The following is a 118707-nucleotide window of genomic DNA, read 5'->3' on the forward strand; positions in this document are numbered from 1 at the left end:
CTTACTAATGTGTAAGTATGATAAAAGCCCTCCAAACGGCAATCATTACAGCTGACATAAAAGAAGGAAGCTCACCACTGAGGGATGAAACCTCCTACTTGAAATACAAAACAAATCCCTTATTTTCTTCCTGTCGGACAGTAACTAATTTCGGTCCAATTATTTCTTTCAAAAGAATAAAGAAACTTCCATGTCTCAAAACCACACAGAAATGTGGTTCAACACAAAACATCCCGGCCCTGGCAATGGTGCCGGCTCCAAAGAAGCTGCACGGTTGGGGTTAGGGCGGCTTTGAAGATTCAAATGGCCGGTTAAAGGCCTGCACAGAAGGACCAGGGAAAGACAAACAAGCCTCAAAGGCACAACACCCCCCCCAGACCCGATAGCATCCTTTAGCCACTTCAAAAGAGCGCAGGTCTGTTTGATATTCACTTTTCCTCCTTGAATTTGGAAACATGTAAACAGAGAGCTGGGCCAGCAGCCTTGAGCTGAAAGCAGGATCCGCAGAGGGAAGTGGGAGGGGTCCGTGGCACAGCTGGCCTGGCCTGGCTGTTGTCAAACGGGAAGGCCTATCTGGTGCTGGCCCCTGTAGATCAAACAAAAGATACAGCCCCTTTGAGAATATATGACTATATACATTTGGGAACTTCCTGGCCTGGCGCAAGGTTACTGTATAGGATCTTGTGCCAGACCTCCTTTGCTAGCTGTCGGGATTTTGTTGCAATCCTTGAGAGGTGCCCGGCTTCTCTGAATGACCCTACTCCTGGGATCTGCTGTGCATGTATCCAGTCCTCAGCCTTCGTAATAAGGAGCAGACTTTAAACCGCTGAAGAAGAAAAACCAAAAACTGTAACCCTAAAGGGTGCAAATCCAGGAAGAAAGCTAAAATAACCCAGCGTTTATTATTTTTAGGTTAGTGAGAATTTTATGAACCATCTCATAGTTGGGTGCCTGACTCATGATACTTAAAAGCTTGAGGATGTCAAACCTATAATTATTTACTACTGGAAAATCAAAGAGAAACAGCAATTTTCATAAACCTCAAGCTTCAGAACAGAAGCCAATCTCTGCTTGCACCAAGAGCCTCTTTTTGAAGTAGGTTATTTTGGAAAGGCTCTTTATGGAAATTCCTCTGAAACACCCTGTCCTGACGTCTGCTGGAGATGACAAACAAGAGTAAATGAGCCACCGGTCAGATGGGTTAGCAGTTCCTCGAGCGGTAAGGTGCCTGCCGACCAAAATATGTGGTCAGCAAAACATGTGAATAATTCCTCAACAGGCTCACGGCAGCCACCCCTGTCAATCCTGTGGTGTCACCACTTTTGTTGCTACTCTGTTAGAAAATAAAGGGGGGAAAACCACTTTGCCTGAGCTTCTGTGAGTTGATATTTCTCCCCAGAGCCCTTCACCAAGAGAAATCTCTTCATCATGCCACCGACTCTCTCCGCAGCCCTCACTCAGCCTGCCAGCCTGCCTTTAAAGTACCTTTTTACAGGTCCCACAGAACTTTTGCAACAGTTCTTGCTCTGCAAAACAAATTCCTGTTGCCCTCCTGCCCTTGTTCTGCTCTCCAATCCAATCCCACCTCCTTCCTTCTCGCTCAAAATTGGGGTCACTTTGCCCATTTCCTGATATTGACATTGCAGAGCAGGGTTTGTAAATCCCATCACTGCTAGCAAAAAAGACTCCAGGGACCAAAAAGCTAAGGAAAAACCATCTTTGGTTAGTGAAGTTTTTCCCTTCCCTGAATTTTCAAAATTCAGGTGGAGATGAGCTTCCAGGCTCATCTCTGAATGCAGTCACTTGTGCAAACAGGGCTCTACTGCAAAGCAAAGGAAGGAAACAAGAGATCTAAAGGCTCCTGTCTGTATGCTCTCTGGCTTCTTCCCTTTGCTTTATCAGGGTGCCTTACATTAAAAGGAATCTCGCAGTTTAAAGGTCGCGTCAGTCTGCAGCTGGCTATGAAAGGCTCACCATGAAAATACTTCAACAGTGAGTGAGTGACTGGGTGGAGATGGCCTATGCACAGCCCCGCTGCAGCTATTGTTTGGCGTTTTGTCTGAATGGGTTTGGAAGCCTCTTCCATGAAGAGCTGATCTTTTCTCCTCCTCTGCTACTTACTTCTCCCACTTTCATGTTTTGTACTTCAGAGCTGTGCTGCTTTGCTAGCCAGGGTCAGCACAAGGTCATGACTTGTGACATGAGGTTAACGTAGTTGTTAAGTAACAACATGAGTCTTTTCAATGGCATGAATATTCCACCCCACCCTCTCCCAGACACACACACGCTTTCTGTCTCCTGGCCGAAGCCCCGGTTGAATACTTGTTTCATGTAAGGGCGATCGTGCGAGTCTCTTGGACAATATGCAATGCAGTTATACCTATTTCAATTACCACATATGCAGCAAAATAAGCCGTTTAATATGTAGCGTTGAAAGATTTCCAATCACTTTAAAAAGTTGGGCAAATATTGTGACCCCCTTTTGACAGCTGAAAATGAATGATAAATATCGACCGTACCGTTGACACGACGTTGTGAACAAGAACAGAAAAGTGCAGGTTGATCCAAATATCTAAATTTGCTGAACATGTGCAGTATTCATTTACTTTAAGGGGGGCTGCATATGCTGAGGAAACAGCTTAGGTGACCTGGATGAGGCTTTTGGAGATGCAGATGTGAAAATCATGGAATTGTATTTCAAGTTAGCAAATTTTTGCAGTCAAAGCACTTTGATGTGAGGGTCGTCTTTGGGAGGATGAGAAGGAAGAGGGAGATGAAAGAAGGTTTCAGAAAGTGTCAAGCCAAGATGCACCAAATTTTTTTTCTACCCTCTTCCGACAAACTGCTAACAAATGCATTATTGGACATTAACAGATATTTCCCATTTCTGTTTTCTGTACTTCAGATGAACATACTCCACATATAGTCTGTAATTGTCCAACATAAATGACAGCAGGATACTGGATCAGGCATTAGCATCACAATATGGTACAAGGCCCCTGTTTGATAACCACATGCAAGTGTGAAAGGGGCAGTAGTTAGGGCTGGAGAAGAGAAATCCCACCGACTGTCTGCTTTGCTAATGACACAGCTTTGTCTGTGTCTCTGAATCTCGAAAGGGGTCTCAGAATAGCTATTTACCTACCTCCCTTAATCTGATGGGAACCTTTTGATCTCAGCTGGATCTGACCACTCAGTTTACAAAGCACAATTAAAGACAGATAAAGCCTCTTGAAAACAAATCATTCAAATCAGAAGACCCTAGAAAAGAAGCCCAATGATCTTAAGTCAGAAACCTGCAACTTTAATGGCTAAGATTTTGAATCCAGGATCACTCCTGAAAGAAGAAAGGGGCTGAGGCAAGCTATACTTGATGTCTGGCTCTAAATATGAATTAGAGCAGCAAGGCAAAGTAAACCGAACAGTACAACTTCCCCCCAAGAAAGAGAAAGGAAAATCCAAATCTATTAGTTTAACAGCCTTCTCTATCTGCAATAATCACACAGCTGCAGACTTGCAAACTCTTACTACTGTGTCGGATTTGTAAACCACCCGGTATTTCACAGCTACATTTCACACTTTGACAGAGCTATCGGGAAAAGAAAGCACATCTCATTTCTCCAGAAAAGTAGATGTCAAAGCATTTTGAAATGGTTATTATTGTCAAAATTGGGAATACAATGCAATTTTGGGCTGCAGTATAAGTTGCAAAGCTATGGCTTAGCGTTCATAGCCAATACTAACCAGTAGAAACAGAGACATTCGGAACTGAATTCCTCTTTGATGCAAGTCCCTCTGGAGGGTGCTGTATTCAAGAACTGCTGTCTCGTAAGGTGACACATCCAAGCAGGGCCACGCTAGTCGCCAGAGATCCCCCAGGTGTCAAGGACAGGAAAGGAAATCAAACTGTGTTGTTCTTCTCTTCAGTTCAGTTGTTACCCAATTGACAGGTGCGGTGGTGAAGCTACAGAATGAGTCCCAAAGGACCAGCACCTATCAAGCACCATCTGCTTTGGCTTCAGACCTCCAAAGGACTATTTGAGACGAACACAGAAAATAAATACATTCATTTACTATTTGGTGTACAGCCTAAAGTGTTATTTCAGAACCTCTTCTGTGTTGCTTGCTCAGTGATAGCTTTATTGTTCTAGATGGGTCTGATGTTTTACAGAAACCAGAGGTACCAGGTTTTGCTTTAGACAACTGTCACTCAAGTAGCTTTAAAAGCAACTGTCATGGTTTTACGTGGGTTTCCATGAACTTACAGCAGCTGTCCAGTTATAAAGCAGCCTACAAAACATCTGTGAGAGGCCCCAGAGAAGGCAGTTGGTTCCTATATGCCACAGATGCGTAGACAGCAGGCGAGTTAAGCACAGCGGGACAATTAGGGGCCGGAGGGAACTTGGGCTTTTCTTTCCTAAAGATGTAGCGAATCGTTTATGAGAAGGAATGGTCAGAACCAGATATGGGGCAAACTACAGTCAGCACAATCTCTGTCTCCTTCTCCCTTGCTCTGCAGGGGATTTCTAATCTTGAGTTGCAGCTACTCCTTTCTTGCAGCTATGCTAACTTCCCATTGCATTCAAGACTCCCCAAAGGGCTCAGATCCCAGGATCTCCTCTCTCAATTCCAGCTAAGAGTGACTAAACAGCGCCTGGATCCACCAGCCAAATATTACCTCTAGCCCATGACAATTTTTTCTTCCCAGTCTTATCTCCAGAAGAGCAATTCTTCTTTGCTATTTACTTTCTTGGTAGAAAGTAAGACAATACTCATCCCCTCCCACCTTATATTTCTGGGGCCAGATTCTTCCTCAAAACTCTCACTGTTAATCTGTGATCCCTGCAAACTCTCAGCGTTGCATGTAGCTTGCATGGTATCAAGTGTATCAGTACTTAAAAACAAATGATTATATGTTTTGTCCAGGTATTGATTGTTGGGGAAAATATTTATGTCAAGGATCTAAACACCAAGCAGGGAAAGAAATTACTTACAATGACCTACATGCGTCCCACTATGATGAAAAAAAATAAAATTTAGGTAGAAGAGTAGAACTTAATAAAGTACAAAAATGCCTCTGAAGGGACATCTGTCCCTAACAGTGTGCTGTGTCTGAAGACTGATGTTATTGTGAACGGCATCTTTCAGAGTATAGCAAGGCATCACCAAACTTCTGAACTAATGCAATAAAATGCTTTTTTTTTTTTATAATGAGAAGGAAGAAAGAAAACAGCTTTTCATCATGAATACTTTAAGTAAAGACAAAATTTTGTTACTGAAATAAATTTCCAAAATTAATATATGGAGATAAGGATAACTGGGTAATGTACTACGCATTAATACAAGCAGACGGAAGAGCTATAGGACAGAGCCTAGTAAAAAAACATGCCAGCAGAGGGTACTCATACTTTGAACATCCCAGTGCTGGTGTGCACTGTGACGCTCCTGAGGGCTGGAGGAATAGCACGGGAGGACAGTAGGGGACCTTCAACAACAAGCAAAGTACTGAAGTGAATGAAAGCATGCCCACAGCTGCTTACCACTCTCCTGTCACTAAAGAGCTTCATTAGGAGCAGCTGTGAGTAATGTAGCAAGAAAAAGAAAGTAAATCAAACTTTGAAAATGTTGCCAAAGACAATGATTTATGGGTTGTTTCCAAAAAGCTGCTCTTTAACCCTCAGTCTTCCGGGACAAGCAGAAGGTCATAACTATTCCAAAACAGCTAGATTGATGAAACTATTGTAAGTGCATTTGTTACGCTTCTATAGCTAAAATGTTATGGCTAAGGGAATACAAGGCCAAGTGTAAGTAATATGATCAGTGTATACATGCTCATACCAGTACAGGATTGGAAAATAACCAACAGAATACAAGCACACTTTACCTGCGTATGCCTGTACGCATTAATTGATACAAAAAAATCCCACAAATCTCTTTGCTGAAGCAGGCAACCACTACAAAGCCTGGGTTTTGAGCAGGGGTCATTCTCCCCAAGACCCTGGCTTCCACCATGAGGGTAGATGCTGAGCTAGGAGTAGCCAGGATATTCAGCAAAAAGACAGCCCCAAAAGACAGCCATTCCTCAGGGGAAAGGGAAATTAAGCACTGAGATTTTTTTTATTACAAAGGCAGCTTGAGAGCAGAGAGCAATAAGAAAAGTTCATGCTTTAACTATCAGGAGATCTATACCTTTAGACCAACTTGGACTTTAGCTGCCATGCTTAGAGTAATCTCATCTTAATTTGTTGTAGTCTGACCACACATGGTAAGAGCTCGAGGACTCTTTTTCTAACTTAGCTTGGTGTCACGTAAGGACAGGTATCTAACCTGCTCCTTAACTTACTACCCAGACTTACTTGCAATGTTGTTTTAGTCAAGCAGAGAACATACCTGTTGCAGAGGTACCACTGTATCGAACAATTTAGCAAATTCTAATTTAAAAGTAGCAGAGCTTTGTTGAACATCCGGTACTGGAAAGAAGTTATTTTATTTATATATATATTATTTTATTATTATCTTACTTGAACTAAAATACTACTTGGATTCCTCCTCCCCACCTGTGTTTTTACTTTGGATTGCAAAAACATGATAGATACACACTGCTCTGTGCTAAGATACATGGAAGCAACACCCTGACACCAAGAATCCCCAGGAAAAGGAGTTTCCTTATGATGTATTTCCCTTTTAAGAAGGGAAATGTCATAACCAATATTAATAATACAAAATTACTGAGTACCCAGTTGCCTTTTACCTTGGTTTGAACCCTAAGCACCAAATTAACTGCTACTGTAACATCACTACTGTAACTCAGAGTCATATCAGAGATAAATATAGCATGCCTGTCTTTGACTTGGGGCCTTATCTGGCAAACTCTTCAAAAAATTCCACAAATAAGCCTTCCTCTCCCCAGCAGCAAATGGAGTGATTCAGGAAGCCTTCCTTTTTATAGAAAGCAGGACCAATTTCCACAATTATCAAAAGAATAAAGAAATATACAAGCTGATGTAAATAAGAATAAACTTGAGTTCTATTGAACACAGACTTTCTTTGTAGTGCTATAGTGACTAAACTTCTACGTGCCTCAGTTTCTAAACTGGGAATATGAATTGTAAACTGGGAGACTGCCAGGAGGCAAATCTGCAAATTAATATCTGCAAACTGCTTTTTGATGATTAGGTGAAAAGAAATTAAGAAGGACCAAGTGTTATGAGTAAAGAAGGCAAACTTGCTAGTGGACTCATCCACAGAGGGGAACTTCCATGGAAGATGAGGAATGTAGTTAGACCAGAAATCAAAAGATGTCATGCGAGCTGCAAAACCGAAAGAAAAGCATCTTCAACCACAGGAGAGAATTGCTGTGTCCATGAGATGGAGCAGCCAGTTGAAAATACTGTTTCTGGTAACTAATTTTTTGAGATATATTTCAGTCCTACAGTTGAAGAAATTCTTCTTAACTAGCTAAACCCTGGTATACAGATAAATAATTTGGATGTCCCTCACTCAAGCAGGGATGCAGCATTTATGGGTTTGGCTTTTTTTTTTTTTAAATATACAAGGATCGTTACTTTAACCATTGAATCTTCTGGAAAATGTAAAAGGGATAGTACCAGAAGTGAGCGCTGATTTCTGGTCTTGATAGTTGCATAGATTTACTATCAATTCCCTTCATGTCAGAAAACACACTAGGATATAAACCAGATGATATTCCCAGAGCAGCTGGTTCTTAAATACATCTCCTCTGAGGAGGACCAACAGTGTAGCTATTGCACTTCTTATGAACTCAGAGCAGGGCTCCAGATTTCAAACAAAAGCAAATGTTAAAGTGGGCTATGACCAAAAGAGCAGTTTTAATTTGAGTGCAAGGTATGTACTTCACTGAATATTATATGATAGATCTGTGTTCGGTTTCACCTGACATCTCTTGAGTTTTTATTAAAATGATTATTAAACGTATTTCTTGACTACAGGCAGCAAGAGCTGTTTTACTGTATGCACTAATGAATCTAATTCAGGACAGAAGGACTGATATCATCAATTGGCCCGGAGCAGCCTCCTTTCAGAGTTGGGTCCATCCTAGGAACATGTGGCCAAAACACTGGAAGTTCTTCCAGTGAAGGTCTATGTAAAATATCTGACTGCAGTCACAGACATATTCTATTTATTATTCAGTCTTGAAGTAACTGCTTCATGTCAAAGTCAGATTCCTTCATTTTTCTGGTAAAAATATTTTTACTTCTTTCAGTATTTTGAAGCTCATGCAAATAGGGATGACTGAGCTAGAGGGAGTCATGCCTTACCCAAAACTCTTTTATTATGTTCACACTGCAGAGTCTTAATAACTTGAGCCAAGCAAATTATTCTTAGTAAAAACCCCCTGGCTTAGTAGCTTTTTTGCTAACATTCTATGGAAGACGTGTGTTTTCTAATGTTAACTCACCACTGGAATGTATTTAACAAAGTCCTTCTTCCTAAGTCATGCATAGCTTAAATTCAAGGCAGGCTGCTAAAACTGGTCAGAACAGTCTCTCAGGGCTGCTTACGTTTTTTGACAAATGAGCCTATAAAATACCGGTCAATATTCTTGTGTACAGAAACACAAAAAAGTTGGTTTCTGCAAACCATGACTTGAGTGTTCAGGGAGAGAACTGGCCAGAAGAGAATTAGCATTGGAATATTCTCTGTCAAATGGAGGTACCTTATTTTTACTGAACTTACCATCATCTCCTGCATCAGAATTCAGCTTAATGGGGAACCTGAACAGAGGACTTCCATTACTGCAAAGATTCATAATTATGGTCAGGAAACTCGTGTACTACATCCATGAAAACTCTCAGAAAATCTGAGGCATCTGGTCCAGAATTTAAGGTGCCAGCTCTGCAGAATTACATTTCTCCAGAAAAGAGCCTAAAGTACATATTACAGAAGCATGTAGGACTTCACAACTGGGTCTGCCAAAAAACAGCCTGGTCACAGTTCCAAGTTGTGGCAGAATTATTTAAAAAAAATAAAAGTATTCCTAGGAAAGGTTTATTCTATTTTCATAGCTGTAGTATTGTTGTGACACTTTAGATTTCTATTCTAGAGTTCACCTGAAAAATGAGAAGTGATCTACAAGTACAAAGATTATGGAAAGATGTATAATCGGGGTTGTGGTGTCCTTTCCAACTTGGCATCGGGGACACAACCACCGAAACTGTGCGTGCAGACCATAAGCTCTCCTTCTCGCATTATCTCCAGTGGCACTGCAACAAGCAGAAGAAAACAGCTAGAGTCGCAGGTCCCCTGGGAGGGTCTGCAGAGTTCCCAACTGTCAGCTAAAAAAATGTAACCTCATGAGTTGGATATGGAGTAGCTTGGTCTAGGAATGTGAGAGAGAACTCATACCAGATGCCACAATGGCATTTTCAGAAAAGTCCGATTAATGGTATAATTGTACTTTAAGCAGCTCTATTGCTTATTTCTCTGATCTCTTTCTCAGTGCTGTGGCAGAATGAATTCTTGTGGATTAGCTCGTTAAAAGGTAATCCTATTTAGTGGGTATCTTTGCTGCAAGGCAGTCTTGGCTTCCCACCCATTCAGTTAGGAATGTTTATATTTAGCTATTTTCTAGAAACAGAGCTCCAGCTGCAGCACATAGCAATTACGTTGGATGGATCTTGTTTTTCCTCAGGATATGTATTTTTCTTGGTGTGGACTGAACAGTCTCACTAGAAATATGTCACTTTGCCTGAACAGAGGTTTGAAGAACAAGTATGTTTAACTAGTATGGGTCCAGATCTGTGTTAGATCTTGATGAGACTTGCAGCAATCCCACATTCTTCTTTTCAATCCTTTCGGGTGTATATTGCTGTTATTAAAAATTGATTGTTGTAAATACCAAAGGTATTCTATGGCAATTTTAGTAACTAAAAGCTCCAGGGAGAAAAGAAATTCCAATGCGTCTCAGTACATTTTGCCTCTCTAACATCCTGGTGTTGAGATGCTTCTTCACTCTCTTGTAGAATGGTGCCATATACTATTAAGTAAACGGACACTGAGTGTCATCTTCCATTCCAGAAGCAGGTGCAAATCAGGCAAAAATGCAATAATCCTTATGGAGATATTTTCTACATACATATTTCAATTGCTTTGGCATCTGCTGTGCTGAAGGACTCGCAGCAAGCTGTTGGTAGAGAACTGATGAATGTAACCCGCCAGTTTTTATGAGTTTTAGGATCTTAATTTTTATTCTTTAACATTCTTTGCATAGCTATCAAAATACATTGTTCCACTGATGACGGCTAGTTTGACACGTAGGACTTGATGCACTAATTTTTTGAATCGAGGTGCAGGTTGCATCTGTACGGCTGGATGAAACACAGCCAAAACCAGACACTTTGAAAGATACCGCTCTTGAAAAATATTTGAAAGGTGTTGCGGTGGCATGAACCAAGGGTATCTCTGGTTTAGTTTTCCAAATGTAGATGTCTTGCTAGCAAAGAACATTTTATGGCCAAGCAGAATACAAACAGCCTTTGTCCTAGAAGTAACCTTGCTGAAGCAGACAGCACACCTCGTAAGACTGGAAGGGGACTGGCCCTATGGTTATCCAAAGAGTGCCCGCTAGCAGACAACTCAAAAGGAAAGGTGATGAAAATCCCCAAACTCATATCTACAGAGTATTTTACACGTATGCTGGAGAAATAAAGGTGCTCTGTCTATTACCTTGAAATAATTAATGAACGTACTCCAGAAATACCACACCATGCTCTATATCCCACAAGCCAGACATACCCATTGCTGCGGCTACTAAAGCCTTGTGACAGGGAGTTTACGTACACTAGGAGTAGTGCTGCAGCCTTCCTGTGACTCCTGCTTCTCCGGGAAGACCACAGCAAGCTGCCGCAGTCTCGCTTGGGACTTTTAAGGGAAGAGTTTCCTGTTAGGGACAGGATAATACCCCTTGACATACACAGCCTTTTCCTCTGACCCAACTGTCCAGAAGCGGTGTTCATAAACATGGACGGCAGAAAGGCAGCATTTGTTTTTAAACAGTAAACAGAACAAAAGTGGCTAGAGGTCAAATTCTAAATGCTGCAGAAACACATTATTTAGTTAAAACTCTGTATCAGAGAGCAGCAGTACCTCCCAGGCACAAAATTACACAGATAACATTCCTGAATTGGATCAAGTCTACTGAGTACCTGATATCAGTTTTAACTAAGAGAACAGTGTTGAAATTATGGGCTATAAAGTAAATTGATCATATTGCTTTATAAAAATAATTGCTTGAAACTTGATGGTACCTTATCTCTTTTCTTCAAGAAGTTAATAAGGGAGGGGAGTCAAGGCAGTTGGGCTCAACATCACAAAAGATCAAATCCAGTCCTGTAAAATAATAACAGAAAATTCAGTGGGACCTGAAACTGGCCTAATGAAATGTTATTTTATCTATCGATACAATATCTTTCTTGATAGGTGGTATATATTTCTGAAGTCTCATTTAAAATGCTGCAACAGAAGCATTGTGATAAAAAGAAATCTGTGTCGGCTGCAAAGCAGCTGCAACATTTCAACAGTATCATTTAAAAATTATGAAATAGGCATCAATATTATTCACAACAGCAAATCAGGAAAGCGATTTGCCTCATGTACCTTTTTTTTTTTCTTATATTATCATAGCTGCTCCACTGTAAAAAGCCAGATGGGTTATTCCCCTCCTAAGAAAAGCCAGATGTCCTCTTTATATCTGCCAACACACACTTTTCTATAAGCAGAGAATCAATCTGTTTACTTCTACTGAAAACATTCTACAGATCCATCAAATAAAGTACTCCAACAGTGTTAATAACTGACCACTGTTAATAAAACACCAGACAGAAAGATAATGTAAAATAGTCCTAAGTCATTACTAACACATACAAGATTCTTATGCTATATTTCTTAATATTCTGTTTGCTCCCATTTATAAATTTCAAACAATGGGATTCCGACTACTTCCTATAAATATACAGTACGAAATGCATATGTAGCAATAATTTGCAGCAAACGTGACAAAATACTGTAAAAGGAACAAATGCACTATAGAATCTGGCAGAATGAATCCAAACAATGTGCTTAGGGCCTTGGATTTACCAGAATCCACTGTGTCTTCATGCTCATATACTTCCAATGCTCTGCTTTCCACAAAAGGGAGATTCCAGGCCATTTAATCATAAATTCCTGGGATGACTCTCCCTCCTTGTTTGTGGAGTTTTTTTTTTTAATTGTGTTTACATTCTTGTGTGTGGGTTGGGAATTTAGGTTTGTTTGTGATGAAACATCAAAGTTGAGTCCCAAATTAATACTGTGCAGTCACATATTCTTTGCACCCTCCCACAAGAGGATGATAGAAACACACACGGTTACCAAGTTTTATGCAACATTAATGGGATTAAACTCACCTGTAAACCTTTGTGTGATGTGATTTTGCTTCCCCATTCAATTTTCCTCCTGTTATTTTTCCTGTTGTTTGCTTATTGGTTTTCTATTTTCTTTTTCAGATTTTACAAAAAAAGCTTTCTAAATCTTCATGTAAAATAAAAGTTATTCATATTCTGTAAACATGCAAGTATATTTAGTTGATATATCTAATTCTGTTTGTCAGAAAGTGGCATTTTAATCCTGACACATGCATTGCACAGGTATGCGGCCCACAATCTTTCTCCCCATAGCATCACAGCGGTTACTGTGCAAATTACACCATCACATGCAGGAAATTATCAGCAGTTAGAGCAGATAAAAGCTCAAACTGAGATTGCTGTATTTTTTTCATAGAGAGCCTTCTCGGTTATCAAAAGCTACCCAAGTCATTTAGCAGAACTGCTAGTAAATAAAAAGTCCTCGAGTTCTGCAGAACTTTGGTGTTTCAAAATCAATACAGCGTGAAGACCAACAGATTGTGGGGTTTGCAAGAGGTGCCAGTGAAGAGACAGCAGACTGAGATTCTCTTCAACATAAGGTTAACTGAAGTTATAATTTGAGTGTTACCCGAGAAACTATTTCTCTCCCAAATCTTGCCATGTTTTTCAGGCAAAATGTTTACATCCAAAACTGCATGAGCTGCTATTCAGATTCACCGAACACATTAACTGCTAGCACAACAATCCAGTGGAGCAATCCATTTATACTTTGCAGACTGAATATTCAACTGCGGTTTGGGATCCTGCTTCACCAGGATCAGTTTCATATTCGGCCACTTTGCTCCTCTAACTGCTTGCTTCTGTACTAGTAGGAAAGAGTATCATCCATCCATAACCTCTGAATTATAAACCAGATTGGGGAACTGATCTATCTGGCTTAAAAATATATATGCATCTATTTTAAATATGTTTCTATATTTTCAATAAAATATATTTATAGAGATTTTCACCTGGTTTATTTTTCAGATGGATCAGTGTCCTGATCTGGTTCACAGTTCAGCCACACGAAGAGCTGCAGACACAGCTAAGGGTTGGTGTGCTGTGTTGCAAGGGCAGGAACAAAGAGCAGGCAGGAACCAGTAATACAGCAAAGGCTTCATCTCATCAAGCCACAGCCTTATTTACGATGTGGCTGCTTTTGCCTGGACTAGGAAAGAAATTAATTTCAGTTCCTTGCATTTGTGTTAGCTCTGCAGAAGAGACCTGTATCCTCCATGGCACCATTTAGTAACCATGACTCAGTGCGATTCCTTTATTGCAAAGCCAAACCAAAATTCCAGCACACTTATACAATAAACTTTCACCGTATCTTAATTATATATGGGCACACTGTCCACTCAGAAAAACAGGTCATCGTACATGATAAAAATCTCCAGCAAGTGCTAACTAGACAGAATTCCTAATTTTAAAGATTTGCATCCATTTGAAATTTCCCTGGGGTTTGTCTTCCTAATACCCCAAGTTCACCCACACGTTTCCTGTCCTCACCAACTAAGCTGCAGGCTGCATGAAGGAGAGATTGGTTCTGTGCTAAGGTTTAAACCTCTCCCCTCAAGAGTGCTCCAGCTCCGCAGAGCTTAGCTTAAGCTTTTGCCGGTTTACACGCAAGCCAGCGTACAGTATAAATGAGTTCTGGCTTAATGAGTACAGGCTCTGGTGTGAGGCTGGCTGACAGTGCAGACACAGCCTGATGTCTCCGCACCAGGCTCCAGCGCTCGTGTCTGAGCTGGCAATGCACTTCCAGCTGTTACACAGCTCCGGACCGCCGCTGACTGCTGTTCCTTCCCCAAACTACAGCTTAATTGCAGACCAGTCAAACACTTCACTGCCAAAATATTTTTTTGTTCAGAATGGTCTGAGGATGTGAGGCTAGCCATCCTTCTCAGCCATCTCAGCCTTGGTGCTTCAGAGGAAATCCTATCAAACAATTAATTTAGTCTAACCCAAATCAATGGATTTGCAAATCTAGATCACAGTTCTCAGCCAAGCCATACGAAAATACCTTATGCTTCATGTCCCGTGGTAACATGGATCTCGTTGAACAAAGACGCGCTGCTGGTGTGCCTCCGTTCTACTGGATTTCCAACAATGATCTAAATGAAAAGAAGAAAGGGCCTTGTTGCATTTTCGGTACGTGGTGCATCTCCTCCAGTCTCACCTTTGCAACACAAAGATCCTCTCACACGCTAACAAGCTCACGGCCCCTCATTGAAAGACTTCAACAGACAAAAACAGGGAACAGAAGGATTTAGTGAGGTAGCAAAGAACCAAAAAGATTACATAGAAATTTAACACAGAATGGGTAAATTGAGCCAAATCAGCGGCTCAAAAAATCAGTGAAATAAAAGACAATCTCTTCTCTCTGTACCAACATTTCTTGAATAGTCTTACGTGAATATCACAGATCCCTAGCCCTATTAAAGTAGAGAAGATGTGTTCAGGGCATTGAAAGCGCTTATTCCTCTCTCCATTTAGGTCTGTTTCAGCAATTATGGGACATGCTGGTTCCACCTGCACTGCATATTACCTATATTAATGTACAAAGGTTTCCTTCCCAATACATCCTCCTCTAAAACTATGGTTTAATGTTCTATTTTTTTTCTCTTTATTGGCAGAAATGTCATCTTCTTTATTACTTCATGACCCTCTTGACTGCAGTAAGAGTATTTCCAAGGCTGAGTGATGAGCCAGAGAAAGAAATTATAACCCAGAAAATACTATGGGTTGTTTTTTTGCAGGTTGGTTTTTTTTTGGCCTGAAAACAGTTCTAGTTCACTGTGCGGACCCAAATGTGATCTGGTACAAAGAAAGGCACAATGCACATCCAGGAAGGTCTCTTCCTTTGGGAGGAATTCCTAGCTTGGACACAGTGCCAACACAGCTTGACAACTTTTAGACCCCACCTGGTTTGACATTTTGCTGGTTTGAAGCATGAGAGTTACAGGGAACTGCCTAAATACGAACGCTGGAAGCTGGACCTATTTACAGTTTATCGTAACAGCACAGAAATTAGCGCTCTGTTGTCTCCAGTGCCATCCTTCCCCTGGCTCTTACCAGCCACAAAGCAGCACCAAGTGCCCCGTAGCACCAGGGCCTCCTCCCACGGCCGGACAGCCGCTCGGCAGCGGGCTCACTCATTTCCTAGACTCTCACAATTTGCCTGGCCAACAAATTAAACGCAAACGCAAGCCGAATACTTCTGAACTGTCAGTATTTCTGTTTATCGCCCGAGAGAGCAGGCAGAATGTAAACGCGAAAAATAATTTCCCCTCAGGTTCTGTGTTTTTTCAGCCGGCTGAACTACAATTTGCTCCTTGCGCTCAGAACAGCATCAGGTTTTGCTCTTTCTTCTGTTTTACAGGGTTTTTTAGTAAGGCAGAGGCCTAAGGACGCTGGTAGGAGAGGACACATCCCCGGGGGTGACCAGAATCACCTCAGCAAGCAAGCAGCGATATCCCGAAGCGAGGGCAGGCCGTTCCCCACCGCGCCGAGGCACCGGGGATGAGCGGCCGGGGTCTTTCCCAGAGGTGAGCCCCCAGCGCCCGTCCCCCGTAGCTGCTTCACCTGCGCACCGCGACCCGGAGAGCGGGGCAGAGCCGCCCGAGCGCCTCGCTGAGGCGGCCCCGCGATGGCTCCGCCAGCCTCGGGGGCGGCGGGGCCCTGAGGGGAGCGGGAGATCGCGGCGGAGGCGGCGGAGGAGAGGAACGTACCCCGCGACGCCGCGGCGCCCTCTGACGGGGCGGGAACGGGGCTGCCGGGGGTGTGGGCGGCCCGGGCCGGCCCGGGAAGGAGGAGGGCAGCGCGGCGGCGACGGCGGCGGTGAGGGGAGGGCAGGGCTGAGCCGGGGCGGGCGGGCGGGCGGGAGACACCTGGGCGGCTGCGCTGCCTCCTCCTCTCACGTAGGTTTCGACTTTCTTCCCCGCCCGGAAACTTGGTGGAGGAGCCGCGTCTTTGCCGCTGTCGCAGGCCGAGTTGGCGCCGGGCTTCCCTCGCCTCCTCCCTCCCCTTCCCGGGGGCGAGCGAGCCCCCTTCCCGCCCCCGGCGCCTGCAGGTGAGCGGTGGGTGCGTGAGGGACGCGGGGTTCCCGCCGCGGGGTTCCCGCCGCGGCTGAGGCGTCCGCTGCCGGGCTGAGGGGCGGGAGGCCGCGGGGGTCGCGGATCAGCTATGGAAGCGGCTGGGGGAGGCAGCTCCTGCCCCGGCGTCCCGTTCTCTCCGCTGGGGCTTCCTCAGCCACCACCGAGCGAGGCTGCAGAGCAAGCGTAGGTCGTTTATCGTTACGGCGGGCAGTAAGTACGACTAAGGGCTGGGCAGCGCAGGTGAAGGCTGCCTGCCTGCCCCACGGCTTTAACTCTTCAAAGGTCGGTCTTGCAGACAAGCAGTGCTGGGGCCGGTGCAGGGCACCCCAAACTCGGCGTTTTGGCGGCTTGCGTGGGTCGGAGGGAGGCTGTAAGGGCAAAATTCCTTTGCTAGGAGATGGAGAGGTACTAAGTTGGCAATTTTCTGGTGCTGTGCTGGTAATTAATGCAGAAAAAGCCTATAAATAGAAGTTGAGATAACAGGCAAAGGAGAGCAACCGTGAGGATGTGGACGTTTTGGAAATGCCTTAAAGGTAAGAAATACAGGTGATGTGAAATATGAGGTAATGCACTGGAGAGGTTTGTAAGAGCCTTGGAAAGAAATGTTTAAGGGATCCTATATAACTGGAATGCTTTTATTTTATTTTAGAAGTTTTTCATGAGGGGTTTAAAGCGGGGTGAGGCTGTGTGCTGCTAAAGGGACGATCCCGCTCTGCCTCGCCGCTTGGTTGTGTGCACTTGACATCTCTCTACTTCTGACATTAGCATCGTTATCTGATTGAAAATGAAGAGAACAGGCAGCAGCCAGCTGATGCCAGCATCGGAGGTGGCAGGGAGAGCAGGGCTGCCCCTTTCCGTGGCAGTGCAGGCTTAGTTTGCTTTAAGCCATGCTTGAAACTGCACTTTCCATTGCTTGAGCGATTTTTTTGGTCCTGTTTCACCTTGGTAAAGTAAGGAATGCAAAATGAGTATTTCCCTGTTGCTTACCAAATGAAAAAGGGTCATGTTTTCACTTTCTGCTCCAGTTTTTTAGCCAACGCAAAAGGACCAGAACTGTATAAAGGCTCCATAGGAAACACTACTTCAGTTCAAGTGCAGATAATAAGTGTGAGAGGAGGTCTCTGCTGTGCAAAGGGTATTTTGGGGCAGCGTACAAGCCTATGGAGATAACAGGCAGGCCAGGGAAGTTTCTGTCACTGTCACACAGCCCCAGGGTTGTCCAGTCGGATCCTTTCACCTCCAGACTCCAGAGCAGCCCAAGGTTTGGGTGGTGTGGTGTAGTTTAAAGAACTGTAGTTGTTCTCCCGCAGCGATGCCAGTTGTGTGCTGTGCCTTTGAGGGACGGCGCTGACGTTTGTCCTTGATGCTTGAAGGCCAGAGCTCTTTTGGCAGTTCTCCAGCAAAGAGAAAGCAGATTGTGCACATGGCTCCTTCAAAACAAAACTTCTTTCTCTTAAGTTACACACTCAAACTCTTCATTTACAGTGTAACTAAGCAGATGTAGTTTGTCTGCTGCTGAAAGGGGCAAAGGCAGTAGTAATATTTATTCTCTCCTCCAAAGGGATTTGCTCTCTGAACCAGCTCATGAAGTCAGAACAGCACCAGTGCTTGTGCAGGGAAAAACAAAGGGGTCATATGGCCGAGGAGGGAGCAGAGAAATGATAAACAGGGGCCAACCTTTTATGGGGTTTGCTCCTGTTGGAAAACTCGGCTGTGCTGTAAATCCACACCTTCATTCACCTTATTTATGTGTTTGCTCTAGTATGCAAGCTTGATGCATATGTAACTCATTTAAATAACGGAGATGCGCTAGCATAAAACCCCAATGAAATGAAATGGAGAGAGGGACCTGTGGTGTGCAGCAAAAAAGGACTTCTTTTAAAGTTTCTAACCAAATGAATAGTGAGGGAAGTGAGCAAGCATTAAGAAACAAACCCAACCGTATGGCCTGGGGAATGAGAGCTGTAAAAGGTGGAAGAAACAGCTCCAGAAGGGACTTGGCAGCTAAATGACCTCCAAAAAACCCCATGAGGTTCAAAGATACCTGATGAAACAGGTTGAGGATTATTCTGGATAACATTAGTGCTACCTGAATGGCGATTCCAGTAACTTCAATTAGAAATTGTAATTAATGGTTTCGTAAACCATGGTAGTGCTGTACTTCCCTAAGTATGGTTAATAGATGAATTTACACGTGTTTATGAGATTGCAGAGTCTTAGACTTAATAGTATAATAAACTTAAAAGAATAAATATAACTGCAGAATAAAATATCTGTGGTTCACGAAGCATCCCCTGCTGTATTTGGTTACTTTTCCTTATGCGTTGTCATATATTTCTTGTTTTCTGCATTAAAAAAAAAATCCTGCTGCAACTGCTATATTGATTTCACTTTGAAAATTAAGCTGCATCATTTCATTCTGATCGTGTATATCTTGCCAGAGTAGTTGCAGCTGTTGTCTTACTCACAGGCCTGAGTGTGTTTTGCTGGTTTAATACAAAACCCTCTTGTTTGGCTTTTCCTTCTCAGCTTACTTTAGCGGTGCTGTTCATACAGTTGCTAGGAATTGTATTTGACAATGGTCAGTTTATGGTCCGTGATTTATAACTCGAAAAATGTTGCTCTTAGTTTAGAAATCTCTTGACATGAATTGAGTTTGAAAATACAAAAATATCTGGCAATTTTTTTGATAGTTTGGATAAGAAATTGCCCATGAGCCAGTATCTCATGAAGCACCTAAGGCGTTAGTGGGGATTTAGATGAATATGGGTAGTAGGAATTACTATGCTGGTCCAAGAAAAAGCACTCAAGGTTGGAAGGAGGGAAACAGAATAAAACTGGAGGAATTTGGAGAGACAATCAGCAGCTTACAGGCGAAGGCTGGTTTTCTGGATATATAGTGGTCCCCTGAGTTTAGAGGGTCTCTCTGCAGATTTTGTTTGAAGACTGTAGTGTTCCTTATTTGGAATATTGTGGAAGGGAAGTACTGGAAGGGATTATGTATTTAGAAAAACGTATTGTCTGGCTTTGTCTGTTCTTTGCCTGGCCCTTAACTCATGCAAGTTTTGTAAACAGCTGCAGCAGACTCTCTTTAAAAGCTGATTGTCTGTCAGTTAAAAAGGCATTGAGAGAAAACTTGACCTGCTCCTCTGAGAGTTTAAGGGGCTCACCTGCGACATCAGTTGTGTTACAGTTGTTGAAAGTCTGGTAAATCGTGATCAGCCCTATTTGTAAAGTTCTCAGACTTATTAACCTCCCACCCCTACACTAATAAATAACAAATAAATTCTTCTCACCTAGTAAGCACTATTGCAGGTCTCTAAATAGAGAATGAATATATAACTAAATAAAGCAGGCCCTACCCTGGCAACCTTAGATCTGAGGATATCCTCTTTTACATTATCTCAGCTGGTAGTGAACAAAAATTGCCTTATGATTATTTCAAGTAGGATAGATAAAAATAAACATAATGGGTCTTCTGGGCCTTTTTGTATTTACGATTAAAAAAAAAAAAAAAAGTTTCTGTGAGGTTAACACCTGGGGCTACTTGGCTACTTTGCTCCTAATCTCAACAGGCTGAAAACTGAACAGAGAAAGGAGATTGCCTCCCCATTCCTACCTATACCTGGACTTCAGGTCGTTCACAGGTAGCTAAGGAAGAATGTGGTTGCTGCACTGATTTGTGGATAGTGGAAGGACTTTGGTCTGTTGTTCCAGCTCTTTTAACTGGTGAGACAGACACTCCCATTTTTAAATTATTTTTAGAACAAGGGAAAATATAACATAGTTACCAATTTACGTATACTGTAAATATGTGCCCGGTAGGTAAGATAACAATGGTTCTTAAAGACCTGTTTCAGATACCAGATTGGACACAGCCTTAAACCAGGATAAGAAAAAAAAAAATGCCCCTTGCAGTTTTGTTTCCCCCTGCCTGCAAGGATTGTTTGTTTTAAGTCCAAAGTCAACAAGATACACCAGGAGAAACTGTATGATGAAAAAGCATCTTAAATTACATGTGCAACTGTACTTAAGCTCATGAACCAGTAATACAGATGTCTGAAGCAGCAGAATGTGTCTCAAGTCTTTTAAAAATGAGCTATGATACTGTTCTGTAAATCTCCAGGGGAATGTAATTCTTAATCCAGAGATTTTTTATTTTATTTTATTTTATTTATTTATTTTTTAAACTTCTACTATGGTGCTTATTTACTTACGAGCTGCCATTTGTGGTGAAGGGCATTTCAGCTACTGGTTGCGGCAGCAGCAGCTCTGCCTACCCACAGGCACTGGCGGGAGTTTAAGCTAACTTCAAACTTAGCTGCACGCCACTCTGAGGAGCAGCGGTCTGAGAAGATGTGGTCTAGGGAATTAGGTGTCGGTTTCTTTGTTTAAATGAAGATAACTTGTTTTCTTTCTTTCCCCTTTACCACGATCTGATGGTGAGATGGGATGTAAAGGGGAATTACAGGCTTAATTATCTTTTAATTCAGCTTTTTCAGTTAGTGGAAACAAGCTTGGGCTAGAAAGTACTTTGTACTGGTTTTGATAAAATGCCCTCTTACCCTTGAAAGAAATTCTGGGGTATTGTATACTGAGCAGGGTGGTACGCCCTGCCGTTGCTGATGGCATCAAGCACAGGCTGGGGCGGTCCTGAGCGGTTGAGAAAAAAGAGACGGGACTGGGGCAAATTTGATGGTCCCTCTAGAACAGTGCTCTCAGCCATGCTGCATGTTTGTCGCTGATCATGGCTTTTGTTTTGCGGAGTTTAGATTCCAAGTGCCTATTGATATAAAGGGATGCTGTCATAGATTTGCCAAACTCTTTAACTTAAAACAGAGTACCATAAAAAAACCCAACAGTGCTAATGTAACTGAGACCAAAATTTGACGTGGTGTGGGTAATGAAAAGTTCTGTGCTACTTTATTCTGCAGTAAAGCCCTAATCTGATGTTAACAACTGTAACTATCTGTCTGTTGATAGGAAATATTTCATCACCAGGTGCAAAACTCTGCTTTCATGCTGCTGGATTGCTTATGGTAAAGTTATGTAGAAAACAATATTTGCAAAAGTGTTGTTTGTTTAGTTTGTTTTTTTTTAAGTAACCTAGAAAACAATTTCATGCTTAAGGTTAGAATAGCCAAGATTAGTTTCTTTAAATTGATACTAATTTTATTTAATTTTGAAGTAACTCTTGATAGAGCGTGATAGAGATTAAAGCTTTGTCGGACTTCCTCACAGGACAGGCAAGGCTTAGAGCTGTAGAAATACCATATGTCTACCAAAAGCAACGGTTTCTCTCTTTCCCTCTCCCCCCTTCTCACACTGCTTTTAAATGTATATGATGATACCTGCCTTGGTAAGGATATTCAAACAGTGACTTTTAAAAACATACAGTTATATAATGCACGGTCTGCTGCTTCCCTGGTATGCTTCAGAAATTCTTTGATAAGAAAGCATCTGCTTTTTTCTGACCTATATTACAAATACGACACCCGGATCACAAATGGACAATGATGTATGGGTTTTCTTTCGTCAGGCTGCTGAAAGAGTAATAGCGATCAGGGCTGGCTGGTTATGAAGGCTTATACCCGAGACAAGCCTCTGCACATTACATGCTTATTTCAGATTCTGTAAACCATGGTGCTATTTTCTTTCTGTAAACAAGGAATTTACAGGTAGACAGACAGACAGACAATGATGTGGTAAGAGCATCTGGTATTCATATATAGCCAATAGACACGTGATCTTTACCTCCTGTCCTCAAAAGCAAACCCAGCTCTTTGGAAAGTAAGGGTGCTACCAGATATTTAGATGAACCTAAATCTTCACATCAAATCCCCTAATCCCTCTTTGGTTTGGTTTTGGGCTTTTTCCTTTAACTGCAAGAGAAGTTTTGGTTATTAATTACAGATTAGGTCCTTTATCCCTAAATTACAGCATTGGATTCCTTCTTTCTTTGTCTATAGAAAACCTCTCCCACAAACATCAAGCTGATTTTTAGGGATGGAATTGCAGATAGCTGCCAAATTCAAAATGTAGGTAAGGTGAGGGTGGAGGTAGGGGTATTTAATTTCCTAGAGAGAGATGATTAGACACAGTAGAAAAAAGTAAAGAACACACAAAGAAAATCTACACGTGCTGCCAGTGGTGAAACTTCCATAGTCTTTGGGTCAAGTTCTACAAAGCACCAAATTGATTTAAGTGAGTGGTCCAACAGAAGAATTCCTGCGAGCATAAAAAGCATAAAACAAGCAACTTGCACGTTTGTGTGGAAGACAGGGTGTAGAAAGGATGGTGGATGTAGCAGAAGCATCTGGCAAAGGTGAGAAAGCTGCTTTTTCTGCAGCACTTGTCTTCATTTCTATTTGATGGCAGTTAATTTATCCATTTTTCAGAGCAGTATGTTAAAATAGTCACTGTTTAATAATTTAAAAAAAAATTTACACCACTACTTAATTCCTTTAGAAGAGGGAGGAGAGAGGAAATTTATTGATTCTTGTTACCCAGATAATATTAATTGAATGATAACACCAGAATCTCCTGCTCTGTAGAAAAAAATTGGGATTAATTGTTGAAATGACATTTGTGCAGTCCCGCTATTTTAGCATGCTAGGTTCCTGGTGAGACAGTTACTGTTCTGTGGTATCATTAACTGAGCTGCGAAGCAAACATTAAAAGCATATGGTAGCGAGAGAAATGAATTATACACACCAACTTCTTAATTTTTCATGTCAGCTTTTCTTCCTCCAAAAATGAGGTGTATGTTTGCAATTTAAGCTGTTGATTGCTAGTAAGATTTTTAAAATAAATAATGCAAAGCTAAGAGATCTTTTCTTATGCTGAACTTTCAAATATACTAACAAAACAGTTAAAAAAAAATCTATCTTGAAGTGTATTATGTTAAAAATGGAAATCCATGTACCATGCTGGAGAGCTGATATTACAAAAATTGCTCAGCAGAAAACTCCTTGGGATAGTCTTGCTCTAGTCAACCAAGCCTTTTAGCACATCTCTCAGAATAAGGTTTCCTGGAATAATAAGTCTTTTCTAGTCTAACAGGATAATGATTCTGATTATAATTAATGAAAATACAATTGGTTTTCTGTTTTCTGGTTAGGAAAACAGATACTTGCCCAGAAGTTCAAGCAGATTAAATTCAAAATTGTCCAACGAGCACAGAAACACCAGGGAGTTAGAATACAACTTCTTTTCAAATTTATGGTTAAAGAATGGGCATAAATGATGAGGACAATGAAAACTTTAAAAATTGTCAATCTTCCTTTATATTCAGTACAGTAAAGCAGCTTTGATTTAGAGTTTTTCAATCAAAGTGTTCATGCTGAGCAGTTACTCTTGGAGGTGGCTTATTAGAAACCCTTTGGCTTGAAGGCAAGGTTAATTAGTGAAAGGGTTGCTTCTTATTTAGCTGTATAAATTTACCATTTACAGAACCTTTGACTTCCTACTTTTACATTCTGATCTTCAGCAATATCAGAAAATAATAAAGAAAGGTAATAGGACATTGTATCACCATCTGAAACTATTCCTGGGTTCGGTATTGTGTTTTTTTTTGTAAAAGTTGACCTACTTTAAGTATTGCTTATAAAAATCCTCTGCTATTTCACCACTGTTTTCTGTACCACTACTGTAAACTAAGGACAGTTTACTCGTGGTTGTGAAACACTGCAGCAGCACACTGGAAGTGTTCAGTCAGGACGGTAGCGCATTTCGTATAAAACCTGTCCCGTTCCACGTATGTGAAATCCTCGTTCAAAGTAGAAATGAAATTGGGCAAAAAAACCCTGTTACAGAACACTTTTGCAATGGCTTCACTCTGTCTCTAGAATGAAAAAAAAATGACATTCTGTGAAACACAAAACTTGTTAACTGAGTGAAAACTGTTTAAAGAAAGTTTAGCAAAAGTTCTGTCACTTTTCCTTACTGTTTATTGCTAGAGCACTGGGTTTGCTACATTAGAATCCATCTTGAACTTGCTTTTATAGAAGCAGATGGTTTTTGGGTTAGTGCCCCGCTGGTGTGTGCCCTCAGTCATCCTAATCCAGAATGTGCTGGCTTTGTTTTGTCCACCTCCAAAAAATTAATTAATTGTTTAGCCTTTAGTTGGAATGTTGCATTTCCAGTCTCCCAGGGAAATGTAGCTATAAATATAATAACTGGCATAATTATTGCAGTGAGCTATTACATAGCAGTATACATGGGGCACGCACCCTGCAATCTCAAAGCCAGCCCCAACTGGGGTTTTCAATACACAGTCTGTATCAGCATATAAGTGCTAACCTACAGGTGCATAAAAACATAAACCCGCTCTATTTCCAAAGTATTTGCTATGGTACAAGTAGGTTTTTTAATATTGAGAACTAGTTATTTGACAGATTTTTTTTTTTTTTTAATTATTTTTTCAACTAAAGCGGTATGAGACGTTCCTCTAGTCATCCTAATCTGTTAGGAAAAATTTTACACTGCTGTTTTGTGTCCTTGCTGCAGACTGGCTGCTTGTTTCTTTATTTTGCAATATTGAGGGTGCTCTGGCTCACTTACCATACTTGTGGTTTTATAAATCAGTTGGTTAATAGAAACTGTCTTGATTTTCTTTCTTTTTTTTTGTTTTTGTTGTTGTTGTTGTGTTTTCCCCCAGGAGCTTCCTATGTGATCTTAGGTAGGTCACTTGAGATCATATTCAGAGACATACTAAAGTGTTAAATTCCCATGAGTTGATGCCTCTGTGGGTCTCTATTTTAGCCTCTCCTAATGTCATTTCTCAGTCTTTAAATGGGAATAGCAAAAATGCTACACCTCAAAGAGATGTCACTAAGGTAAATATGCTCATGACGGAAAGTGACTTGTGTCAAATGCTGGAATTGTATGAGCAGACAGGCCTGGACTGACTGGTGCCCTAATTTGTGCTCCACGCTAGCAATGGCAGAGTGAAATGCCTTAAAAACAAGGAGCAAGAGTTGCGTTTGGAAATGCTGAGACTTCAAACGGTAAGACTGGAAGCGGGGATGTTGCTCTTGGGGTAGCCAGGTACCACAGCCACCGTTCCTTTTCAGTCACTGTAGCGCAAGTGGAGGCACGATGTTGGAAAGATTCCTTGGATAATTATGCTTTTTGAAAAGGATTTAAAAAAAAAAAAGCTGTAGAAGTAATTCATCAGTTCTGTTTGCAAGTCTGGGGTGCTTTGGAGACTAGTTCTGAACAGAGTTTGTCCCTCGGGAGTGGTGCTGAGTGGTTCGCTGTCGGTGTGGTTCTTGGCATACTCCCTTACTAGAGCTATTAACAGCGTTGTAGATGTGCAGAGGGGGTGTATATCTGAGGCTCTGTGCCCTAGCAGAGTTAAAACAAGAATAGGCGATGTGCTAATATTGTCAGGAATAGTCTTGCTTTGGCAGGGAAATAGATTAGACAACCTGATAAGTCTTCATTTAAAAAAAAAAAAGTCTATTCTTTGAGTCAGTGTTACAGTACAAGAAATCCTACTTCAAAAAAAAAGCCAGCAGTGATTTTTTAAAAAAAATACAGTGAAGATAAAGGTGATCCAAAGAAATCTTTTCTCTAGCCCACACAGGGTAAGAAACGAGGAACTATAAAGAGATTTCTGCTGGATTATTTCCTTCAGTTCTTTGTCATGTATAGGAACAGGGTGTATTACTTTCTAAATAATTCAGACTCCAGAGGCATTGCTTGCGTTATACTTTTAGAACAGCAGAGTCCATTAGAGCAGCAACATATGTATATGTCAGGCTTTAACATTTTCACATAGTCATTAAGTAGTAACTTGGGACCAAGCTAGATCCTTATTTTATGATTCCCTCATATTATGTGCATTGTGTGTAAGCTAAAACACGTGCGAGGCCTAGGGAGAGATCCCAGTGCTGCGGAGAAAGGCAGGAGCAGGGAACATGCCACTCAAGGTGGCATTGTTGGAAGGAAGCTGGAGAGGGGGAACGGTATAAGAAAAAGAGCAACACGAGAACGAAGGAGCTGGTCTGACCTTCAGAGGTTAGAATGAATAACTGAAATTTGATGGAAACTGCAAAAGGTTAAGTATATCTCAAACTTCACCTCCAAAGCTAGAGTCCTAGCGACTCTAGACAGACTCTCTTGAAACTGGTCTATTTAAGCTGAGGGGAACCGTGCCTGTTATGTTGAAACAGTGCATTTTCTAGACACTTAAAATCTGTCTTGTCGCACTGAAGTAGTCATCTCTGCTGAATAAGATGTTAGCAATTTTCCTCTTACAGAACATCTGCTTTCTGACTGAATCACTGAACAAGCGGCAGGCTTGTTTGAGCCTGCTGTCCTCCCTGTGCTGCTCACTAACTCCTGCCTTGCCGAAGGGTGTGGGCTGGGTTTCATCACGGAGGTGTCAGGCTTAGGTTCCCTGGTGTCTGCAGGAGTGTCCTCCTTATTGAAAGGACAGTGGCGTAAAAGTGAAATTTACTTTGGCACTTTTGAATGAAATCTTCACACTTTGTTTTCGAGGATCTAGAACTGAGAGAGCAGAATGGCTTAGAGTTACAGGGAAGAAAAAAGGAGCAAGATTGTGGTGATACTTTTATCTTCCACGAGTTTTGAAATGACTCATAAATGGGATTCATCTTGTATAACCTTTAAACACAGAGAGCAGAGAATGAATTTGGTAAATAATCTGAAAAACCCCTATATAAAAGTAGTTTATCAGCAAAATTACCACGGGGTTTGTTTTCACTGAGAAAGTAGATTTGTTTAATCACCTGCCAAAGTTTTATGCAAATAGTACAACCCGAAGCACAAGTATTTCTTATTGGTAGATGTTTGCCTTGGAAGCTTGGTGTTTTGTTGACTGCTGGTGCTGAGCTGATTGATTAGAATTGGGAGGTGATGTTAAGTGATGGTCTGATGTTGAAATGTTTCCTTTTCGCTTGTAAGATAATTTAAGATCAAATTAAAACTTTTTATAAGGCAAACAGTATAGGGATGCCTGTTTCAGATGGAGGTAAGTACCAAAGAACGGGGGTATTTCTAAGAGAGGAGGGCATGGATACATCTGCTTTGTTTTGCTTGTGCGCTGTCTGTGAACTCTGCTTTCTCTTTTGGGGAGCACCGAGTCAGTCATGCAAGAGCAAGGGAGTAAATGCAAACAGAAGAGCTGGGTCTGTACATCCAGCCTAAGTGCTTTCCTCGAGGGGAAGATGCTTTCTGGCACTGCAGCAGCAGGAGGAGAAGCAAACAACTCATGCCCTGTTCCCACCTGGAACCGTGACAGTAACGTTTTAATCTTTTGAAGTGAACAAGTTTCTATGGCTAGGTAAAAATTCGCCTGTAAAATGGCTTGATTCTGTTGGTGATACGTTATCCCTTTAATTAAATAGCTGACTTATGCTTGACAATTAATTGGAGTGATGTATGATTTTTATTAGAAACCCATGACTAATTTTTTCTTGCCGTTCTTGCTATCTTATTGTTCTTGCCTACCCTCCTCCAGAGTTGCTGCTGCGTGCCAGCCATGTCCTCCAGGCACTGGTGCAGACCAGTGTTCACTCTTGCTTAGGCTTTTACCTGTTCCAGATAAAGCAATTGTTTTCAGATATTTTCCATGTCCTCTTTCAGAAATTTTCCATTTCATCACAGTTCTGCAATTTTTTTTTGTTTTAAAAGACTCTGGGATTTTTTACATAAACTTAAAAAAATACAAAACCCAAAACTCCCCAGAAAACCTCACCACCACCACCACAACAAAACCCCCCACTGTGTAATGCAGAGTCTGAGCTTCATCTAGTACCACATTTCCTACTTCATTAAAATAACTGCCAGGTTAAAAAACCCCTTCCTGCAGTAGTCTCTGTGCCTGTAGAGTAATCTGCTAGCAAACTCAGGTGCATTTTATATTTGATTACAATAGCCAAGATTCAAAATGGATGTGTCTGGAGTCATCTCTATTAAAATCAGTAGAGCAGCAGCTACAAAGAACTCGGTTTGCCCCTTATCTTATTCTCCCTAACTGTAAGAAGCTGAAGCTCAAGCCTTTGTGTTACATTACAACAAACTGTGACGTGGACGATCCTTTACATTTTTTGCACTTAGAGAGCTTTAGTCTTTTTATAGGAAACTTGTTTCCATGGGTGAACTTAGGCATGGATGAGTGAGGAACAATGCGTTGTTTGTTAAAATGAACTTTTTTGAAGGGAGTGGGCTTAAAAGGAAGGAAATGTGATTTAGATTTAAGTTTCTTTTGAAATGTCTTCCTCTTTTTTTTCCTCATCCCCCCTCAAAATGCAAAACAAAAACCCAAACAGCTAGAAGTCCCCAAACTGATGTTTCACCATACATATTTTTAAAATATTTGATATAATCTGGAAAGCCAGAGAGAAAAATTATCAGTTTAAAAAATCACTATCTTGGTTATCCTTTCTTTCCCTTCCTTTCCCTCTCTGGGTTGTTCTCGCTCAAGAATATGCAGCTTTTGTCTCAGCTTTTCTAGTTCATAGGTTTGGCAAGGTTTTATCTAGTCTGTGTCACCGGTGTGTGTAAAGTAACTTAAGCTTCAATTTGTCCATGTGCTTCAGCATTTTGCTGAGTGAGGTCCTTGCGTTCTCTGATCCCTGGATTGATCATTTACAGGGTTGCTGTGGAAGGAAGAACGCTAAGGGGGGTAGGTGGGGGTGAAGATACTGGGGGCAACTTAGGGCAGGAATACAATTTAATTTTTAATTGGCTAGATCTGGAGCGGACAGTTGGCTGGAAATCTCTCTTTCTCTCCCTTTCATTAGAGGTCCTCCGTCAGACAGCTACTACGTGACAAGTTGCCTTGCTGCTGGGCCGAGAGTGCCTGATGCTGGCTATCATGGCTGATCCCGTAGCAGAAGAACACGTGTCCCAAGTTAGTGAACTCTGCTGCGAATGTGGCCAGTTCCACCTCTTGCTGGACAATCATCTCTACAACTTCCAGGATGAAGTGGACGATGAGCTCATCTGCCATATCTGCCTTCAGCCTCTGCTCCAACCTATGGACACCCCCTGTGGACATACGTACTGTTTCAAGTGCCTTGAAAACTTCATGCAGGAGTATAACTTTTGTCCTATGGATCGGAAAAAGCTCTCTTTCCAGCAGTGCCACAAGTCCAGCCTTCTAGTACGAAACCTGTTGGATAAGCTGATTGTCTTCTGTCCTTTCAAGGCGGAGTGTCAGCAGACAATGCAGCGGTGTGAACTAGAAGCTCATCTGCAGAACAGGTGCATTCCCATTTACGTTGTGTTATTGCTCCTTGTATAATACCATCCGTCTGTTGTGCTTCTGACCAGAAAGATCCATTCTCAGAACAGTTCTTAAACTGGGGCAAGACGGGACACCAAAGATGACAGAGGGTGAGGCCAGAAAGGTGGGTGGGTGAAGACAGTGTAATTGCACGTGTGTGTGTTAGGGAGGCCAGCTCACAGGTGTACAGAGGCGAAGGCTGAGGTGCTTGTCTGCTTGCCTGCCAGTTGTTCGCAGACACAAAGCCTATCAAATGTATATAAATTTGTTTGTCCTGATCTGGGGCACCTGACTCTGAAAATTATTATAAACATGCTTATTCTTGTTTCACTTGCGCAGAGAAGAAAGACAGGCATAAAGTCAACACTCTGGAAGCAAGGGATCGTGCAGTGTTGCCAGTTTAATTGGTCCAATTAAGATGTGCAATACATAAGTCTTTGATCCAAATAATGTAAGTCCCTCCAAGCTGCACATTATGCAGTTGCTGAATCACCTACTTATAATTCCATTATCTTCTCTCTTTCTTCTGCTGAGAAAACGAAGCAAATGAAAAATACTTTTTTTTCCTCTTCACCCCCTTGTGCAGAGGAAGGGAGACATTTTTTTTTTTTCTTGCGCTTGTCAGCAGAGAGATGTTTTGGTGCTTCCACTGCTGGTTGAGCTGGTGGCAGGCAGAATATTGTAGCTTTAAAAGAAGCGCAGGTGACAAAGAGCTCGTGCTGTGGTGCTTGAAGAACACTTGTTCCTACCTAGTTAATGATTGCAGGAAAGGGAGCTAAGTACAAGCCCTGCTGCAGGCGGAAGCAGGCCTTCGTTGGCAGCGTGTGTTTTGTCAGTGGGCAATGAGAAATGCAACAGGCTTGCTTCCCTTCAGCTATGTTGTACCTTTCTGTGGCAATGACCTATTTTAAAAATAGGTCAACCAGTATGCAGGGAACAGTTAGGGTTAGGATACCTTTGCAGTTTCAGCCTAGGACGTATCCTTCAGGTTCTTGCTCGTCTTTGGTATCCACGAGCGGAGAGCTTGCGTTAGAGGCAGAGGAAGTGATGGAAGATGCTCGTGTGCCCCTTTCTCTCCATCTGTGAAAGCTTATAACCTCCTTTTTCTTGAACTAACTCTTCGTACTGCTTTCTTGTTATCAGGCAGGGCTGAATGCTTAGACTACAGGGACAGAGCTGCCCTGCTGTGCAGCTGGGGCCATGGCCCATAGCAGGGCTGGGCCTTCCTCTCCACTCTGCAAATCTACCCTGGTATCAGTAAACTTCTGTCACTTGTTAATCCCTCTGGCACAGGAGTTAAACACAGAAGAGGGAGGCACCCTTAAATGTTTATGTTAGAGACCTGTCTGGAAACTGTATCATTCTCTTATCCATTTGATAGTTCTTTGTATCTTCCTTGGGGAGGGTGTGTTCTAAAAATCCAGGCTATTTCACCTGGGCTGTGAGCATAGTTAGACTGAAAAATTAAGGAGAAAAACAAAACAAAAAAAAAAAAAAAAGAGAAAAAAATTACACTGGGATTTGGGTGTTCCTGTTGTTTATTTTTAAGTGAGATTAACTGATAGGAGGAGACTTAAGGAAATAAGCATCTAGAAACTTGTTCTCTTGGGGGATTTCTCTGCCCTTTGCAAAATGGATTTGTTTCTTGACATCTTAAGAGGGACATGTGCACAAGTGGATCAATCAGCTTCTGTCTTTAAGTTTCAGGGTCATCTTACTGCCCGAAGAATAAATGACTAGGAATAAACCAGAGGAAGTAATACTGGGATGAGACTTGTTTAGCCAGAATGTAAATAGTCGAGTTTAATTTGAAAAGTGACTCTGGTAAACACCCAATACTACTCATGTCTCTGAAAGTGATGCTTTTGCATTCATCACCCTCCTCACCTGCCACCTTTTTTATAAGTACTCTTGATAAAAGAGCTTGTTTTTCCTCGCTCATGTTTGCTGAGAGAGGCTGGCTGTGGTGAAGCTGCATACAGAGCGCATTTTGTTGAATGTAGACTTGCTTTTGAATCTCTGTGTGGGGAGCAGTCAGTGGGATTATAAACTCCTCTAAATTGCTCCCATTCAAGTAGAGCCATCACCTGCCTGGACTGGAGGTGGAGGGCCGTCGGAGGGTCAGGTCTCATTCAGTAAAAAAAATAAGCAAGCCTCGCTTGCTGCTCTTGCATGTTACTGGCGTGTTAAAAACAAAGCCTAATTCAAGGCTGAGCTTGAAACTTGAGCCACTTCCTTTGCATAAAGATACAGTTCATAGTCATCACTAAAAGGGCAGAGCTAACTATTTGCTTATATTTTGAGAGGTATCATTTTCTTCACCAAGTGTTTGCCAGGTAAATATTTAGCAAGGGAGACTCCCGTTCCTATTACGTCCTCCTTCTTTAAATAATTTGCTTAATAATTTTGAAAGTAATAAAACAACAAGCCTGCTCTTAAGCTGATACTAGTACAAGTAGAAGCTGAAGGCCAAATGAGAACAAATTTTAGCATCTGTGACACAACCTTTACAGCTGATGGGATCTTGAATGTGTTTCTTCACATACCTTTGTCAGTCAGAGCTTGCATGTGCTAGGTTAACCACGCAGGCAGAGACTAGCCACTTACAGTGACTGACAATCTCTCTCTAGGTGTCCTGGTTTCAAGAAATACAAATCTGAACTGCAGCGGAAAAAGAATCCCATTTCCAAAGGGAAGGAAGATCCTCCTACCAAAGTGGAGACAAACATGCCCAAGGATCCAGAGGTACCAAGTGGAGGATCGTCACTCGTGGCAGAAAGCTCTGCAGCTGCTGTGGTATCGCTAGGGACTGCAGAGCCTGGACTAGTTAATCCAGCTTTTGAGGAGACTGAAGAAGGTGAGAGTTTGATACAGAAATGTAATTACTTTTTATAATGTGAAAATGAGGTAATTATCTCGGACAATTCAATTTTTAAAGCGTCCCCAACATCCTTAGATATCCTCAATGCTATTCAGCCATTAGTAGCCATCAGAGTAATCTCGTTCCTCAGCTTGTCCTTGAGCAGAAGGGAGATGCATTCATGTGCATCAGGTGTGGCAGGATCTGCTCACAAGCACAAAACTGTCTGTGCAAAACGATTTGGTGAATCTGTTAGACTGCAGTGAGTATTTGCAGTATTCTTTGCAGAAACAAAGGCAGTCCCTGTCAATGGGAACATGCAGCACTTAAAGCACTTGCAGAAGCCAAATAATTGGCAATTAGGAAATGTTCCAAGTTCTTCTTAATCTTGTTAAGAAAGTTAAATATACAGTCAGTTTCCTGGAGTGGTCACTGCTTCTCTAATGGTGTGCAGCAAGTATGTTTTCATAGCATAACTTAATTTTTGGATTAATAGTCAGTTATGAAACCCTTGCAGATAAAAGTAACCATCTCCCCTTCAGTATAGAACCGCTTGTCTCAACCCCTGTTAGAAGGCAGCAGCGTGGAAATCTCCGTGCCTTGTTTCAAACTTAGTTTCCAAGTGTGCAGGCGCTGGAGCTGGCAACTGCTGTGCCTGTGCCAGAGTTAACACGCAGGTCAGTTTACTTCTCTGTTGGCTTTTTTCCCCGAAGTGCACTTGGGGCAGGTTTTGCATCTCTTGTGTGACGACTGCAGTTCACCCTGACAGGCAGTGCGCTCGGCTTCATTAGAGTGTTGGGCCTGCCTCAGTGTTGCAGTGCTGGTAAATTTAATACGACCCGCTAACAACAACTTTCATCTTCAAAGTGTTTGAGAAGCATTGCTTAGTCTTCAGTGTGCTGTGAAATAAGTAAACATTACTCCTGTTTTACAGGGGGGATGGGAAAAGAGGAGGAAGGGAGACTAGGGGAGGGAGGTTGCCGTGAGCTGCCTGTGCTAAAGTCACTGCAACGGCAGACCAGTTAATTACAGCTCAGTAGTCCCCTTTTCTAATGGGCATCGTGGAAATTGGCATTTCTTGTGTGTGCGCTTCTAGTAGGCCAGCTGTCACAGTAGAAAAATAAATCTCTGAGTAGTAAGTGAAACATACTGAATGCCCTTTAATAAAACTCAAGAAATAATAATGAAAGAGTTTAAATTTGCCATAGGGTAGGAGAAGATGGGAAACATTCTGGAGAAACTGTAAAGAAGCAGGGGCTTTTTCAGCTTTTAATCTGACCTATTCTTTCCTCTCCTGACAGCTGCTTTCCCTCCACACGCTACTTTGAACACAACCTGCCGGTGTTACAAATCTTGTGGTGCGATGTGAAGGAAAATTCTATTAACGTGTTGGTTTTTTTCTCTTCAATTTCCACAATCAGACCTTCCTCAAAGAACTAGCCTTGTGGCTGAAACGACCACAATTGAAATTCACCGAGAAGACCCAGAGGAAGAGCTGGGGATGAGGATAGTTGGGGGTAAAGACACTCCACTAGGAAACATTGTTGTTCAGGAAGTCTTGCGGGATTCTGTCATTGCTGCAGATGGAAGAATAGCACCGGGGGACCATATTCTTGAGGTACGTAAAACCCCACTGGTAGTCCCATTGCTTTTCTTGACTTGAGATGAGGGCTGGGGGAGGAGAGTTGCCTAGAAAACTGGGAAATCTCTACAGCTGAGGGTTTAAAAGTACTGATCAGACTTGAGTGTCAGTAGCATTGTGTATCTGCTGGGGCTGAGAAGCAGACTTTTGAGGTTCCTTCCAGTCATACTCATGTTTACCTTCCATATTTGATGGCTTTTTGAAATTTAGACCCTTTTGGATAAAGTAAAAAGATTTTTATCAGATAAATTTCACCCAGTAGCACCATTTCTCTCCAAAGGACTGTGCTCTAGTTAGGAAGTCTTATAATTGCTTGCTCTGCTATGTTGCTTAAGCTGCATATTCTCAATGGGCAGGTCCAAATTTTAAGACCTTACGACTTGAAGTAAGCATCAGATATGTAACGTGAGTAATTAAGAGCACCAACCTCATACCGTGCTGACCCACGGCCAGATTTAGTTTCCAGATTAATCAAGCTGCATGGCAGTGGGCTGATCAAGACGACAGAAGCTTGTATGCAGCCGTTAAGCCTACATGCAGCGAGAACTGTTAGCACCTCCCGGCTATGGCTGCCGAATCATTTGACAAGCCATAAAGGCCTGATTATCCTGTTGGACTGTGGACTTCAGCACAGACTGGTAGCCCCACGTGCAAAAGCGGCCGATACGATCTCCGAGTTGGTTTCTCAGGTAGACCAACAGAGTAACTTCTATTTTATCCAGTTCAGTTGTACCTGTCTCAGTCTGGGCTGTAAATAGGGCAGGTCCCCACACTTAGTAGCCCTATTAACATCCTAAAAGAAGACTGCAATATTTTGCAGTTTCAGATTTGTTAGTTATGTGAGTTGTCCTGTCTTGTCCCCGTCCGCAGCTATTCGCCATCAATTATGGTCTAATTTCATCTGCTTTCTTCTGCATTCTTTTTTAGAAAACTCTGCTCTCTAATGTGCATCATAAGCAGCTGCTTCAGTCACAGCAGTGCACAGGGAGTTGTACATCCTGTCTCCAATTTTGTGATGTTCCACATTGTGGACAGTGCCTAAATTATGTAGGTTCTGATTAGTGACTCTGGTTTGTTTGTCTTTCTAGGTGAATGGCGTCAACATCAGCAGTGTGACTCACTGCCAGGCTGTCTCCTTCCTGCGCCACCCAGGTCCTGTTCTCCACCTCATGGTCCTGCAGGAGAAGGGTTTTTCCAATAAGACTGCACAGCAGGATTCCACTTCTGCTACAAATCGGGAAGTGATCCACGTTACCTTGATAAAGAGAGACCGATCCGAACCCTTGGGAATCAAACTGATCAGGAAGACGGATGAGGCAGGGATTTTTATTCTAGATCTGTTAGAGGGAGGTTTGGCAGCCAAAAATGGAAAGCTGAGTCGGAATGACAGAGTCCTGTCAATAAATGGCCAGGATTTGAGGCAAGGAACACCTGAGGCTGCTGCGCAGATAATCCAGGTAATTTATGACATGGTGAGGTTGTATGGCTAATGACTCCGCAGCTGTCTGCGTTGATGGCAGGGCTCCTGTTCTGACCCAAGGGCTAACAGAACACACCAGAGCAAACTGCATTCCCTGAAATATCTCTTTGGGAAAGTGACTTCCCTGCGGATGTGTGGGAAGCACCGCTTCCAAATGAAGATAAACATGAAGAGTGGGAATCCATTGTGAGTCACCTCTGACAAGTCTGAAGCGAGGCATTTGCTCATGGCACTTTAGTTCAGCTAAGGCAATTGGAGCTGCTCTGTGGTGCGGTGTTTGGAGCCTTTCTTGCAGAGCGAATATTCGTATGTACTGTGTAGATGCAGGCAGCAGAGACAAGGAGAGATTAGGACAGCCTCTCGTGCTTCAAACAGTCAAACTGAAGGTGGTTGGTGGGAGATGTGAGAGGCTGGCAGCACAGAACAGAACCCTTTTGACTGATTTGAAGCCCTCTCTCCCCATTTTACCTGTATTGGGGAAGGGAGTCTATGAAACAACATCAGGCACCTCAGGCTAAAAACATTCTAGAATACGAAATGGGTAGAAGAGAGGTGGTCTTTCCCTGCGCAACAGGAATGTGCTCCTGTTGCAGCATGCCAGATGTTTTGGTGAAAGGAGTGGGCAAGGAATTTTGGTTAAGGATTAAGGATTTCTACGTGTGCAGCAGATATCATGTAGATCAGTTTAAATTCTTTACCTCCCTAGGCGATGACCTCCAGTTTCTGTTTTTGTCTAAAGATCCTGACACAATACACCTCATCACATACTGTTTATATCCCGGAAAGGATCTGAGGTCAGCAGTGAGGGAGAGCCAGCTCTCTCCCTGGTAATCAGCAGAGGAGTACAGCGGCATGGGAGAAAAGAAGAGAAAGAGCAGAGTTCCAGTACTGAGATCCCTTTTTATGTTATATACGTGATTCCATTCTATCGCCTCTTAGAATTTCGTTTGCATCCCATTAAGTGCCGCTGCATTTCTGTTGTAATGTGCAAGCATAACTCCATATGAGGAACTCTTTCTTGATCCCACTGAAATCAGTAACCAAAGTCTCCGAACCAGCTTCAGTAGGTTTGGGGATTAAATTCCTTTTGAAGTGACATTTGTGTAAAACTGTGGTGGTTTTCCAAACATTATCTGTTCTTCTGAGGGCTAATTCAAATTCTTAGTTAAATGTAATTTTAATTTTGACTGCAAACCATTTGCAGAAAAGAGTCCTTGTACGTGTATTGTAAAGTACCATTTACAGATACATATCTATATATGCACAGCTATGCATACTGTACATATTCTGGTACTCCTGGTTGAAGGGGAGGGCAAATCCCCATCTTAGGATGCAATGTTTACAATATATTTCATGAAGAAATAGATGTGTGCCAACTTGTCTGGAAAAAAATTGCTTTATCTGAAGTAACTTTGGAGGCAAGAGGCTTTTAAATTCTGTTTCAAAACCCAAAACTCTCCTGTACTAGTTTAAAAAGAAAAAAAGTTTAAAAAGAAAAAAAAAAAACGAACCCAAACCAGTTGGTGCAGTCCCTCTTCCAAGGCCAGGGAATTCACTGCCGCCAGGGTGCTGTGGCAGCAGGGAAAGAGGGTCCCACGTCAAGAAGCGAGAGCGGCAACCGTACTTCTCTCCTCCATTGCAGGAAATGCCCCAAGTAAACACATACACCTCACCCCAGCGGAGTCCTTCGCAATAAGGTTTTGTCAAATTATCTGAAAGAACAAACCAAATTAGAAAAGCAGTAACAATAGTGAATACTTGCCCTGTAGTTCTGCCAAGACCAGACACACAGCTGGTTAAGTGTTTAATTAGCAGCAGTCTTCGACAAAAGGTCATGTCTTCAGGTACTCTGGGAAAAAAAGGGGTGGGAGATGTTGAACAATAGATGTGGTACATAAGCTGGGAGGGAAGGAGCTTTAACAAGTTTCTTTACAATAAAAGGAAAAAGCATCCAGTACTCCTATCACGGTCATCCATCGTGTGGACCACTCAGCGTTCTAGCTCTGTTCGTTTTGTATCACAACACAATATGCTATTTTGGTTATTTGTGCTGAAGTGGAAGAATTAATCATCCCTTTCCATTTTCTCTTGTTTGGCATTTGTAGGGGAGGGAGGCATGAGCGAAGCCTGCCTCTACTCCTGTTCCTTCTGACTAACGTTTGCTAATTCCTTTCTTCTTCTCGCCATAGGATTCTGTGGCCCTTCACAAAAAACATTGCGTCACGTTGCATAGCCCTGTTTCAGACCCTTTGTAGAAACCGGTGCCAACCCTTCTCTCTCCCCAAGAAAATGACAGGGGCCGTCCCTAATTTCTAATTTATTTTTCTTTCTATTTTCAATAAAATAAATACACTCTTTCTGTTTCTCCTGGCAGACCACTGAATCAAGAGTGAACTTTGTCGTCTTGAGGCAGCCAGGCGTACAGCTGTCGGACCCGGTAGAAGACGGCAGCACATCAAATAACAGCAGCAGCAGCAGCAGCAATGGAGGAAGCCCAGTGCACCATCGGAGACGACTAGACCAGAATCACTATAGACGAAAATCTAACTACCAGAAGGTAAGTTTTGTAAATAATGGCAAAAGCACGGGTTTTTCGTGGTCTAGCAGGTCCGTTATGTTTGCTCTGTGACGGCGATTTATCATATAAGACTGATCAGTAGCTCCATTTCTTCTTGAGCTATTGAAAAGCAGCAGGTTTGTGGCTTTTGGTACTGGAGAACCGTACGTTTGTCGTCTGCTGGGAAACACAGGTTTTAGGGAAAAACGTGTCAAAATTTCTTCGAATGTCTCTAATGTTGATGCGGAACCAGTGTTTAATCCTTTCTTGTCTGGAAAGGACAATGGGAAATTTACCATCTGTGAGATGCTTGGGACTTGCTTCTTGACATCCATCAAGCACAACACGTTCAGGGTATTGCATGATGACACTAAGTTATGCTTCTGGTTTGGAGCTAGAGGGCTTTATGGCACAGAAGTAGAAACTACACAAATTACACTGTAGTGTTCCTGTGATCTCAGTGTTGCGTCTGCCATCCATGTGCATATTATAAGAAACAGCATGAGCAAGAGGAGACTCGCCAGTCTGTTGCACCAAGAGGGATTTGCTCTATGTTTAGAACTTCCATTTGGGTGCGAAAAGTTGCTACAACTGCTTAGGCTTCTGTGTTTAAATGTCTCTGGATTTTAGTAAGTAGCTGTGACAAATGGCTGGAGTGTGGTTCCTTGATTTAAATCCTAGAATAGAATTTGCATATTGTTTCTACAGCATATACTATAATGTGTGCTTTCACTGCAACCTAAACATTTAGTAGTAGTCAGAGAGAGGTTGATTGCTTGATATGCATGACCTCGAAATGAGTAGCTTGTTCCTCAGTGCAGAATTGTTCTCCTCAGAGTGAGCATCTCCCTACAGCAAACGAACATGAGATCATTAGGAGAGCAGCGCCTCGGTTGTGGTGGTACCACGTTGGAAATACAGGGGAGTGTTTCTACCCAGAGCAAGTACACGAGAAGCTGACTTTGCCATCCAGCAACGTTGCTGAAATGTTCTGGATTAAAGATACAAGATGTCCTGTTATTTTCTTCCAGATCTGGGCTTCTCATGTTAATTGCATTAATGAAGCTGCATTTTGTACTGTCATTCCTTTGTAGGATTTACCTCAGGGATATGCAAGTCATGAAAAGACAGTTGCAATAAAAAAGGAACCAAAGGAATCTTTAGGAATAACAATTGGAGGCGGAAGGGATAACAAAAACAAGCTCCCTATCTATGTCACAAGTGTGCAGCCCATCGGATGCCTCTTCAGGGATGGCAGAATCAAGCGAGGTAAGGAAGCTCTCAGACCCTTTATCCTTTAGGAACTGGTTTTGGGGGTTTGTTTGGTTTGTTTGGTTTTGGTTTTGTTTTTTTTTTTTCTTCAGTGAAAGTTGGACTCGCACACTGAAGTGAGGCTGGAAACAGGGTTCCACATGAGACCTTGAGGCAGAAATGGGCTTCATAGCAAAAGGCCTGGAATAATCCTCTCTTATTTAATCAACAGGAGATGTACTTTTGAGCATAAATGGCATTGATTTGACTCATCTGAACTACTATGAAGCTGTCTCAGCACTGAAATCTAATGCAGCTTCCCACTCAGTCGTACTGAAAGCCTTGGAAATCCTTTCACTGAACTCGACAGAGCCATCTCTGGACATCAAGGAGCAAGGATTCAGCTGGTCTCCCCTCTGGATCACATGGCTCGGATTGCCTAGGTACGTTTGTTCAATCACAGAGCTGACTTTCACTAAAACACTAGAAATTAATTGCTTTGTTGGTTGACTTGGAAGCATTACTGGTATTTTCGTTTAGCTCTAAGGCAGTGGAAAGCTTTATTTGTCAATGAGATCACGCTATAATGAATGCATAAGAAATTTCCCCTGCTTTTTATGGTGTGACCCATCATTCCCCTGCTTCTGTTGGACAGTAACCATATTTCAGAAGTTCCTGAAAACCCTTTTTTTCCTAACAGAACTGACACAGAAAATGATAAGTATAGATTCTGGCATTTGAGGCACTGAGCTGACATATAGTCAACGCAGATTACAGTCTCTGCTAAAATATTAACCGAAATCTCTTTGTAGCTCTTTCTGGATCACATAACAGAAGCCAACAGATATCTGTGCTGTTTTATAGTTTCTGATCTGATCTCAGTTAGGGGCAGGCATTCTTTCAGTCCGATTCTTTTTAGCTGTTGTAATTGTGTCATCTTTAGCACGAAGCAGAAATGATTCTGAACAGTTGAGTTTACCTGCTGCAAAGCTTTGGACTGTAGACTTAGCACACATTTTAGCAGCAACGTGGTAAGTTCCAGGTGACAGGGTTGGGCTTTGAAAGCTTGAATTTCTCTCTCTTTCCTGGAGAGGTGAACCTCTGGTTTGCTCACTTTTGCAGTTTCATCAAAATACATTCAGCTTTGAAAGGCAGAGTCTGTTGTCATTCCAGCTGACTGGAGGAGGATTGTGCAGGAGATGCACGTGGAACAGTAAAGCCAAACCTTTCTGTGGGAAGCTCGGATTATTTACAACCTTATTTCTTGAGGCACCTGAAAGAAGAAATACTAACAAAGCCTCTGTTACGTTACTCTTGTGTTACTTAGCAGCGTGTAAATGTTAAACAAACAGCCCAAGGAAGGTAGCTTTTGTGTCTCAAGTGACCGTAACTTGGCTTGCACTCAGCACCGTCCTACCAGTTTCCTCTGCCCTCCCAGGGAATCAGCCTGTCTGCTCTGTGCAGGCCTGGTATGAACTAGCCTGAGCGGCACCTGCATAGCCCAAACCTGACTACAAACCCTCAGATGCGGGCTGGTGTTTGTTCCTCATGGCTGCTCCTGCAGTGAAGGACAGCAAGGCAAAACCTGGCTCAACTTTCTCCCTTCTTCCTTTTCCAATTTATTTGGATGGCTGGTGGCTTGCAGCTTCACCACGCTTTCTGCTACAAGGACTGGAGCCTGCTCGTTGCTCACTGGTCACCTGCCTTCTTTTCAAGAGTATGCTGACATTACCTGCCATTTAATACATTGCTTGAAATTCTTTCGCGGCTGGTATTAATGTTGCCCCCCCTTCGTTTGACTGTTACCGTACCTTGCTACTGAAGCAAGGAACAACCTTTCTGCTCCTCAGTCTCCCTTTCTTACTCCAACCTGAATTCGGGCATCTGAACTTATCTGCTGTTCTTCTGTGGGTGTGAGGGCGGTTAGGAGGCACAAAGCAAGGTTATGTCATTTCAGGATCTGACAAAAGCTTTCTTCTTGTTTCTAGTAGTAAAAATGGCTGCAATTCTTGTGCTTCCTCACTCGTTTTCCTATCTGCTCCTAGTAAGACCTGGTAGCAACTAGCTGGTTGTCCACAGAATGAATGATTTCCCTAAAGCCACTAAGAATCTGCCTTTTTCAGCTAAGCAAGGTATTTATATTTGACGTTGTAGCTGGCACAATCAGATTATTTTTAATTATTGCTTGAGAATCCGTAAACTGAAATGGCACCCTTTTTTGTCACCTGGAAATGTTCAGGGTGCCTCTAGCGCTAGCATTTTAGTTTGGCTCAGGAACGTGCTGTTGAAGCGAGAATCCCAGTTGTCCTCACTTGCTGTTTTGAGTTCACGTCGCAGAGAAGTCTTGACCCGCACAAACTGGGCTCCTTTTCAATGCGACTAAACCAGAAGTGCTGCAGAGGAACGCCCGTTACACTCTGGCACAAACAGACCCTGCGTGTACCACACTAACACTAGATTGTAGAAAATCCCCTGAAATGTACCAAAAAGAGACCTTGTGTCCTCAGCACCAGTTGTTTCACTCCGATCTGTTCCTTTTGGGCTGCCCTGCTAAAGCAGACATAGCCTCAGTATGCTAAAACATTTTGCAGTACGGTGTGAAAGTTTAAAGCTCACTGCTGATGGCATGTGCGATTTTGGTTTTCTTCAGCATTTTTTTCCCCAGTTACTACTCCAATCCAGCAGAAATATCCTTTTCTCCTTAGAGGAGGAAACCCATGTATTTCTTTTTAGTTTGAAGCCGAACTTTACGGTGCAAGACTGGAGTCGAAGTTAGTGCTCAGGGCTAGGGAAGTGTATTCAGTCGTTGCAACACTTGAGCACACAGTGTTTAATTCTAGCCTTGATTCTTCTATCTGTGGTTTTCTGTTTATGTCGAGCGCTGTCTGTCGTCTCGGCACGCTGGGTGATGTGCTGTTTCTGAAAGCCCCCGTAGCCCATCCTGCAGAACTTGGGGTATGTGCCAGGCTACTGTGGCGGAAGGGGTTTAGGAGAGAGGTGACAGCCCTGGTCCTGTGCCTTTCTTGGGACCCTGGGTAAGAGGGAATAACATGAGCATCTTGGTCACATTCCTCCTAAAAGAAAAGCACTCTGTGCTCCTAAGGCTACTTTCACAGCACAGCATTTGGTGTGTAAGCTTGGAGCATCTTCCACCTCTGACTATGCCCAGTGGACTTCCAGTGAAGATACAAACATCCCCATAAGAGGGACAGTGTGGTAATATTTTTCCATCTAACCCCAGGCAACTAGTATTGGCTGTACTGATCCAGGTGGCTGGTGTCTTTCTTGGATTTTTTGTTTTGTAACACAACCGTGGATAGCTCTGCTGTCCTTGTAAACTTACTCTTTCTCCATTTTTTGCTTTGTTATTAATGGTGGCGGTGAGTGTTCCAAGTTGTATGCTACTACTTACTGCTACTGAATGTTTATCATCATCGCTGTAGATGTCACAGAAGACAGCGTAGGAACTTCACTTGATTTCTTCAGCGTAGTTTGTTAAATCAGTACCAGGTACTGATAGTATAAAATACCGTCTGAAAATGCTGGTTTGGAGGGGGGTGCGTGCGTCCTAATTCCTTGCACACTGAATCCTAAAGATACTAGAAATACCAAGTTTACAGATTATCTTTTCTCTGTAAAAGCTTTGACTCTTGAAAACAATACTCGTGCACAGCGTGGCTTATGGATAACCCTCAGGGGGTGGAGAAGCAGTTTTCCTCCTGCCTTCTTCCTCGGGGTTTATCTGAAGCCAGTCTCCACGAAGTCTGAGCTCTTTCTGCACCAACTGTTAGGCGCTCCCTGCTGCGGCCCCGCTGGAGCGGCACACTCCGCAAAATCTGAAAGGGATGCAGAACTGCAGACTCAGCAGGGTGTTTGTCAGAATAAAGCTTGCACCTTTACTGTCTGTAAAATCTAAAATTCTTTTCCCGCAGTCATTTGCCATTAGAGTAAATTAATGTTTCTCTTCCTAAAAACCCTTTTTCACATGGAAAACTGATTTCTAGCAACCAGCCTTTTCCAGCTCTTGGAGAACGTGTTTAATGTTTTTATTTATGTTCTGTGCTGACCTAGTGCTTGCCACTCTTGCTCTCTGGGCTGTTTATTGGCACTAGCTGCCACATACGTTTCTCATAGCTGTGTTTTTACACTTGTGTGGTACCAGTAGAAGAAAACCATGCAGGCATCAGTAAGCCAGAGCTGGGTCTTCCAGTATTTATGTGTGAAGAACTCATACAAAAGTAAATTACAGTTTGAAAGTAGATAATTGGATCTTTCTCCTAGTGAGAAGTTAACCGAGAAGGCTTTTGAAATCTGAAACTCATCTGCAAACTGCTCAAGCAAAGCCCTTGAGGCAAAAACGTTTATTAGGAGAAGTTTAGCTGCTGGAATACCTCAGTGGGGTGATCAGCGGCAGTTTCACACAGTGTAGCTCTGGCAGCGCCTCGGTGCCAGAACGTAACCTGACTGCGAGCCAGAGTACACGCGATGCTTGCCTGCGCTCCTGCCACACCTTTTCAGACGCCTCGCAAAGGCTTTCCGTGTCTTTGTGCTACAAACTCAAGGAGCAAGTGCTGTTAGCGCTTCTGTGCCACATCTCCAAGGCAGCCCTAGCACTGCAGCGTACCCCAGGCTTACTGAGAAGACGTACCTCAGTGGCTGGCACTCAAAAACAGCGGCCTGTGAGCTCTCTCCGAGGAGTCCAGTGTCTTACTGTACACAGCAAACCTGGGTGTAGGTCCTGGAGGAAAGACCTTTCATAGTCAGATTTGGTAGTTAGTAGAAGAAAGGCTGCTGTACCTCCTATGTTTGCTTTCCGTCAGTGATACGTAGCTGCTGAATGCCTTCATTGTACTAAGCGTGTAGTATACGGATGGAATTAGAAAAGGCTTGATTCTCATTAATCGCATGGGTGTAACTACTGTTCACGATTAATTTGTTTCTGTCACTAGTACTGTGCACGTTGATTAGTAGACTTCATTGAGTTACTCATGAATCTTTCGGGCCACAAACCCCTTTAGAGAACAGAGATTTTCTCTTAACTCTTAAACTAGCACTGACAATACCGAGAAAAGATTTCTAGAGGACTGACATCTTCAGATTTGAGAATTATCCCTGTAACACGCCCTGCAAAGAGCTTGCCTCAAGTCCTCAAAAAAAGAAAATAAATCTGAAAATAAAGCTGTTGCATAGCTGCGCTTTCCACAAGGGAAAACATAATTTTCTGGTTAGGCAGTTTTCCTTGAAACACACTCGTAAGCTTTCCCTGTTTTTGACCGTGCCTGTCTTCACAGCTACCTTCACTGCTGTCAAGATATTGTCCTTAGTAAAGGCAACCTGGAAAGCTGGGGCTTCAGCATTGTTGGAGGCTTTGAGGAGAGCAAAGGAAACCAGCCATTCTTCATCAAAACCATAGTGCCTGGGACTCCCGCCTTCCGCGACAGGAAACTGAAGTACGTATGAGCCGCCCTGCGGGTCGCCGGTGTTTGGTCAGGAACACTGTCGGTACTTAGGTCAGCACGCACCGTTTCACTGAGGGGCTGTCTTTCACCCTTTTAACCAGCTGAGCGAAAAGTTAATGACTTCTAGTTCTTAGACACTCATTTGTGCAGCTAATACTGTTACCACAGTTGTAACAAACTAAGTCCTGTATTAATGAGTGGTTTGGTTTCTCTATAAAGGTGCAACTGAAAGGAATTAACAGTTATGTTTTAAAAGGCTGTAAAGGTTTTAATTGAGTAATTAGATAAAAGTAGAAGGGAGATGTTTGAGATGAATCTTGGAGATTCCAGAGTGTAAAATCTGCTGGACTAGGAAAAGTATCCCAATGGAAGCAACAAAAGCCCTCCTGTGCAGGAAACTTCAAGCCAGCTTCGCTGAGCTGTTTGTTAGCAATTGTAGCGAGGGGAGTGGTGGATAGCGGAGCCGGAGGACCCCACAGAAGGTTCTTGCAGCGTTATCTCTGGGAACCACCAGAGCTGGCTTCTCGGCAAGCGTGCAGCAGGCTGCAAGCAGCAGAAGTGAGGCTGCTGTCTTGCAGGGGACGTAGCTGCAGTGTAGGGAGCTGGGCTTTGCTCCCCTGAAAACGGTGTGAAAGAACAGAGCTGGGCCAGAGCCTTGGTGGGGGGACTGGGGTCAGCTGGGTTCCTGCTGGAGCGCTAGGGCAGCAACGCGCTTTCCCCATTAGACACAAGGAAGGCAGCTGGCTGGCGTCAGCACCTCGCATCATGGCAGCTGAACGGTACAACCACGCAGAGGATCGCTCGGTGTGCCGTAGAGGGGGACAGATCAGGCAGGACTCCGAAACCTCTCCTGTACTGAGCTACAATGTGACGGCACGCTTCAGCGTCGTGAGCGCTTCACCTAGTGACTGCTAGTCAAGGAGCTGTAGGAGCGACCTTGACGTTGAGTGTGTTTATCAGCACAAATTTGTTTTCTGTAACTTTTCCCTCTGCTGCCTGGCCAGCTGGTCACGCTGCTGGTGACCTTCGCTGCTGTGTCACTCAGGTACTAGCAGTGTCCTCCTTCTCCCTTGTCCTCTTCGACTCGGAAGCAAGCCTCTGACAGCAACCGCTCCCTCTGCTTAGATCCATTCCTTGCCCCTAATCTTTCATCTAGCGAAAAAGTTGCTTCAACAAAGAGCTGATGATCTTGGCTCAGGGTGGGCTCGGTGACCTTGGGGGTCCTAGGGTGCACTGTTAACAATAACGAAGTCCTGACAAGCCTGTTTCCCATCTTCTGATTAGGTGTGGAGATGAAATAGTGGCTGTAAACGGAGTGCCAGCAATAGGAATGAGCAACTCGGAACTAATCCCAATGCTGAAGGAGCAAAGGAACAGAGTCACGCTTACTGTGGTGTCCTGGCCGGGAAGCCTCGTGTGAAAGCTCCAACAAAACACCCAACAGTTTCAGGTATCAGCTGGCCATCACACAAAGCTAAACACGTGACAGATGAACCAAGGGACTGCTGAACTCCTGCTACACGGTGTAGTGCCACGGAAGACTTTTAGCTTCCTTTTTGGAGAAAACATTTTACTGTGCTGAGGCTGTCAGCAAATCTGGTCGATGGCTTCGAAGTAATGGCTAATGCACACAGTCGTTGTAGCTTCCTGGGCTCATTAAAGCTCTTTAGAATTGGTGTTGCAGAGAAAGCTCTTTTTCCAGTGTTTCTCTACAAATTGCCTTTGAGGTGCTTTCCTCACTTTCAGAGCTCTGCTTTCCATTTAAAATTTTGAACAGGTTAAAGCAGGCATGACTGTCCGATTTCCCCGGCTAGTTAATACGCTGCTGCTACTGATCTCCGACTGCCATTCTTGGACATTGCGTCATTTCGTACGTGCTTTTAAAACCACTACCGAAACCGTAAGGATGTGGACCCAATTCAGCAGTTCCTGTAGCCCCCAGTCTTGATATTTTTTGGTTACTGAAACCTAATGAATGTGTTTATACATTAAAAACAGCTGAAGAGCTGCTAGGTTAGCAGCTGTGTTGATTTGTATGAAGGCCCTATCACCAGGTAGCTGTTGTGAATCCTGATTTAGGATCCTGCCACCTATGCCAATTCGTTACGAATGGGCGACTCAGACTGCTTAAAGAACCACTGTCAAAGGTATCGTCAGCAAAAGTGGTTTCATTGAATTATGATGTTGTAAAAGTGTGACTTTAACAAAGTTCGATGGCAAGGTTTGCTCTTACTGCACAAAGGATGCCACAACGATTCAAAACTACCACGATGCAAATCAAAGTTACCATAATACAAGGTTCCGCGCAATGTCGGTCGCTTACCAAAGATCTGCAGTTGGCGAGAGGCGTCTCCGCCTCGAGGAGCAACCTTGAGCGGTGTCCCAGCTCAAGGGGACGTCACCGCCACGCAGCAGCTGCTCCACAGGGAGCGCTCCCAGAAGGCTCGCTTAGGCTGTCAGATTTATGGAATAAAGTGGTTGGCTCGTAGTCAAATTACATGCGATGGAAAAGGCACGCGTGAGACTCCTGGTACACACCTTTCTTTGTTCCTTGATAAATGAGCGGTGGAAAAGCCACCCGCTGTTCATGTGTTCATCGCGTGATCGGTGTTCCAAGCTCCTGTGCATCGGTGCTCGCTGTGGCACTGCTCCTTTGTGGGCTTTCGCAGAACAGGCTGGAACGGGAAAAGTTCTTGGCCTGGTTACGGCTTAGGCCTTTACCTCCTTCGGAGCCTGCACCAAACCGCCCCTACGTTGGTTAAGGAGGCGAGTGCCTGTCATAGTAGCCAGAGATAAAGAATTTGTGTGATTTTCGTCCCCTCCCTCAGCTTGGTTCCCCTGGGTTTATGCCTTGATAAAATGACCAGCTTTTCCCACAGAAGGCAGATGATTAAGTAAAACCAGGCTTGTTACAAGAAGCCTCTATCCCAGGCCGCTGCCTTATTTTTATCGGTTTCCCCGTGACCAGCTGCAGCGTGAAGGCAGGGGGAGGATGCCTGTACTGTCGGGCAGGCGAGACGAGCTCCTGCAGTTCTGTTCCCGTCCCTCTCGCCGCTGGAGCAAACTCTGGCCTCACTGGGTCAGGGTGAGCGCAGAGGGTCGCTGCCTGCCTCGGCCACCGTAGGCAGGCAGCTCCCTCCGGAAGGGCGGCGTGCCCGCTGCGGCGGCCGTTCAAACCCACCCTATGTTAAAATTTACAATAAAAGACTCGAAGCCAAGGCGGGGTGGTTCGACCTGTGACACCGTGCTAAATTCCCACCTGAAAACTCCACGTGAAGCAATTCCCTCCTTTTTCAGAAGGCTGTCAAGCAGCAGCAGCAATGACAGCTCTTTCAAACCAGGCTGCATCGAGAGAGATCTTCCCTCTTCCGCTGCTTCTGCCGTACCTGTTACGGGGCCAGCTCAGATTACAAGGATCAAAGCAGCTTCTCTCCCCTATAAAAATGCTACCTAGAACGAATCTCTAATTGTAGCAAACTGAGTGCAGGTAAGTGCCCATCTTTGTCTTTAGCAGTGCTTTTCTGAGGGCTGGCTACTTCATCATTAGCTGCTACTGCAGAGTAGAATGTTCCTTGCTAGGTGACGTGGTGGTTTCCATCCAGAGGGACATCGTTTCCACCCAGAGGGACATCGCTGCCCCTGGCTGTTAGCGGAAGGCGGTATATATGATCGGAGTCCCTTATACAGCCACAGCTTAGGATCCAAGTGTCACAGAAGCTTCCTCGGCAGACGGCGTGGCCTCTTGGGTTGGCTGATGAACACCGCTGCGGACTTTGACAGCCGAAGCCGTGTGTGGCCAGCTGGGCTCTGGGGCCTTTTTTTTTTTTTCCTGTCGTTCCTCCTGAATGCTGAGAGCAAAATAATTCACAAGTCGGAAAGGTGCCTGCGGAAAACCAGTCACCCGGGAGCAGAAAAACCTGAAGCGGTTTTTGTCTCTTTCCAGTCAATGTGCAGAATCTCTGCCTGGTATGGAACAGTAAATATTTATGTAGCTAGAGGGCGATTCCTGCCGAGTAGTACCAAATATCGCTTGTATAAAGTGCAGTAGGAAAAAGCCTTGCAGCTGGTGGTCAGACGCTTTGAGCGAAGAGGATGCTGCAGAGGACAGCGTGATTTTTTTTGCTATTACTCCATCTCGTTTCAAGGTGCCTTCAACTTCACCAAAACGGCCTAGTAATTTAAGTATTGTTTCCAAGATCAGCTTGTTAATAGATGTTGAATTTGTTTTGATGCCTTCATAAATTATTGTAATAGTGCTGAAAAAAACATGTATTATAGGTGGTTTTTTTTTACCCTTTCTTTCCAGTTTATCAGCTAACACCCCCAGAATCGGTCACCTCAACAACAGCCACTTCTGGGGAGGCAGGAAAGAGCGTAATTGTCTCCTGCTGCTCCCAGGAGAGGAGCTGGGCTTCCCTGGGCTACGTTACGGCTGTGCCTGGGAAAACAACCTGAACAGAAGTAAATCCCCGCCGCTCTCCCCTCAGTGCGGGAGGCTGGCTGCAGCCCGCTAGTGCCGCGGGGGCTCAGAGCGGACTGGGCTGAAAAGCTCAGCCAGGAATAAATAAAGCTTTACTAAACGAGGCTTAACTCCCTGATGCGGCGCGCTGCACAGCTCAGCAACCGAGGGCAAGGCTGGGGCCGCCGCTGTTGCTGCCAGAGGAGCTGCACGTCCAGGCTGGGGGCTGGGCTGGCGTTTGGTGCGATTTCTACTCCGGTGAACCTATTCCCTGACTGGGATGGCAGCGGCTGCTGGGCTGGGAGAAAGACAGCGTTGCTGTTAGCTATACGCTGCGCAACCGCAACGCAGCGAGCCTCTCTCCTCCTCCAGGCCGGGCCCCGTTCGTGCCGTGGGGAGCGGAAGGACCTGCCAGGGGTTCCCCCGTAAGTAACGGCGCTTGCGCAAGCGCTGGTCCCTGGCTGCGAAGTTCACCCTCTCAGCCACGCTCAGCACTCGGTAACGCGCAGGCCCACTTCCCAGCTCCAGCACTGATGCCACCAGCCCAAGAAGCGGCCTCTTCTTTTGAGAATTAGTAGTCACCGTTCAGTAGCCCCGGGAACACGCCCATGAACCCGCAGTAGTTACCTGATGCAACTAAAGATTATTTCCAAAGCCCCACCTTTAGACTGCTCTAATATATTAAAGGCAAACATTTCACCTCTATTTATTTCATTAGAATAAAACCATTTCAAACTATTTCCCTTAAATTCACAGCTGCTTCTGGCAGTGAAGGACTTGGGTCCATCCGTAAAAGCGTTCAGAGAACACAGGAGGAAGCCGCAGCACCGACTCCTTGATCCAAGCTTCTCCGTCCCCTCTCCCACGCCACCATCCTAAGCCCAGGTGCAGAGCGCTGCAGACTGGATGTGATCACCGTTAAGGAACTAGGCCTATTTACAGGTTGAATGGCTTCCGTCCCCTCCACAAACGGAGCCGGAGAGGAGGGGAGGGGATGTAGAACAGCTCTGTCCTCCCACGGAGGGGCACCACGTACACCTTAGCATGCACGGCTGGAAGAAATACTACTGAGCGGGGCCAAACCCTAGCCTTACCTTAGCGTGAAACTCTACTGCCAGCGTTTTCCCGATTCAAGACGGGCAAAAACCAGCTCAGGCTGGGCCGGGGGGCACCGCCTGGCCTCTCCCTTGGCGCTAGCTGCCCTAGCAATTTTAGGGTTCATGTTCTGGGGAAAAAAAAACAACCCAGATTTCATACTTACAGACTACAGGCTCTGCACGGAGGCACAGGCACGGCCCCTCTCCCGCCCGACATTCCCACGTCGTGCGAGCGAGGCCGTGCTTCCAGGGGGCAGGTACCAAGCGCTCCCGCACCCTTCTCCCCAGCTCCGCTTGGATTTCTCCTCCGCCCGCGCCACGCCACAACTGGATAAAAGCAAGTTCATCCCAAGTGCCCGGAAAGCCATCGGGCAGTCGCACCCGGAGCCAGGAGAAGCGCGCCAGGAGCTGGGACTGCTGCAGCTCAGCGAGGCACCGCTGCCCCCGGCTGATGCCCACCCAGGCGACCCGAGACGCACACACACCTCCCACGATCTCAAAGCACGTTTAAAAAGCTACATTAAAACCAAAACCCAAAGAAAAACCCCACTCTTTCCTTCTCCCCGCAGCTTTTGCAGTTAGCGACTCATCCAATGCACTGTCACAGCACATAAACTGTTCTCGTCGTGCTGTGCTGGCTCAGGTCTCCAGGCTGGAAGCGTCACACGACACTCAGACTTGCAAGATTACAATACAAAAAACCATACGTAACATTTCAGAACCGTATTATTTTAGGGCAAAGATTGAAGACAGTTTTAAATAACAAGTCAAAGTAGTGAAAGATACTTAAAAATGAGACACTCGTGGACTGACACAAACAGAAGTGCAGTATCCTAAGTGCCAGACATACAAACGCCCTCCGAATGATTTCCTCTCTTCTTCCCGCCCAGGAACATCTCTGTCGCCACCCTCCCCAACCAATACTAAGTCCAAACGAACTTTGGAATTGGAATTTATTCTGAGCTCTAGGGGAAGGAATGCGCTGCACAGGAGCGTCGGTGATAACCACATAGAAATAAGCCAGCCCCATGAGGGCAAACTGCTGGACGCGACGTCGTGTTCTCTGCTGTGCTAGATTATTCGGCTCAACTCAGTTTAAAAAAAAAAAAGTTAGTCAAAACTAACTAAAGAGAAACTCATGCTCTTATTACGGGTCTTCCGTTGGTCTCCCAAAGGTGTAATATAGGATAGAACTATTTTTGGAACGGATTAAAAAAACCCCGGGTTTGAAGTCTTTGCAGACCCTGTGCAAACAGACGTGACGGCTTCTCAAAGCGTCAGACCGGAGCAGGATGCTGTGGCCCACCAGTGAGAGCAGCTCCTCCTCGCCACACAGACATCAGAAGACGTTTTTGTAGCTATAAAGAAATTTATTTGGGGATGAGACTTGTCACTACTAGAAGCCAGACTCTAAGCTGGCTCTCAGGATCTAAATCACACTTTTCTTTGGACAATAAATTTCAAGTCGCACTTACTGTCCTATTTTTCAAAAAGGAATGATGATGACAAAAAAAAAAAAAAACCAAAAACTATTACCGAAATGCGTTAGTTTCAGCTGAAGCCATCTTCCATCAGAAACCATAGGATCTGATCCAACAAAGTTCTCCCTAGGGATGTTTATGAGTAGAGTAGCTCAGTGCTTTGTATGCTAGTACTGCTGTATGTTGTCTCGTATCAAAAAAAAACCAACAAACAAAAAGTTTAACTGCATGTGCAGCCTCAGCTCTCCAACCACTGCCACACGCTGCACTGCTCGCCCAGAGTCAGCCTCTCTTCCCTTGGGGAAAAAAAGGTAATTAAAAAAAAAAAAAAAAAAATCAACCCCCCAAAACAAAACATCACCCACGCCACGCTGGTTCCAAAGGCGCACGCTCCTCCTGAGGGCTGGCGGGGGGCCTGCGTTACTCCTTGGCATCCTGCTCCTCTCCCTCCTGGGCGCCGTCTTCGCTGGCCTCCTTCTCCTCCTTGCTACGCTTGTTCTTTTTGTGCTTGTGGCGCCGGTGACTCTCCCCCTCCTCGCTCTCGTGCTGTTTGCTGCGGCGGGGAGGAAAGGGGAGAAAAAAGTGACATCGGCGCGGCTCTGCCACAGGAGACCCAGGCACCCACCCTACATCACGCGTGGGGCCGGAGCGCTTTGATCCGGAATAAAGACGGATGAGGAGCGCTGAGGGCATCGCGGTGCCACTGCAGGGCTGCGTCGTGTTTATTGGGGACGATCTGATAGCGCACGTGGCTGAAGCAGGGGCGGGTTATGCAAACCGCCGGAGGCGCTTGCTTTACCCCAGCGCGCGGTCCGGGCAGGGAGCAGGCTGGGCAGGCTGCTCTCAGAATGATTTCTGGATGGTTTTTATGAGCAACGTCTCCGCGTCCTTCCCGCTCCTAAGGGAGCTCTACCAATTCTGACAGATCTCAAGGCTCAATGTGAAGCACTGAGGCTGCTGAGAGAAGGAAGAGTCCGAAATCTAAGAGGTGTTTAAAACTTTCACTCCTCTGAACATCTTGGGGAAATCCCTGGGCTAGAGGCAAGAAAGGGATCGATGTAGCCAGAGAAACCTGGGTTTCCTAATGGGAGGCAGTTCCTGCTTCTACTTCTGCTTACTCATAAACGACCTGGCACGTCACTGGCTTCGTGCTTTAAAACTCCTCTATCTCCTCCCCCAGAACTGTTTTCCAGATGCAGCTGTGCTCCACGCTGGGCCCCGCGCCCCAAGGCGGCCATGGAGGGGCCGGAGCGTGGCCAGAGCAGGGCAGCGAGGCTGGGGCAGGGGCTGGAGCACAAGGCTGGGGAGGAGCGGCTGGGGGAGCTGGGGGGGCTCAGCCTGGAGAAGAGGAGGCTGAGGGGAGCCCTCATCGCTCTCTGCAACGGCCTGAAAGGAGGGTGGAGCCGGGGGGGTCGGTCTCTGCTCCCCAGGAACAAGCGATGGGACGAGAGGGAACGGCCTCAAGCTGCGCCAGGGCAGGTTTGGGTTGGGTATGGGGAAAAACTTCTTCCCCAAAGGGCTGTCAGGGCCTGGCCCAGGCTGCCCAGGGCAGCGGTGCAATCACAGTCCCTGGAAGCATTCAAAAAACGTGTGGATGTGGTGCTTAGGGACAGGGTTTAGAGGCTGGGTTAACGGTTGGACTCGATGATCTCGGAGGTCCTTTCCAACCTTATGATTCCATGGCTAGCTGCGGACGTCTGTACAGGGTTTCTGTGAGGTGGGAGAAATCCCAGCCAGAGTGGCCCTGACCGGGCTGTGCACGGCTCCGAGCACCACCGCCGCAGCCAGCCGCACCGCGCACGCACGGCGCGCCTGACACAACCCGCGGACGCCCCGAGATCAGCCTCGCTCCCGTCGGGGCAGGTGGAAAGGCGGGAGCTCTGGGTTTGCCCGCTCCGGCTCTCGGCCCCTCCTGGGAGGAGATTTTCTGCTGCTTCTCAAACATCCAATTGCTTCTCCTCCCAGGCTGAAAACCAAGTGAGGTCTCTGGAGCTGACCGTGGTGTGAAGGTGGCAGAATTAGACCAGAGCACAGGAAAAAGCAGATTAAATTTGTCACAGGAAGACGTACGGTCACACAGGACAGACGCCCAGCTCCACGAGTGGGGACAGAGTCAGGTGTAGAGACAAATTCTTACCGCAGCTGGGATACCAGTTTAGCAGCAGAGACACCCAACTGGCTGAACCACTGGCTGAAAAGCGTCCGGCTTCAAGTCGTTTTCTGACTTGTTTAATAAATGGTTTCATAGTCATTAAAACGGGGGGAAAAAAAAAGAAAGACAGAAAAGGCTGCTTCTCCTCACGCATCGTCAGCCACCTTGTGGCCACCAACACGGCAGTGGCTTATGCCTGAACAATGTGACTGTCCTGTAGTATTTAAACAGGAGTCGGTGCTTCCCTTCAGACTGGTCAATTTGCAGTAAACTGGAAACTACAAGGAAACCCGTTCACCTTCCTGCAAATGCCTTAAACAGGCTCAAATCTCAAAGCGCCTCAAGCAGGGACTCTGGTACGCACTCGAAGTGGCCTTGAACGAAAAGTCTTTCTCCACGTGCTTTAGCTAACGAACACTTCCCATCCTACCACTCGGAGCAAGACCGAGAGCATCTGCGTGTGGTTTAAGGAGCAGGGGAAAAGCCACCTCATCCCCACCTCCTGCAGCAGCCCAGTTCTGTAAACCGAGCTCTCAAGCAGATCCTGACACTGCTTCGGTGAGTTCCACCCTGCTCCTGCAGCCAGGTACCTAACCCGACTGCAATTCTGAGTAGAGGAAGCTGAGAAATGACCCTTAAAGCCACTGGCTTGTTAGCCTGGGACCAGCTCAGCTTCCGTTTGTTTTGTATTCGGTTGTGATCGTGGTCCTGGCCTCTTCCCGTCGCTTTGCTTCCAACCCTTCAGCAATCAGCCCTTTCTTGAAAACGTATTCATCTCCTTAAGAACGAGAACAGCCTTTTGCCTCCAGTCACTACGGAGGGGTTTTTCTGATACCAGTTCCAAAATAAGGGTAGTTACCTACAGAGCTGACATGAATTTCATCTAAAAGAAGGAACTAAGCTGAAGCACCAAAAAACCGAGCAAGTCTGCTCGAGTCATGACCAGGATGCAAATGGGCACAGCAACTGAGCTTTGCCTCAGACTGGACCTGTTACTTTGCTAGAAGATGCTCTCACAGGAAGATCCTCTGTAGCAAATACACTTTCTCCAGAAAAGCTGGGATTTTAGGACAGCCAGCTCTGCTCCAGAAGTGTTTCACCTTTGTCCAGATCATCGTCACTACCAGAAGCCCTGGGCACAGAGCTCTGATCAAGCAGTGCTCAGCCTCCTGCTCCAAGAGGAAATTTCAGATCGCAAGCTGAAGCAAGCTCTTCTCTCTGCACAAGGACACCTAATACTGAAAGCTGATGCTTCTGCTATCGTTCTGCATTTTACTTTGTGCGTGCTTTCTTAACAGCAGGAGCTACGCTGTTCCGATGTGGTGTTTAGCACAGGTTAACCTCTCCTTTGTCAATCAGTGCTGCCATTTTGTGAGTCGGCAGCCTGCCAGCCGCCTTACTGAGACCTTACAAACACCGAGGACTCCTCTCCCTGCTGCAGACAGCTCTGCCTCCTGCCCGGGCACGTGCCCGAGGGCGCTCTCTCTGCCTGGGCGTCACATCTCAGGACACCAGCAGCTCACAGCAAGCCAGCGTGACCCAGGGCGACAGTTCGCCCTGAGAACATCACCCTTCTTGTCTGCAGCTGAGGGGTGTTCCCCTTCAGCCCCAGTCAAGCCCAGTTCAATCCCTAGACAGTTCTTACCGTCTCGAAGACTTATGCTTGCTGCTCTCCTCTTTGTCTCTGTGCCGGCGCTCCCGGTGACGATCCTCTCGCTCCCTGCTGCGATCTCGACTCCGGCGGTAGTCACGCTCAAAGTCGTAGCTGCGCTCTCGGCTGTAGTAGCGGTATCGTTCATCATCACTTAAGAAGAGAAAGGAGAAGTGAGGCAGAGGAACGCACCACTCGTGGACCTGAAAGTCAGGAGCCATGTTTACAGGACTGCAGAACCCCATCCTTGCCCATGAAATCTGTCACCTCTTAGTCTAGCAACAGGCTGAGGTATTCATGATGCTCCTGAAAAGACCTGTAACAATAAGCTGCTGCCGCTTATTGAACCCACGCTGCAACCCAATCCCAGTTCCTAACCACCGTGAAATAACCTTCTCCATTTGCCGCCCAAATGGTTGAATATCATGGCTTCCTCCTGGCCTCTCAAGGCAAAGGGCTTACAAAACGTGTTCTCTGGATTTGCCAAGGGACTACCTTAGCAGCAGGCACGTGGCCAACGTCTCGGGGCTTTTGCCCTCACAGTCCTTCCAGAATATGCCCAAGACATCCAGCTACCTTGTTGAAAGACAACAGAAACATGCTCCTCTTCCCATTCTGCCTCCCCTGGTGCTGGATCCTACCTCACAACACCACCGTCCCAGGTAACCTGGAGCGAGTTAGAGCGCGAGTCAGACAAAAGGACTCTTCTTCCCTGTGAGCTGAAAAACTCAAATTGTGAGTGCAGCTGACCTGGCCTTTCTGCCTACACCTAACGGTCTGCTCGAGGCACCTCATTCAGTCCACGCACAGGAGTGGGCATCACGTACCCCAAATTCAGGTACGTCCCGCACTCCCCTTCCCTCCGCATCTCACAGTCCCTGTTCAACTTCTGAAAGCCAAAACCTGAAGGTTCAAGAAGTCCCACTGTGGGGAACAATATTTAGACTCTGAGAGAAAGGAAGTCTGAAACATCGTCCTAACACTCATGGAAACAAGCCAGACCAATCCGTGTCCAATATCAATCATCTGGGAGGGCACGGCGGCTTGCCCTGCTTTGGGAAGCACGATCTGAGGGGTCAGCATGCTTGAAAGCAGCCAGAAACGTGCTCAGGAGTGCCGATCACAGGACTCGGCTGCAGCAGGAACCTGCTCGGGAAGCGTGGGAGTCTGAGCTCTTCCAACTGCAGCACGTTTGTCTTCTGTTCTGTTCCTCCCCCTTCCACCCACAGTGCCCACAGGCTTGTAAGGAGGGGGAAAAAAAAAAAAAAAAAAGGGGTTAGGTTGCCCTCTTTGCTCACCCCCTGCGCCGGGGAGTTCCCGGCAGGCAGCACCCCTCTGCCAGGAACGCGCACTCTGATCATGTTTTGAATGACTATTGGTATTGCTGAGCCTGAAGCCTGCAAAACACTGACGCTGCCTGGGACAGAACAAAAAAGCGACGGGTTTAGAAAGAGTCTCTGCAGCCTAGCCTTCACTTGAGCTCTCTAGATCAACGCTGGGAGGCTGAAAGCCTCCTTTCCCAAGCGCTCCCAGCGCTGCTGTCGCCTGCGATCACACCAGTTCCCACCAAGGTGGCTGTCTCCAGCGCTGCTGGCAGGAACGCCTGGTTAAGGATTTACATTTCATGGCTGACTCCTGGTGAACGGCACTCCTTGCCCTGAAAGCCTCTAGAGGAGAGCTGAGCGAAGCACGGGTGGTTTTCCCTTTGATCTGACAGTTGCATTTAGAAGACAAGAAGCAGCAGCTTCCACAGCCGACATTTCACACTGAGCTGTGAAATACCTGGCGAACAGAGGGGCTATTTCATTTACTGGCCTCACATTACAGGTGGGAGAGCAAGCGAAACTGGTTCTGCTGGATTTAAACAACAAAAAAACCCCAACCAGACACAGGAAATCAGCCAGTGACACTGGCTCCTAGTTTGTCCTCTAGCGATTGATCCAAAGCATCTCTTCCCCAGACATTTCAGCACATTAAACTGGTACGATCTATAATCCCATCCCTTGACCAAACACCGCCCTGCGCTCCCGGCCAAGGCCAGAGCTCCCGACTGGGCAGCTGCGAAGAGAAGCTGCCGACAAACAGCACTCACTTGTTGTATTCACTGGTGGTCGGAGTGCGGTCTCGGTCTCTCTCCCTTTCCCTTTCCCGCTCGCGCTCCCGCTCCCTCTCGCGCCTCGAGCCCGAGTATTCCCAATGGCTGCTGCTGGAACTGCTCGTGCCTTTGTCCACCGTCGTCACCCAGGGCGTGTGGGATGTGGAGATGGGTGGGTAGCTGATGAAACCTGAATCTGCAGTGAGAGAGCAGAATCCTCGTTCATCCAAAGCATTAACAGCATCCTCTCCATCCCTCCTGTCCCAAAGATACCCTCTGGAGGTACAGCTGAATCCAAGGAGACAACAAGGGCCCGGCTCCCTCCTGTCCTCACTCTCCCTTTTTACTTTCAGCAGTTTGCTAAGAGCACGCGAACACCTTTTCCCTGAGGAAGACGCAAGCAAGACCAGATATTGACAGACGTTGCTGCAAAATCTCCCCAGCCGCTTGCCCAGCACATGGCTGCAGGGGCTGTGCGCTCCCCCAGCTCTTGCTCTCTATAGGTCCTGCTATATAGGGCATGCTATAAGGTCTCTGCTGGGAGAAGTTTCAGTCCATCCCTCCCAGACATCCTGGCTTAGAGGGCAACGGTGCCCGCGATGCTGAGGCAGCCCTCTCCTGCTGCTGAGCCAGCCGAGTTTAGGTAGTCCCAGGCTCTTGGCCCGCATTGCTGGCGGGGCTGCACCAGGGAAGGAAATCTGCTGAAATTCTGGCACTGCCTCTTCCATTAGAAAACAAAAGGAGGCCGATGCCGGCATGTGCCTGTGGGCAGGGAAGGCGATAACGTGGGGCAGGAGGGCGTTCAAAGGCTCAGGGAGGAGATGGGAAGCTGATGCTTGTGCTTGTCCCTGAAGGTGGGGGAGAAGGGAGAGCGCGTGAGCGAGTAGCGAGTACTCGTGCGAACAAGCACACAAACACGTTGCTGAGGCACGTGGGGAAGCTTCTCTGTTGCCGGGTACCTGCACTGAGAGCAGCGATCTGAGGCTTAGCACTCAACTACAGAATCGCATTCATCGCTGCTGCAAAACACTCAGCTTTCTGAGCACGTAACGGCGTAGTCAAGCTCAGCGTGTGTTTCTAGCGCTGGGATAGTCTGGGGCACAAGCAAGACCCTAAAGTTAAAGCAAGCGTGAAGTCCACCAGCTTAAGAAAAGCCTAAACTGCCAAACAGCAGAGAAGAGAGAAGCAGTTTGACCGTTTGTTGTCTTCAGTGCTCACCTGCAGAGTTGTAGCCAAACGGAGGAGGCTGCCTGTTATTGTAGCTGGCTGGCTGGCTTTGGAGAGAGAAAAGGAAGCGTTACTAACATCAGCGACCCCTCGCAGGTACCTCCGTGCTGCCAGTTCACCCGATTTTTCCTGAAGGTCTGTGGAACACCCCCATGGGAAACCCACGGTTTCAGTGGCTCTTTCAGGTTGCACCGCAAACTATCAGAAACGCGTACGGGTGCGGTTGCTTTGCCACAGCTCCTGCAGCTGCTGTGGCTCAGTCGCCTGCCCCGCTTTACCCCTGCCTTCTGTACAGCAGGCAGGCTTCCTGGGAAATCACCAGGCTCACAAAGTACCTGGAGAATCTATAGAAACCATCTGGAGAAACACAACATGCTATCAACCACTGCGCTAGGCCTAAGCACACGCCTCGATTTTACGGACTCCTTCCCGTGCCACGGACACGACAGACGGAGGTCCATGCCCAGAGGATTCCCTGCAGACTCTGCTCTCACCCCCCGCCCCGATCCAAGACCGGACTACGAATGACCAGCACCCGTTTCAGACCCGTCCTCCGCCCCTCCCGGCCGTGGAGAGCTGCACCCGTGGCTCAGCCCAGGTGTGGTCTTACCCGTCCAAGGTGGGAATGAGGAGAGCTGGTGGCGGTGCCAGGGGAGGCGGGAACAGCCCTAGACACAGAAGCGTAAGTCATCACACAGATCTCGCGGCTTGCCGCGCGCGAACGCGACTTCACTGCTGTTTACAGCTAAAAGCAGTTAAAGCATCTTGTTACTCTAAACAAGGCCCTGTTTGACATGGAGCAATTTTCCTTCAGGGCTGTAGCTCCTACTGAAATTAAAACCCTACAGCTGTGTTAGTTCTGTAGGGGTATGGAAAGAAAAATAAAGGAAGCACTACCTTCTCTTTTGGCTTATTCATCTTAAACACAGGATTCATTAAGGAGTAAACATTAACCCTTACACTCCTGCGGAAGACAGAAAAGACTGGTTCTCGGGATGCAGACACGTTGCAACTACAGCAAAGGTTTTATTGCTCCATTGATTAAAACAAATAACTTTGTTTCTTAGAAAGCACATAACATAGAAGTCACCTGGGTTGGCTTGTAGCCAATTTTCTGAGCACTTATACATTTAAAAATATGAGAAGACATAGCACCAACGACGCAGAGAGCTGCCTGAAAGGTCTGACACTTTAAAAATGGGCCCGATGTCAAACACATGAAGAGTTATTATACAAAATCACAAGGCAGTATCTTCAAGAAAGCAGAATTAAGCAGAAGTTTATGAAGGCCACTTCCAGAAGTGACAGAAGTCAAAGTCCTCAACCCTGACCAATCTGAGAGCGAGAAGGAGGTGCCGACCGCTCCTAAGGGAACTTCTGAAACTTGTATCCATACCTGTAAGCAACCATTATTTCTACAGGCAGTTACCAATGCCAACGAGAACGGGCTAGCCACCCACTGGCTTGACTTCGCATAAAAATTCCTCCGTTTATTACTAAACCAAAAAAAGGAGCAAACTGTCCTGATGCAAAGGACAGGAGTCATCTGACCAACCGCAGTCGTTTACATCGAAGCCAGCAGCTCCCGGTTCCTTTTCAAGTCAGCGGAGATTGAGCCAGCGTAGTCAATGCCACCGCGGGACAACTCACCACCGCGGGACAACTCATCACCTCGCACCGCGAACACCTAAAATGGGTCAGGAGCAGCCCTCCCTAGAAGCATCTCACCGCAACGAGGGGCAGCCTGAAGTCTCCGGCTCAGCTAGCGGAGATCTATGCTGCAAACAAGTTGGGGGACATGTCTCACTCTTAGATGCCTTCTTTTTTTTTTTTTCCCCTTTCTTTTCTTAAGATCTTCCAATAAAACGCAACGCCCAGAGCATTTCGATCACACTTGCGCAAGTACTTCAAAGGACTACTGTTAGAAGCACCTAACTCTCATGGTGGCGGAGCATCGTCCTTACCATAATTAGCAGGTATTCTCCCTCATCTCCCTTTCCAACCCAGCTACCTGAAGTGGAAGTTCTTTGCAACAGCCTGGTCATTTCATCCACCTCGCTCCTCCCAAACGCCTTCCATCTAAATGCACTTGCCTAGCAACTGGGCGCTGCAACCTCTCCAATCGAGGCCAGGTTGCATCCAGTTTCACTACAATATAGTTCTTCTAAATCCAAGCTTACTGCGAGCAGGTTCCTTCTAGCATAACAACGAAAACCAGCTCTGCTATATTACTGTACACTGAGAGGAGCACGAGAAGTGACATTTTAACAAACACAGGACATTTCTCAGTCTGAGGGACAGCCCAGCTACGTAGGTTTTCCACATTTCCATTTGGGAAGCCCAGGGCAGACCATGAATACAAAAGCACGGACACAAAAGCTGTGAATCAAGTCCAACGTCTCTAACGTACAGCGAGGACAAGCACATCAAGACCCAAGTGCTTTGGGTGCAGACCTTTTGCAAGTCCGCGAATCAGGTATGCAGGGTAAGGCAGAGGCAGTGGCCCGACTGCGTATACGCGGCCACCATCAGCCTTGGATTCTCAGAGGTACGGCATCTGGCCAGAGCTCTCGCTCCAAATGGCCTGCTGTACTAACAGCTACACTGGCTTTCCCTGCACTAGGCAAAATGTCCGGTAGGAAAAAAAAATTACAGCTAGAGGAAATTCAGTTTTATAGTAGCTCTGAATTAGTGGGGTTCTTAACTTATGCACAAGATTGGTTGTTACGTTTCTTTGTTAGTATTCACCATCTCTACTGCACACCAGGGAGCAAAGGCTTCTGCTGGAAATGGCATTGGTTTGGCTCAGTCTCACACTCCAAATTCCTGTACAAGCACCAATTCGTCACTCAGACTTCTGCTGTGCAAATACCATAACAAGAACTAAACCATTTCAAATCTAAGCGGCTTTTGCCATCTGAAGTTCTCCATTTCACTTTTTAAGTCAGTCTTCAGAGACAGAAGAAGACAGCATTAGGAAGCCCTATAGATTATTATTTAGGTCCAGAATATAAGATAAGCAGCTAGAGTTCAACGCTGCATCGGAGTTTATTAGCCTTAAATTAACTGTGCTCTAAAATGGGCCTTGGTGTCATCCTGTCTCGTGTTACTGAACCCAAAAGCTCAGAGAGGGCCACCTGCGCGTTCAGAATCACCGTTGTTATTAAGAGCAAATTAACACCTACCTGGAATAGGACCGGGTGGTGGCAGACCTATGGGAATAAACAGGCAAGCAAAATGAGCGAGGACAACAGGTACAGCATCTCATCTCTGCACCTCAAGCTAAACCTAAGAGCACAATTTTGAATAAGTTTCACATATTTAAGCACACAGACCAGCAGAAAAACTGGTACTATTAAGCAGTAACTAGCCTACAAACAATATAATTTCCCCAAATGATGATCTCTCTACCTTTATAATTATAATTTTAAATGTTGCAGCTTTCTTACACTGGAGAATTCCTTTTTCCCAGTGTCAACACACAAACAATTGATTTGGCCTTCAGAACAAGTGAAGGAGCTGGAGAGGGGAACCTGCTGCAGATGCCAGCGTGTCCTTTTGCTTGTTTCTACTTGGTTGGGTTCTTTTAAAAAACAGGTCGATCAGAACCGCATCGTGAGATCAGACACCCTGGTCGACAACCAAAAAACGAGTGAATGGTTTACCTTGATTTTACCAATCATTTTAATAAAGGCAGTGGGGAAAGCTACCGTGGTCCACCAGTGAGTACTGCAGTAATAATCCTCCTCAGATTAAAAGCCTTGACCGTATTTTTTATTCTGTATCTTCTGCATGTGCAGCCAGTGCAAAATAGAGGAGCTGCTGCACGACGTGCTCCTGGTGACTTCTCCGGAGTCTGGCTGCTGCCTACAGGACCAGGGAAAGCCCAGAGCATGGCCTTCGCTTCAGCCTCGATGCGCCATTTAAGCCAGAAGCGACAGGGGCACAGGCACGACTCGGGCTGGATCAGAAGACGCACGGACATCGTAGGAAGTGAAGACAGAAAAATGTGTCTTAGGCTGCGGCCCGTACGTCTGTAAAGGTGCACTGAAAAGGGTCAGCAGAAAAACGACCCTGAACACCTGCAGGAGCACTCACTTGGCCTTTTCAGTTGTAGAGTTCTTTGTTCTCTCCACCAGCATTGCCCTGGTTTTGCCCAGAAACAGGACTACTGGCCTCCGCGTTGCTGATGCATTAAGAAATTTTGTGGAAAGCGAGTTCTTACGTGCACAGAAGAGACAGTGAAACTGTTCTGTAACATGGTGCTCAAGGCAACGAAGGAGAAAAAAATTAGGAATTTTACCTCTGCTATCTCAAAAGGTTTCAGGACTCGGTCTGTAACTGCAGAGGCAGAGGGCACTCCTGCAGGCACAGGACTTATCTCCACAGTGTCTTCTCAAGTGCCAAGTGCTCTTAGCGCAATACAAACCCGTCTGGTCATCGATAAGAGCACACAAACTTGCCAGTGCTGAGGCCTGACCACACCCAATGGGCTGGAAACCCACGGTAAAGACCTCATTTATATTCTTTGTATTTTGCTTTCAAAATAAAGCACCGCTCTAATGCCTGCACTGGACACTAGACTCAGTAGTAACAATCATCCTGCAGTGGCAGTTGGCACAGAAACAAACACAGAAAGACACAAATCTTGGTGTTTCAAGGCATAAACCGACCAAGAACTGACCTGGATTAGGAGGAAAGTTGTTAGAGTTGCTGTTGCAGAATTGCCAATTCCAGCACCACTCTTGAAACATTTGGAATCAGCCGTAGCCAGACAGGATCCTGAACTAAACGGCCCGCTGATGTGACACAGGACAGCAATTCCTGTGTTCTCAGCTTCCTCCACAGATAAACAGGAACCCATTTCTTTACATTTATCAATAAAGCAAACGGATCGGTACCACCCAAAGGCTCTCTCACGGAAACAAAGCCTAGAGTTTTGTTTTGTTTTTTCCAAAGAACAGCTTCCATTCTTTTAAGTATTCAAGGACAAATGTTAAATAGGCTGATGGAGACGCTGCACAAAGACTGGCCAGGTCTGAGAACCTGTGACCTGACTGCCCGACTGTCCCACAGCATTTAACGATTACACCTTTGATTTGCTCCAAGCCTGGGACGTCCTAACTTGCAGCCTCAGAGTGCCGTATGTTGCCGTGTGAACACATACCTGGAGGATGCAGGGGAGGTGGAACAGAAGTAACTGGTGGAGGAGGGTGGAGGAAGTGTGGTGGAGGTGGCCCAGCGAGCGGGGGAGGCGGTGGGCCTGCTGGTGGTGCAAACGGCTGTTGCTGAGGTGGCTGTTGGGGCTGTGATGGCTGCTGGGGCTGCTGTGGGGGTTGTGGCTTACTTCCGTGGTCTCCAAGGACCTTAGAAGGCAGAGGAACGAGAAGAGAGCGTTTTAATCTCTTTGCTCCTGCAGCGAGGACGTCGCTGTGCTGGCATAAAGGGAGCGTATCACCAAAACAGGCAGCGCTGCGATACCTGGAGAGACCAGGCTATGCTGTACCCAGGGGATGACATCTTTTGGGGAGGAAGGCTGCTTGGTCAAAGCAATCAATATGCTTAGCAAGGGATCTTCTCTTACGCAGAACAGCAGCGAGACTAGATTCCAGCTGCATACACAACCGTGCAAGACATGTGACATTTCAGTGCTACGAACACCTTTTGTTCACAGGAACTGCCACCAATACAGGTTTCAGATTAAAAGCTGCCATATTTGAGGATGACACAGTAGTCCTTTTCTTTTTTTTTTTTTTTTTTAAACTCGATTTATCTTTCCTGAGGGCAGCAAGAGGCCAAATTCTGCTCTAGATCGTGCTCCCGTAGGTCACAGGAAGACTGGGTTCCCATCTGTCTGACAAAAGCAGGTCACATACCCACTACTGCTGAAGGAATGATCAATACGCAGAGATACCAGAATGACCTGGAAATACAGGTATCAGCGCGTGTAAGTGGGAGGAACAACCACCATTTCCCGGCAAATTCTTTCTCTTAGGCAAACTTTTTTGGGCCATTGTTGGCAAAATTTGGAAAACTGACCACTAAAAAAAAAAAATAAACAGACACAAAAACACATGTAAAAACAAAACCGGGAATTGCGTCTGGACAAGGGAAGGTTCTGTATTTGTTTTTTTTTGTTTGTTTGGTTTTTTTTTTACGGAGTTAGGAGTGGTTGGCAGGAGGAAGGTGGTTAAGAGAAGAGTTCTCCACAGATGGTCCTCAAACCCTACACACAGCTCCTTCCTACCCAGAAGCCAACCAGAACATTATGGTCATACACTGGACGTGCAAGAGCAGAACTGAGTCCAGTTTTACCCCAGGCTTTTATTTCTTGTAACGGACAAGATCCAGTAACACAGGCCCACCCTAAGTCATCTAATGATGCTTAGACTAAATGTGACTTCAAAGTAAAAAGAAACACAAGTGCAAGTAGAAGTCCTCCACCGCAGAAGTGGAGATTCCAACCTGACAGCGGAGGGGAAGGGGATAATCCACGTACGAGCCTCCCAGCTACGCACCCCGAGGAACACTTTGGGAGAGCTGATGAGAGAAGGAACTTGGGCCTTACCACTCAGGTGGGAAGGCGAGTCTTTAAAGGACGATCCCTAGCTCCTAGCAAGATAAATCTTTTAACACAGAAGTTAATTCAACCTGCAGAAGGGAACGATACGTGCATACACCTCGACAGGGCTGATACTACCTACTGCTTTGTGGGCACAAACAGTGACACGGGCGGTCAGGAACGCACAGACATTTGCTCAGGGCTCACTAGAAGCGCAATAAATTCAGAAAATTGTCAAGATGGTGCAAAACATTTACCTGAATTGGGTTTTCCTCAGAGGCGTGCTTATCCCGTCGTCTTCCTTCTACTCTCCTAATTGTGCCTGCCTGGCCACCGATCACATCAATTGTCCCACCCAGCTTCCTGGTACAAAGCAGATGCATCTTTTTAGGTTCAAAGGCATTAGAAGGAGCGCTTTTCCCCACTATTAGACAGATTTCTCCCCTACCTTCTTTTCTACCAGGGAAAAGTGGCTAGAGGCAGCACTCAAACTGGACAAGAGGCGAACGAGAATTCCTTTTTCACTTCTGAGCAATTTGAGCTCTGCATGGAGGGGTGAGTTAGGCCTCTCTGAACACCCAGAAACACGATCCAAAGAATCACCGCATACGGGTGTAATAACACAGGCTGCACGCTCTGGTTCAGAGCTGAAATCCTTTACTCGCTCTCCAGATTTGAATAATCACTCCCAGATCAGGCTCAGAGAAAGTGGAGAATATTTATCAGGAGAAGCCTTTAACGTTATCAGCCCAGATTTTTCCTGCTTTCTGTCCAACCTTCCAAGTGTTGCTGACGCCACTGAAATTATTTACAAATCAGATTCTCAGACACTTTCTAGTCCACCTCCCTGGGGTCTGCTCTGTTTCTAGTGAAGTCAAAAGTTTTGCCACTGCCTTCAGTGAAATCAAGGCTAGATCCTTGAACAAAAACATATTCACATAGCCAAGAAACAGTGCTGTCTATGCACTGGTGGAAATCAGCCACAGAACCTACAACTGTCCACGTTCTTTTATCTCCATACCCAGGTCGTGCTTAGGAGGAGAACATTTTGAGAGGAGCCCGTTGTAAGGTCACCACGGGTAAAGGTTTGTGAGAGAGAGAAGCCCCCGCAACTGAAATTTCAGAATCCCTCATCCTAAATTCATGCAACAATTGATTTGTGGAAGTATGGCCTTAGACGTGTTTTCCTGCAGTTAGGACAGGAAAACCTCAGCACTTTTCCAAGTTAAACAGCAGAATTTTCTATCTCAGTACGAAATTTAGACAAAATGCTGGCTAGTGGGTGAGATAACTGAAATCTGCTCGCTTTAAGTAAAAAAAACCAAACCCAACTCATTGCTAAACCCATGGTTTTGATGCTGCTGTGGTGTATGAAGATACTCAGTCTGGTCCTGACCAAAAGCTCTGCTGCAGGAACAGAATCTCGTGTGTCAGTACTTGCAAAACCAGACTGCAAGTTAAAATGGACAAAAATGCGGTATAGTTACAATAGCATCCGCTTATTTTGCAGTGGTGTAGATCTTCCAACGTCTCAGGAGACGTGCCTAACAGCTGGAAACAAACCTGACTGATCTGATGACACTAGAAGGGGGACAGAAATGCCAGCCAAGTGCTTAAATGCAAACAAAGCAGAGCTTTAAAGCTCATACTTGAAGCGTGTAGTTGGTTCTCTCTCAGACAAAGTGGAAAGTTGGAATGCAGGACTGATTTCTGCAAGACAGGTGTGCGAAAGACGCGATGTGAATAAAACAACAGAAACACCCAGATGCCAAAGCTCTGGCTCTTCTTCATAGCTTTGTTTTTCTGAAGCTTTTGATAAAAACCCCATCAACCTCATAAGGTCAAAGTGGTTTTCCCAGCAGAGGCTGCCAATCAAAATGACTCAATTGTTTTGCTTTGTCCAGCCTTCTGGTTCCTCTCGCTCACTGGAGAAAATAACTAATTAGCATGCACCAAGCAGCGTAGCATACAGGTTCAGAAACCAATAGCTCCTCTTATCAGCTGCCAAACACGTAAACCACTTCAGGAGGCAAAGATTAACATCGTGGGAGTAAGAACAAGCCCAGTAAGCACAAGGAGCCAGCAACGTAAGCCCTCAAAGCCGAGGTATTTGCCTTGTTTTTTCTACTCCCAGAGATGCATCCCTTCAGCTGGGATGGAGGTTTCCCTCCCTGTACAGCTCTCTACTGAGGACATCACCAAGGAGAGGTAAATGGGGGGGTCGGGGTTGCACAGCCCTCAGGAGAGCACTGCTGAAGACAACAGTTCATGAGTGACCACAGCAGCTTCCTGTAAAGTTTAAAAGCTTCTTGTTTCAGGCTTGAGAAGATTCAGATATGGCCCAGGGAGATCCCAGCTACCCCTATGAAGAACACAGCACACCCAGGCTTTGTGTCTGCATCACCTCTTACCTGTTAGGAGGAGGCCCAGCCTTCATGCGTCCTCCCACCAGAGCCAAGAAGTCTGTTTTGAATTCTGTTTTGATGATGTTGTTTTCCACTTCTTTTTCAGCATTTCCTGTTCTTCCTTGCTGAACCTACGGAGAGCAATATGTAACACACAGGTTTAACGCCCTTACTTTCAACTGAACGTAGCATCAGAGATTAACCCTCTGCAAAGGAAAAGGGCTCCCTTGAGGAACAATCACAGGGCGCTTGCAAACAAGCAACCTGTTCTTCAGTCAAGGCGGCAGACATTTCTGTAAACTCGTTGCCTGTTCCAGCCTCAGCCTGCCATCCACTGTCTCCCATTAGAAGTCCAAATGTTTAATAATCTCACATCATTTTTCATGTAGTCCTCAAGCCAAAGCTGGAAATGGTGATACCTGCTGTATTGACTCTTTGGCTGAAGTTCTGATGAACAGCTGTTGGCCACCTGATGGACTTCTGCAAAGGCTGGTGGCCAAAGCAGTCTCCAAAGACAAAAGGCAGCCACACAACCACGACAGTCAACAGCAACAAGCAAAACAGCCATGGATGCCCAGCTCCCCTCTCTACACCTCTCACATCCACGGGATCTTCCAACCAGACACCCCTAAAGCTGGGCAGCCTCAAAGTCAACTGGAAAGTCACTCAAGTCTTGCTAATGTAGTGGTTCAAACCTGCCAGGCAGCTGAACCGTTCACGCCATAGAGGAAAGATTTTTAGCAGAGAGATTTAATCTTTAAAGATACATTTTTGTATTTCTCATCACTGAAAGGAACACAGAACAGTTAGGCATTAAGGCATCTTCTGCTCTTACACTCTCCTCTCGTGATTACAAAAACAAGTTCCAGTTTTATTGTAGCCACATGCAGGAGTAACGTGTCACCTACCGTGATCTTATTCTCAGTGCTGATGGGAGGAGCAGGATCCAGTCCCAGCTGAAGCCGTCGCTGCTTTTCACAATAAGCTTTCCATGTTTCTTCATTGAATCCATAATTAAAGTAATCAGAAAGATCAGCACCTGACAAAGGGAGCAGAAGTTAACATAGGGATTCTAGCAGACCTGCATTCTCAAATTGTCCTTTAACTGCTTAAATGAATAGTTAAGAAAACAAAAATCTTCTAGAGAGCTCAGCTTACTCTCCATTTCATTCTGTCAGAGGGCTGCTGCGTGCCACAGTGAAGATGGGAGGGCGACGACAGCCTGAAGCGCAGTGGGACCATTTGGGACACAGACTACAGCACGCTATTAAAAGAGATGCTTGCAACCACTTATTCACCAACTGGATTTTTTCAGACTGGTTTGTTGCAATTGTCCAAATGAGCTGAGTGCCGGGGCGAGCACAGAAATGACGGTTCCAGCTACCACCACCAAAATGGGATGGTGCCACAGAACCGTTTTCGTGGCGGAGCAAAGCCAACGCGTTCTGCTCCTGACCATCGCTGCCTTTGCTGCTTCGAGAAGAGATTCTGGGACTCGCCCATATCGTGAAGCAGAGCTAAAGTGGAAGTTTTTTATCGATATGTCTCGGACTACACAAGTAATTACAGTTCAGTCATGATCCTAACCATAGCCTTCCACGATTGTTATCTTACTTTGACAGTCTTCTGTGAAACGTGCCAATTCAGCATCAGCACTTCTGAGTAGGAGAGGTGACCACAAACTGGTTGCCAAGAAAACGTAGATGCAGAGGGACAAACATAGCTGCAGCTAGCTCTGTACGGCACGCCTCGCAACGGGAAGCATTACAAAGCATCTCCTAGCCCTGCTCAGGTGTCCCTCAAACATCCCCCTCGCAAAGGGGTCCCTCGACAGGGCAGTTCTAAACCGAGGAGCTGATACGTAAGGGCTAAGCAAAACACTGTGACCATGCTGAGCCAGGATCTGTACAGCAAGGTTTAAGTTTATCTTCTAGGTAGGCCGCTCTTCCTGTTGTACCACCCAAATATGCAAATTTCACCAACAGACTCAGCAACGTGACACTTGCATATCTATTTTATCAGCCTGTATTTCAGCCCTTTATCAGTTCTTCCACACTATATTTCTTCTTCCTCTCCCTCCCTTAAAGAGATACCAACTTGCTGAACAATTAACCGTAAAGGATAAAAACCTGAAAGGCTGTTGAGTAAGAAGCTACTTGCCATCTAAAATAAACTTACAGCCCACACCTCTGCAGACATCTTCCCTCTATTCGTACTTCAACACTGTTTTAAGGCTAGCTGGCTTCATTTCGGTCCAGGGATGTCAGCACCACCACAGGGATTTCCATGCTTTATCTCTGAACTTCACTTCATTGTTTTCCTTCTAGCTTATTTTCTTCCTAGCCCCCTCTTTCTCACTTCACAGTTGATGGGAAATCCCCTGCAGAGGAAAGGCTACGTTTTCTATTATGTCTGTACCAGCTGCTATTCATCACAGAGCGCTTTAGTGCTGGTCTGATGCCATGACACATTGATGTAGTTATTAGCGCTGTCAGGTACTCTGGTGCCCTTCATTTCAGGTAGGCAAGAGATACCAAAACCACACCACAGACAACCTTGTAAAAGCACTACTTACTTAGCATAGCAATATTTCTGAAAGATAAATAAAAGTACAGGGGCTGGCAGGGAGAAGAATTATTTCTGAGAAGATGCAAGTGGATTTTTTGCTTCAGTTAACATTTCATCATAGTATGTTTTATTAGAGTAGCACAGCAAAAATGTGGATCTCTGGTTCCTTCATTTACTTTTGTATCAAATTCAGATGAAAAACAGAAATATATTTGCAGCATCCTACAGCTGTCATGCAAGAGTCGCTTCCGAGTAGAAATCTCCCTAATACTAATCAGGAAGACAAAAGAGCCCATGTACATATTAAAACCTGCTGTGCAAAGTACTATTTGTCTGGACACAGTTTAGATAATATTGCCCAGAAGAAATACGTGGGGACTGCTCAGTCGCAGTTACGCACCTAGGGGCAGAATCTAGCAAAGAATTAGGCAATGCGGCTTTTCTAAAAGAAAAATCCTAGCTTTTCTTGTCAGAGCAGTGCTTTCCTTCCTTTTATTCAATTGTTTGCAGCAGGAGAATTCAACACAACAAGATGGCTTTCCTATCAGGAGATGTGCTCATGTGGCGATTCCCACCATCGCTGCCCTCTGCGAGGGGTGCTTTCCTGCAGAAGTGCAGACGTCCCCCGGGCCCAGACGAGAAGGGCGCCTGGGGACGACTCCGAGCTTGGCCGCGGTGAGACAGAATAAGCAAGCTGCTGCGTGCGAAGAGGAAACCACGCATCATCAACAGCCAAATCGTGATCCTACTCAACTGACTTCAAGGCCAACAAACATTACCGTATTGGTATCAGTGCAATACTTTCTGGAACTAGGGAATTAATGAAATAGAACGTAAAAAAAAAAATAGTTGTTCCCTTTAGGGAAGTTAAATTAATAAACGCAACCCAATTTTAGGTAGAAGCATGGCTTGATCAATCAGTAAATGTCACTGATTGTCTAGACAGGCATCAGAGGCTGAGCAATACGCATTGTTCTGACTTCCCTGTTCCCCGGCAGCAATAAATGGAGAGAAATTACATGTGAAATTAAAGAGAGACAACTAAAACTGCAGAAAATATTTACCACAAGAAACTGTGAGGCCCCACCTGGTTTCCTCCACGGTTTGTCTTCAAATGAATCTAAATCCACTTCTATAACAGGCAATCCATTTATATTCCCTGCGGCATCCAAGTCAATACCTTTGGGCTGCAACTTGGCTTTGGGGAGAGAGAAACCGTTACTACTTTTAATGCAATGCCTTTAATCTGCTAATTTGCTGAGCAAATTGCTCCAGTCAAAAATAAAGCGCTGCTGTGAATTCCTTGCTGGCTTTACAGCACGTAGGTAACCACAATCAACTTTTTAATAAAAATTACTTCAGCCACTCTATAAATAAACAGCCAGGCTATACAGCACTTGCAGTTGAACAGCAGAGAAGCAAATCCAACCCAGATCGGTGCTACAGACAAACGGAGTAAATTATTAGAGCATGCATGAAATTTACCCCAAATGAAAAATTATTTTTCTCCCCAGGCAAAATATTTCTTTTTCCCTCCCAAGATACACACATTTTCTCATAACAAGAGACTTTTTCAGGATTGGTCTTAAGTGGACTGTGTACTAACTGGAGGCAGCAAAAATCTGTCGGGTACAGAATCTTCAAGGGGAATTTGTTCTTATTTTCTCAATCAGAAGATAAGTCATTTGCATAAAGAAATTAATGGAAGGAAGTACATGAAGCCCATGAAAGGACAGCCTCACATATGAGGAAGGACAGAATCCAAGCCTCAATACACACCATAAAATAAACTAAACTGGATGGTGGGGAAAATTTCATCTGCAGAAATATGCGTAGCTGATACTCAAGGCCAGAGTTTGTTTCTTTTAGTGTCTTACGCTGCAAGTAGCTCAGTATACTGACCACAGAGTTCAAGTTCTTCTCCAGGCAATTCAGAACGTGTGGCCCCAGTGCAACAATATAGTTTAGAAATATTCTCGTTTTTTACTATAAAAGTAATAATCAATGTATTTTTTCCCCTAGTTTAAATAGATTTCTAATCAGCTTGTTCAGTGATGGGTAATTAAATCATTCCATTGCACCCTGAACCCTCAGACTGTCCGAGGAGCGCTTATCTTTAGGAAGCCCACTTACTATTCCTAGTTTAAATAAGATGCGCTAATTTTAATTAATCCTTCCAAACAGAGACCAAGATTTGCAGCTGCTCCAGCTGTCAGTGCCAGGTAAGTGAAATATTGCAAAAGGTGAAGGAGAAAAATAACAGCAATACCTGAAGCAGATGCTCCATAGCCTCTACCCGTTTTTAAGTTTAGATTCATAGGAGTTCCCCTATATGGAAAAGAATCACTACGTTGGTATTTGAACAAATTACTTGGTTGAAGATATCCATGCAAAATATGTTCAAGCCCTGACATCCTTCAGAAGACGCTTAGTTCGCTCGGGTTTATTCATGCCTCTCTATGATTTTTAGTACTATGTCTCAACACCTTAAAAGTGAGATTCGTTTGCCACCGAAGTTTCTCTAACCCTGCAGAAACACAGCACACATACTTACTGACCGACAACAGCACACAAGAGGATTGTCTTGAGCATGAAGGGCAGGGTTATTTCAAAGAGCGGTAGTTACCATTCTGCCCAGGAACGTACTTAGTATTTAAACGGAACTGAACAACATGGAAATCATAGCTGCACGTAGATCACAGAATGAGGAGAGACAGGTAGAAGAAGCAGATTTCGAAAAGGATATCTGCGAAACCTAGTGAGCTGCTAGCGGATGGAGCATTGCTATTCAGAGTAATCCATCAGACTGAAACCACCTCTACCACAAGAGAAGGAAGTCGTCCATAAAGTGGAAAAGTTACAATATGCTGCAAAGCACACACAAGTCATTTCCTTAAGAGGAAGGCTGCTAGCAGCAAGCAAAAATGCTGTCTTACTATTTTTATTCAATGCAAATTAGGTAGAATTTTAAGGCAGTGACATAATCTCCTGGTTCACAAATCCAGCCTCACCATTTCTGAATCATGAAAAATCAAGACAGCTGAAAATTAGTAAATTCACAGCTTACGCAAATTCTTATCAATACAGATTTTGGTTCTTGAAGTTTTCACAGACGATGAGTTAAATGTAACTTCCCGCCTTTGATTTTGCCTGATGAAGCACAGTATTATTTGGTTAACTCTCCAACAGCTGACCCATCCTATTTTATAGATGGGTTCTCCAACAAGCAATTGCAGGACAGAGCTGCCCATCAGCCTCTAATCCCATTCCGGTGTTCTAGCCGTCACTCCCATGTCTCCCAGCGGACAGATCAGCTCTCATCCCCACTTTCAATCCCAATCAATGCGCTAGAGCTGCCTCAGATCAAAAATGGACACCATACTCAGCAATACATACATGTACGACGGTGCTCCCGTTTTAATGTTGCCAATAGTAACTTTCACGTCGTCATCATCACTGTCGCTATCGCTGTCGTCTTCATCATCTTCACCACTTGGGAGGGCCTAGCAACAATAAAAGCACACAGGAGCTCATTAATACATAAAACTGATAAATTCCCTAGGACAGCAAGCCAAATCTTACAAAGCTTGTACGATAAAGGACTACTAGAAAGAATGATTCTGCTATAAAGACATAACTTTCTACTGCACCCCAAGGCAATACAAAGCTGTGTCTGGAGGCAAAAACCATGGAGGTAACCAGCCTTCAACATAAATGGACAGGTGCCCACAAAGAAACTGCTGTGTCCTTTGAAGAAGTGACCCTACATGAGAATCGGGGTAAGATTTCTGAAGGTGGGGAAGGTTTAGCTTGGTTCTAAGAATTTCATCATGTTCCACAGCTCTTTTTGAAAGAGCTAGGGCTTTTCTGACACATCTTCTTCATGGGTCCGTGGCGAAAGTATACCATCACAAATAAAAATCACCAAAATACATTCAGCAGGCTTCACCCGAGAACCTTGGAGCAAATATTCTCGCTGCAACTTTTGCGGTAGGAAGCTGCTGAGGAGCTCGGCTTGGCTTATTTAGCACAACCAGTCCCCAAGTCACTTAACTTTACATAAGAACTTCACGGCTGCCAATTTGACTCCCGTGCAGCACCACTGCTGGGGCACAAAGGCAAAGGAAGTCTTCCAGATATCCAGCAGCGCAGTTTTGCAAGATGCATGAGCTGAATTAACAGCTCACCACTACAAAAGGGTATGAGGAAGGTGTTCCTAACCCTCCCTCCTTTCCCATGACACACGGGTTTGTCAGAACTCTGCGTGAGCCCTCTTGACATACCACAGCGGCAGAAAATAAACCCATCAAAAAGACTAGAGGCAGAGGGGGTGGAGAAGCAAGCCTCCTCCTACTTCTTCACCAGTGAGCCACTAGATTGCATGCTAAGAGGTCTGAGCCTGAATCAAAACTGATTCCCAGCCCTTTGGGCTTTCTATCCCTGCGCTTCCCATATTTTACTGACCCTGGAGAAGTCATACGAAATATTGAGCCGGAGGTAACATCGTGTTCTGCTTTTCCTGCCACAAGGCAGGCTGAGAAGAGAAGCCTGTTGCTGTAGTCAGCATTGGGCATTGACCATCAGTACACTCCTACAGCACAAATGTAACGTATCAGGCAGTACCAGCATCTTTACGCTTACATCTTTTTATCCATGAGTATCGAGAAGCACAAAATAGCGATGTCTACCGTTTGCAGTGGAACACGTACATGTTGCGACATCTCTCGGTCTTCGTTGCTGACAGGCCGGTTCTCCTGAGGAGCATCTTGCAAAGGATGAGAAGATTCTGCATGTCTAGTAAATGTGACAGATAAAAGAAAGTGGACAAGCCCAATCTAGAGGTTCACCTAGAAACATTGCTAAAGCATTCGTCCAGGTGACTTTCGTATAATGGCTTTATTCATGTAGCGTGTTTATTCTGCTGGCGGTTAGCTCAACTATACGACAAAAAATGAAACATCCTTGCTTGGCTTTGCTGTTGTTGGAAAGAATCAGTTCAGAGCTTCCGAAGAGCGCCTGACGGACAGCAGGGCTGCCTAGCCAAGCACCACTCAACAGCTAAGATAGAAGCGGCAGCTATAATGGCTTTCAGCTTTGGTTCAGCACAATCACAACTGGTAGGAATAAGACCATAATAAGCAAAACTTCACCTTGTCCTTAAGGACGCTAATAATTATACATATATTTAGTAAGCAGCAAGGGCATCTGTCCCATAGAAATTAAGGAAAAAGTGATTTTAGTGTTTCTACAAATGGCTTACATTAATAAGTAGTTAAAATTCAAAGAAGAAAAGACAGATAATTACCCACCCAATCTTCTCATTCATTACAAATTAGCGCTAATGCAACAATGGTCAGGTTCAGATTTACCTCCAATTAAAGAGTTCGTACAAATATTGTTTATTGCATTAGCCAAGCAAGAAAGTCAAATTGGTATACGCATGCTAGAAAAGAGTATTCTAAGTGTTACAAAACAAAAATACAAAGAGAGATCATTTTTCTCTAATGTCATAGGTAAAACCTAGTAGAACTTCAAAATAAGTCTGGCTTTTCAAAAGAGACAATCAGAATAGCCCAGGCCCAGGCAACCCAATTCTCCACCAGTACTTTGTGGAGACATTGCTATTAATTTAAAACCCCATGTTGGATAATAAACATACACAAGATTATCTTCAAAAAGAAACACACGTAACACCTAACAGAATCCAAACACTGGCCAGATTAAAGCCATTTCAGAGGCGGCAGGAGAGGAGACACCACACAAGTAAGCCAAAAGATTGTACTAATGCAACTCAGAAAGCAGTTACTGAGCATAAAAAAAGAACAAACAAACAATTTGAGCAGTTACTGAAGCTCTCATGTTAGAAAAGCCCCATATACAAAGAAATTCAACCCTCAAGCCAAGATCAAAAAGAAGGGATGCAGATTCAGCAGCTGACCAAGGAAGCGCAGGTCCCAATTTCGCCAAGTTCCTGAGGTGACAGCTGAAGACACTTTAAGTTATAAAAAGTAGCCAAGATGCCTAAGGGAAAATCAGCCTCTCAAAGTATTTCAAAGTTGCAAACGGAGGCTATTACAAAAGGACCAAAAGATGTACCACTGGAGAAAATCTCACAGATGGCTCCAAAACCTTCTGCATTTTGTTTGCCAAATCCAAGCAACTCGTAACATCGACCTCAACCCCAGAATTTTCTCAAGCATCCGAGATGACTGAATTAAGGAAGAGTGACAAGTATTACCTTCAGCTTCAAGTCACATGAAGTATCTGTGGGTGTGCATTAAAATTTATGAATCGGAGTTCAAATAAACATTTGCTAAGTAACGGTCTTTCCCTAACCTGTTTGCTTCCCAGGAATGAACAATCTGACAGGTCCACAGCCATCATCTGCATGCAAAAAAAAAATGTCGCAGCTCTTTAATTACCCCAGAATGCCAACGCAGCCCTGTGCGTTGCTGACATAAGAGCATCCTGCACAGACTGCTGGTATTTAATGCATCCTTTAGGCTAAGGAATGTTAACGGGTACTGCATCCCGCACTACGCTGATTTCTGCTTCATGGGTAGAGACAAATACTCTAGACAAGCCAGCAACGTATCCCTGGAGCTGCAGCCGTCGACAACGTAGCAAACAAAGACTCATTTTTCTTAAAACACCCCACAGCTCTTCATTTAGGAAGATTCTCATTGTGCAACAAAGAAAAGAAAAAAACCAAAAAACAGAAAACAAAAAGAGGGGGGAAAAAAAGGAGAGCTAGCACAACCACTAATACTTTTCCTTCATGCATCTTGCAATTATTGGAGACAGTTGCTGGAAATTCCGATTTTTAATCCTGCTTGTAAAGTAAACTTCCATTCAGATGAAAGCGACAAGGAACAATAGAAATTTACTGCTAACGTGCATAAATCTATCTAAACTAAAAACTGTTCCTTGTCACGAAGCTCATTTGATGTTTTTAGCTAACAATTTACCAAGTCTGCCTAAAACTTGTTTTTGACAAAGCTTCCGTATTCCCTAAGCACAGGATACTTACTACAGAAGTAGGACAGTATCCACAGCCATCTCAGAAATTCCAGATACCGAATTCACAATGACCTTAAAGGACAATAAATATTAAACTGAACTTTCGAAGGTGCTGAGCACACAGGAGTCCAGTGAAGATCAAGTCTTCTGAAAGCCATGTTACATTTAAAAATTGCAAACAGATAATATTTCTGCTGAGAGAAAACCCCACTGGTGCAAAACGCACTGCTACAAACAGCGGGGAGTTATGATCCAGGACAGACACCACTTTCCATACACAGAAAGCAAAACTGATCACCGGGTTGTCTCCAACGCTTTTATCTGAAAGTCTTACCCAAACCACAGACTTCATAGATCTCCTATAATTTGTTGATTTGATCATGTCAAGATTTTAACCTAGGCTCCAGGTTTTTAGCTTTTCCAGGCTGAGGCACAGGCCACAGTTTTACCAACGCCAGGCCAGCACAAAGGCCAGTCCTCAAGGCCCCATTCTCCCCAGGGAATTAAACGGGAAAACAGATCTGATTTAAAGCTAATCGGGGAGAGGAAAAAAAAAAGGGTTAGAAGTTAGTTTTAAGTCAAATCAGTTGACTGATCCAGTCCACCTTCCAAATCCATAAATGCTGTGCCAGCTCAAGCGTGGCGGCCGGGGATGACCCCATGGGATGGGAAAAGGACAGGCTGCTGATCCTGGCAACAGCACTGGTCTAAAACATTCACGAAGCTGCGCTTGACATGGCTCCATCTTCTTTGCAGCATATATTGTTATAATGAATAAACAGTCTCTGGACTCACCCAGAAATTGGTCCATCTTCTTGCTTACCAGTGGTGTCATCTGCAAAAACAATAATTAAAAAAGAAAGTTATTCAAGTGGAAGAAAAAAAGCAAAATTTAAACACAAAAAGGCATCAGAGATACAGAAATACCTAGTAGCACCAAGGCACTATAACCCCAATGTTCTCTTTTCAACCAAGTTCAACTAGAAATGGAGCAATTGAAAAAAACAAACCCAACGAACAAAACCTATCTGCAATAGTCTCACACCACTGACACAGAACAAAATTAAAATACATATCCAAAGTCCCAGAGCAGAAGGAGTAAAGGCAAACAACACATAAGGAACTGGTCAGCTGTGAAGGTCTTTATATAGAGTTTTAACACGCCAGGGAAGAAGCAACATAAAGGTACTCGGTCGGAAAGTCTGCGAGGAGGACAAAGACCTTTAAATAAAGTCCCGCACTTCTTCCTAGACAGGCACAGACACACGCCAGCCCCCCGCTAGCCCCGGGGTTCACCTGCGTCCGCCAGGTTAGTAAGGTTTGGATGATTAGGAAACTGAAATTGCAACAAAGCATCGCGTCAGCCTCTTCGCATCCCCCTGCCGTTGTTAGAGGACAACAACCCACCCCCGCCCCCCCAAAAGCAGCTGAGGCGCCTGCCCCCCCCCCCCGGGGAAGCTCGCTGGGGGCTGCGGGCGGAGGCCCCGCCGGAGCCGGGGCTCCCCCACCCGGGGGCGGCCGGTGAGGCGGGGGCGATGCCGGGTGCTTTGCGTTGCCCCCCCCCCGGGGCCCGGGGCGAGGCCTGGCTGCGCGGCCGGGGGCGGCGGTACCTACCCCCGTAGAGCCAGTGCTCCTCGTCCTCCTCCGCCTCCAGCGGCGCCGCGCCCGGCACGGCGCCAGCCGCCGGCGGCTCCAGCTCGGTGGCCATGGCCGCCGCGCCGCGGGGCTGAGGGGAGCGGGGCGCCCCGAGCTGCCCGCCCGCCCCCGCAGCGGGAGGAGGCGGCGGAGGGGGAGGCGGAGGAGGAGGAGGAGAAGCGGCGGCCGCCGGGGCCCCGCTAGGCTTCCGCCGGGGCCTGAGGCGAGGCGCGCATCCGCTGCGGTCGGGGCGGGGAGGTCCGCAGCCGCCGGGCCGCGCCGAGGACGCCTGCCTAACGCGCCGCCATTGCTCTTTCTTTGGCTCCCGCGGGCGGGGACGGGGGGAAGGAGGGCGGGAGGCGCGGAGGCGGGCGAGACCCCCCGGCCTGGGAGCGGAGGCCGCCGCCGGGCCTTAGCGCCGCCCGCCCCGCCGTTACAAAAGGCGCCGGGCCCCGGGCGAGCGCCGCGGCGCAGGACGGGCCGGCGGGGGCGCATGCGCGGCGCCAGGGCGCATGCGCCGAGCGGAGCGGCGGCCTCGGCCCGAAAGGCGCGGGAGCGGCGCCCCTCAGCCGGCGCCGGGCGGGGGGCGGCGGCCGCGGCACCGCGCCTCCCCCGGGCAGGGCCGGGCCCGCGGGTCGCCGCCCGCAGCCCCACCAGCCGCTCGCCAGCCGAAGGCGCAGGTTTCCATCTCCCAGTCAGACTCGAGCCTCGTCCCGAGAGCCCAACGGCAGGCGAAGCGCGCAGGGTTTCGCCGTCACCCACAGCCGAAGCTGCAAGTCTGTGGTCCTTGCGTCGTCACCCTGACCGACGGGATGCGGGGTGCTGCGCCACAGGCTTGGTTTAACAACTGCTCCCCAAGCAGAGCCAAGCGCCTGCCTTTCAAAACAGCGCTGCCTGGCACTGTGGATGTCACATTTAGATTTTTCTAAAACATCAAAATCTCCTTCAGCCTTTCACCATGAGTCTGGTAAGGCTGAGACTCCGGAGAGCCTCGGCTACCGAAGTGAGCTCACTGCGGAGAGCCAAGAGCACGAACAGCCATTGCGGCTCTGTGCCTGACGGTCGTGGGCCTAGGAGCTCCCCGACGGGCTCGAGGAGTCCAGCGGAACTGCCGGAGAGGCTTTTGGAAGTGACTGCAGGCGAATAACGCTGCTGTTTGCGTTCATTTCACAAGTCCTAACAGCTGTTCCGCCAATGTAGTGGTACTCGCAAAACAGTTGGTGACACCGTGAAAGAGGTTGAATACTTTTTGGGTGGGATTTACACAACCCATTTCTGGCTTTGCAGCTCTTCGGCGAATTTCACGTTTTACACCCTCAAGATGTAGAGCCTGATGCTTATTCTTCTGCCATTCAAAGCCATCTGGTAGCTTCTGCTTTAGCTGTACCAGTTAGTATCACCCTCTGTGTGTTTCAAAGCTCTTAATTCCATCAGTACTACATGAAACCTTACAGCAATGCGATTTTCAGCACTACTCAATGCTACCGAAAATTATACACAATCATAAAGCGAGTTACCTTTTCCATGCGCTCAACAATGACAAAAAATAGCGTATCAAAAAGTTACCTCCGAAGTGGCTCTTCTCTTTGTGGTCTTTGCGGTTCAAGTGCGGCTAAGATCCATTCCTCCTTGTCCCCTGCTTTCTGCTACAGGTGGAAAGAAACGCTGAACAAATGCTCACCGTAGCAATTGGAATAGGAATTAGCCAACTGTTCCGCAGGGCTCCCGACGTACGTTGCGAGTCAGCCCCTGAGATCCCCTGATCGTACACTACCAACGGTTCCCGATCAACTCACGCTGAGGTGGAAAATTGCCACTCATACAAAGAGCCTCAGCAGTGGCCAACAACTCTTGTTGCCTATTAACAGATTTTACAATAGTTGTTTGTTTTTTTTTTTTCCCCAGATGGTCCCAAAACAGCAGTTCAACCTTACAAACACTTGCGAATGATCTAAAAAAAAAAAAAAAAAAACCCAACAGGAATTAAATTAATTTGAAAGGAACTTATTTGTACTTTGATGGAAACAGCAGTTGGGATAACCGCCTTCTCAGTTTTCAATTTACACCTTCGCACTTCACAATCGAGCTCGGATTAGGCTGTGGACTGACCCTCCAGGGCTATGGATTTCACCATCCAACAGACTGTCGTTTTAAGGTCAAAAATTCGTCTTTGATGAAGGATGAAATGTTCAGGTATGTAGGAAATGAGTTCAGGAGCTGCCCCGCACTGCTGAGCTGTACCATATCGCCGTGGCTTCTCCCAGCCGTTCCCATTATTATTTGTGCACTCTGACCCATTTTATGCACTCAACCGTAGTGTTATTGTTCACAGAAAGCCCCAACAGACCATATTCTGCAAGTCCTATGGCTTCAAAGCATCTCAAATCGGGCACCCATCCCAACCACTAGGCCTGTTAGCACGCTGTCTACAATACTGCCCAAATGAGAAGTCCTTTTTACTTTCGTTGCCCTATTCAGACACCTCGCTGTCATCAATGTCCAAGGATATCCCTGTAGATCCTGTCTGGAGAACCAGCAATTTTCAGTTACTCGTTTAGGCTCGCACATCACATAATTTGCACTAAATACAGATCAGTCATTACCTTTTCTTTAATAAATGCCTTTTAATTTAATTTTAAATTCTTTTTCATCTGAGAGCTACTGTAATTCCTCCTCCCAATTTTATTACAATTTTGGATATCCCATGTGACACAGTGTTCTTAAAAAGTGTTTATTTTCTAGCAGAAATCTCAGGTCATATTTGTTATCAATGAACTTCGATATATAAATCTATTTCCTGCAGAAATTTTAATTTACTGTTCAAAAGAAGGCTACTATGAATTATATGGTTTATATAAAGAATGTGAAATAAAATGTGAATATATTAAAAGGATAATCCTCTAAACAGATCCAGTGATTACAGAAAACGCAGAAAATTCAGTAGTTTAGCCTAGACCCAAATGCACCCTGTTCACGTTTACAAAACAAATGAGTGTAAATCAGCAAAGTCCAAATAGGTTAAATCTGCCAGATAAACTACAACAAGGAAATCACTGGTTCAGTCGGATGGAGAAATAATATAAAAAATTAAATCAGGTAAGGGGCTGAGTAAAAGGGCTTTTAGAAAATTACAAGCAGAATTCAGGCATCAACCGTGGAACTAATCTTTCTGGTAAAAACATTTTTGTTAACTTTGCAGATGGAATCAGTTGGTGACAGATTTTTTTTACAGGAAGAACAGGAGCGCATAGACAAGCAGAGCTGGAGGATTGGGAGGACCACTGTAATACAAGTCTCGAGAAACTCAACAGTACAAGGTGTCAAACGATGAGTCTGGACTGATGGGACTAGTAATGAGAGTGTCCGTTGGGAGCTCCTATAAACTGGAAGTGACTGAAGACAGAAAGTCCCGAATTTATCACATAATGGCTATGAATCAGAAATACAATACAGCCATTAGGGAGACAAATGCGATCCTTTGAATTTAACGGATCACATTATTTTCACCGGAAGAGAGGGAACTATCTACGTTGAAATAGCTGGTGCCTTAGCCATGAGCCATCACCTGCAATATCCGATTGTTTCTGGTCACCCCTACTCCAGGCAAATTAATTCAAACTGGAATAAACGCAAGCAAATGCAAGTAGGATGATCAGAACAGAGAAGTTAGCTTTTGAGAGGAGACTAACATTTCGTCTAGCAAATGAAGACTAAGAGGATATAAGTCTCTATAAGCTTAACTGGAAAAATAAACTCAGCCGGAACACTTCAACTATTTATGCTGAAGAACAATACTGACACGACGGATGTATAGAGTCATAAATACATTGGGACAGGCATTATAGTAAGCTTCCCTACTGAACAGTTCCGAAGCTGCCTTCCAATAGTACAAGTCGGGGCCAAATCCCAAATATTCTTAAAGTGGACCTTTGCTACTGGTCTAGGCAATTACATCTCCTAAACCCTAACAGGGGATTAACTTCATGACTCAGCCCCATATTCCTGTATTTGGCCCAACACCGCAGTAACATTCTCTAAATTTCTCAAATTTCAGTAACAGTTCCACGCTTAAACAGCACGTCAACCCACAAGCTCCTGTATTCGTCCAAAACAACTGAGGACACCAGCTTTCAACAAAAACATTGCACGTGCCCGTTTCAGGAATGCAATATTTTTCCCTCAGGGGATGAGCCAAAGGCTTTAATTTGAAGTCCTGCTTTCACAGCTACAAAGCTAGCCTGTTACCGCACACAAAAGGCTGCATTCTCCTACGGTCGCAATCCTCTCCATCAGGCGATGATGTATTTCGCTAACACGCACGCTCCGTGCTCAGGTTAGGCTCCCTTTGACGTGCAACTACAACAGCACAGGAGAAAACCCCCTGGTTTTCCGAGAGGAACGCTGCAGCGAGAGCCTCCTACAAGAAATCCTTACAACAGAGGGTCTGTAAGCCAACCAACCGAATTCTCTGGAAGACCAAATGTGATGATCATTCTGCCGTTTTCTTTTTTGGAAAACCTTCCTAAGCTTTCCAAGTCTTGTTCTTTAAAGCAGCCAAACCATACTTAAAGTCCCAACAGAAGCAGAAACCCCACCGCTAGTGCCATTCCCTCCGCAGCTGATCAGCACGCTGCTACAGGGAGAGACGCAAAAGATTGGGTTTTTTTCCATAAACACATTGCGCTATTCAAAGGTTTTCATCTTTAAATTTAATTAAAGAAAAATGTCTCAAAGTGATTAAGCACGTCTGACTTCCAGCTTCTTTTAACGGCACAAGCCAGTGCAGTAAATTGTAGAAAGCGAGCTCAGTTAGAATTTTATTTTAATTAAAAAAAAAAAAAAAAAAGAGAAAACTCTCAAGATGTGAGGTCCTATTAAAAAAGTGGCTGTTCACTTGTAAACAGAATAAAAGTGTTAAGAACACAAAGTCTCATACAGCTTAAACAAACCCACTTTTCTTAAGCAGTACAAGTAATGTTACAACACCATAAAAACACCAAAAGCGGAAAACAAAAAGATGGCAGAAGAATCACATAACATTACTTACTAAAATGATAAATTATTTACATTGAATATTAATAGCTTGACATTTTTATTGCTCCAATGGTAGTGTGTTGACAAGTAAATGTAGTAAACTGTCATAGTGGGACAATAATAAACACATATTCATGGTTTTGCATATGGAGTTTTGTACCTCCCAAGGAAAGCACAGGAACTTTTTTTTTTTTCTATTTATCAAGACCACACCAGATTTAGCAAAAATGTTTTCTGTTTTAAAGTCACCCACCTACAACTGAATCCACGCTTCCTCGACTTGTCCGTGCGTGTCTTGGAATGCTTTTTTTCCCTCCTATAGTAAAACAACTTCACAGATGCACGTGTGGAATCAGTAGGTAAGAGCTTTGATGCTCTGCCAGCATTCTTTCTTTAATACTTCAATACTCCTTAGATACAAAAACTTACTCGATACAACCCCAAATATTTCCTAGATAAAAACTAGAAAGGAAAGCGAGTGTCAACATGTTTATATGAAAAATTAAACATTGTCTTGGTAGACAGTAACTGCTTTTAAAAAATCCGCTGCAAACTCACACTACTGATAGTCACTAGTTCCCTTTTCTCCTTACTCTCTGCACAATGTTTTCTCTTTTGCTGGAACCAGTCAAGGCACTTTCTTTACCACTTCCACTACACTTTGCTAACATTAATCTCCGTTATATTGCTACAAATTCCTTCTCCAATTAACAAGTATCCTCCATAAATAGGTTTACCAATTCATGCTGACTTCTTATTGGCACAAATGAGATTTTCAGTCTTGTGAGCTACAATTACCCCTGAATGTTTTTATATTAAAGCAAAGGATAGCCCAGGCAAAAAAGAACCTGGAGGCAGAACAGAAGTGCACAGAGGTCACAGCACGACTTACAGCTGCCTTCATCTTTAAATGAGCTATGGAACCTGTGTCTTTCAGATGCAAATATAATACTGGGTGCTGGTTTTGTATTTTAATGCAAATTTATCTACTTACTAATACATGGAGCTTACTGTAAATGGCAGTTTTGGCTCTCATAGTCTTTACTAGTTGCTTTATGGCCGCATATTTAAATGTCTATTAAAACACAAAAAGAAGAGACCCTTTCATGGTTTGAAGACTATACAATTAATAATTAAGGACAAAAGTGAAATGTCTAGAATTTACATATTTAAAATGTAAACTTTACGGGCAGAGCAGCCTGCGGCACTGGACGTGGCCAGGCCCACGGGAAGGGGACAAAGGGATGAGGGTGGGAAAGCAAAGCCACCGCCTTGTTCTGCCTTGGACCTGCGGTCGCGTGGCAGCCCGGGGCGGCCGGGGAGCAGCCCGGAGGGCCCGCGGGCTCCTGCAGCTCAGGCTGTTCTCTCTGCTGGGCACAGCGCTTCACAGAAACAAGACAAATCAGGCTGAGAAATTCTGAACGGAATACGATGAAGTCAGCACAGACTGAAGAGGATTTCTTTTAGCAGCAAGACTGAAGACCGCTCAGCATTCACCGCTGGCAGTTACTAGCGCTCTCATTCGGCTTGCCTGTTCTCTCAGTTGGAAAAGAATGTTTTGAAAATATAGTCACATAAAGAAGAAAATAAGAACCTGCTGAGATTTCTTAAGTTTCTTACACAAAAAAAGAAAATTACTAACACAGTTCTGGCATAACAGCAAGAAACTTCCATTGTTCTGTTAATTAAGCTAAGCTCCCTTCATTTACTCCAGAAACTTATTTGTAAGGGAAATACAGAGAATTGTGTGTGCTGTTTCAGTTTTGGTTTACACTGCATTTTTCTGCCATTAAGTATTTTTCTCTGCTTCCAGTTAACACTCATCCTAAAAAAATAAACGGGAGAATGCTTTGCTTGGTTCTGGGATAGAAATCTGAGTTGCAAGGTGTAGCTAACGTTAAATGCAAACACCACAGTAGTTTTTTATTCATTACGTTACAAATGCAATTACACAGTTAGTTGTCACCAATCTACCAGCCAAATGAAACCTCCGCACTAAGTAGACAGATTTCAGAATCTGAAGCATCAGTCTGTGATTGGAAAGTACTGCAAGCGCTGGAGTCTGACGCTCCTCAGCCGTACAGTAAGAACAGCACGAAATTTGATTTGAAGTAGCAACTTGCATAAAACTGGCCTTCTGTAAACACAGTGTACAAGAAATCTGGCCTACTACAGTTATTAGAATGCAATGGTCTTACAAATACTATATTTGAATACAATATTGCATACTGAAAAGATGCAAATACACTCAGAGGAAATCCCAAGTCACCCTGAAGCTAAAAAGCAACTTGGGATGATGTCGCAAGGAGTCAACTTGCTGCAAGGAAACGCCTGGACACTTACGATGACATTCATCAAACCTGCAGATACTCGGTCACCTGCTGTTTCTTCTGTGATCTCTTATTTCTAGTTAGGAAAGGGAGGGAACTTGCATCAATTTTCATTTGCTTACTATTCTGAAGCGGTCTTGCTTAGGCCAGCCATTACAGGAAGTTTTTCTACAATTACTTCCCTTCCTGAGATCACGCAAACAGGGAAGAATCCAAAAATACTTGTGAATTCCACAAGGCATTTGTGCCTCTTCTGACTGTGCCTGAAGGCCAAAACATATGCGTGAACCCTTTCAACTGATCCGCTTCCTCCCATCAGCATATTTTGAAACACTGCTCTGATTTAGATAAATTTTATTTCCACTGGAAAGGATGCCGTGTCACTTAACTGTTAAAATGCTGAAGTACCATCACACTACAAAAATAACAAAAGTGTTACTTCAGCTTTGATTTAGCAGTTCCAAATTCTTCTCCTTTGTAACGAAGGTCTCCAATTATGACATGTTTTTTCCTTACTTAAAAACAAAACAAAACTTGACATCCCTATATTCCTAACTTAAAAAAAGGCTTTAGGATATTTTGCTAATAGCAGCCGCCATCTACCCCACCAATGCAACTTTTTCAAAGGTGAACAGTTTTTAAGCTTCCTATTTCAGGTGCTACAAACACCACCTGAAATACTTCTTAAAAAAAAAAAAAAGACAGAAATGCTATGCATTTTTCATCCATTTACTAAACAAAGTGCAACTGAGCCCTACACATCTGATAGTATGTACAAACTCATTATGGCTTTACCATAAAAACAGCATGTGACTGGGTCTATACAATCAGAGGGATACCAGCAAATGAATAAAACGATGTCGGATTGTTGGCAGTAGAATAAGAGCTATATTACATTCTGTAAACCTTGGCATACCACACTTTACATTATGCAAAGAGTCAATATTTACAAATCCATAGTGGGTAAAATAATTAACCCCCTAACGTAAATGATGATTTTGCAAAGTGCAGGACAAAACCAGTGCTGTTGATTGCAAGTCCTATGCAAGCAAGTTATACTAAAATCATTACTACTAGACGCTTACCTGGACATTTCTACTGAGGGTTTACAGGATTGCGACGTTTAGAATGAATTATAGTATGACACGGCATTAGAGATGCACGTTTGAGGACGGCAAACATAGAAATTAATAAGGCAGCATGCTCAGAACAAGTTTAAGCAGCACTGATGTTAGATCCCTAGTGGCAACTATATCAGTTAATGTTAAAAATTCAGAGTGCAACATAGAAGCCTCATTTAACATAAAAAAAAGTGCAAATTGTTCTCTTCTTAACAAAAGAAAGTAACATAGCAAGGAAGATATTCTACTGAAGAACATTTTTAAGTCACAGCAAAGTAGACCATCTTCTTTCCAAAATCATCTACAAGGCACTAAGGGTAGAAAATGACAGGTAACATGAAAGATCAAATGCTGTTCCTCAGTCAGGTCGAAATATGGGATATTTTGGTAAGAACTCTATTAATATTACCTGTTGAAGAAGGGAAAAAGACAAGAACAGAAGACAGTAACCAAAAAGTTCAAACCTTCAGCACAATTTCCATGCAACATTAGCTAGTGCATAAGACTAAACATATCCGAGATATTCTGTAAGGAGGGAATGTTTCCCGGAGTAACAAAGCAGAGATTTCAGTCATTCTGAAATACAGGGCTTCTGGACGCTTGACTTTTTTGGGGTGACTATCTCTTTTCTTCAAGCCTACGCAATCTTCACAGCTATACATGAGAGTGGGTGGCAGAGTAGTAGGACCACAGAAATATTTTGAATTCTGCTGTCCTAAATGGACTGTCTGTCTTGGTTAAAACTTTATGAAATTCAGAGCTAGCAAAAAAGAGAAAAAAAAGATCCTGACAAAAAATACACTACTCTAAAAATGCAATATTTCTGCACAAAGAATTTGAATCAAAGTAATTATGAATACCAATGGAAAAGGTGGACAAGTGTTAAAGAACGATGGACTGGTGTGGGAATCACACCATGCACAAAGTCCCCGTGGGTCTCCCTCATTACAAATTACAGACCAAAGTAAGTGTGCCTGCAGCGCAAACGTAGAATTGTTATGAAGAGAAAACATGTTTAGTGGTGACAATTTCTTAAGTCTCAACATATGCCATGGCTGCTCTTGTTAAAAATGGCTTTCACAGGTGTATGTCAAACACGACTGCACGTTTTTCTGAGAGATTTTTTTCAGATAGGTCTAGAAAGTTAAGTATTTTCTCTATAAAATCCTACATATGTTGAATACCAAGTAAGTAACAGAAGTAATACTTACATATTCCATCATATTGCTAGTTTCGCATTTCCTTTTACTCAGCTTCCAGTGCAAACCAAGCTAAGAAAATAATTATCAAAGGATTAATGCATACCACAGCATTGTTTTGATGAGTAACATAACAAGCTTTAGCAGTATCAAATTATTAGGATCTGGAACACTTCAGACACAGGTTAAAGATCAGTATAAATTGTGGAATTATAACAAGACCATAAAATTCCTACATGCAAATTATGCAAAAAAACCCCCTACTATTCTTAAAGCTGAAGAAAACAAGCACTCTAACTTTTCTTACCTTATGATATAGTCTGTTATTTTCCCATTCTAATAACTTCTGAATTGATCTTCTAGTCTAAAAAGTAAGTCAAAACTGTATTATAAATGGTTCAGCAGCCAGCCTCATCCAGAAGAATCTTACTATTGCATTTCTGGCTTATTAATTTAAAGTTAGTTTTATAGAAGTAGAACCAAGCAAAAGAAAAATCATAAATGGAAGTCCTACCACTTCAACTCCCCGCTCCTCAACATCAGATCTTCTTCAGAAAAGAACACTCACAGATTTTTTGTGAACTTCAGACTGCAACTTTCCCAGAATTCATTTACTTAGTAAGAGATCCTTTCGAATTTAGTATTTTTGCCTACCGTAGCCAAGCCAACAAAACAGAATCTCCCACATTCTCCCAGCCAAATGCTGCGCTCACTACAGGTGGTCCACTGACAACATGTCATTTACACACACGTCATTTCCAGATTTTGCTAATGTAATTGTTATCTGAATCCTGAAAAAAATCTCACCACCACAGAACGCCAGCTCACAACGAACAGTGCCTGTATTTTCAACTCGTGGATACCAAAGTGCATATGACCTTCATGTTCTGCTCTTTCCACAACTGTGGGAGAGGAGGTGATTTTTGGAGTTACAGTGATTTTTAAGGTCACAAAAAGACCACTGTGATGATCTACTCTAGCTCCTGCATGGTATGCCACAGAATTCCATCCACCAGTTTCTTTGCTAAAGCTAATAACGGTGGGCGAGTTACACCATCTCATTAAAAAAAGATACAAAGCTATCCAATCCTGAGTCAAAGACTTAACGCTGGAGAATCCACCACTTATTTCTAAGTTTTTCCAGTGACGAAGCTATCCTTGGAATTAAAAGTACAACGTTGTTTCAGCTGTCTTAGTTTCATATTCCAGCCTTTGGACCTCATAATGCCTTTTGTTGCTAGATGAGCGTATGGGAACTGGCTGGGCTGGAGTTAATTCTTCACAGCAGCTTGCATGGTGCTGTGGTTTAGGTCAATGACTCAAGTAGCGTTGATACGACATCAGTGTTTCAGCTATTGCCGACCAGCACTGACCAGAGGGATATTCCACGCCACGTAACGTCATGCTCAGCAATAAAACTGGGGGCTATTCTTTCCAAAGCAGCCCACTGCCCAGAGGCAGGCTGCGCATCGCTCTGCTGGTGGGAGGTGGTGACTGATTTGCCCTTGCATCACTTGGGTTTTCCTCCCTTTTTCTCCTTCACTTATGAAACTGTCTCTATCTCAACACATGAGTTTTTCTTTTGCTCTTCTGATTCTCTTCCCCATCCTGCTTGGGGGAGGAGTGGGGGTACGTAAGCAAGTGGCTGGTGGGTGCTCAGTTGCTGGCTGGGTTCAACCCACCACGAGAGAAAATTAAGAACCATTTTATACTTGTGATCGTTAGTGATCAAATCGCTCTAATATATACACACACACTTACCCACAGAAGTAACAGGATCTTCCCTACTCCTACTTAGTACATATTATGTGTACCCTTGAGAATTACATTAATACTATGACATCACATGGGCATTTATTTAGATTTTCACTAGCACAAGAATATTAAATATGGTTTTAAAACTGCAAATATTCCATCTGTATATCTCAAGCATATTCCTTTGCAATAAGAATGTTTATAAAGGCAGTTAAAATGAGCTAAAACAAGTCCTGTAACTTTTTAGTGATATAGGCTTCAGCGACTAGCAGTTCAACAAGTTAAGATATTATGGCTTTAGTGCATTTCATTTTTTTTTTAACCAAAAACTCAATGCCAGTCAATGCAACTGTTATTTTCTTGAGCAAGTTGGAAAGTTTGGCACAACACTTCTGTTTTATCTTCTCTGAAAAGCAATGCCTATTCCTCATTTTTGCTTTCGGTTTGTTTTATTAAAGATCATAAACTCTCAAAAGCCAGAAGTATAACTTTTTTACAGATTTTTACTTAAGATCTTTTCCTATAATTAAATTGACAAGTTTGAGAGGTTTTTTCCTAGTGCACTTACGTACTATTTACATTTGTGGATAATAAGATTTTATGTCTACAAGTCTTACAAACTATGTAGCTGCAAAGAATATCATTACACTATACCTATTTATGTATTTCCTAAACATTTACTGCTGTGATAAATCAATTCTAAATGTACACCACAGAGGTGACTATGATCATGTTTACTTGCTGTTGCTGAAGTGCTTTTCAGAATTATTACTTTGGACCTGATTACAAGAGTGGTCAACTTTCTGTTGGGGGGGGGGGGGGGGGGGGGGGAAGGAAGTCTTTAAACTTCCCAAATACAAAAGAAATTTGTATTTGTTCTTAGTAGAAACAGCACAGTGAAATATGTCAAATAAACCACAGCTCTGAAATGTTACAGTATCTATTGCATGCAAAAAAGTGATTTTTTCATTTAAAAAGCTGTTTATTCTGGGGTGTGTGAAGAAGAAAAGTAATTTTCACTCCAGTTCAGGCAGTCTTTGAAGGTCAATGTCCAGTTCTGCACTAATTTAATTCAATTCTTAGACCTTCAGAAATCCCAGAAATTTAGGTTATCATATATTCCATCCTGTTCTTCGAACTGAGATGGGATTAGCTATTCCTAAGACTATTAATTCAGTCAGTGATTTGGTATCATTTATTTCATTAACAAACATGTTTTTTCTATTTTCTAAGGAATGGAAAACAGAATAACCTTTTGAATGCAAGTGAGACAAAAAACGGGTTTTGAAATGGGAATGATACTGTTAAACATCATTTAATGTTATCAGTAATTGCAAAAGAAATAGAATAAGAAGAATGAAACATGTACTTACTCTTTTGTTAAGACAGACTACAGGCCACAGGCTACAGCCCAGCGTGCAGCAGCAGCACAGACAGCCACAAAGCAGCCATTTTACGTTGACAGGGAGATTCTTTCTTAAACAAGCATTCACGCGGCTGATGCTGGTCTTGAATTCTTCTGGGGCAACCTGCAATAGAAGTGCTGAACTTCAGTGGAAAGCCATTACAGGTGTATTTCCTCAATAATTGCCTCTACAGGTTAAAATGTAAATGAAACAGAATACCATTATACAGTATGACCCCACCTTCTAAAACACTGGTCACCCAGTCAGCATGAAACATCACTTTCCTATAACAAATTCATTTATGGTGCATGCTTTGCAAAAACTTGCATTAAGAAGCTAAACATCGCTTAGATGAACAGCCTCATCCTTATTTATTGCACTATTAATAAATCAATTGTCCTGATAACATAGTGGCCCCAAACCAAACCAGAAGTGGGATGCAGCTGTGCAACATATGCACTGGCTACGCTAACCAAAAAAAAGTCAAGAATGACAGATATCTGGTTTCCAAGGGAATGCGGCGCTGCTTCGTAGTAAACACGCTTGTGCATCACAGAAAAAAAGGATAATATTGTCCAAATTCATTTCATACCAATGCAAGTCTACAGTGTGCCTGGGTGAAGGCGGACCTCTGTCCACAAATAAATTCTTGAAGTGGTCCATATTGACATGAGGCCACAACTTCACTTGTGGCTGCTTCCTAAAATAGGGAAGGCCGGAAAGATATGTACTGGATTATATTCAAGGCAAAGAAACGCATCTTGCACAGGGTTATGAATAAAGCCTAGCTGCTGAAAAACAACTTATTTCAATTACAGAATATTCAGCAGAGCTTACTCAAAATAATATTTTCTATATATTGCCACTGCAGAGTCACAGTGGAAAACCACATTTTCTATCAGAAATAAGCTCCTTTCTCTGATAGCAGCATGTTTCTTACAAAAGAGTGAGAGCACTTACCTATTTACATACCCCAAATCCCTCATCTCTCTACAGAATCTAAATAACTTATATCTGACAAGTCAAACATGGATTTGTGGTATTCACTCCAAGATGGCACTCTTAACTGTAACGCAATCCAGCGTTCCAACGCACAAAGCAGAATAATCAGATCCAACTTCAATAGACTTGACCAGTCAGGCACAACTCAAAAAACAAAAAAAAAACCCCACAAAAAACCCAAACCCAACACCTTTCCTAACTACTTGCCATGTTGAAGGAAAGAACCCCTAGAATTAATCTGTATACAGAGCTGTGCAACCACCACCTAATCCTTCCAACCAAGCAAGCCCGACTCCGTTCGTTTGATTCTGCAAACAAGGGCAACAACAACAACAAAAGCATTAATTTAATGACAAAGACTCCTTTCACCAAAGGAGCAAAACTATGGGACAGGAAATGGAGAGGACCTGATTCCGCTACCTCCGCCTATTCACAAGAGCTAAATTCATTAAAACGTTGCAGGAAAGGGAGTAAATAAATGCAACATCTGTTTCCTGGCCATTCAGATCACCATGCAGCACAGAGTCAGAGGGCATCTGCGTTTGTACGCAAGCCAGGCCTACGGGTAGCAATAGAAGAACATAATTTAACGTTGTGATTATTTTATAGCAGGAATGAATAAGGACACAGAAAGTATTTCTTTTGCAATTATACAGACTCCTCCCCCCATATTAAATAGACTTTCTTATAATTCTATTTACATATACAAATGGAGCAAGTAAAAAAAAATTTCTTTACACTGACTGGAACATCAACATTTAAATAGATTTTAGAACAGACGTCTTAGTTCGGGGGGCGGGGGGGGGGGGAAGAAGAAAACGGCAACCCCCCCCCCCCGAAATCTTATGTATTGGGACATTTTCAATGAACAGAACAAAAATCACATTGTAATGTGGAAAACTAGCCTGTACGTGCATGTATCTGAAACAGAAGGCTTTACAGATCTCTTTTGGCAATGCTGGCTCTTGTATTTAGGATACCACTAATATCAGCGGCACGTGAGTAAGACCGTTTCGTCTTCGATGTGGGAGCAAGTTTTGTGGTAAAGTATAATTGGGTTGGTTGCGTGCAGTACGAGCAACATTGTACAGCTTCTGCAGTCAGACATGCTTCAAAGTAAATTGAGATGACGTACATTAACAAATTAGCATTCTCAACTCTTAAGGAAGTTTACATGTTCCTACCATTTAGATATATACAAATGGCACTTTCTTTGATAAGGCTTTTGAAATTTGTACATGTATCATTCTATCTATTTGAAAGATAAAAATAAGTAGGTTTTTTTTCTTGATCCTATTAGTACTTTTGCAATGAATCCCACTAAGAAAGAAGAATGTTTCCTTTCCTATTAGACACAAAGTTTACTCGTCCTTGACAACAATGCACCCCAACCCCAAAATACAGCTGTACAAACCTACCAAAGACAACGGAATCACACAGTCTGGAATTTAGTTTTACATGAAGAAACCTTATCATCAGTGATAACATCCAACATGAAAAGAAGTCGACCAGATTCTTAGCTCACAGCTGGCAGAAAAGTTTGGGACCTAATAAGAAAGCACTGGGATGGTGAAATTCCCTATTTCTGTGCTACTTTTAAGGGAGTCACTGTCCACATGAGGCTAACAGCTGGATGCTACTTTATAAGAGCAATGTTGAAGTACTCTCCTTCCTATAGAGCATAGCACTGCAAAGGGCTAAACTGGAAACCAACTTTGGATGCCACCGAGAAACAGAGAAAATTTCTATTTCAGAAATTTTGGTATGATGTTTACCTTAATATAGTATTATGAAAGCCCCACTACTACCTGCTAACGCACCAAATACTTCCCTGTAAAGGTGAATCTCTTAGTTGCAACATAAGATGAAATTACTTAGGGTGGTTTTGGCTAACCCAAACTACTGGATATATTTCTCCCTTTCGGAAATGTAATCACAATAAATGTTTGTGTCAGTCAATGACACATCTTCATTTGAAACTAAAGGAACCGGTGACCAAGATAAGCCTCATTCTGTGATAAGAGGCAAAACACAGTTTTGTTGCTCTCAGTTTACAGCTCAGTAACAGCTAAGCATTGTTACATAGTGACAAAGAACGAAATATCTGTAAATAAAATAACTGTTCTAACTTAGTAATAAAATGGTATCCAAATGAAACAGTCACCAAAGAATTTTGTTGATTTTCTGGTGTAATTTTAAATCTCACCTTTCTTGCAGGTACAGATATTGAAAGGTTAATATGAAATCAGTAATGTATTTCAAACGAATAGAGAATTAACAGTGCCTCCCGCACAAAGAAAGCTCCCTAAGAAAGTCTGGGTTTGGGTAATTTTGAAAAGTCTCTTGAAAAGTTTCTGTCTGGGTCTTGAAAAGAATGAGATAAGTACATAGCTCCTGGCTGTGCAGTACACCTTGTAAAGAGACATGAGTTCCTTTTAGGTCTTTAAGGGAAGGTCAAAAAAAAAAAAAAAACATGAAAGGAGGGGGTGTCATAATATTTTACAACAGGATGCAAGGGAATCTACAAACACAGGAAGAGAGCAAGTAAAGCCCAGCAGGCCTGATCTTTCTCCTTCAATCATCATGATCACAAACCCTATCCATCACATGTTGCAACGGGATCACAATACCAAGCGCACATTTTATGGCTTACGTTTCCCCGCGTTGCACAGTAATCTCTGTATAGGACCCTTACTGTTTTAAGATCAGGGCAGGAAACTCCACTTTCTTCCTTAAGGTTCACCGCCTCCATCATTTTCTTGTCACCTGGAGCAGTGTGTGCTATTGTGCCATATATCACGAAGAGTATTTTGTTAAAAGCTTTTAAATGCTTGTTTTAAAAGAATTAATAATCCTATAAGACTGTAGCACACAGAATTTAAATTCAGGCCAAAGTCCAATCACATTATTAAAATTTAAATATTGCCTCTGTATTAAGTGTAGTCAAATCTTTTCTTACAATATTCCGTTGAAAAGAATGCACTGTCCGAAAGCCTCGCTCAGCATGTATAAACCAGCTGAAGCTTGCATCTCATCCTGCAAGAGAACTATTAATTAAGTCAATCTAGCTGAATTAGCCAGGCCCAACATCTGACCTACCTGATATTTTCCTTTCCTTTATTGTTTTACTGTCCATGTTTTATCCTCAAATATACACATTCACCTCTCCCAAAAAAAGCAACAAACATGTCTCAATTAAATATTTAAGATGTAATTACATGCATTTTAGCTCTAGGCTAATTTACAATAACTGTCCAGACTCTGTAAAGACTGGGAGAAAAGCAGGTAGGGGAGATGGGTGAAGAAGGAGGGGTATTTCCGATTTTAGAAACAGAAAAATTATCAGAAGGTTTACTATCATCATTATGGAGATGGGCAACCCGAGGGTTAGGAAGCTTAAGTAAGTTCCTAAGACTACACTGTGGCACAAATCCAAACAGTTGGTGATTCTGGGAGAAAGGTGTAGCTAGATAGTTTTATCTGTTTAGGATTTTTATTGTGCATCGGATAGATTTTCATCCTGTGTTTAAAAACCTAGATCTTCAACTGTATTTATTGAAAAGAAAACCAATACCATAGAGAAATCTATCAACCCCGCCTAATGGCTTCATCTTTTACACTCCATTAGCAGATGGGATATATTATTAATATCAATTCACAGTGGACAACAAAGCCATTAAACTTAACGTTACACAGACATTCTGAATAAAGGATGATATTGTCTTATACTAGCTGTGCAGTAATGCAAGTTCATAGTAAACATTTTAATCACAAACTGTTAATATAAACAGTTACTATGCTATTCACAAATGGTGATTTCATAGAAAGTAAAAATTTGTATTTTAAGAACAGTAAAAGATCTTAAAGTGTATCAATTGACTACAATGCTTATTACTGTGAATTATTTATCAGGGTATTTGAAGAAAACCTACTTACTGGAAAAAACTGACTCGAGTTTTCATTTTCAATAGGGATAAAGGTGATTGACTGCCACAACCAGTGGAAGAAGCAGATTATTTATTTCTTGCAATTCATGAAAGTATTAAAAACCAAAAAACCCACAACTGCGGTTTTTAATGTCTTTCATGGCAGCGTGTGGCAGGCAGCAAGAAAAATGTGTTTACTGCCTCATTTGATTGGTGTTTTCCCCTCACAAAAGGGAACTCATTTATTTTCAAGGTCTTCTTACTCAGAAAGCCCCTCAAATGCACATATGAGAAAGAGATAACAGGATATCAAGATTCTCAACAGAAGAAGCATACCTATATGCAGCAAATCCCTGCTCATGTGATTTATGCTGTCACTGATTAGATCTATAGAACAAGAAGGGTAAATGTCAAGTAGAAGAAAAGAACTTCCTCTTTCCTCTCTTTGCTAAATTAAGTCCAAGCAGTCAACTGAACTTTAAATTAAACTTTTGTTCACTGTCTATTTAACAAGAGGAGGACAATCAAGTGGAAAATGTGACAGGCATTGATGCTTGTATTAAAAAGTGTAGGTTTGGGGGGTTGGGTGTGTTTTGGTTTTTTAATATACACAAATATATTTTAGAGAGAAAGAGATTAAATTATATAATCAAATTAAGTTTTAACATTTCCCACTAGCTATTTTCTATAGGCTAATTTATAACAAACTACAACTTGACTAAAAGAACATAAAAATTGATATTGCCCAAAAGCATTCTGTGGCTTTTCAGTGATGAGAAAGAGCTTCACAGAAAAGAATAAACCTTAGACATGCAAGGTAGTGAAATGCAAATGATGTTATCACCAGCCCTCGCATTAGACACTATGGAATCAGTAAGGCTCTTCCTTTTGAGCTCAGCGAGATTCTGAAGCAAGGCCAGAGCTCCCAGGCTGTCTTTCAACAACCCAAAACTCCAAATAGCAACCTGCTTTTCAATTGTACTGCTGTCAAAAAAGCTGGACAAATTCAACACAAGTATTTTATTCATTATACTCTGGGGTGAAAATGAAGGAGAAAAACACCAGATGGATTTGGCAGAACCAGGAGACGCCATCCAGCTGCATTTTAGTATATTGTTAATATGACTCAACAGCTACTGCAAGAGGCTGCAGAGGTAGTGTAGCTGTATGGTGTGACATTACAGAAAGTACTAAGAGCCAAATAAACTTTTTCCTCACAAATTCTGGAAGAGATACACAAGAGGGATATCAAATGAAGCAAAAGAAAAGCACTAGAAAGAGCGTGAAACAGCAGAAATAAAAAAAATCCAAGAGAAAAATAATTCAAAATTTAAAAGTCTCTAAAAAATTACGAAAATAATTTAGGACCATAACCAAGAATTGAGTTATGAGATTTCATTAATTAATACAAATGAATATTTATTAAACTTGCATTTAGTAAGATGACAGGACTCCAGAGAAAGCAAGAGACTCATCACCACTAATTTTCAGAACTAAACAATTATTATATTCCTGAAAATGTACTAAAAACCTACGTAATCTGTAGATTTAACACTATAATGTTTTGTTCCTTAAAGCTTCAGATAAAACAGATTCTCTTCCAGAGATCTGTCTAAATATAAACTCAAGGCTTGACAGACATTAAAGAGAGAGGTCTAGTATTTGAAATCATTTAATTCACACAGGAGGTAGCACAAACTCCAGATATCTATAAAGCAAGGTTAAGCGAGTCTTGCTTTCATGTAGATTGCCTGCATGAAAACAGTATGATGCCATGCTGAGCTTTTCTGTGTTTAGAATGTCAATACTGATCGCAATCGCTGCAAACCATTTTGTCTTGTTTCAAAGTACGCTGTAGGGACTGGTCATCAACCAGCTACTTCATACAGGACAGAGTTAATGGAACAGCCTTCAGCGCAGTGCTGGCCTGCGCTGCGGATTCATGAGCACGTATCTGTAACACAGAAACCACTGGACGCACTGGATCTTTCCATTTAAAAGAACAGTTTAATCTCACACTTACCTTCCCTGTCAGAACAGAAGGAAATTCTGTATCAAACTTGTTGCTCAAGCCAAACCTTGAAAACAAAAGAGACAAACAAAATATATTCCACCTAACTTATTTTGTTTCCCTTAACAAAAAAGTAATAGATTTTGTACTTTAAAAAGAAGAAAACTATTAATTTCTTTTGCCCTTACATTTACATTATTTCATAAGCTTTCAACCTAAGTTTATATAAGGTCTTGTGTATCATTCATAAGGTCATTTGTAAGACAGAGAAATACGGCTTGTTGCCTTACTTCAATACCTTCAAGTTGCTAAAAGCGCAAAAATTCTTTTACGATTGGATGGCAGTCAGTTTCAATCTTTGTTTTCTTTAGGGAAAAAAGCTCCAGCTATTCAATTCCAGTTTTACTAGGTTCAATAATCCTTTTACTGCTATTTTTCGTACTCATGCAATTTATTCACATGCAACAGATAAAGCTAGTTATAAAGAACCCATTCATCATCATCTTAGAAATTTATAACCACGTAGTTTTAAAACATTGCTTTGGGCCGAGTTAAACTATCTCATGCAATACATGTAAGAGCCTACACAAAGAACAGTTTCAAAACAACTATGAACTTCAAGAAAATTAAGTCTTAGGTATCACTGTGACTATTCTTCATTGAAGCGTTCTTGTTACTGAGCAAGAGGTAAGTCTCCATTACGACCAGCGAAACCTCCAGGGAGCTAGACTTTGCTTGTAAACCTCTGTTACCACTGGCTCCAAAACTACTGACCCAACTGCAATTTCCAAAAAGTTAGATTGTAGATCAGCAGGATACTGACAGTGCAGGCTGACTTGACTTTTTTATTTTATTTATAGCATGTAAGTAGGCAAGAAGTGAACTAAGCTCTGATGCTAAACTTGCTAGCTTCTGCAGTACAAGAACTCTGATCTTCCATCCCCTCTACCTCACTTGAAATGTTTAATCTTTGCAATTCAGTAATTTAACAAAATACAACAGCAGCTGGCATCTCAGCTACAACCTTCATGTTTGAATAGAGATTAATGTTAAGTTTGTAAAGTTAAATACAGTGTACATCAAGGCCACTGTCAGCTCTGCTAAACTATCTCCTGAGTATTTTTGTTCAAAAAAAGAAAAAACCCAAAAGGAGCTAAAAAGAGGAGCACAAATACATTTGGTATTGTAATACTTATTGTAGAAACAAACCTTTTGGAGAGACAGTATTTGCTTTGAGTCAAACTGACACCTGAAATGCTCCTTGCTGGTCACTTACACAAATACTAGTATTGCTGAAATGTCATCAGTCCCCTACCATTATCTAATACATACATACTCATGTGCAGACCATAATAATTCAGATATCCAAACTTGGCAATGTAACTTGTTTAGAAGTATACAAAAATGTAAAATAAACCTTAAAGAAGAGAGAAGCATAATAAAAGAACTCGTGCTGTCTTTAGAAATCCAGTAAACTAATTAAAATGTTTGTCAACAATACCGGTGAAGTCCAATCAAGTTGTTCAATGGCTAATTTAAATCAGAGCCTTGACTCTTGGAAAGAGCAGGATATTGGAGCACCAGTTGTGTAAAACATTAAAAAACCCCCCAAAGAGTAGATCTTAGTTGAAGTGTGTCTCAAGCTCTGTCTCTAAAGCTATTGTAAGCACTATAACCAATTGCCACCTACTTGTGTTTGTTTCATTCAACATATTTTCACTGAAAAGTTTCTAGAAGTGAATGTGAGCCAACTGGACATCACCACAGCATGGGCTACTGCATATTCAAGTGAACTGGAAAGCCATGATGTTAAATTAGTGCTACAAAAACAAACAGTAAAACCAGTAAGATTTTAGGCAAGCACAAAGGTTACTCATATAAGCACATTTCCATTCTCTGCAAATGTAATCGGGCAAGGCAGCCTCCACATTTTGTAGGTTTTTTTAAGCCGAAATCTTCCAAGTTTTGTTATACTATATATTTTTAAGGCAGTCTGAAGAGCAATGAGGTAGCCTTGTCAGTCTTTAAAAAATCCAAAAAAGACTAATGATACGAAGCACAAACACAAGCTTGTTTTGAGGGATACGGACTGTTCTGTACATCAGCAATGAAACTACCTGAAATGATCAAAAAGTTGTAGCAATCAGACAATGTAATAAATGAACTACGGGGAGGTTCAGGTAATACTGCAGAATTATTTACTTTACCCATATAACAGACTAATTCCACTAATTCATGCCAAAGGCCCACCTAGCCCAGAACACTGACTCTTACAGTGGCCAGGAGCAGATACCTAGGAAACAGCAAAAGAAAAAGAAAAAAAAAAAAAATGCAAACATGTACTAGCATTTCCCCAGAATACTCTTCTGACCTTCAAAAATTCTTAGTTCAAAAACTTTCTAAGCCATAGGTAGTGTCTTTTATTTCATTGGTCACATATACTCATTAAAATTCCCATTGCACCACCAATTTCCATAAATAACATAAATTAGTGCTTTCTGATTTATATCTATTAAGAATACAAGACCACAATATATTTTATTACATTAAATTTGAAGGCTGATAATGTCACGAAACATATTTAAAAGCCAAAACTTTCATCAGTTGCCAAAACATTCCATTCAGTTACAACATAGCCAAGAAACCTCAGTTACAGAAATGCCTCTCTTCTACACTGATGCCGGCAAACGGCTAAAAGAATATAAAAGGTTTTGACTATCCTGAGAACAGGACCATGCTACGTTATAATACTACGTTTAGTCAGCATCACTGATGGCCTTTAACATAGTTTTACTGAAGTGTCTCTAGAAGTTTTACAGACTATCCTCATGACGATTTACCTCATAGCTCAGAAACATTAAACTCCTATTAGATATGGGGGGGAATTCAAGAACCAAATAAAAAAAGAATTTTTTTTTTTTAGAAATGTTAAAGCAGAATGTTGTATAGTTCTATAGCTTTGTGAGCAACTTTGTAAAAGTACTTGAAGTGTTATTAGAATATTTAATGCAAAAAAGTTAAGACCTAAAGTCTTGATTAAGATATAACTTCATTAAACCTTCTACAACAGACTAATGATCCAGCATGATTTGGCCTATGAAGTCTTCTAAAATGCAGTATATTTAAAAAATCGCTATGTAAAATAAATTCCAGTACCTGTCCTTTAAATCATTTAAAACATCAACTGGGGGCAAATTGTTTCTGGGCTAGCTCCTCTGTGAAAGTTGCCCAAAATCTAACATTTAGAAATTCAGATAAGTCACCCATATACTTCAGTTGCAATTTTCTCGCTTGATGACAAATATCTCTAAAAGCAAGGCAACAACACTGGAATAGAACTAGGATGACCTCACTTTCTAGTTCCTCTGTCTCACTTTCCCTGTTTTAAGGTATCAGACAAGTCCTGTCATCTCATTTTCCCCCATTTGTAAAGTGGGGAGAATGCAACTTCTCACAGGGAGCTGTAATAAGATATATTCATAAATCCCTCAAATTAAAGACTGAAATGAGCACCCTGAATCATCAGTTGCAAACCCCACCTGCAACAGGTATCACGTTATAAAATATTTTCCGTTAGTTTACAAAGCGTAAGGAAGTAAGGTTTCCTGTCCCCAGAACTGAAGCAGGAAGATTGTGGAAAACACTTTCTTTTGACTTAAACAGTGCTTCATTCTCATTTATCCCACTACTGTATTTATTGACAGTAATCAGTCTTACTAGACTGCGCAAGCTAAACCCGTTTAGTCAACTCTCGTGCAACAGGCTCTCCAACCTCCTTTCAGCACACCTCCTTTCCCCACACCTAATCCAGGTTACGTTTAACCCGCCTTGAACAGACGACCTCAGATCCCACATGCTGTTTTTTATGAGGTATCATCCAAGCTTTGTCCAGCATTAGAGAATAAAGACGACATTCATCAAGAGCCCTGAGCCAAAATCTCCTGGAACACTTCACATTTCTCTTCCTAGTCTAGGACCTTCTCCTGTGAAGCCAATAAAACTACTGAAAAGCGTCCTTACCTGTGGATGATATTTTGGAAAACTTAAGTTCTTGATAACTAGTGGAAGGCTGAGGTAATTTGCTATTTTAAATATGTGGAATCTGCTATTTTAAATATGCGGAAGATGGAGTAATATCAGACAATAATCAAATGTCATCTTACCACAACTGAGAGCACCTGGCTCTTCCCTGCCTTCCCTAATTGATGACAATATGCTTTTCGTTAGTACCTGGGTTGTGGATGCCTGGGGCACTCCTACAGAAAATATAATGGAATAACAAAAGTTAACTTGTATCCAAAACTAGGAGGTCTGAGACGTAAGCAGGAATCACAAGCTGCACACTAAGGGCAAAAATATGCTTAATGGCTATTTCATTACCTCATTACTATCCATCCACATGGACTTAATGATACAGAAAAATTGCATCAGATAAATAAAAACTAACAACCAAGTCAGAGTTTGTTTACTGCTCTGTTTTTGAAAGTTATTGCTGTTGCTTTGGCAGGCATATGACTCAGTCTTCACTAAAAATGTTGATGTTGAGATATTTGGATACACCAACCACAGTCACACTGACTGTGCAAGAAACAGTGAACAATGGGTTTATTACTCATTAAAAGGGAATGTCAGAAGCAAAGAAAAGGCATCTACTAGGTCCTAGTAATTTCTCTGTGCTAAAATTCAAAAGCTTTCTGAAAACAATAAATATGACTGATGGTTAATTTTTTCAACGTAAGAATCTTCTAGAGTGAAAGAACATTGAACAAGATGAGCATAAATTTTGCTAACCACTTTCACATACATCCTCTCTCTGCGTGAGTAAAATAAAACAAATACACTTCACATGATCACTCTTACCATGCACAGGGGTAAAAGGGTTAGCAAAACAGTCAGTGGAAAAAGCAAGATCCTGCTAAAAACCCTCAGAAGATTCTTGGAATTTATATTTAGTACTTTTGCATACTGCAGTAGAACTCTGTTAGGGTCAGCAGCTCACTGACAAGGTCGTAAGAATAAAAACTCTCATGCAAGAAACTAATACATAATTTGAATCTACTAACTTGGGAGTTTTATAAGAGGACTGTACATGAAAAGCTGGACCAGAAGATGACCCTGGAATTAGAGAATTATCCCTTCTCTATACACCAAAAGTATCCAAGAAGGCCAGTGTCAGATGAGGAACAGAAGGCATCTGAAACAAAAATCCAAGGAAAACAATGGCTTTTTAAAAATAACTTTTCTTTTTTTTTTTTTCTTTTTTTTTTTTTTTTTTTTTTTCAATAGAGTGTCTGACTTGTCAGGACAGAAATTTTTATCAGCAATGTTCCAGACAGGTTCAGAAAACAAACACGAGTTTTACGCGATGACGTATCTCACTTCAGTAACTAGAGCAGGCTGCTTCTGAAGCCAAGTGATTTCAAAAGCAGCAGCATCTGTGTGATCAAAAAGTGACAGAATTTCAGAGCTGATACATACTAACCAAAAACTCTTCAGGAAGCAAAATATTTCCCATTTAATAAGGAGGTTAGGATTACATACCATAGTGTCCAAGGTTTATTTGCATTTTATTGATAACATCCACTAACTCTTTTTATTAATATAAACAGATTTGAAAATACGTCATGAACTGACAAAAGCTGCCTTCTACCATTCAAGTAGGTATACTTGCTACAGGAAGAAAGCTGGGAGGAGTGGAAGAAAGGGAAAATAAGGTGGATGGGAATTCAGTTCAGGCAGTTACAAGGGCATGTATGCTAGCTCATGATTTCCGCATCACTTACAAATATTGCTTTCTTTTGACGTAGACATCGCTAGTTGACAGAGTTCTTGGAGATGCTCCTGCCCATCCCCAAAAGATGCTGGAGCCAAGAAGGAACTTTAAGGAACATCACTAGTACACAAAAAGCATCACAGCAGACAAAGCAAATAAGTGTGTAACATTTTTTTCCAGTTTAGTGCTTAAAACCAGATAACTGATAAGATGGGTATGTGGTATTCTGATCATTCCGCTTGTGTTATATCCCTCCTTTAGTGAGGCCGCATGCTATTTGGGGTCAGGGCAGAAAGAAATTCCATCAACACAAGCAAGTACACTGCGGTGCAGCAGAGCAACTATCCACTGACACTAGCTCAATGCAAACCTGATTTAGACTTACATGATGGACACAGTATCAAATCCAACATTAGTTTTCTTAGGATGAGAGAGCCTTCCCCACCCAGTGTTTTTGCTGCAGATAGCTACATCACACTGCACCTATTTACAGAGAGAAACGTGCATTCTTTTATGCAATCCAAAGACAGACCCAAAGCAACACAAGCTTGATGGATCTCTGCAATACAAAAATTTCAATACCTCCCTCCCTGCCATGAAAATGAATGTAGCAACCAATAACTTGTTATGGATGTACTTTGTTATAGTCATTCCTCCGCTTGCAGGAGTAGGAATACTAAGAAAATCCCTATGAGTAAACATTACATATAAGGTCACACAGTTTGCTCATCCTCTGTTCCAACTGTTTAAACGAGTAGCAAACATTCTGGCTCATGTTGCGTTCTAACGATAAAAACACTTAACCTAAACCAAACTGACAACTAAGTTCGGAGTAGATAAACTACAACGCAGCCATGTGCCTCCTCTGCAGTGCAGTGTGGGGGCTCCACGGCTCAGCTGAGCCAGGGAAGGGTCACAGCGAAACTGCTTGAACAGGCTGCTGATCCTCGCATCGTGTGGCCTTTACTTTTTATCTAACAGACTGTTTGGAAAAATAAGTACACCCAGGACTGTCAGGGCTGATTAGCTGCCGCTGCACCGAACAGCCGACTGAACTTCGGTTGTTCATTCATGACTTTGGGTTGCCTCCAGCTACTGGAAAATACGAAGTTTCCCGTTTTAACACGTTAAAAGCAAAATTCCTCTCACAGAACAGGTGATGGGGGGGTGGAGGGGAGCAGGGCTGCGGTGAGGCGGGCAGCTGGCGCCCGCGGGGGCGGGAAGGCTGGGGGCGAAGCGGGATGGGGCTCAGTCCTCCCCGTGTCCCTACCCCCTCCCGGCACCGCCAGCGGGCACCCGTGCCCCCGGCAGCACAGCACGGCACGGCCGGCAGCACGGTGCGGCAGCAGGGTGCTCCCGCCCGGCCGCCCCCGCCCCGCCACACCGGCCTGTCACGCTGCCTCCTGCCCGCCGCCAGCCCCCACTCCTTACACGGTGATGTGCCCGGCGCCCCGTACCGCTACGGGATCCGGCGCATCGCGGGGCCGGGGCAGCTCCTGGCTCCGCACCACAGGCTCGGACTCCTCCTCCTCCTCCTCCTCCTCCTCCAGCTCATAGATAGTGTCGAAGTCCGCCATATTGGGCAGTAGTACGCTCATCTCAACCCCTCCCCTCGCGCGGCCTCGCCGCGCGCCTGCGCACCGCGCGCCGGGGGCGGCACCAGCTGCGCTCAGCGGAGGGCGGGAGGCCGGCGCGCAAGCGCAGTGGTGCCCGAGGCGGCGTGCGCGCGCGCCTGTCTGTGAGGGCGTTGAGGGGAGCGCGCGCCGGCGGGGAGGGGGCGGCATTTCCTCAGCCTCGCCCCGCGGCGCGGAGGGGGGGTGCCGGGACGCCTGGCCGCCCGCCCGCCTCACCGCCCGCCTCACCGCCCGCCCGCGGCGGGAGCCCCGGCTGAGGGGGCGTGGGTGTCCCCTGCAGCCGCCGAGGTCTCTCGGGAGGCCGCCGCTCCGCGGGGGGTGGCGCGGCGCGGCTCCTGACCCCCCCCCGCGGGGCGGGAGTGCTGCTGAGGGGAGGAGGGGGCTTCCCGCCCGCCCGTCGGCGCGGCAGGTGGGACTCCTCTCGGTTTTACCCCTTTTCTAGGTGTTTTTCTGTGGCGTTTTTAATAAAAACAGCCGGGTAGATACTTTCCCCTCTTCCCCTCTCATTTTTCATTTCTTACTTGCTTAGATTTTACTCACGGCACTCACCGGGGTGGCCAGGGTGAAGGGGATGATTTTCATGACGAGGTCGGTGGCTGTTGAATTCACCCGAGGCTTTGAGATGGTTGTCTGGGGTTTGTTGGTCGGTTTGGAAACTGAGTTGGGTTCCGTGCAGGGGAATGGGGTGGTAAGAGGGAAGAAAACCCACATAGGAGTACCAGAGTGGGGGAAGAAAAATCTTTCAGAGTAACTGAGAGCAGAGGAATGCCCCTTCTCCCTGCACACAGGTGTAAATTATTAGTGAGGTAAGTTTAAGCACTTCGTTAGTCACCTGCTGCAAATGGAAAGTAAGCCAAAAAAGCATTGGTGTTTGTAATTGCCATATAGGAGTCAGAGAGAAAATTCTGAGAGGGTTTGTTGGTTGGTTGTGGGGTTTTTTGGTGTTTTTTTTTTATTTTTTAATATTAGTGATGTGTTCGGTCTGGTATGTGGCTAAATCTGAATTCCTGGCCCACAGCTGCTGTAAGGAAGGGAGCTCACCTCCTCCTAAAAGTGGAAGAATGGGTCTCCATCCCTGTTTGCTGTTCTTAGGAAGAGACTTCCCTCATAAATCATCTTTGCTGTTTTTCAGGACTTTGTAGACAGCATCAAAATGCAGTTGACTTGATTGTGAAAATTTTTGCTGCTTCCAAAAGCAAAATTGTATGAGCTACAGTTGCATCACTGCTGTGTACTCCAGCACATTATCCATTTTATGTGGAGTTGCAGGTAAATCACACTGTAACGACTTGAGGAAAAAATCATAACTAAGGGAGAAGACGTTGTTATAAAATGATATTAAAATATATGTTCTATGTTCTCCCATTTTTGTGAAAAAAAGTTTTTTTTCTTGTTTAGTGGTGAATATCATGGATAAATTGCAGAGCAAGTAAGTCTGGGACAGAACATATCTTACTGTCATTGACCAAATATTAAAAAGGTACGCTATTTAGAAACGTCAAAAAAGTGAAAAGAATTCTGTAATTGAGGATCTAATATTCTTTCCACTCGCCTTCAGTTTTATATACGATTGCCATTCATAACCCATAGAAAGAAAGTCTTGAAACCACTAAATGAAGTTATATATGGGATTACTAATAAGGTACTGGCCTTTATTTTACTCTCAGTTAAATTCAGGATGTTCACTTTAACTGACGTGAAAGTCAAAAAGGTAAAACTTAGAACATTTTAAGAAATGATAGGTTTGATGCCGTGCATTTACATTATAGGCTTTAATATTTATTTGATAAATTCTTAGTTCTTGGCAGCGTTGGTGAACTGAGAAAGGTAGTTATATTTAAAATATAACTGTAGGGTGTGTAACCTGATGTCCAAAAGGCCAGCGTTTCCTATGAGAATGAGCTAAATGCAAGCTTCTGGGCTCAAGGCTGTGTGCTGTTGCTGAGCAGAAGTCAGACAGCTCTGGGACTGTTTCAGAGCAATCCATGGAACATGTTCTTAGTTTATTACGGAAGCGTTTTCCAGCACTGTCCCTGCAGAATACTAAATAAAATAGTGAAAACATTAATTGCTTTATCTTCTTCACAGGGCTACAACACGTATTGTTTTCTCAAAGCTTTGTATGACCACTGATCTTTATAAACCTTGCTGGTATATTTCTATTTCTTAGAATATTTTAAGCTGACAAGTGGAGAGTTTTTACAGGTGCTTCCATACTTGAAGGAATAATTTGAACAGAGGGCCACAGGTAGGGTTTCTAACTCTTTCCCAGATAGATGTGAAATGCGTTGTCGTAGATAATTAGATTAAGGCATGTTTGTAAAGATATTTGGCATCTTTTTCTGTGTTTAACAAACTATCGGTGTCTGTACTTCTTCATTATTATCACTATTTCGTCTGTTCTGTGGCTTTGCAATACTCCCATTAATGGAATTGTGAGTACATCAGTAGCAAGGATTTCTTGGCATTGAAAGAAATAGCGAAGATTTGTTGACCACTTGTAGCAGCATCTCTGTAACCGTATGAATTGAAAGATCCTGTCCCTGTTTGCTGAAGTAAGTGTGGGTTTGTGTGTTTTTATAAAACCAAAATGACACTGGTGGTGATTCCATTCATATAAAGTATTTGGATTTCAGAATAGTTTTCCATAAAAGTGTCTCACTGCTGAAACTCAGCTGTTTTGAGATGATGGACAGCTTAATGATGAGTTAAATGATAGAAAACAAAAGATAGTGATAAAGACAGTCCTCGTAACAGGGGCAGATTACTCATGAAGTCCAACAGCCGTAAGTGCTATTCAACATGATTATAAATTATTTGGAATAAGAGGGTGACAAAGCTTGCCACTGAGATAACACGCTGTCTTTCAGTGAAACTGGCTCCATGCTGCACAGAGCTGGCGAGGGTGAGGGAGTTAACCCTGTTTCAGCCTTGTCTGGCAATTTATGCCTATTGCTCTGCATAACCTTTAGATACATAAGGGAGAAAGGTAAAACCATGGGAACAGACAATTACAGGTGGCTAAAGAGCACTCCACAGCCTGCTTATGTGAATAAATGAGAGCGAAAGAGGCAACTTGTGAGGGTTGTGGTCTGGGATTTCAGATGGTCATGATGCTGTGCCCTCCGGGCATGATCCAGCTTTCACCGGGATAAGTGCTTCTGCACTGGCTTGGGATGTGGATCGAGCCCTTTAAGAAGATTTGTGCCAGGTTTTTTTAGAGCGCTTAGGACCCCCTTGGATGCTGTAACACCAAGCCTGCTTCCTGTTCCTTGCATGTGTTCAGTTTTGTTTGAATACAAAACTGTTGAAAATTTTGGAGGGGTGAAACAAAATGAGAGACAAGCAGTATGTGTACTGTAAAGGGAAATAAAGAAACCGTGTGCTTGTCTGCAAGGATTTGCAACTTTAGATATGACAATGATGAGATGCAGGTGGTAGGGAAAGGTGTGGCAAACAGTGAGAGATCCAGCAGCAGTATCATGCATGTTTAATTGAAAAGCCTATATTGTAATGCAACTTTGTGTTCTAATTTAATAAATAAGCTAATGTTACAGACATTTAAATGGACATTGTGACAGAAGTGAGCATTTGGTGGGATTAAGGCATGGATTCTGTTAGGTGCTCAAACAGGTGGTAAAATAATTTGCTGAATTGAAGTGTAAAATGAGGCAATGTAGAGTTTTGGCATGATATACTACGTGACCTCTTTATAATGAGTGTCTGAGGTATTAGCAAACCAAGAAAGGAAGTCTCTTTAATTGAAAAAGATACTTTGCTATACAGCTTCATATTTAATGTCTTATGCTTTTTAATTAATAGGTTGAAGTCAAAGTTCAGCTGAAGTTTCAGTAGACTTTGGGGGGGTGGGAGGGGGCTGTCTCCTAGCAGGAATGATGACTACCTGGAGTAAAAATAGACCATTTTAGAAAAATACATTTTGTAACCCATATCTGTATTTGAAGAATGCCTACTTAGTATTGAGTTTCAGAGGTAAATACTATAGGGAATTTTTTCAGTATGATTTATCAAACTTTATGACTTCACAGGAAGAAGTATTTAGATGCTTCATTTTCAATATTTTTTTTTTAGGATGCCATTTATTAGATGGAATGATTATGTCATAAAAACTGAATGATATGTGGAGAGATGATGGTCTCTGGCAGTGTTTATCCACCCAAATCACTTCCTTTCTTGGAATAAAAAGTGTTCTTATATAGAGCATGGAACATGAAAAGAGAGTGCAGGAAAGATAGGAGTTAAAACAAAGCACAGTATTAAGTATAAGTACTGTTGAGAGAACATGGAAAGTGAATGTTAATGTGAGCCTGAGAGATACTGAGTCGTCTTCCAATATATTTTTTCCTTCTTTGTTCCCTCTAATTCTCCACCACACAATCCTTATTCAGAAGGAAGCATATGCAACAAGAGGTGTCACGTTGGCTGTCATTATTCACTCATTTCAGACACTTAGGTGTTTCAATAAAGGAGGAAGTTATTGGATAATAGGCATGTACTCTTGGAGTTTGGAGAACATGTTTTAAGGCTGGTGGACTAACCGTCATGTTTCTTGATCAACATCGGCTCAAGAAGTGGAGGGAATTCAGAACTTCAGGGCCTCACTGGAGATGCGAATGCCTCAGTTTTGATACTTCAGTTCCTAATGTGAAAAGTTCTGGAAAGATCGAAAGAAACTTGTAGGAGAAATCAACTAGTAGGAGGTGGTTAGTAATGAGGGGTCTCTTGGTACAAATTATTTCCATTGATATAAAATCGTTGCGTGATGTTTTCATAAGAATTGTTTCCACGTATGTGACACATGAGCAGCTTTGGAGAACTTACCTCAGTTGGAATCAGGATTAACTTGACACAGGAGCAAGTTAAGCTGCGGTAATGACAGAACATCTGTGTTTATGCTTTGTAGCATTTTGGTGAACAACCACTTTCTTTCAGTGCTGCTCTCAAACCTGTTTCAGTTAGGCTTTCTGTTTTCTTGGCTGCCCTGCATGTGCTAGGCTGCTGGTGACTTATATTGCCTTCCAAATTGATTTTTGCACTTTCTCTTCTTCCAAGAGAGGAAGATGCAGTAAATGGTCCTATCTGAGCACAGAACTCTCATCACATTTGAGGAATTTGCCATGGCAGTAAGCAGTAACTCTGTAGCAGAGTGCATACAGAGCTGCATGAAGACGTAGAAAATGGTCTGCCAGTGTATTAAATAAAAATCTGGCAGTCTAGCTGTGCTCCAGCCATCCCTCTGTGGTATGAGGGGCTGGACAGGACTTTTATACGTGACTGAACATAAAGGTGTGTTTTGTGCTGGATGTGGGTGATGAACTAGATGTCAGGAAGACTGAGGTCAGTGACTATGTAGAGGTTTATGCCAAAAAAACAGAGTCCGTTTTGTTTTGCTGGAGGCTGAGAGCCCTTAAAAGCCAACCTGAGTACTGTACGATAGCGTCACATTGTCAGGCAGCCTTCTGCCCCTTAGAGCCTTCAGGCTGCCAGCTGCCCTGCGAGTACGTGCTCTTGTTCTTGCCTTCAGTACAAAGAATCACTACTGAATGCCTGCCCAGTGGCAGTGGTGTATTTCTCTGTCCAGAACACTTCTATCTAGGTACTTGTAATCAAGTTCTGAATTGTTTTCTTCTATATTTCAGCTTTTCTTTGCATACCCAGTTTTAATAAAAATGTCCTCTTTCATATCCAGCTGCTTCTAACTCCTCTGCCAGTGCACAGCGTATAAGCCTTACTATAAACCACAATTTTTCTGGGTCGCCCTTTTGCTTCAGACCTAGGGCAGATTTATTCCTGAATGTAGCGATGCATGCTTAACCACTGAGTTTTTTTAACATGGAAATGAGTTTACCAATAACTGAGCTCAGGATGGTTCTAATTACATACTGAATTTTGAGGCATAGAAAGTGACTGCAAGTATGTTTTTATGATCTTTATCATTGAAAACCTCATAACATCTTTCCAGTAACATTTTTAAACAGCTTTTAAACAACATGATAGCTCATATCAGGGTTTCTTTCTATTTATCAATTCTGAGCCTTGTTGCAGGAGGGATATGATTCTGTGACTTTCACTAATGCAATTGGGAGACCTGTGCTTCTGAACTGATGAAGCAATACTCATGTTGATGAAACAGCTCTGCAGTACTGGAAAGCTCTGCCCAGATCTCCATGAAAATGTTTTTAGCCATTTTGGAATTCCAAAATACTGCTGAATTATTATTTTTCCACTAATACAAGCTTGAGAAATGAATCTGATTGGAATTATTCCATGAAAAACAGATAAGGGTTTAGTGGGGACTGTTCCCTTTAATAGCATCTGATGCATAATGAAATTTGGGAGGCCTGCATGGCTGCATCACTCAGGTTGGAATTGTGTCAAACACTGAAAATTCAAGACACTTTTGTGAGGTGTCTGTCTGAATTTGTTTTTGTCCTTGTCATCCTCGCTCTGTTCTTGTTGCCTCTTAGTTCAGCCATACAGTGAGATGGGGAAGATGTGTTTGTTGCTGCTGTGGTTACTGTAGACAGCCTCGTTAGATGCTGCGGTGTTTGGCTTTCAGAGCTATAGCTATCAGGTGGCAGCAGGCCAAATGCATGCTGCTAAAATCGTGCGTGTTCTTGCCAATGTCTTGAGGCAGAACTGTGCCTCATTCAGAGAAAGTCGCACTGGCTGCCTGAAAACTGGTGTTGATAAGGGGGTTCAGAGAGGAATCCTGCAACCTGTAGAAAACACCCATGTGAAATGTTGAGTTTTTTACTGGCTTGCTGTTCTATATCCCATCTCTTTTTGAGATATCCACAGGCAGTGTTCTAAGTTTTCACTAATTTTAGTGTTTCATATTTTATTTGCTTTTGATATCTGGGGTGATAGGAAGAATATCAGGCTCTAGGGAGTTTCAGTTAATGGATGTGGTGGGTTGACCCTGGCTGGACGCCAGGTGCCCACTCCCCTTCCTCAGCTGGACAGGGGAGAGGAAATATAACGAAAGGCTCGTGGGTTGAGATAAGGGCAGTTTAATGAAAGCAGAAGCAAAGGCCGTGCACAGAAGAGCAAAAGGAAAACAAAAAAGATTTTATTCTTTACTTCCCATCAGTGGCGATGTCCAGCCACTCCCCAGGAAGCAGGGCCCCAGCACGCGTTGCGGTTGCTCCAGAGGACAAATGCCGTAAGACCACCAGTGTGTCCCACCCCCTGCCGCCTCCTCCGTTCTCCTGGCTTTTATTGCTGAGTGGACGTTGTATGGTATGGAATATCCCTTTGGTCAGTCGGGGTCAGCTGTCCTGGCGACGTCCCCTCCCAAGAGACAGCCTTGGTGCTGCGCGAGCAGTGTTTTACCAACACCCTTCCAGCACAGCGCTCTGAGGGCTGCTATGGGCAAAATTAACTCCGTCTCAGCCAGACCCAATACAATGGATCAAAATATTAAGTTGATAAGAACTGATAGGCATTTCAAACGTTTTTAACCTCAATTGCATGTGAGAAGCAGCAGCTAATAATGGGTTTCAGATTCATGATTACAACTTAGCCATCTAGCCTTCAGCTCTCTGTTGAGCCGTTCACCTGTGGTAGTGTTTTTCATTCTCAAATTACGAAACCTCTACCCAAACGGTGCGATACCATATGCTGCAGGTAATTTCAGTGGGATCATTAGTGTTTAGCACATCCATGGAGTAATAAAAATCATTCCTTCAATGCAAATAATATTTTCTTTTAAAAATATTATTAACCACACATTTTAAGATTGTTTGATAAGTACCTGAGGCTTTTTTGAAATAACTCCCAAAATGTTAGCATTACCTTCTAGTTTCCTCTTTGGGAAATAAAAGCATAACTTTTGACTGGGAACTGTAACCAGTGTATAGGTGACCCTGTTTAATGCTGTGGAATTTATTATGAGAAGACCCTGGTAATTTCTGTTGTTTGTTGTGTTTAGCAGAATTCTTTTTCCCTTTCCAGGTGCAGCCATCATCTCATGGCAGGTTCACATTCTTTTGTTTAGAAATAGAAATGCGTAACTCATTAGGCAAATTTGGATATACGTTCATTTGTTGAAAGAAGGCAAGTGAAGAGTGATACAAGAGGTTCAATGAAACTATTTTTGTGTTACAAATATTTTGTGATGTCTAGAAGGTTTTTGGCTTTGTGCAGGGGTATGCAGCTCTGTGCTGCTTATATTGAAAATGCTTAATGTAGAGATAGATCGATTGTCAAAAGTAATCTTAGTTTCAAGAGGTTGTGAAGTTTCTGATCCGGGTTTTTATTTGACCTATATTACTATTACAAGCAGCCAATTAGGGGTTTAAGTTATGCTCTCTTCTCTGCAAATTATGATTTTTTTAAAAAATATCTTGTAATAGGGTCCTTTCCAATTTCTGGTCTAAACCATTACTGTAACTACAGATAAATGTGTAATTTTCTTCATTTTCTCCCACAGATCAATATTTAGAAGTTAGTTAATTAAGCCAGATCACTGTGCTGCTACATTGAGTCTCAGCATGAACAGTTTGTGGTAAAGTGTTCCTTCTTGATTAAGTATTTATAGATAGTGGGACTGAGAAATGCAATTGTTCCCAAAGCTTTGGCACCTCTACAGTATTCTCATAAGAATAAAGATGATTCAAATAAATGTCAGAAGGGATTTGCTGGCTGCTGGAATTAGACAGTTGTGTGATGCAGAATTTTCTTTTGATATCAGCATGGTGTTAAAGTGGCTCACTACTTTGCAAACTCGAAATACCAATCAAACAGCTGAATTTAAACAGTGTGATGGTTTTCTATTTACATAAAGTGAAAAAGACAGGAAACTGAGAGAGCTTGGGGAAAATACCCACTGGGTGAGAAGGATCGTGTTTGATTTATTATTATTTTAATTGCCTAATGGTGCTAAGGGAGAGTCTAATTAAAATCCCTGGAGAAGTCTTCAAAGGAGAAAAGATAAATATTGTAAAACGTTATTTATAGCCTTTAGTATTTCTTCTCACCCACAAAAATACAAAAATTAAATACAATGGCTGGATCATATCTTCTGAAGCTTTTCCTTTATACATGCAATGTAGAAGAGTCAAATGTAGCTGCCCAGAAAATAATAGCGATGTAGGGACTCTGTAACGGCTGTGTTGCCTCCGCCCACCTGCATATCCTGATCCTTGTGTTCCCATGCTGATCTTGGCAGAACTTGAATGTAGGGTGGACTCCTGTCAGGCTGTCATGTAGTCTTTAGTGGGCCATTAAACTGTGCCAGCATGTAGTTCGGAATTGTATTTGGATTTGGGATAATGTTTTCTGGCAAAAAAAAATGGCGTAGGCCACAGTCAGGTACATTGTCCGAACCCTGTCAGAGACAGACTAAGCGTTTTCTTCTTGCAGCTGCTTGCCATTTTCCCCTTTTTATGGCTTCCCATCCTCCTGATCGGGTAATGACTGCATATTTAATCGCTTTCTAATCGAGTTTACTAACAACGATCCAGGTTAGTCTAAAAGGATTTAGTAATGTTTTTTTCCCTTGGATTATTTTGAGAAGCAGCTGTGGCACTACACTTAGATTTAAAGGGACATTATGATCTAGATGGAGGGTAGCTATGCAAAGTGCAAGACGGGGGAATAACTTCTTATTTGACTTAGCCGTAGCCAGAGAAGATAATCTGATGTAGTTTTTAGGCTTAGAGATCATTATCTAGTGCGTGAAAGAGACTGTCTCCCCCAAATACTTATTAGTATATGCTTTGAATACATTTAAAATAGACCTGATGGAAAAAATTCAGGGTGAAGATCGTGAAAAAGGAAAACACTTTTTATTGACAAGACTGATTTTAAACGTCTCATAGGAGGTGCTTTGTATCCCATTCAGACTGCCATTTGACATCTAAACCAGTCTAATTTAAAATGTTTCCTTTATGAACAGTGGTTGTTCTGAACTACAGTCAATGGCTTCAGTGGCTCTTCTGCCCAGTTTGTCAGAACAGCATGGTGTTTCCCGACTGCCTGGCAATTAAAAAACATAGACTGGAGCTTGTTTAGAAACTGCAAGATGATAATTTTCAGTATGTTGAATGTGAACCTGGTAGATAACTATTTAAGTTTTTTATTTTGATTTTGATATAAATTAGAAGGAATGAGAAATTTAAAGTTAAACCATACGTTTCTGGTATACAGGTATAATGAATGTTGTGTTGTATGTTTATAGCTCTTTACTTGCCATTCTTCCTTGTTGATTTGAAAACTGATCACAGAAAAAAAATCTAGAAACTAGGAAAAAGGTTTTCTCTCACTCTCCATTTCTCTGTCACTGATACCTTCACAAAAGCTGTCGCCTGCTCTTCTATAGAGGTAGGTCTTCTAAAGGTAGGTTTTTTGATGATTTGAGATTTGGGTAGCAAGGTAAAGCTCCTCTTCCCTTTTTCTTGTACGTCTAAAGTATTACAGCTTCTTTCTTCGTTAATTTTTTGGGAAATTATTTTATCTTCTGCATCCTTCATGTACAAAAGGACAACACAGGTGGAGGGGCTGGTGGCACTGGGAAAACCTCCTCTCCCAAATCTGTTATAGAGCAAATATATGGATTTCTTGGAATGAAAAGCAGAGCAGAGCAGCATGTATGTGTCCCGCTGTCTGCTAGCATGTATACTTCTAGTAATATAAGCAGAAGTAGATCTGTTTGCGTGCGTGTTCTGTAACATGCTGCTCTGTCTTCTAACATGTCCGTGCAACCAGCTAACACTACGGTATCAGTGAGCAGTTATAGAAGATCCCGAATTGAAGCCATGCAGATGTAGTCTCAGTTTCTCATAGGGCTGAGTTTTGTAAATATTTACATACACAAGATTTTCTGTTTGCAGTTTGTTTGCATTAAGATATGCCCATTTATTTTAACCATATGAATAAGAGCTTATTGGCAATATATTGGAGAACCACCCACAAAATGCTTGCAATCAGTAAGATCTTATCCTGTGTTACAGATTTTCTTCCTAGTTTAGCTTGAGACATTTATGTCTACTATTTTATAATTTAGTATTTATTTTTGAAGAGTGTTATTCTTGTAACTCCTAATAGAACTAGATAGATAGTTTTGGAAATAGATTGGAATATAGATTCCAATAATAGATTCCAATAATAGATTTCCAATAGAGTGGAAAACATTTTCAAATTTAAGTTATCTAATTTATTGAATCCAGATAATTAATGCTTTGACAAGTTCTGTCCATGTTGCTCAGTGCATTATCGATGCTCACTGACACTAAGAAAAGCAGAATTTGGTCTGCTGTTTCTGAGACCAGGAGTTTGATGATGTTGAAATAAGTGATGCATGACTTTTCATATGGCAGATAATGGTGTTTTCTGTTTGTTTTCTTCTGTTTTCCTTTTTTATTACCTTTTGCTTCTGATGACATTTTCAGTACAATTAAATTTTTCCAATAGAGCACTTACTTGTATGCTATCAAAAAGCTCATATTATGAAATTCCAACGAATCGCACTACTGAAGGGTTTGGGGATTTTTTTAGTGCTTTGGGCTTGCTTTCTACTTTTTCCAGACTTTCCAGTTTTCTTCTACATACCATTGCTACCTTCTCACCTGCCAACATGGACCAGTAATTAAAGCTAACCACACTGTGAGCATGTTTATCCTTCATCTGTGCTCTTTCAGGGGTGCACATGGAGTGAACGCTGCTTTTGTTACATGCTTACTGTGACTTTGTGAATGCTAAGCTGCTTGATGACAGCTTCAAAATACAGTGCCAGCTACTTTGGGGTATTTCTTGCCTTTAGCCCGAAATAAGTGTCGTGTATAAAATCAGTGGCCCCAGACTGCTACTATTTCACCTAAAAGGTTTAGGGACATTAAACAAATTCTTTATTTGCTCTTTGGTGGTTTGCTAGTAGTAATAGTTCTTTTTCCATTACATTTGTGCTCATATTTTTGAGCAATAATATGTGCATTCATTGAAGATTGAAGCACTACTTGTATCTTTCAAACTGGCATTTACTAATGTGCATGACAAATTGCTGCATTTCTTACAATTGAACAAATCTTGGCAGGTTTGGTATGATATTATGTATCTGTAACTATTGCGTAGGAGATTGGCATGCTTGAATTACATAGGGCAAAGAAGATTTGTTTTATT

General features: G+C 43.4%; 3 protein-coding genes across 11 annotated transcripts; 1 reads left to right on the top strand and 2 right to left on the bottom strand.

Annotated features, from left to right (window-relative positions):
- The first annotated feature begins 29344 nt into the window (after positions 1-29344).
- Positions 29345-46561, top strand: LOC309595840 (ligand of Numb protein X 2-like). Its single transcript, XM_082323247.1, has 9 exons — positions 29345-29752; positions 32405-32631; positions 34056-34252; positions 35365-35733; positions 38131-38313; positions 39408-39582; positions 39797-40007; positions 44856-45014; positions 46308-46561. Exons 1-9 carry the CDS (start codon positions 29352-29354, stop codon positions 46441-46443), a joined length of 2058 nt encoding a protein of 685 aa, XP_082179373.1. The 5' UTR covers positions 29345-29351; the 3' UTR covers positions 46444-46561.
- Positions 46562-51542: 4981 nt separating this feature from the next.
- Positions 51543-81127, bottom strand: LOC309595841 (pre-mRNA 3'-end-processing factor FIP1-like). Of its 5 annotated transcripts, none has more exons than XM_082323251.1 (16): positions 80942-81127; positions 78536-78575; positions 75430-75514; positions 74117-74223; positions 72990-73048; positions 71808-71918; positions 69061-69191; positions 68159-68283; positions 66005-66110; positions 64353-64551; positions 62371-62397; positions 59796-59853; positions 59177-59232; positions 57956-58154; positions 55858-56016; positions 51543-52613 (listed from the first exon to the last, which is right to left on the bottom strand). In XM_082323251.1, the coding sequence occupies exons 3-16, from the start codon at positions 75439-75441 to the stop codon at positions 52481-52483; spliced, it is 1482 nt and encodes a 493-aa protein (XP_082179377.1). In that variant the 5' UTR covers positions 75442-75514; positions 78536-78575; positions 80942-81127; the 3' UTR covers positions 51543-52480. The 5 variants fall into 5 exon arrangements, with proteins under 5 accessions (XP_082179377.1, XP_082179374.1, XP_082179375.1 ...); XM_082323248.1 differs by lacking the exon at positions 80942-81127 and adding an exon at positions 79355-79818 and having other exon boundaries at positions 75409-75514; XM_082323249.1 differs by lacking the exon at positions 80942-81127 and adding an exon at positions 79355-79817.
- A 153-nt stretch (positions 81128-81280) lies between these two features.
- Positions 81281-106530, bottom strand: CHIC1 (cysteine rich hydrophobic domain 1; the record flags this gene model as incomplete). 5 transcript variants are annotated; one of them, XR_014229349.1, is made up of 8 exons in its annotated part: positions 81281-81326; positions 84663-88269; positions 89072-89131; positions 89367-89423; positions 92188-92343; positions 99172-99226; positions 105318-105415; positions 106390-106530. XR_014229349.1 is itself a non-coding variant. In XM_082323254.1 (7 exons), the coding sequence occupies 7 exons, from the start codon at positions 106528-106530 to the stop codon at positions 84821-84823; spliced, it is 618 nt and encodes a 205-aa protein (XP_082179380.1). In that variant the 3' UTR covers positions 84173-84820. The 5 variants fall into 5 exon arrangements, 4 of the variants coding, with proteins under 4 accessions (XP_082179380.1, XP_082179379.1, XP_082179381.1 ...); XM_082323254.1 differs by lacking the exon at positions 81281-81326 and having other exon boundaries at positions 84173-84871; XM_082323253.1 differs by lacking the exon at positions 81281-81326 and having other exon boundaries at positions 84173-88269.
- Positions 106531-118707: the final 12177 nt, after the last annotated feature.

This window comes from Platalea leucorodia (genome assembly GCF_965183815.1).
Source record: "Platalea leucorodia genome assembly, chromosome: 10".
NCBI classification, from domain to species: Eukaryota; Metazoa; Chordata; class Aves; order Pelecaniformes; family Threskiornithidae; genus Platalea; species Platalea leucorodia.

Bases quoted from the DNA above. Each gene is read 5' to 3' on its own strand.
- LOC309595840 (XM_082323247.1), top strand. From the start codon at position 29,352: ATGCTGGCTATCATGGCTGATCCCGTAGCAGAAGAACACGTGTCCCAA. The intron at 38,314-39,407 runs GTAAGTTTTGTA...ATTCCTTTGTAG, and splicing joins GAAAATCTAACTACCAGAAG to GATTTACCTCAGGGATATGC. The intron at 45,015-46,307 runs GTACGTATGAGC...TCTTCTGATTAG, and splicing joins TTCCGCGACAGGAAACTGAA to GTGTGGAGATGAAATAGTGG.
- LOC309595841 (XM_082323248.1), bottom strand. From the start codon at position 79,448: ATGGCCACCGAGCTGGAGCCGCCGGCGGCTGGCGCCGTGCCGGGCGCG. The intron at 73,049-74,116 runs GTATGTATTGCT...TTTTCCATATAG, and splicing joins ACGGGAGCACCGTCGTACAT to GGGAACTCCTATGAATCTAA. The intron at 52,614-55,857 runs GTAAGAACTGTC...TCCCCGCCGCAG, and splicing joins AAGCATAAGTCTTCGAGACG to CAAACAGCACGAGAGCGAGG.